At 31.3% G+C, this 110610-nt stretch overlaps 1 long non-coding RNA gene and 2 pseudogenes across 1 annotated transcript; all 3 read right to left on the minus strand.

Annotated features, from left to right (window-relative positions):
• Positions 1-38612: 38612 nt before the first annotated feature.
• On the minus strand, positions 38613-86650 carry LOC105787614 (cytochrome P450 83B1-like; annotated as a pseudogene).
• LOC128035135 (uncharacterized) lies at positions 60085-61207 on the minus strand. Its single transcript, XR_008191541.1, has 3 exons — positions 60968-61207; positions 60712-60782; positions 60085-60632 (listed from the first exon to the last, which is right to left on the minus strand). It is a non-coding gene; the product is annotated as an uncharacterized LOC128035135 (long non-coding RNA).
• An 8076-nt stretch (positions 86651-94726) lies between the features above and the next one.
• LOC105787618 (cytochrome P450 83B1-like) lies at positions 94727-96360 on the minus strand (annotated as a pseudogene).
• Between the last annotated feature and the right edge of the window lie 14250 nt (positions 96361-110610).

Raw genomic sequence — 110610 nt, forward strand, 5'->3', positions numbered from 1 at the left:
AAGCGGTGATGATTTCTTGTTAGTGTCAACGAGTGATAACTCCAAGCTCACATCCGAGTGGATCCTAGATTCGAGATTTCCTTTCCACATGTGTCCCAATAGAGATGGTTCTCCATATATAGTTCGGTTGAAGGTGGAGTTATGTGCATAGGAAATGATTTATCTAGTAAGGTAATTGGTATTGGTACTGTTAAAATTAGGATACACGATAGGACGATTAGGACACTCTCAGATGTCAGGTATGTACCTGATTTACAAAAGAATCTCATCTCTTTGAGTATTTTAGACTTGAAAGGATGCAGAATCAACATCGAATCGAGTGACATTAAAGTATATCGTGGAACTCTTTTTTTGTTAAAAGGTAAAAGAACCGACAGTCTTTATATTCTGAAAGGTTCTACAGTGACCGGTGAAATCGGATGTCCCTCGTCCATTACGGAGTCGAATTCAACTCGTTTGGAGCGAAGACAACTTGGTCATAGGAGGGAAAAATGTACGACTGTTTCGTTGAGGAGAGATTCTTTTTTGGATGTAGGTTTTGAAAAGTTAGGGCACTATGTTCGTAAAAATCAGACTTGGGTTAAATTTAATTCGACAGTGTACAAGTCGAAGGCTAGAAGTTTTCCAATTTTTAAGCACAGATTCGACTAAATTAATTCTCTGCATAGTTCAAGATAGGCCTGTGGCGGGCTTTGACAAAGATGACATTGTGGAAATATGAGTCAAGGTGGAGATTTGTTGAGTATGACTCCTATTTCAGTCAAATTTGAGAAATAATCTTTCAGTTAAACTCTGTTTATTTGTTTCAATCAAACTCTGATTAGTCTAGATTATTTTATTATTATTTGACCTATGAATTTAGTCTATAAATAGGTTTTTTTACAACTTTAGAAAATACACCCATCAGAGATTAGAACTCATAACACATTTAGAGAATTTTTTGTTTACGTTTTGAAGGTTCTTTGTTTTTTGGTTTTCGGGGTTTAGTTTTTATCTCCATTTTTTGTACTCTTCGTTCTTTTGCCATTATAATAAAATTATCTTTACCCGTGATTTTTTATCCTCTTTGGAGGGGTTTTTCCACGTTAAATTTATTTGTTCAATTTTTCAATTTATTCCGCTATTTTTTACTTGTTGCTTAATCGGGTCGATCTCAACAGAGTTTGATTTGAATACGGTCTCGAATTGGTTGAAATATAGAAGTATTCGTCCATGGTCGCTAAGGAAGCTGTTTGCGGAAATTGAAGATGGATATAGACATATTGCTGAAATCTAGTTTGCAGTCACTAATCATAAAAAGAATGGAATGGCGGAAACTCTAGCAAAGGTAGGCATGTCAAGGAAAAACTTCTTTAAAGCTGCTTGGCGATTTGCTGCTGAAGCAGAGTGGATGATGCTGGGATGGTCTGCTGTTTTCTGCAGCAGAGTCCAATGGGGAAGTCTGTTGTTGAAGCTGTTTTTGTCTGCTAAGTAGTATTTGCTAGGCTATTTTATTTTATTCATATTTTTATAACTGTAATTGAAGTTGTTTGGGTTGTTCTCAACAATCCTTTTTGTATTTCACTGACTTTGCAATATATATATATATAAAAAAGAAATATCTATATTTTATTAAATACACAAACCTTCTAATATTTCATATCATCACCTACAATTTCCTTTTGCAACCCTCAAACTCCTAATCGTATGGAAATCCACCCATCTCATCTGGTTCGGTATCTTCGACGTTTATCATTTCCCTAACTATAATCTCATCATCTGCTCTACGCTCAATCAATTTACTCACTCCGATCCTTTTTCAGCCTCTTCACGAAGAATCTTTTTCTATTTTTATCATCTGAATCACTGAGAGATTGGTTCACGAAAATATCATTTGCAACACTAGAAGTTTATTCATTAGCATCACTCATTAAAAAAGTTGTTTCCACTCCTTCCATTTAAGCTGATGTGCTGACCATTTTTGTCATATGAACCTCCATTAAGCCCTCATCTTTCACGCTACCATGCCTATTACCTGGATCTATCTGTACTTTCTCGATTCATCCAAACCTCATTAAGGCTTGGTTCAAGCTTAGTCTCTTCCAAGCTTGATATATCTAATAGTTTATCAAGTTTATCTCATGTATATTTTACATTAAGTCCAGATGGATTGCCTCATACTGCATAATTACATTACATCTTTCGTCAACGCCTATTTCTTACAAACTTAGCACATGATCAGTCCCCAAATCATGTCAAATCCACTTAAGGATGCTTCAATAGGACAATACAACCCCCCATCATATCAAAATACAAATGTGGGAATCTCACCATGATTCAATTACTAGCTTTCCTTGACGATACACCTTTTATAAAAAATTGTATAAATAAAACATATTTTATATTTATTTATATATTTAATTTTTAAAGAAGCCCAAATAAAGTGAATTTTTTATTGGGATTTTACAATTTCATAATAGAATTCCTAAAATAATATATATTTTTAAGTTCGATAATGAGATCCAAGCAACAATTATATGATAGATACGATGGATCAATACTGATGGGTGTCGAATTCACTAAAAATAATATTCTTACGCCTAAACAGTAAATAAATAGTAGTATAGGGAGCAAAGTCGATCCCATAGAGATTGAAATATCTTTCATTATTTACTATAAATGTTTATGAAAATATATTAATATTGAAATAATAAAAAAATATAAAAAAAATTTACCTAAACATGTCTGTCCCAACCTTTTTTAAAGGTTGCTTTAGACAAGGTCTATCCCAACCTTTTTAAGGTTGCCTTATACAGGTCTATCCAAATCTTTTTTAAAGGTTGCTTTACACAAGGTCTATCCCAACCTTTTTAAGGTTGCCTTAGACAGGTCTATCCCAACAATTTTTAAAGGTTGCCTTTGATAAGGTTTATCCCGACTTTTTTAATGTTGCCTTAGACATGTCTATCCTAACCCTTTTAAGGTTGCCTTAGATGAGTCTATCCCAACCTTTTTTAAAGGTTGACTTAGATAAGGTCTATCCCAACCTTTTTAAGGTTGACTTAGATGAGTTTATCCCAACCTTTTGCAAATGTTGGCATTAATTAGGTTTTTGCCAACCCTTCAATAAAGGTCGGCTTATGTTTATACCGATGCTTTTTCAAAAGCGTTGCGGAACCTATGCCAACTGCACTATAGATGATGTTTTCAGAAGCATCGGGAGAAGCATTGGGATGACCTATGCCAACCTTTTTTACGTCATCTAAAGTAAAAAAAAAGTGTCGCGATAGGCTTGTTTTGTTGTAGTTAATAAAACACATTTTATATTTATTTATATATTTAATTTTTTAAAGAAGCCCAAATAAAGTGGATTTTTTTTACAATTTCATAATTGAAGTCATAAAATAATATATATTTTTTAAGTTCGGATAATGAGATCCAAGCAACAACTATATGATAGGTACAATGGATCAATACTGACGAGTGTCAAATTCACTAAAAATAATACTTATGACTAAACAATAAATAAATAGTAGTATAGGGAGCAAAGTTGATCCCATAGAGATTGGAATATCTAAAATTATCGTTTTGAATTAACCAGGTTGCGTGCCATGCTACTGTCGTGCCCATGATGTGCAACGGTCTATGCAAAATTAAAAACAGGAAAAATTTAAATATGATAAAAGTAAAAATAATATAGATAATTGAAATTGAAATAACAATAAAAATAAATAGAAACAAAATTATATTGAATAAACCGATATGATGAAATTCTAGTTTCAAGCTCAATTTTTTTCTCCGATTTCGAATTGATCCTTAATAGCAAATCTTCTCCTTCAATCGATAAGTTAGCTATAGTGTTCGAGGATGTCTCAAACCATCAATCCTTCCGTGTGTAAATTAATTTTAGGAACACGCAACAACTAATCCTTATCGAATAAACAACCATGAAACACACGTCCACAATTTAACTTTCCAGTAGCCTTGTGAAGTAGAAGGGTCCAACTCGAACCAACGACCTCAACTGCACAGGTCGTTTAATTCTGATTGCTATTTCCCTTGACAAATCCAACTAATTACTTAACTGAGCACACCAATGTGTTCTTCGGTAGACCGAATATAAAAGACAATCAATTAGGTACTTCCAACTGTACACCTATCAACATCGAATCAACGAGTTCTTTTTTTACTTGGTGCCAATACAACTTTGTACGACAACGGTGTCTATCTCCTAAACCAGAGAAACAACAAATATCGGAATGAAAGTTTTAAGTGCGGATTCAGATCTCATGACTCTTTCCCAAATTGTCTATCGACCTAAAGCTAAATGAAAATTTTAATTACTAACGAAAAATAATAAATAAAGAAAAGAATAAATTGTTATGAATATCTTATTAAGTGGATGTCCATCATTATCAAGATAAAGTTTTGATGTACTTTAAATTCTAATAGTTATTAGAATATGATCTCTACTTCTTTTATACTTCTTATGCCTATAAATAGAGACTCTGATGAAACATTGTAATCATCCTTTCGATTAATGAAGTACATTCTCTCTAATGGCCTGAATTTTCAGTGGTGTCGGAATGGTGATTCGAGATCACTAAATCTGACAAATGAGTAGAAAATATTATTAATTTAGTGAGAATAAGTAAATGAGAAGTTAGGAAAATTTTGAAATAGTGAATAGTGTACTAGGAATAAATATTAAAATAATTAAAATCAAAAACAAGGTATCGAGACCTCAAAGATTTTAAACCAAGCCATAAGTATTTTTATAAATATTTATAGAGTGTCATTGAGTTGGTATTAAAGTTTCGTTAGAAAATTTTAACGTTTGGATAGTTAATTAACTAAAAAGGACTAAATTGAAAATAGTGTAAAATGTGTTAAATTGTTATTAAATAGCTTAAGTGACTAACGAGGAGAGATTTAAAAGACAATTAGGCCCAAATCATATGGGCTGGACGATTGGGTAAGAAAAATCAGCAGAAGGTAAGGAGAAACAGGGGCAAAATTGGAAACTTAACAAATTAAATATATAAAACAAAGACAAAAGTGAAAAATCTAGAGATTTCTTCACAATTTATCAGCAAAAATGGCATAGGAGGTCTGAAACAAGCTGGTTTTTCCATATGTTTGAATCATGTAAGTTTAATTCTTGATTATTTCTTCTAATTTTTGTGGTTTTGATAATTTTAAAATTAGGTCCAACTAATTGTTTCATTAGTTATTGATTTTATGGCTAATTTTGAAAGTTACCATTGATGAGTACTGAATTTTTATGATGAATAAACATGGAATTAAAGCTTTAATTTTGTTATATGATGATTCTATTAAGTAATTTTGATAGAAATTAATTTTAGGGACCTAATTGTGAAAAAGTTGGGAATTAGGGTTTGGTGGTGCAGTTTTGAATATGAAAGGCTATGTAGTAGTATAAAATAGTTGGAAAATGTGTTAATTGAGAAAAATTAGATCAATTGAGGGGTTAATTGAGTAGGGACCAAATTGTAAAAACTGTAAAGTTTGGGGTAAAAGTGTAATTTCAAAAATTTAAGGGCATAAATTGTGAAATGAATTAGAATAGAATTATATGCTGATGAATGAATAAATTTGTATTTTAGATCGAGAACCCGAAGCAAGCCGAGGAAAAGAAAAAGTAGTTGATTAGTCCCTGAACTTTTACAAATTTTGCAAATCGACCCAGGTAAGTTCATATGGCTGAAATTTAATGATTAAATGTTAATTTTATGAATTATATAATGTATGATGAAATATATTTATTTTTGAAATGAGAATAAAATAAAAATGCGAAAATCGAATAAATGATCAAATTAAGCAGAACGCCGGATTTGAGTACTTCTGATCAAGAGATAAAGTGATAAGTGGTAGCTTTAGCTACACTTATCTGATTAAGTGACAAAGTGATAAGTGCTACACTTATCTGATCAAGAGACAAAGTGATAAGTGGTAGCTTTAGCTACACTTATCTGATCAAGTGAAAAAGTGATAAGTGCTACACTTATCTGATCAGGGACAAATGATAAGTGATCATACGTAAGACCATAGTTATACTATGGCAAAGTGAAAGTGAAGTACTCAATTTTTCGTAACTGTTCCTTAATTTTGATCAAGGATGGTAAGTGCCAAATGGGTCCGGAGGAATTATGGTAAAAGAATAAGTAGTAGTGAGTTATACCAAGGAACTCACCGAAGATTGTGGTTGACAGGTAACTTAGTAATGGTGTATTACGTATAAGTGTATAAATGTTTGGTAAGATTTATGTTTTGTGCCTATGAACTTACTAAGCTTTCTATAAGCTTACTTTTGTGTGTTTATTGTTTCTTGTAGATTGACGTATTTATACATTCGGAGGATCGGATCTACACCAAGAATCACACTATCCAGATTTACTCTGGTAGATTTTGTTAAACAACTTTTTGGATTTATATGGCATGTATAAGGAATTGAAGTAAAAAGTAATAGAATGAATGACCAAGTATGCAAAGTAAATTTGAATGTGATGGTTGTGTTGGACATTGAAAAATACATGTTTTTAGTTTGAAATGGTTGATTGGTTAAAATTCATTAGTATTCAAGTGAAGTAGTTGAAATACTGAAATTGGTTGTGATTTGAAATTTGCAGGGAAGGCTAGGTAATTATAAAGGGTTATATTGAATTGTTTTAAAATTTTCAATAGAATAGTTTTTGGACAGCAGCATTGATGTAATTTTGAAAATCACCAAAATAGTATAAATAGAATTAGAAGTTGAGTGAGATATGAAATTAAATATGAATGAGTCTACTTTCACATAAAAGCAATAGAGTAAGCAAAAGAGTTATATAATTTTAGATATTTGAAATTTAGTGAGACAGGGTAAGAATAATTTTGAAGTCCCTGTTCTGAATTTAGAAATTGATTAAAATTTTACAAAAGGAATTATGAGTTATAAATTATATCTTTAAATTCCTTATTGAGTATATTTTAAGTAGTAATAAGTGGAAGCACCATATGAAGTCTGTGCAATGAGATAATTGAATTTTAGTGACAAGAGGTCAGGATAGTCGATTAGTGAAACAGGGGAGACTTCAACTAATAAACTGTACTAATTGGCTAAACCAAAAGTTCTGAAAAATTTATGGTGAATAGATATATGAGTCTAGTTTCAGGAAAAATTTATGGATCTAAATTTTGAGTTTTGTAGCTTGAGTTATAATTATTTTAGTGACTGCTGTGCAGGTGGACAGCGTTATTGTGAATAGTGAAATTAATTTTGAAAGTAAATTTTTATGCCCCGAACTTTTAAGTTAAGTCAGGTAACGCCTCATGCTCGACTCCGGAAACAGTCTCGGGTAAGGGGTGTTACATTCTCTATTACTTTCATATTTTCTTTGTTCTTTATTCTCCACATTTCTTTATTTTATAACACATTATCAGCACGATGATTCTCTATTTTTTTTCTTTCAAAATTTTTCAAAGTCGTCCCACAAATCCAATTCCTCTTTCACCTTAAACTTTCACCCTTACAATTTCATCTTTAGGATGTTGAAAGATTCAATCTTAGAATGGATCATGGTTCTTATTCCCGATCTTTGATTTATAATTGTACAAGCATGGGTAAAGCATAGATTTTGTCAGAAACTTTTATATTTCAACCATATTTTCTTTTTCAATTAATGTATGACTACTATTAATTTTTAGTTGAAATAAATCTCACATTCGATGGTATTTTATTTTTGCCTTTCTAGGTCAATTTTTTTATGTAAAAGACATAATTGTTTATTAGATATGTTTGCTATTAATATGGTATGTTTTCTCTATTATTTTTTGGTAAATTATTCTTTTGAAGTTTTTAATTAAGTTATATTATGCATAATATTTAAAATTTAAAATTTGATTATTAAATATTCTTGAAATTTGATTAAAATTATAGTGGAAAGTGTTATTAACCTACTATTGTTGATTAAAGGGAAATTTGATAGGATCTATTGAGTCTTATTAACTTGCTAATGTTGAATGATTGTATGATATATTTTAAATTGAATTTATAAATATTTGATTAGAGCAACATAAGATTTTATAATATATATGTGGTATTGAAATTTGGTACAATGTGTATCGGATAATTTTCAAGCATCGTATTACGAAAATTTTGATTGTCTATTAAATGATTTTTACTATTGTATTATAAGTGTTATTATGAAAGCAAAGTTGTTTTACTACTTGTAATAGTGCTTGTGATAATAGTCAAGGTGATGACGGTGATGTTAAAGATCTTTAGGTATATTTTACTATGTTTCATTTATTATATCATGTTTATTATAATTGGAGAATAATCATGACAACATGAATGAATAGATTTTGATTTAAAATCCACGCATGTTTGCGATGGTGATTATAAAAAAAAAGAACTAATGGAGGCGTTTAGAAGTCTGTCCTACCAGATTTATTATATTCCATGAAGTGAATGCAAATATAAAGAAAATAAAATATACAATCATGGACCACTAAAAGTGGGAACACAGTAATAAATAAGAGAATAATGAGAGTTCTCAAGATAACTCTTCAAAGGGTAAAGATAACTTATGTTATCAATGTGATATGAAATATTATTGGCCACATATATGGCACATATATTTTGTTTCTGTTAATATTCTTTGATGAAGGACATCAAAATGTAGTAATAAATTCTATCATTACATATAGAAAATATTTATCTTATTTGGTATGAAACAAACAAATATTATTGAAATATTTGATAGTATAAAATTAGTTGAAAGCTCCGGAAGAGCTAATATATCAATATCTAAAAAGCACAAAATTTGTGATGGTTAATGCATTACTTTTAAAAGATATTTGTAATGGATTTCATATTGAGATTGTGAATGAACAAAATATTATATTTCATATGAATAAAAAAAGGGATTGAGTTATTGATTTATTTTATTACTCTTGTTATAAATTGAATTGATTATAATTATCTTTGTGATCTTCTTTTGTCATCATCTCCATTAAAAAGTTGAAAGTAAAATATTTGACTGTGAAAGATCTACTTATGAGCAATAGAATATGATAATTCTATCTAAAGCTCGTCATGGTTGGATGCACCAGAAGTTGCAAGTTTTTTTAAAAACTGTGAGTATAACTCTACAGTATTCAGAGTAAGTTCTTAACTAAAATTATGTGAAAAAATATTACTGATAAGAATTTGCAAGAGAGAAAAGTTATGTATAAAAAATCATTGGTTATGTACCTGTTGTACACCTGGAAAATAAGAACTACTCTCAAAGTTTGCTATTAATAGATTTTTGGACATTTGAAAATTTTGGCATATTCCTTGAAGCGAATACTGCATATAATTATTTGAAAATTATATTTATTCACCTAGTGACATTATAGACTTCACATTGATTTAGACATTTTCAATAGTGAATGTCACAATATTACTTATATGTGGATACAAATTGAAAAGAATGATAGTAAAATTATCAATTTATTGAGAACTCATTTATTTATGCTCAATTGAACAACATTCATAAAACAAAATTTGGATAGCTTGGATCACCACCAACCGAACCACCTTTTTCTGGCCAAGAAATTTAACGGCCTGCTTAAAAACTGCATGCATAAGCAGCTCCTTCGACAACATGCATTCCACTAAAATTTTCCTTGGATTTATAACATTCATACTAACATGAAAGTGTAACAAAACAATCAAGAAAGAAAAATGCATTGAGGACTCACAGAAATTCGAAGTCAACTATAACCTTGACTAAGATCTCGTCCCCTCTTGCTGCTGCCTTCATTTCCCCTTTTTGCAAATTTCTTGAGGAAAATCAGCTCCTAAACGAGCTCAAAATTTAGCATGCAACAATTCTCTTCTCCCTTTCTAATCGAATTGTAGCCAGAAAAACAAGTAGAATTTTTTTAAGTGTCCTCCTCTCTTTCGAAAATAATCCATGTTGAAGAAGACTCCCCCCTTTTTTTTGTTTGTTTTTTTTTCTTTTTAAACCCCATTTTTGTACTGATGAGATGTTTATTATTATTATTATTATTATTATTATTAACATTTTATTACAAAAATAAGTAAAACAATCCATTTGTTGCCCACTATTCTTTATGTAGTGGTATAGATACCACTTAAGTACTTATTCTATTATAAATTAATAATAATCTATAATAATTAAAATTTTACTAGTTTTACAATTTAGTCCCTATATCTTAGTTAAACACTAATTCGATAAAATTACCTGACCAAAAATCAATTCACCTGCAACATAACTCCGTAAATATTTTTATTAAATATTTGTATAGAAACGAAGTCTCGAAACTGGATTTTCCGGTACCACTGACTTTCGGGTCGTTATAGGTATGATTCATAAGCGCTATATATATAAGTAATGATTTGATTTAAATTACAAAATTTAGTTCTTGATGAACTTACTAAGCTCTCGCGAGCTTAACGCGTTTCTTTTCAAACGCGTAGGTGAAGGCTTGATTGAAGCTCTAGAGTGAAGGTTGATTTCCACTCATCTCATCACAAATTAAGGCTCGGAAAAGAGTATGAATCTAAATTTTTAGCAATGACTTTTGGCATGTACTTAAGAATATGTTAAGTATGATTATGGATGAATTCAATGGAAGCTTTGGTGGTTTTGATCCTCTTTGCAAATTTTGTAATTTGAATTTGTTTGATTTGGTATGTTATATTGGCTAAAAAGAATGGCATGTACCATATGGATGTTGTCTTCGGTGTTAGGAAGAAAAATGCTTAAGATTTAAGGTGGTAGGATTCATGTCGTGATGTTGAGCTTATGAGGTTGCGACGAGCTTACTCAGTATGTGACAACGCGACGAGGTGCCTTCAAGTCACAATGGCCCAAGTTAGTAGGTGACATCACGATGTGGAATCTTTAAAGTCGCGACGAGTTCTCGATAGCTTTGGAGCTTTACAAAGTAGTCCCTAAACAACCTTTGGTCACTTTGGGAGCTTTCATAAGCTCATGTAAAGCTCAGATAAGATTGTTAATCATATTTTAATCATATTATAAGCTTAATAGCTTGAGTAAGAATGTGTAATTAGTATGGAATTATTATAGTTGTTTCAACAACGAATGTAATATTTTGGTACCTTAACCTAACAATCAGGTCGGATAAGGGACGTTACATAAAAAGTATCAAGTCTTTTGAAATTTTTCAAGATGATTGTGCACTTCAGTATCGAGCTAACCCATGAAAGGAAAGTAGTAAAAAAAACTGAAGCTAGATAATATGACTTGACTTTCATTAAGCAGCTCATGGAATCTGCTTCTTTCGGCTTCTTCTTCGTCATACCTCTTGCCAAAGGCTATTTTACAAATTATTGTACTGGAAAGGCACGTTATTGCTTCACCCAAGTTGACAAGCTTAGAATCAACAGATAATTTGGAAATATTTTCAATCAAGCGTGCAACTTCATCTTCTCTGATGGAACGATACTATTGCACTCTTCTAAAGAGATGTACAACACAAATTTTCCTCATCTCTCTCCAGTAGTCAATATATGGTGAAAAAGCCAAATCCGAGGCATTATAAGATAATTTATGACTACAACATTAATAAGGTCTATTGCAAAAATCAAGGTCATTGGTTTTCATAACTTCTTTATCCATTTTTGCTGAAGAAACTACAAGGATTGGCCTAAATCCAAATCGAAAGTATACAAGCGAATCATACTTTTGAGAGAATTACCTATGAAAAATATGAGGGGCTGAGTTATCAAACAGCTGCATATGTAAGTGACCAATCAAAGGAAGAGCAGGAAGGGTAGGAGGAAGAAGATTAGAATAAACTAGAACCTCGTAACCTTGTGGTGCACATTGATCATGGTGATTAATTAACATCTCTTCATGAATAGGAGTAGCGATGGACCATAATTTTCAATTAGTTTTGCATCTTAAGTGTGAATCATTTGGGTTAGAATTTGTCTTCCACTCACCAGTTAATTAAATATTGATACTAGCCCTCAACAATTATTCTAATGAATGTAACACCCCAAACCCGGCCTAGATGTTATGGCCGAATCTGGGAGTGTTACAAAAAAGGGTTTTGAAATCAGTGTTACTTCGATAAAACTTTGTATAGTTGTTCGATAAATTATCCAAGTTTTATAACCCATATTTGTTTATATAACTATTACTAAAAGCGTTATTTAATTAATTCATTTGCCAAAACATAATTTACAGCAGAAGTCTTAGAAACCGTTATATTTATAAAATCTAATTCATATTTTCAGAAAAACCTTTGTTTGTGTAAAACCGTCATTTTCATAAAATGTTTTGACAAACCACGCAGGATAGAAAACAATCGAAACCAAAACCAACAGTTAAAACCATACAATCCAGAGAGTCCCAAAAATTACAAACTCTCAAATAAATCAAGAATTTCAATTTGATGGTCACTAAACTAACTATAATTATGACAAAGGCAAGCACACCTATCAAACAATTGTATAGTTATGGTGAGTAAGGAATATCGTATCCATGAGGACTAAGAGTACCAATAATTACTATTTTTCTATTATTTAGCCGATAAATTAGGATAATTGTTTTTAATCTAAATTTACTAATCTAAATTAACTAAGAACGCGACAGAAAATGAAATAGGAAATGATCGAAGAATACCAAAGAGAAGATAATACCTAGGAAAGAATCCACCTAGACTTCACTTATTATTATGAATCTAAATTAAATGATTTATTCACTTGTGTCTTGATCCGTAGAAATCCCTAAATTATGTTAATATCTCTTTCGAGAGTAAGAACAACTGACTCTAGGTTGATTAATTGAAATCTCTTTCTAATTAAAACCCCTATTGTCGCATTAACTCGATCTATGGATTCCCCTATTAGATTTGAATCTAATCCAGTAGATTTATGTCGTCCTATTTTCAGGATTTCATGCAACTCCACTCAATTATGCTAGATATACTCTTAAGCAGGGACTTTTGCTCCACTGAAATAAGCACATTAAACATGAATTAATATCCCAAAAATATTAAAACATGAAATAAGCATACATAATTAAGAACAAGAATAAAGTATTTGTCATGTAATTCAGAAATCAAATAATAAGATTCATCACAGGTTTCATCTTTCCTAGGTATTTAGGGAATTTAGTTCATAATCTGAAATGCAAACATCTTGAAGTCAGAAAAACTACAAGTCATAAAGAAATTCAAATAAACTTCGAACGAAGTTAAAGGAGATCTTTAATCTTGAAGGAGATCCGCTTCTGAGTTGGCTCCAATGGTGTTCTTCGAGTAATTTCTTCAATCTTCTGTGAGTGCTCTTTTAGATCTTCTTCTAATTGATATTTATATACTTTAGAATGCTCAGAAAGCCTAAAAATTAGGTTTTTCCATGTGTTTGGGAAACGGGGAGTGAAATCGACACAGGCTGGCACATAGGCGTGTGGCTAGCCCGTGTGGAAATGCCCAAGCCGTATGGATCTTGGAAATAACTTTATTCATCTGATTTTGGCTCGTTTTTCACTCCTTTTGCTCCCAAATGCTCCCCTAAGTATAGAAACATGAGTTTAAAGAATTAGGAGCATCAAATTCACTAATTTACATCTTTAATCATCCAAAAAATTCATTAAGAATGGGATTAAAATATGTTACTTTTACACCTTATCATAATTAAAAATCATAAATTACTAAGTAAAAATAGTTTTCGATCGAATGGTCACCGCTAAGCCTCCGTTGCTGCACCGACTCGCCTAATTCTATGGATTACCTGAACAAAACAGACAAACAGATTTGAGTTTTCGTAAACTCAATGTGTAACCCAATAGAAATAGTTAGCAATATGCATAGAATTTGATGACCACTCAGATACAGATTCAGACCTAAGTCCATAATAGATAAATATATCAAAATAAGATAAACGGAATAGATATATAGAATCCTACCCCCATCCTCTACACACCATCTCTGACCATCCCATCACACCATGTGGGGTTAAAACACCCACCCATCCCTACACACCATATAGTTTCGATACGATACATAACAGATAATATGCAGTCAAGCTACCGGAAAATAGGTGAGGCGTCGCCATACAGATCACTTTCTCCATATATGCAATTCTTACCCCTAAACACAAATACAGAATATAGATGCAAATATATTATATTAAACATGCTTAACATGCTCGTATACAGATAGTTACATACTTATATAATACAGTCAAACATACATTCAGTAGCCTACTCAGATCAGTCTATCAAAATATCATAGCACACAAAATAGGGTTTGGTTAGCCCTTATCGACCTTACGGTAGACCCACAGTCGATCGAAACGACCCGTGCGACCCTAAGGAAAAATTATAGAATTATGGGCCCACATGCCCAGATTGATCTTGCCTGTGTGGCCCACACAGCCTGGCCCAAAACCCATACGCCCGTGTGGAATGCCCGTGTGGCCCACACGATCACACTCACGCTATTACATGGTCGTGTCCTGTGCACGGCCACACTTTCAACAAACACACGACTGTGTCTCACACACAGCCAACAACAAGGCCGGGCACATGCCCTTGTGGAGTCAACAGTTCCTTTTTCGACTTTAGTCGAACCTTAATTTTTCATGTTTAAGGTACACATCTGGTTCATTTTTACCGCGAAACGACTCCTAAGACCACCAGCACCTAAAAACAGAATACCCAACACCGATTTAGAAGATTGGTTAACGCATTCGTCAACAAAAATCCAACGTGAAACTGACTTACCGTCGACGACAAACCACCGCTAACGTGTACTAAGCCATTGGAGTGCAATTTTCCACCCAACCTTCACCTAAACACAGAATTCATCGATTACTCACCAATTATTGGCTATCATTAACATTTCCAACATCTCAAAAACCAAACGTTAACAACAAACAAAGTTTCACTTACCAAGCCAATTAAAGAACCCAAAAGTCGCAGTAGCGATAATTTGAAAGAGAAAATTCAACAAAAATCAAAAGAAGGAAACATAAATTGAAAGTGGGAAAACAAAGGAGGAGAAAAGAAAACGTCAGAGAAAGAAAATTTTGGGAAAAAGACAACTAAAATTAAAATTCAAAAATTTGATAATCTCCTTAATTTTTCTCCCACTTCCCACTAACCCACTAACTCTCAACCACCTCAGAATTTCACTTCCACCCAACCTCTATCTCACAACTGAAACATAAAAATCTCATCTATACTTCCACAAGGAATTGAACCCAAGACCTTCCAAAAAACTAATCCTTACCACTCAAACTAACATACTCATTCTATTAAGAGTTTTTAAACATTATTATATAAGCCTACTCAACAAGGTTAAGGCTTGGATAAAAAATAACAAAATTTTCCAATAGTAGGACTTGAACCTAAGACTTCAAACACACAATCAAAACACTTAGGCACTGAAGCAAATACATATTTGTGTCAAATTTCACAAAAACATAAATAAGTTATTTAGGGTGTTACAATGAACATCTAGAGTTTTCTTATAAATATATAATGGGATTGAGAATAAATTTAATTATTTTTATTTTATTTCATTTCATTTAAGATTATATTATCCATTATCAAACGATCTAATTATAATTGTACTTATTCAATCTCGGTATTATAATATATATATTTATAATCATGATTGAATTTATATTTCTAGTTATATTGAGTCGTTAATCTAAAAAACAATTGAATTTATTCTCTATCCCACTCACTTAATTATATATCCCGTGAAGTGGGATAGAGAATAAATTCAATTATTTTATTTTATTTTATTCTATTTCATTTAAAATTATATTATCCAAGATAAATAAGGATGTGATTTTGAAAATAATTTAAAAATATTTATTTTTATAAATATTATAATTTATTTAAATATTATCTCGTCAACACGAGGTATACATGGTATGTCACCTTAGCACTTCATAGTGAAAATGAAGGAATTTTTAACAGAATGGCCAATTTGCTCTTTGATCAAACATAAAAGAACTAATTTTTCCATTTCTTGTAAAGGGGGCAAAAATGCAATCCATATCTTAGTATAGGGACCTTCATGATTTTTTTACCATGTTAGATTTTATGTTTTTTTTTTCCAAATAAAAAATTAATTCCATCTTGGATATTACCTTTCATGTCATCGCTTAATGGTGAATTTTTAACAAAATTATTAATTTGCACTTTTTTATTTACATGAGCTAATTGTCCACCTTTTTAAGTCAAGGTCGCAAAATATGATCCGAATCTTAATAAAATATAACTTCTTTGACGCATTAGTTACCTTCTTCATTACATAAATCAATTTTAAAATTACTTTGATCTTGAAAAAAGCTAAAAAGAATAAAATCACGCTAAGCGAAGAAGTCAAACCCATGAATAATTTAATAAATAATGATAATAACATTGAAAACAAAACGATAAATAATGATATTATTTTGAAAATACCTAAGTGGATATATTATATTTGAAATTGCATCATATTAATATTTGTGTGGAAATTGCGGATTTAAAATAAAGATATATGTTTAAAAATAATATACAATAAACAATGAAACGTATTATTGAAAATTAATTAATCATCATAACACATGAAATATGTACGATATTAAAATAAAAAAATAAATTAAAATATGAAAAAAAACAAGATTTATATAGATAAATCTATCAAATAAACAATATTACACTACAACAAAACATGTTTTTAGCAGCATTTTTTTGGCCTTATAGCGCCGCTAAAACAGTTTGTGGTGCTTTGATAAGCGCCGTAAAAATCGCCGCTTTAGATTGCGCCGCTAAAGTTTGCAGCGTTTATGTAGAAAAATGCCGCTAAAGAACATGATCTTTAGTGACGCTTTTCTTACAAACGCCACAAGAGAGTCGAGCATGTTGTGGTGTTTGTAGCTAGAAGCGCCGCAAAAGATCATGTTCTATAGCAACGTTTGTGGGAAAACACCACTAACATTAACAGATTTTACCAACCCATTTTATTTCATATAGAACCCGAATTTTCAACATATTTTCATGTAACATTAATAGTTGTTTAATATTTTAGCTACCTTTCTATTAAATCAGGGCTTCCAATTACAGGCGAGTAATATTTTAGCTACCTTTCTATATTTTAGCCACCCACCATTTTACTAAACAATCAAATTCTATTTTCAACTCTACCAAATTAGTGATAAAAAGAAGAAGCAATTTTTGATAATTCCAATTTCAAATTAAATATCATAAATATTAAAAAGTAAAAACCTATAAATAGAGAGAAGTTCAAAATCCCAGTTGGTATAATTTCATATATAGTTCATGAATGTAACGCCCTGAATAATTTAGGTTTGCTGTTGAGAAATTTGGCATAAATGTGTGTCTGCTTCAATGGTTAAGTGTTTTCGATGTGTGCGTGAGGTCTTGGGTTCAAGTCTCATTTTTGGCCAATTTGTTATTTTTTTATCCTAGCCTTATCCCTTCTAGGTAGGCTTTTGTAATATTCTTTGTAAACTCATATTAGAATGCGCCTGTTGGTTTGAGTGGTAAAAAGTTAGTCTATTGGAGGTTTTGTGTTCAAATCCTCGAGTAGATATTAACTTTTGTCTCGATTGTCTGATAGAGTTTCGGTAGAGCTAGAATTCTGAGGTGGTTGGATTTGGTTAGTGGGGAATTAGAGAGATTTTAGGGATATGTTACTAAAATAATATTAGTTAATTTTTATTTTTATTTTTTTCAAAATTTTTTTCCTTCCCCAAATTCACGTTCATTTTTCCCATCTTCCATATTGTGTTTTTCTTTTTCCTTCTCTCCCTTACGTTTGGTCAAACAGCGGCGTGGTAAGTTCTTCAATTTTGTTTAATCGTTCGGGTAATGTAATTTTCTGTTTTGCAGTCGGAGTATTTCGTAAGTAGTTTTTACCCTTTTCGTTGCGTGTTAGGGATTTTCTATTATGGGAATTAGTTTGCAATTTTCATGAATGTTGAGTTTGAATGCTGGGATTTGGTTGATTGTGTAAGAGAAGGGCTGGAAATGTTCAATTCTTCGGTGATTTAGATTTGAGAAGCATTGTTCGTCAAAGGTAAGCACTTCGGTGGATTGGGGATTTTTAGTTCTATACATGATTTCAGTTATTGACGAGTGTTCTTAATTGAATTTTAGGTTCTGGTTCTCTCATGGGACTGTTCGCGTCAAAACCATACTAGGTGTGTACCCTAAACACGAGAAAATAATGTTCGGTGAAAGCTAAAGAAAGGGTCTGTCGATGCCACACGGGCGTGTGCCCGGCCGTGTGACAGCAAGAGCGTGGCGCTAGGCTGAATTAGGTGTGTGGGCCACACGGGTGTGTGGGTTTTGGGCTAGGCCGTGTGGGCCACAAGGGCAAAGCCAATCTAGGTATTTAGGCCACACGGGTATATGGGCCTAAAATTCTAAAAATTTCCTTAGGGTTGCACGGGTCAATCCGATCGACTGTGGGCCTACCGTAAGGTCGGTAAGGGCTAACCAAACCCTATTTCATGTTATCTTATATTCTGATATTCTGATCTGAGTAGGAAACTAATGTTTGTCTAATTGTTCTGTTTGAGTATATATGTTATCTGTATACAAGCATGCTAAGCATGATAATTCTGTTAATTTTATAATCTGTACCTATGTTTGGGGTGGGATTTGCATATGTGGAGGAAGTGATTTGTACGGCGACCTTTCGCCTATTATTTGGTAGCTCGGCTGCATATTATTCTGTTATATGTCGCATCGACACTATATAATGTGTAGGGAAGGGTTGGTGTTTTTAACCCCACATAGTGTGATGAGATAGTTGGAGATGGTGTGTAGAGGACGGGGGTAGGATACCATATATCTGTTTTGTACATCTGATTCTGATATCTATATCTATTAAGGACTTAGGTCCGATTCTATTTCTGTTTGCATATGAGATTCTATGAATGTTGCATGTCTATCTCTGTTGGGTTACACATTGAGTTTACGAAAACTCACATCTATTTGTTTAATCTATATAGTTAACCCTCAGTCATAGACGGGTCGTTGTGATAGAGGCTCAGTGGTGACCACTCGTTGGGAAACTGTTTCCCCATTACCATTAGTTTCGGTATCTAAAATTCTGGATTTATTTGAGAGTTTGTAATTTTTGGGAATCTCTGAACTTTATGGTTTTAACTGTTGGTTTTGGTTTGGTTGCGTTTAAGTTTTTAAAATTATGATGATTGACAAATTGCGGTTTTATGTGAATAAATGTTTTGAAAACATGAGCAAATGGTTCTGTTTTAAATGATTTTCAAACTTCCTCTGCAAAATAATTATTAACTTTAAAGAATAATATGTAACGATTTCAGTAACATATATATATATATAAATGAATGAATTTGTTTTATAAAACTTGGATGTTTTATCAAATAACTAAACATTGATTTATCAAAGTATCATCAGTTTCAAAACCCTTCTTCGTAACCCTTCCAGATTTGACCATAACATCTAGGCTGGGTTTGGGGTGTTACAATGAAGATGCAGAGGCCGCATGATGTCAATAATTCTAGTTGAGACAACGTAACAAGTTATGTACATATGTGTTATAGGGAAAGCACAATACCAAATTATTTGCGTTATATATAATCTCAAGTTAGTAAGGTCATGAAAATAACAATAAAGTACACTTATGTCTTCAAACTGATCTTAAGTCACAACTTCAATTAAAAAAAAACATTTCACTATTATCCTATCAATGCAAAGATATCATAATGTCCATATAACAATTCCATAAGCTCCAACCCAGTACTGAAAAATATCTGTAATGCAGAATAGGAAGCATGATATTACACAATACTCACATAGTAAATACATACTATAGCAGAGGATATACCAAAATGTTGGTGAATTGTTAAGATCAGGGCACAGCTTAGACATGGATTGCTGAATTCAAAAAAGAAGTCCGATTTTAGAATTTGAGTACCACTACTTAGAAACCTTCAAAGTCGGTTCATACAAGAGACAAATCATATTCCAAGTAGTTCAGATTGTAGGAAAATATGGCAAACTTGCAAAAGAAGTACAATGGACACACCTGAAAACCAATTAAAGGACTGGGACCTTCACCAACTTTAATATGCTTGTACTACAAACCGTATTTCATAGTTACCATAGGTACCTTCATCAAACACAAAGTATAAAATCATTAGCTGCCAATCATCAGCTACGGAAATTAATCATTTGTTCACTGGTTAAATTACTCACTTATCATCATCATCGATTTTTGTTCACTGTCTATTGATCTCTTTGTTACTAGGAATCTCTTACTTTCCCTAAATTACCATTTCCCACACTTGTCTAACACATTCAAACATAAAGCAAAACTTTAGAACCAAGTATATATACAGGCTAAACACATATTGGTATTCAAAACTCACATCAAATCAGGGTAACATAGTGTTATACTTTAATGTGTAAGATGATCAAGCATGCCAACAAGAAGTTTCAAAGCATCAACCGCAATGCCTAGATAAGGTCAACTTCATTGGATATTAAGAAAAGGTTAGGTTTTTTGATTAGTACATTACTAATGTTTTACAGATGCAATGCCTACTCGGCAGATTACACGACACGAATACATGAATGTCTCAAAATTTATATAAAATAACTTGAACATGATATGATATGGTAAAGAACCCAAACACGATAGGATACACGAAATGTTGCTAAATAAGTAAACTAGCAGCCTATGGATGGAGGAAAAATCACAGATAAGGGGGCTATGCAATCTCACCATACATTTTCAAGCTCCTTTTTGCAGGCATCATCGCATAGTTTCGGTTTTTCTTCGGGTGGCAAGCCGATACCATCAGCATTTGGTGAGTTCAACGACATGATCAGAAATCTAAAAAGTAACGCCATCACATCCCTTCGTGTAACTAAATCCAGTCCATTGTTGTATTTCCTTATCATACAACTTGAAGACATAACAATTATAGCTTAAGCCCTAATATTTGAGAAGGCCATATGATTGGCATACAGTTTCTTCTCATATGCAGAACCTAACGCAGTTGCATCAAGTTCAAAATTCAAGCAACTAAACCCTCCAAAAAATATTTAAAAAATTATGAATGTATTCTAGCATATTATATATATATATATACACCGATAGACACGCGCACGATACTCCAAAAAATATATGAAAGAAAAATCATTTTAAAAACAAATGAGTATATTGTATCAAACATAGACTCGTATCCGACTGGAAGACATGTAAAGTTAGCAATTTGGGTTTTATATAATGAATTGATGTTAGACTGAAATATATTTTGAAAGAAGGATAAAATGAGAAGGGAGAAAAAGGGGATAAATAAACACAAAAGGGAACAAACCAATTAACAAGCTCTATATTAGCAGAACAAATAGTCAATTAATCATTTGCATTTAAAGCTAAAAACCAATGAAGTTAAGGGAGTACCTCTCTTTTATCATTCAAGATAATTACACCAACACCTACTCAATGTGTTGTATTTCTAGGGATAGTGCTAAGGGCCTTAGGAATCCAGAACACGAGCATGAGGTAATTTGGCTCAGCATAGTGGTATTTGAGCCCCTGATATAATCAATTTAATGTGTTTCAAAATAAATTAACTGTCAAAACACTATAATTATCAACAAGAAGATATACAAAGGGTTACATAATATTGTCAACAATATCAAACTTCACTATCAAAGTGAAGATAAAACATATATTCAAAGTTTTGCTTTATAATTTAGGACTAGGCAATGGAATATTATTAGCATAGACTACCTTCACTATAGTTTTGTTGAAGTTGGCTTCCATACAGAACATGAAGCAAACCAAGCTGCCCGAGCCATACAAGTTGCTGCGGAAGATCATGCTGCTGTTTTGTTACTTTCAAGTGGATGTTTTGCTACTTAATTAGATATGAACTAAGTTGTTATTATACTTGATATAATTAGGTGCTGATGGACTGATAAATCAGTTTTACCAAGTGTACAAGTTATGTTTATCAATTTTCTATGCTACTTAGTAGTGTTAGGTATATGTTTAGGTAACATTTCTTCTTTTGACCAGTTGAATTCTTAGTATATGTAATGGCATTATGCCTTTCTTCAATGTAATGAAAAATCTTTCAAGTTTCTTCTTCATTTTGGGTTCTGCAAAGTATTTTTTTGTTCACAAAACTCTAATCGAATTTCTTGTTTGATCAGCAACATATTGAAGCTTATTGCTTAAGTTTTTGTCAAATTTCTCATTCTGTTTTCTTAGTTCCAACAATTGGTATCAAGAGCTAATTTCTTAGTAGACCTTTCTCTTTTCAATCCTTAAAAATAATGTCTTCATCTGGTTTCTCTCCAGCTCTACCACCAGTGTTTAATGGTGAAGGCTACCACATTTGGGTAGTGAAAATGAAGACCTACCTGCAGGAATTTAACTTGTGAGATGTTGTTAATGCTGATGTAGAACCACCACCCTTGAGAGCCAACCCCACGGTGGCTCAAATCAAATTGCACTCTGATGGCAGAGCCAAAAGATACGAGGCAATGTCCTGCATCCAAAACAGTGTGTCAGACTTGACTTTCACAAGGATTATGGCCTGTGAGTCTCCAAAACAATCTTGGGACAGACTTAAGGAGGAGTTTCAAAGTACTAAAAGAACAAGGCAACAACAACTCTTGAATTTGATAAGGGACTTTAAAAATTTAAAAATGAAGGAAGCAAAAATAGTTAAGCAATACTCAGATAGGATTTATGTCTGTTGTGAATAGCATTAGATTGCTTGGGGACCAGTTTAGTGAAGCTAGAATAGTGGAAAAGGTTATTTCAACCTTACCTAAAAGATATGAAGCCAAAATCTCCTTCCTGGAAGACTTAAGAGATCTGTCAAGCATCTCTTTGACTGAGCTAACCAATGCTCTTTATGCTTAGGAACAAAGAAGAGCCAGTAGACAGGAAGAGCATCAAAAATATGCCTTTCAAGCCAAGAGCAGACCAATCTCGAGCTCCTCTGGCTATAAAGGGAAGAAGACTTGGTTAGACAAGCCTAAAAGAGATGGAGCAAGAAGAAGATATCCACCTTACTCACATTGTAGAAGGCTTAGTCATCTAGAGGCAAATTACTGGTCCAGACCTGATGTTCAGTGCAAAATCTGCAAACAGATATGTCATGTTGACAAAGTTTTTAAAAATAAAGCTAAACAGAAGCAAAATCAGCCTTAACAGCCTAGAGCTGAAGCTCAAGTGGTAGAAGAAGGTTGTGATCAAGAAAAACAAGTATTTGTTGTCTCTTGTTTAGCCACCAAAAGAAAAAACCACAGAAGGGTGGCTGATTGACATTGGCCGCACAAACCACATGACACCTGATGAGACCATTTTCAAAAGTATTGACAGATCCTTCAACACAAGAGTAAAAGTGGGCAATAGACATTACATTAAAGCAGAAGGTAAGTGAGATGTGCTGATTGACACTCCTACAGGTACCAAACTTGTTTCTAATATTTTGTTAGTACCTGAAGTTGATAGAAATCCACTTAGTATAGCTCAACTACTTGAAAAGGGTTACTTTGTAGTTTTTAAGGATAAAGAGTGCCTAATTAGTGATCCAAGTGGATCCAAGCTCATGTTAGTAAGCATGACTGACAGAAGCTTCGTTGTCGACTGGAGTAAAAACTCAGTTTGTGCCTACATAACTACTTTAGATTAATCTAAGAAATGCCATAAAAGGTTGGACTATGTCAACTACAAGTCTCTAGATCAGTTGACCAAAAGAGATTTGGTTGAAAACTTCACAAAATCAGTAAAAAAGGATGATGTTTGTGAAGTGTGTCAACTAGGAAAGCAAGCTAGACTGCCATTTCCTTTTAACAAGGCCTGTAGAGCCTCTAAGAAGTTACAATTAGTTCACACTAATGTGTGTGGCCCTATGAGAACTAAATCCTTAAATAGCAACAGGTACTTCATCCTATTTATTAATGATTACTCAAGATTCCGTTGGGGCTATTTTCTCAAACACAAATTAGAAGTAGCATCAGTGTTTTGGAAGTTCAAGGCTGCAGCATAAACAGAATCAAATTGCAAGCTCAAGACAGAGTATACTTCAGTAATGTTTCAAAGTTTTTGTGATGAAACAGGCATTAAACACCAGCTCACCAACATTTACACACCTCAGCAGAATGGTGTCAGTGAGAGAAAGAATAGAAGCTTGGTGGATATGGTCAGATACTTGATGTTTGAAAGGAATTTGCCTAAATTTTTTTGGGCTGAAGCAGTTACCACTACAGTGTATCTGCAAAATAGGCTACCAACTAAAGCACTGCTTGAGAAAACATCATTTGAAGCTTGGTTTGGGTTCGAGCCATCATTTTCTCACTTGAGGGTGTTTAGATGCATATGTTATGCACATATTCCTGTAGTTAAAAGAGACCAGTTAGCCAAGAAAGCTCAGCCAAGCATTTTGGTGGGCTACAGCAGTGTCAAGAAAGGCTATAGGATTCTGGATCCTACAATGAATAAAGTCTTTGTGAGCAGAGATGTTTGTATTTGATGAGAAGTCAAGCTGGAACTGGGATAAAAATGAACCAAAAGGTACTGTTGAAGATCTTGTGACAGATCATATTGAAGTAAACCAAAACGATCCTGAAATGGACATTGATCATGAGCCAGTTAAGGGAACCAGACCACTAACTGAAATATATGAGAGGGCTGATGTAGCTACTGTTGAACCAATCTATTTTAAAGAATCTCAAACTCAGTAAGGATGGAAGCAAGCCATGATGGATGAGATGGCAATGATTCACAAAAATCAAACTTGGGAGTTAGTTGCAAGACCAGCTCACAAGAAGGTTATAGGAGTAAAATGGGTGTTTTGAGCTTAAAAAATATTAATGGAAGCTTGAACAAACTAAAAGCAAGGCTGGTTGTGAAGGGATTTAGTTAGAAATATAAAATTGACTACCTTGAAACATTTACAACAGTGGCAAGGCTTGATACAATTAGACTGTTGGTTGCATTGGCTTCACAAAGGCAGTGGAAAATACATTAACTTGATGTAAAATCTACCTTCCTCAATGGCTTTCTTGATGAGGAGATCTATGTTGAATAGCCTGAAGGTTTCAAAGTTCCAGGTAAAGAAGATAGTGTGTACAAGCTAAAAAAAGCTTTGTATAGCTTAAAACAGGCACCAAGGGCCTGGTAAGACAGAATAGACACCTATCTAGCAAGCTTGGGGTTCGAGAGAAGTATCAGTGAAGCAAGTTTGTATGTGAAGAAGAAAGGTGATGAAACATAGCTCATAGTCTCCTTCTATGTGGATGACCTGCTGGTGACAGGAGGACAAGGCTATGCTGACTGACGTCAAAGGCAAAATTGAAAGTATGTTCAAAATGTCAAATCTAGGTGAAATGCATGCTTCATTGGCATGAAAGTGTATCAAACTCAGCATGGAATTTTCTTGAGTCAAAAGACATTTACCTTGAAGATTCCGAACAAGGTTTGTATACAAAATTGTAAGGCAACCAGCACTCCAGTTGCTGTTGGAGAAAAATTATCAAGCCAAGGTAATTTCGAGAAGGTGTGTGAGACAACCTATAGAAGCTTAGTGGGGTGCCTGCTTTATTTGACAGCCACAAGACCAAACATAATGTATGTTTTTAGTCTCCTATCCAGGTTTATGAATTACTGCAATGTGAACCATTTTCAAGCTGAAAAGAGAGTCTTTAGGTACATTAAGGGCACTCAAAGCTTTGGAATGATTTTTACCAAAGTTGACAGCATGAAGCAGCTTGGTTTCTCTGATAGTGACTGGGCTTGATTGATAGATGACATGAAAAACACCTCGGGGTATCTGTTTACCATGGGTTCAGCCATTTTTGGTAGAGCTTAAAGAAACAAACTGTTGTTGCTCAATCAATAGCTGAGGCAGAGTATGTAGAAGATAAAGGAGCTGTTAACCAAGCAGTTTGGTTAAAGAAGATCATGGCTGACTTGATCTTACACCAAAGGTAAATAGCAGATATCAGATGTAACAACCAATCTGCTGTTGCAATTGCAAAGAATCCAATGTTTCATGGGAAAATAAGACATTTTAAGATCAAGTTTCATTTTGTTAGGGAGATGGAACAATCTCAAGACGTTAAACTAATTCATTGCAGTTCTGAAGATCAACTACCTGATATCTTAACAAAGCTTCTTTGTGTGTTAAGGTTTAAAGATTTGAGAGCCAAATTGGGAGTTTACAGTATGCAAGCCAAGGAGGATTGTTGAAGTTGGCTTCTATGCAGAACATGAAGCAGACCAAGCTGCTTGAGCCATGCAAGTTGCTGCTGAAGATCATGCTGCTGTTTTGTTACTTTCAAATGGATGTTTTGCTACTTAGCTAGATATGAACTAATTTGTTAGTATACTTGATGTAATTAGGTGATGATAGATTGAAAAATCAGTTTTACCAAGTGTACAAGTTATGTTTATCAATTTTCTATGCTACTTAGTGGTGTTAGGTATATGTTTAGGTAACATTTTCTTCTTTTGACCAGCTGAATGCTTGGTATATGTAATGGCATTATGCCTTTATTCAATGTAATGAAAAATCTTTTAAGTTTCTTCTTCATTTTTGGTTCAGTAAAGCATTTTGTTGTTCACAAAACTCTAGCTGATTTTCTTATTCGATTAGCAAGATATTGATGCTTCTTGCTTAAGTTTCTGTCAAATTTCTCATTCTGTTTTCTTAGTTCCAAGAAGTTTCAACTAGTTGTATGAGTCAAATAGGAAATTTAATCCAAACTCCCTTTTTACCCTACACAGTAAACTCCAAATATATTGAATATAAACCAAAATGGTAAAACATGAAAGTTACAGCCCTTAAATCAATTTTCAAGAAGATGATGAATAACTTAATTATGCAACTAAGAATCTTAACAATTAAAGTAAAGATTTGGTCATTTTATTCACATCACAATCACCAAAAAACACTAATTGATCACTTAGATGAGTGATTTAACATAAATCAAATTTCCTTCTTGTTATTTTACAAAGATCCCTCATATACAGAATAAGACTTTGGCACTGGATGAACACTTATCATTAGAAGTCATCATACTCATCTTTGCCAACAGCATAGACACTAAAATCTCCAGGCATCGTGTAAACAATGTAAATAGACTTGATAAAGGAACATTTTTGTTCATTTATTTAAACTGATATCTCAAGATGGCTTTAATTAAGGTTTAGGAAACAAATTCATCCACAATAAAAAAAAAGACAAGAAACCTGTGGCCATGATGAATTAGCTGATGGAATTAACTTAATTTCAGGGTAGAAAAAATAAAACATGACAGAAGCAAAAAGGTTATACTACTACTGTATTTTAAATTTGAAGAACCACTGCCTAGTTTAAAATGTATCCGTAAGTACAGACTACGTTTCTTTTTACTCTCAAAATGGCTTTTCCACTGCCCAGTTTAAAACGTATACGTAAGTACAGACTATGTTTCTTTTTACTCTCAAAATGGCTTTTCCACTTATGAAAGTTACCAAGCCACACGAACAAAGATATTTATACTTGTGAGAAGCAACAAGCAGCTCTTCATTTTTAACACCTTTAAGATTATCTGCTCCCAGTTTAACTAGGAAAGATCTCTAATGCAGCCGTTTCTCAGCTAGAACTCCATTAAAGCTGCAATAAAACATAATTTATGAAGCAATACTCAATTATGTTATCAAAAAGAAATAAAATAACAATCTTTGAAAGTTAGACTGCATATTCCTCAAAAGAACAGATCAATATTGAAAGAAACAATTATAAATAATAATTTATATGAGTTCAAACTACTTCACTCTCACAAGATTGAAGCTATAATTAGTAGGATTCTTGAGACTGAAAAATACGAAACCATGGATAAAGTCCTAAGAGCAACCATTTAATGAGGAGATGTCATTAAATGCTTCTTTTTCTGTTAACCTTTCTTCAGACCATCTTTGAAGAAACATAACCAGGTCATGTTCCTTTGGCTACTCTTTCTAAGCACATATCTCTACTAATGACTGATAAGCTATAAACGTAACATAGTTTTAATCCCATTCTTGATGCGCTTTTGGATGATTTATTATGTAAATTAGTGAATTTGATGCTCCTAATCCTTTAAATTCACGTTTCTATACTTAGGTGAGCATAGGCATTTCCACATGGGTTGGCCACAAGCCTATGTGCCAACCTGTGTCAATTTCACCACCTGCTTCCCAGATACACGAAAAAACCCAATTTTTAGGTTTTCTGAGCATTCTAAAGTTATAAATACCAATTAGAAGAAGACCTAATGGGGACACTCAGAGAAAATCGAAGAAAACACTCGAAGAACGCCATCAGAGCCAATTTGGAAGCAGATCTCCCTCAAGATCGAAAATCTCCATTTAATTTCTTTTGAAGTTTTATTGAGTTTTATTATGTCTTATGGTTATTCTAACTTTGAGATGTTTCCATTTAGGATTATGAACTAAATTCCCTAGATACCTAGAGAGGATGAAACCTATGATAAATCTTATTATTTAATTTTTATTTTTACACGATAAATACTTGATTATTATTCTCAATTATGTATGCTTATTTAGTGCTTTAATTTTTTGGGATATTAATTCATGTTTAATGCGCTTATTTTAGTTGAGCAAAAGTCCCTGTTTAAGAGTAGATCTAGCATAATTGAGTGGAGTTGCATGCAATCCTAGAACGACATAAATCTACCAGATTAAAGTCAAATCTAATAAGGGAATTCATAGATCGAGTTAATGAGACAATAGGGGTTTTAATTAGAAAGAGATTTCGATTAATCAACCTAGAGTCAATTTTTCTTACTATCGAAAGATATATTAACATGATTTAGGGATTTCTACAAATCAAGACACAAGTAAATAAATCGTTTAATTCAGATTCATAATAATAGGTGAAGTCTAGGTGGATTCTTTCTTGGGTATTGTCCATCCCATAGGTTATCTTCGATTATTTTCCTATTTCATTCTCTATTGCGTTCTTAGTTAGATTAGATTAGTAAATTTAGATTAAAAGCAATTACTCCAATTTATCGGCTAAATAATAGAAAAATAGTAATTACTAATACTTTTAGTGCTCGTGGATACGATCTTCCCTACTCACCATAGCTATACTATTGTTCGATAGGTGCGCTTGCCTTTGTCGTAATTATAGTTAGTTTAGTGACCGTCACTAACATATGAATGACAAGAAAAGTTGTGATCAGTCTCCAAGACCTTTGAAACTATGGTCCTTTCTTTATGTTGGTTTGACTTTGGACCTCATTTGGACTTTGGAATAGATAATTGTAATAGCCCGATTTTCAAAAATGTCGAAAACAGTGGTACGAGATCACCAATTCAGAAAATAAGCTCGTAAATTTTATTATCAATAATTACGAGCCAAATATGATTTTTAAGAGATTTTTAAATTAGTAACTTGTATTTTATAAAAAATTATTAAGTCAAGAAATTGAGAAAAAGAGGTATCGAGACTTCGATGTTATAAACCAAGCCGTAAATATTTTTATAAATATTTACGGAGTGTCAATATGGTAGTGTTAAAGTTTCGTCAGAAAATTTTAATGTTTTGGCAGTTAATTAATTAAAAAAGACTAAATTGAAAAGATGCGAAACTTGCTAAAGTGATTAAATAGCTTAACAATTAAATAAGGAAGGACTAAAAGAGAAAATGGACCAATTTAGGGGCTGAGATGACATACCGTTAAAAAAAATCTAAGATTTTTATGTATTAAGGACAAAATTGGAATTACAATAAAGTTTATGTGGCCAAATTTTATTTTAAGCATTTCAAGACCATTTCTTCTGGAAATTTCGGTGGGAGACAGCCATGGAAGAGGGTTTGGAGCTGGTATTCCATATTTTGGCTTCAAGTAAGTTTAATTCTTGCTTTGTCCTTGAAATTTTTATATTTCTAGACTTTTACAATTAGGTCCAACTTAGTATTCTACTAGTTTCTCATTTTGTTGAAAGTTTTGGAAGATACTAATGATAAGTTCATATGATTTTTGTTATTTTGTGATGAAATTGAGATGTTAATGGATGTTTAAAGGTGTTTTATTAAAGAATTTTAGATGAAAACATGTTTTAGGGATTAAATTGAAAAGTATTGAAATCATGGAGAAATTCTAAAATTTCATGGAATATATGGGCTGTTATTGATATGTATGAGAAATAATAGGCTTGAATCAAGGATTATATTGCAAGAATTTCATTTTCCAAGCCTAGGGACGAAATTATCATGTATTAAAAGTTTAGAGTCAAATTGGTAATCAATATATTACACTAAACAGTTTTGGGCAGCAGCAGTGGTCTAACTTTGAAAAATCACCAAAAATTGTGGGAATTGAGTTAGAGGGTGAATAAAATATGAAATTAAATCTTATTGAGTCTAGTTTCTCATAGAAGAAACAGTGTAAGCAATGCAATTGTAAATCATGAGATATAATAGATTTTGTGAGACAAGGTCAGAATGAATTCGGGTTCCCCTATTCTGAATTTTGAAAATCATTAAAAATTGTAGAAAAATGATTATGAGTTATAATTTATATGGTTAGAATCCTTAATGAGTATATTTTCAGAAGAAACAAATAGAAATATCATCCAAATTCTGTACAATGAGATAATTAATTTTTAGTGAAGAGTGGTCAGAACTGTCAGACAGCAAAACAGGGGAAACTTTAAAGAATAAACTCTACTATTTGGCTAAACAAAAAATTCTGAAAATTTTATGGTAATAAGGTATATGAGTCTAGTTTCAGGGAAAATTAACGGATCTTAATTTGGAGCTCTGTATCTCTGGATAAAAATAATTTAGTGACTCTGACTCGGATAAATAGTTTTGAATATACATGTGAGTGAATAGTGAAATTATAGCTAATGTTGTTTAAGTGTGTTACACACGTTAAGGATGTGGAATGGAGAGGAGGAGGAGGAAAATTGGGAAGTATATGAATGATTTGTGTACAATTGGTCATATGCTTGATTATAATTGATAAACGATGAAATAGAAATAATGCTTATATTTGTGCATTATTGGTTATGGTTTAAGCTCATGTGTGAAAATAAAGTTTCATAGTATGTGTGTATCGTATATTCGGTATATGATTTGGCATGAAATAATTTCATGAATGGTTTATCATGTGGTTAGTTCCAAAAAGAGTTATGTTTAAATATACTAGCTTGTGACTATGGTTGAATGATATGTTTATATCTTGTGTGATGTGCATAGGAAACAAGGGTGGTAAGATAATGAAATAGTAAGTTCATATGGCCGAAATTTAATGATTAAATGTTAATTTCATGAGTTATGTAATGTATGATGAGATATATTTATTGATGAAATGAGAATAAAATAAAAATGCGAAAACTGAATAAATGATTAAATTGAGCGGAACGCCGGATTTGAGTACTTCTGATCAAGTGACAAAGTGATAAGTGATAGCTTCGGCTACACTTATCTGATCAAGTGACAAGTGGAAAGTGATAAGTGATAGCTTTGGCTACACTTATCTGATCAAGTGACAAGTGGAAAGTGATAAGTGATAGCTTCGGCTATACTTATCTGATCAAGAGACAAAGTGATAAGTGATAGTTTCGGCTACACTTATCTGATCAAGTGACAAGTGAAAAGTGATAAGTGATAGCTTTAGCTACACTTATCTGATCAAGAGACAAAGTGATAAGTGGCTACACTTATCTGATCAAGAAACAAAGTGATAAGTGGCTACACTTATCTGATCAGGGACAAGTGATAAGTGATCATACGTAAGACCATAGTTATACTATGGCAAAGTGAAAGTGAAGTACTCAATTTTCCGTAACCGTTCCCTAATTTGATTAAGGATGGTAAGTGACAAATGGGCCCAAAAGAATTAAAGTAAATGGATAAGTGGTAGTGTATTTATATCAGGACGATGTTGTTATTCAAGCTAAAATGATATTTTCGTTGCAAAATTGAGAATTTCATAAATGTGTTATTGAATGGTATAATCAATAAACATTGAGTTAAATGGTAAATACGTATTAGTGTTGAACTTGATGTCATTGAATTGTACGTGAATTAAATGGAAATTGCTAGTGATATGATCTAAATCGTGAGCATGAGAAATTGCGAATTGATGGAAATGGAAATGAAGCATTGAATTTCATGAGTATGCATCGGGTCTCGTAAGCCCTAATTATTATGATTATAACATTTTGAGGATATACTGTGAAAAGTTATAGAAGCATGATAATTATTTTGAAAGTTTTAATTTAAATGAAATTTTATAACTCGGTTAAATACGTTTACAAGTGCATGTGTTTTGGTAATGCCTCGTACCCTATTCCGGTATTGAATATGGGTAAGGGGTGTTACAATAATATTCTCTTACATTGTTTCCTGAGTTTAATATCATAGGTTTAATCTAGGCTCAAATTCTCAAATATGTTTCCTAGGAATTATTAAAAGAGGAGAGAAAAAAATAGGGTTTCATTAGCAAATGGTGGAATGATCAACTCAAAAGCAACATCATTTGTCTGAATCTATCTCATTTCATCATCATTCTTTTTCGTTTCTACTAATAACTATCAAGCCGACTTCATAGATCATGAACAGCCATAACAGACCATGTGTTTGCCTAACATCATCCATTTCCAATTTCTACCAAATCAAATCCCATCCAAACAGTAGAATAAAATTATTTGATTTCCATAAAAAAATACCCATTAGCGATCTAAATCTATATAAACAAGATTCAAATAATTCAACAAACTGGAAGCGATAAAGAGCATAGTTGGAAAAATCAACAAAAGAAATCAAAGCATAGGATGGGATGGGATGGGAGAAAATGGAGGGGCAAATGTACCGCTCAACTAAGATGTTGTCTTTAGAGTTGGCAAATAACACCGCGAGAATCATGGTGATGTATCTCCCTCTCTCAGATACTTCTTTTTTCTCTTGAGGTAGGGAGACGGAGATCAGCTAAGTTGCTCCTGCTTTGTTCTATGTCATCAATCGTCATTTTCTTTCCCACTTTCCTTTCTTTATTTTGTGTTTAGTTCAGGTTGGATGGAATTTCATATTGTTGTTATACCTTTAGCTGCGTTTAGGGACAAACGTCGCTATTTCTTTACCTTTCTTAGTGTTATTTCCATAAATGCCACTATAAAAAAGACTTATTGCGGCATTTTTTGTTTAGCTTCACTAATGGTATATAAAGTTCAACCTTTGCGGCGTTTTCGCTCCAAACGCCACTAAAAACGCCGCTAAAAGCTTAATTTGCTGTAGTAAATGCACTACAATTATTTATCATGATTTTTTCATCAATTGTGAGTTAGTTTAGAGTTGACTTGTGACACCAACTCGATTAACAACATTAAACAGATATACAACTATTGGAGATAGTTGTAAATCAAATTTTAGTTTGGCCTTAATATCTTTTTTAGATCACTTTGATCTCTAATCTTCAAAATTTAGTAAAAAAATTTTTAATGAAAAAGTTTATGTTAAGTATGACTCCTAGTTTTAGTCAAATTTGAGAAATAATCTTCTAGTTAAACTCTGTTTATTTGTTTCAATCAAATACTGATTAGTTTAGATTATTTTATTATTATTTGACATATGAATTTATCCTATAAATAGGCTCTTTTACAACCTTAGATCATACACCCTTTAGAGATTAGAACTCATAACACATTTAGAGAATTTTGTGTTTACGTTTTGAGGGTTCTTTATTTTCGGGATTTGGGGTTTAGTTTTATCTCCATCTTTTGTACTCTTCGTTCTTTCGCCATTATAGTAAAATTATCTTTGCCCGTGGTTTTTTATCCTCTTTGGAGGGGTTTTTCCACGTTAAATTTGTGTGTTCAATTTCTCAATTTATTCCGCTATTTTTGTTACTTATTGCTTAATCGGGTCGATCCCTAACAAGTGGTATCAGAGCTAGTTCAATTTTCATAGATCAGCCCATTCAGATATGTCAGCAACAAGGTTTAAAATTGAGAAGTTTAATTTTCAATCCGTGGCAAGTTCGAATGATGGCAATTCTAGTTCATTCTGGTTTGAAAAAGGTTGTTACTGGGAAAAAGCCTGAGAATCTAAATAAAACAGAATAGGAAGAGCTTGATGAAAAGGCATTGTCTGCAATCCAGTTGTGCCTCGTGAATATGGTATTGTAGGAGGTATTGATGGAGAAGACCTCGTCCGCATTGTGGAAAATGTTAGAAACTCTTTATGCGACTAAGTCTCTGGCTAACCATTTACTGTTGAAACAACGTCTATTTACATTTCGCATGAACAAAGGTGAGATTCTTAGAGATCACATCAATCAATTCATTACTCTTTTAAATTATTTAAAGAACGTTGAGGTTCATATTGATGATGACGATCAAGCTATGCTATTATTGTGCTCTTTACCCCCTTCATACAAGTCTTTCAGGGAGACCCTGATTTATGGCAGAGACAAACTTTCGTTCGAAGATGTGAAGGGTCATTTGTTGAGTAGAGACAAACTCGACAATAAGTTTGGTTTGGATAGCCAGGCAGATAGGCAAGCTTCCGTTTTGATGGCATCAAAGAAACGAGACAAAAGTTGTCACTATTGTAAAAAGTTAGGTCATGTCAAAGCAGATTGTTATAAACTGCAAAATAAAAGAGCTGCTGATAGTAATGAGGAAGATGTAGCTGGTGCAATTTGATCAATGAAAGCAGTGATGATTTCTTGTTAGTGTCAACGAGCGATAACTCCAAGCTCACGTCCGAATGGATTCTAGATTCGGGATGTTTTTTCCACATATGTCCCAATAGAGAATGATTCTCCACATACAGTTCGGTTGAAGGTGGAGTTGTGCGCATGGAAAACGATTCATCTAGAAAGGTAATTAGTATTGGTACTGTTAAAATTAGGATACACGATGGGACGATTATGACACTCTCAGATGTCAGGTATGTACGTGATTTACGAAAGAATCTCATCTCCTTGAGTATTTTAGACTCGAAAGGATGCAGAATCAACATCGAGTCAAGCGGCATTAAAGTATCTCGTGGAGCTCTCGTTTTGTTAGAAGGTAAAAGAACTGACAGTCTTTATATTCTGGAAGATTCTACAGTGACCAGTGAAATCGGACGTCCCTCGTCCGTTATAGAGTCGAAGTCAACTCGTTTGGAATAGAGGCAACTTGGTCATCAAAGGGAAAATGTATGACCATTTCGTTGAAAAGAGGTTCTCTTTTGGATACAGGTTTCGAAAAGTTAGGGTACTGTGTTCGTGAAAATCAGACCCGGGCTAGTTTTGATTTGGCAATGTACAAGTCGAAGGCTAGAAATCTTCTAGTTTCTAAGCACAGATTCGACTCAGTTAATTCCCTACATAGTTTAAGATAGGCTCATGGCGGGCTTTGGCAAAGATGGTGTGTAGAAATATGAGTCAAGGTGGAAATTTGTTAAGTATGACTCCTATTTTCAGTCAAATTTGAGAAATAATCTTCTAGTTAAACTCTGTTTATTTGTTTCAATCAAATACTGATTAGTTTAGATTATTTTATTATTATATGACATATGAATTTATCCTATAAATAGACTCTTTTACAACCTTAGATCATACACCCTTTAGAGATTAGAACTCATAACACACTTAGAAAATTTTGTGTTTACGTTTTCAGGGTTCTTTGTTTTCGGGATTTGGGGTTTAGTTTTATCTCCATCTTTTGTACTCTTCGTTCTTTTGCCATTATAGTAAAATTATCTTTGCCCATGGTTTTTTATCCTCTTTGGAAGGGTTTTTCCACGTTAAATTTGTGTGTTCAATTTCTCAATTTATTCCGCTATTTTTGTTACTTGTTGCTTAATCGGGTCGATCCCTAACAGTTTACTAGACTAATAAAATTTTAATAGGATGGCGTGATAGCTCATGTGACAATTCATATATACTTCATTGTTGATGTGGATATTTTTTGTAAAAAAATTTTGAGGTACACATGAACTGTCACACTACTCCTACATCAACACTATTAAAATTTCAAGGATTCAATCAAATTTTGCATAAAAACTAACAATTCCACTAAATTTTAAAAGTTAAAAGTTAAAAGTTAAAATAATAATAAATATTAAATACTAAAGTTTTCATCATACCATTTAAAATTTAACTATAGTTTAGAATGTTTGATGGAATTATATCTATATATACATACATTTCTTAATTAGTGTAAACCCTTAGCCTCAAACTAATTTAATTGGAGGATATTTAATCGCGTTAACAATAATGACACCAACCTCACTAAGATTTGATATATATTTCTTTTCAACTCATGCTTTGGCCCCTCTCTTAATAAGCACTATATGACTACATTCTACCCAATTCGTTTTGAGGGGTGAAAAAAAAAATTCATTAGGGGTGAAATGAAATTTTAAATCTTTCTATATTTTTATAATTTTTAAAAAATTAAATTAAGTTTTTATACTTTTAAGGGGATTAAAGTGTAATTTTACCTTTACTAATTTAAAATTTTAAAATTCTCTAAAAAATTAAAACAAGAAATTTTCATTTTAGGGGGACTGGGGCCCCTACCAGCACCTGGAGTCGCCTCTATTCATTTGCTTTTTCAACAAAAACAAATAAGATTACTCGTTAGCTTTCTAAGTATATATTTTTATCAAAAAAATAATTTTAATATCTTAATAATTTAAGACCTACAATATTTTCTTTAATGAAAAATTAATAATATCTTTTGTATATTTAGTATTTATTTTTAAAATGACTCAAATTTTAACAATAATCTTTTAGAAAAGTTAATACACTTTTTTATACAGAAAAGTTAATTTTAAATATTTTTATAAATTTTAAATTATTTGTTATCATGACATATAAGATAAATAGTGTTAGCATAAAGTATACGTAAACATCCATACAAATTAACATACTAATATCGTTAGAAAATAATATTTTATTTAACATTAAAAAACTATTAGACTCATCAAATTTAAAAAATTAACAAAAATTATCACCATTAAAAATTAAATTTAACATTATACCTAATAATTATTACAACTTCTTATTAGAATAATTATTACATCTAAGACCATGTTATTCAGTAGAAATAACGTCATACAGCAGTTAGCACAGACGGTGCAATTTAACCACGAATTATTTCTTATCCACTGACTGTTTTCATTACTGATTTATTTGTGGAACTTCCACTGGTAAAAGGTGAGAATATTGTAAAACAATAATCTCAAAATTATATTCCAACTTTTAATTGAGTTGTGATGTGATAATTGAATTTTAATTAGATATAATTATATATTAAAATTGTAGTTTTTATGTTTTATGTTTTATTTTTATTCAATTCTAAAATTTATAAAAATAATAATCTATTATTTTCGTGAATAATTCTTTTACATGTAAAACTTAAAATTTAAAATAGTGACATATTATTGTAATGTTAAAATGGTGAAATTGTATTTTATTATTGTAAAAATTTTATTTCATCCTTACTAATGTGATACGTTAAATCATTAATTTAAGTAAAAATTTTAAGTTAAATTTCACATTTGTCTCTATATATTTTTTCTTTTTAAACAATTTAATTCTTTTTCCTTTATTTTTTAAAGTTCATTTTCGTTTTCCTTCTTTTTTTTTTTTGTTTATCGACCAAACAATGTTAAAAAATTCCTTTGAATGCGTAATTCATTTTAAGATTTTGATGTTTAATATGTGTAGAATTTTATTTACACTCTTTTATTTTTATAAATATAGATTTTGAAGAAGTATTGTAAATATGGCTATTGATAAATAGAAAATATATTTTTCTTTTATTCATTTATTTCTCTTGTTGTTATTCTCTTTATTATTTATTTAATAATATGTTACTAATACTATTAGGATCGACCGATTAAACAACAAGTAAAAAATAGCGGAATAATTGAGAAATTGAACACACAAATTTAACATGAAAAACCCTTCCAAAGAGGATAAAAAACCATGGGCAAATATAATTTTATTATAATAACAAAAGAACAAAGAGTACAAAAGATGGAGATAAAAACTAAACCGCGAAAATCTAAAAAAAATCCTCAAAACGTAAACACAAAATTCTCTAAATATGTTATAAGTTCTAATATTTAATTGGTGTATTTTCTAAAGTTATAAAAGAACCTATTTATAGGCTAAATTAGTAGGTCAAATAAACTATGCTAATAAATACTAAATATATTATACTAATAAATGCTAAATCTTCTAAAAAGAAAATATATTTTTTTAACTTAATTTGCAAATAATCTCTTAAAATTTGAGTCACACAACTCTAACAACAATACTCGATTTTTTGTCTAGATTTTGAAAAACAAATTCCTATAGCCACTTTGAGGATAGAACCCATGCGCTCTGTTAATAAATAAAATAATTATGATTTTCTTTAGTTAATCTTATTCGTTTATTTTTTTAATTTTATATTTATATGTATGTATTATGAGTTGGTATTATGACTCATGTATATGTATAAATTGAGAGTTTTATTCATAACTTATTTTTTTAACTGATTTTCATATTGCATATCAAATCCAAAGTGTTACTAAAGATCTTATTCATACGCAACCAGTAAACAAGTAACAATCCCAAAGGCAGGGATTGTTTAATAATAAATCTTCCTAGCCACAAGGATAAGAGGATATTTTTTGTGTGTAGCGAGACCAGGTAGTGCATCAAAGTCTATGTCTTCTTTTGACATCGCAATCGGCATTTCCCAATCGAACTTGTAAAGAAGATTAGCAAGGGCAAGTTCCACTACTGCAACTCCCATATGCATTCCAGGACAAACCCTTCTACCAGCTCCATGAGCTCAAAGTGTTGGCCTTTGTAGTCAATGGGACTACCAATGAACCTTTCAGGATAAAACTCTTCTGGATTTTCCCAAGTTTCAGGGTCTTTTCCTATTGCCCATGCGTTCACATAAACTAAGGTTTTGGCAGGTATATCGTACCCGCCTATGTTGCACTTTCGGAGTGTTTCTCGTGGCACTAACAATGGAGCTATCGATTGCAATCTGAAGGTTTCTTTTATCACAGCTTTTAAGTAAGTCAAATCTCGAGTATCATCTTCATTTACAAAACCTTTTTGTCCAACCAAATTCCTTATTTCTGCTTGAGTTTTCTTCAAACATTTTGGATTTTTCATTAGGAAGCTCATCACCCATATCACAGTGGCTGAAGATGTGTCTGTTCCACCGATAAACACATTCTGCATGGAAAACAAAGGGTTATATATACGTACAAAGTGTGAGGCTCAAAAGTTAATTAATGATAGAAAGTTTTGAGTAGAGATGAAATGACCATAAGAATAGCTTTTATCTGATCGATAGTCAGATCAAATGAAAAGTCGTGATCCTTCCATGTTTGTAGTAGCACGTCGAGTATGTCCTCTTGTTGCGGTTTTAGCCTATTAGGATCCAGATGTTCATCAATGAGTTGTTGATAAAAAGTATCAAGTTCTTTGAATGTTTTTTCAAGACGACTATGCAATCCAGTGAATCTATCGAGCCAACCCATGTAAGGAAAGTAGTCAGAACAACTGAAGCTTGAGAATATGGCTTGACTTTCATTAAGCAGCTCATGGAATCTGCTTCTTTCGGCTCCTTCTTCGTCATACCTCTTGCCGAAGGCTATTCTACAAATTATTGTACTGGAAAGGCACATCATTGATTCACTCAAGTTGACAGGTTTAGAATCAACAGATAATTTGGATATTTTTTCAATCAAGCGAGCAACTTCACCTTCTCGGATGGGACGATACTGTTGCATTCCGCTAAAGAGATGTACAACACATATTTTCCTCATCTCCCTCCAGTAGTCATTATACGGTGAAAAAGCCAAATCCGAGCCATTATAAGATAATTTATGACTACAAGTTGATGCGGTCTACTGCAAAAGTCAAGGTCATGGGTTTTCATAACCTCTTTAGCCATTTTTGCTGAAGAAACTACAAGGATTGGCTTAAACCCAAATCGCAAGTACACGAGAGAACCATACTTTTGAGAGAGTTTGCTAAGAAAAATATGAGGGGCTGAGTTATCAAACAGCTGTATATGTAAGTGACCAATCAAAGGAAGAGAAGGAGGGCTAGGGGGAAGACGATTAGAATTGCCATGTTTTAGGAGAATGAACAGGAACAAGGAGAGTGGTAGAAGAAAGACCAAAAACACTACTATTGCCATTGTAATCTACTCAATGAATCAGTTTGAAAGTTGAGAGGGATGCTCCTCCCCTTATATAAGAAACTGAGAGCCATAACCCTGTGGTGCTCATTGACCATTGTGGTTAATTAAGATATATCTTGTAACGCCCCAAAATTTTAATTTTTGGTATTGTGAATGTGTGACACAAATATTTGTTAGCTTTAGTAGTTATGTGTTCTGGGAGTGTTTGGGAGGTCCCAAGTTGAAGCCAAAATTTGGGCAAAATTTGATATTTTTATGAATAAGCCCTATCTTTAGTCAGTAGGGTTTTAAGTAAAAGTTGGCAAATAATTAACAAAACAGGCCTGTTGGTTTGGTGAATAAGTGGAGTGTTTGTGTGAGGGAGGTCATGAGTTTGAATTTTTGAGACGGAAATGGTTGTATTTTTGCTCCTAATTTCGGTAAGAGTTGTGCTGAACTGGGTTTCTGAGTGGTGGATGTGTGGTGGGAAGTGAGGAAGCAATATTAGGAGTGAATTAGGGGATTATGAGGGACAATATCCAAAATCTGATCACTTTTTCCTTTTTCAAAAAAAGAGAGTTATTTCTCTCTCCATCTTTCTGACGTTTTCTCTCCCCCATCTCTGCCAAAATTTTCTTCCTCTTTATTTCTTACTCGATTATCTTTTCTTTTCTTTCCTCTACTACTGCTGAAATTCCCTTGTTTCCCCTAAACCATTCTTTCCTCTTGATTTCGTAGCTTTAAGCAGCACTTGTGCAAATTCAGTAAGTTGTTGTGTATCATTTTAAGATATTATTTTGCGTTCAATAGTCTAATTCCGGGGTGTTGGCAGTAGCATTTCGCGAAGATTAAGGTTCTCATCGTGATTTTCGTAAATGTACCGATTTGAAGTTTTGCGGTAAGTGTTCATCGTTTTACGGGTAAGTATTTTCATTTCGGGATTTTGATTAATCACAAGGTAAGACTGATTATGGTGTTATTTGTTCAATTATAGGCTTTGGAGTGCTTGGGGACTGTTTTACCATCAAACAAAACCAGCTGTGTACCCGAAACAAAAAAATAAGGGATTCGGCAAAAAGCCAAAATTGCTTGTTGTTTGGACAGCAGCAGTAGGCTAATTTTGAAAAATCACCACAAATTGTGGAAATCGAATTAGAGGATGAAAAAATATGGGATTAAAAATATTTGAGTCTAGTTTCTCATGGTAGAAACAAAGTAAGCAAAAGAATTTCATATTATGAGATATTTGAATTTTAGTGAGACAAGGTCAGAATGATTTTGGAATCCTCTGTCCTGAATTTGGAAAATTATTAAAAATTGTATAAAAATAATTATGGGTTAGAATTTACATGTTTAAAATCCTTAATGAGTCTCTTTTCAAGAGAAACAAATGGGAACATTATCTGAATTCTGTATGAGAAGATAATTAATTTTTAGTTTAAAAGGTCAAAATTGTTAGACAGCAGAACAGGGGAAATATAAAGAATAAACTGTACTTATTGGTTAAACCAAAAATTCTAAAAATTTTATGGTAAAAAGATATGTGAGTTTATTTTTAGGAAAAATTTGTAGATCTTAATTTAGAATTTTGTAGCTTAAGATACAAATAATTTAGTAACAGTGACTCAAGTAGACAGCTTTGAAGGATCATATAAGTAAATAGTGGAAACACATATGAAAAATTAACTAGCACGGGTTATATTAAAATGGATCATGAGGCCAATGCCAAATTGGGTCGTGTGGGGCACACGGGCATGTGGGCACACACGGGCGAACATCATGGGCTTGTAGGCCCATTTTCACTGTTTGACTAATAAGGTTGCACTGGTCGCTCAAGTCGACTGTGAACCCACTGTAGGGTCGGTAAGTTTACCTAGACCCTTAATTGACTGAAATGACTGTATGACTGATATGATTAAACCTGATGATGTCCCACTGATTTGATACTGTATGCCCTGTTTACATACATGATATTATGTTATAGCATGTCATATCTATATATTGCATTGCATTGGGTTGGGGGATTATTATATTTGGAGGAAGTGTACTGAAAGGCTCTTAAGCCTAACATACTAGCAGCTCAGCTACAAATTACTATTTTGTGCCTCTTCCGGTAATTCCTTGGAGTGTAGGGATGGGTGGGTTGATTATATCCCCACATGGAGTGTAGGGTTGGACGGAGATGGTGTGTAGAGGCTGAATGGGTAGGATTTTTGTGACTGCATGTCTGTTACTGCTTCTGATATTGTGATGAGCTAAAGCCCTACTGCATGACTGTTTTTGTACTAAGATGGGCTAAGGCCTACACTGGACTGATACAAATACTGAAAAGGGCTTAAGCCCAGACTATGATTATTTGTTTACTGTTTGTTCATTTGTATGGGGATTACACACTGGGTTTACGTAAACTCACCCCTTCTGTTTAATCTGTACAGGTAATCCCCAGATATAGGCGGATAGGTGCAGCGGAGGACTCAGTGGTGGCCACACGACTTCTTTTACATTGTTTACTACCTATTTATGATTTTACTTTTATTTGGGAGTATTTTGCTGTAATTATGACCTTTATGAATTTTGATTTAAAATTTGGATTTTATACAGTTTTATGATTTAAACCTGCTAGTATTAGGTAAAACTCGGGTTTTCAAATGAAATTAATGTTTTATAAAAAATACCACGAATACGCAAACTGTTTAAAAGATTCCGCAATAAAAAAATGTTTTGAAATTGAATAACAATTTGTAAATGAATAATATTTTGGAAACGATCGACACGATTTGAAATTAACATAAGGTAATGAAAAAATGGTTAAATAGAAAAGGGAATTTAGCGACGATATTTTTTTTCGAAAAGCACTACCTTGTGACATCATCAGATTCGACCATAACGTCTAGGCCGTGTTTAGGGTGTTACATCTCTTCATGGCCAAGAGTAGCGAGGGAGAATAAGTTTCAACCAACTTTGCGTCTGTAGTATAAATCATGAAAGATGCAATGTATTGTAGAAATTAAGCTTCGTATTACGTATTTAGCTTAAAAATGGTAACAAATGATTAAAAAAAATATTTAGCTTAGCAAGGATTGTTCAACATTCATTCTATTACATGTTACACAAATTAAAATAAAATAAAATAAAAATACCAATAAGGGATTGAAAAAAGTGAAAATGAATTATTGTTCGGCCATTTGGATTAAGCTCAAATATTGAAATCGACATTGTAGGAAGAATTTTACCTGAATATAATCTTGACCCAAATATGACTAGATTCAAATCATAAAACGGAAAAGGATACTTGTAATTATACTAAAATAATAATACTTCTTTTTCTCCTTCGTTTTTTACTTTGAATTTTTAAAAGAATATATAATTGTTTTAAATTTAAATTATGTATTTAGAGGGTTGGATTTTATTTGGGTTGATTGAGGGAAAAATAAGCTGTTTTGTTTTTGTTTTCTCTCCTTGTGCTAGGTTTTTTGCTTTGAATTTTCTAAAAGAATATATAGCCATTTAGATTTAAATAATGTATTTATAGGGTTTGATTTTATTTTGGTTGATTTAGATTTTTTGTTATATTATACGTCAATAATGATAGTAGGAATGATTGCAAAATAATAAGAAAGAAAAATAAGAACACGTAGATTGTACGTGGAAAACTCTTTTCGAGAAAAATCATTGGCAAAGGAGGAGAAATTCATTAAGGTTGAAAAACAACAATACAAGAGGTTTTCAACTACACACATTTTAAGGGTTAAGTAACCCTATTATAATCAATGTCTAATAAAATAAGTATAGCTCCCCACAGATCCCCTATTTTGCCTCTCCATTTTATTTCTTTAACAAGTAAGTTGCACCTTGAACTTTTCAGGCCGGATCAAACAGGATCTGGGTCACACAACTCTAGCAGTACTTGTATAGTGAAAAACTTTTCAGGCCAATCATAAAGTATAAATGTTTTGCTGAAATTATCATGGATTAAAATATGACACCATATACTATGTTATAATTTTTTTCACTAATTAATTAAGAGATAAATAATAAAAAAATTATATTATCACTAATTAAATTAAATTCATTAAGTGATAATATTAAATAGTATTTAATCTTTAATTAATTAAAGGGTAAATTACAACAATAGTCACTCAACTTTGGGGTAACTAACAAAACAGTAACTCAGGTCTCAATTCAGTCACTCAAGTTTTGAAAAATAGCAAAACTATCACTAATGTTATCAAAAAGTGACAAATTTGTCACTCATTAAAGTTTTCTATTACAAACCTAATGGTACAGGTGACGTGACCAGTTAACTAGTTGGCGTGGCAAGTTAACTTGTCACGTTGGAAAAGGAAAAGTTAGTGACTATTTTTTCGTCCTTTTTTGTTTTTAATAAATGGCCCAACATTTTTACTTTTTACATAAATGGCCCAATATGTTTATACTTCTTCTTATTCTCCATATACTTCTTCTTCTTCTCCATCCCAAGAATCTTGTTGTCAATGCCTCTGCCACAACCATCTTTGGCATTACCATCGTTGACCTCCAAACCACCACCACCTTATCTCAATTATTCAATCACCCATTCAACAATCAACAACCTAGATTTAAAGATGTTTGGGAAGCACCTAAGAAGAGCTCACCTTGTTCAAGCCTTGAAGAAAAAATGGTTCCTGCCAAAGAAAAGAAGAATTAAGGAATGGGAAGTGACGAGAAATTCAACTGGGTTGGACTTGCTGAAAGGGAACTCAAGATTGAACGGGTTATTGGCATTAAGAGATTTGTGCGAAGCAATGAAGGTAGAGGTGTTGGCATCGCGGAATCAATCAAATGAGAAAGATTTAGAGGAAGAGTAAATGAAGGTTGGGAGAAGGGATTGTTTGGAAGAATCCGAAAGCAAAGCCATTGCTGCAAAATTTGAGAAAACAAAAAACATGTCAAAAATTTACCCATCTATTTGAGAACAAAAAACATGTCAAAATTTTGAGCAATTAAAATGCCCCCATCTACCATCTCCATTGTTAAATATAGATGAAATTTTGGCTACCACTTCTCCTCTATGGGGCTTTGGTAATGACCTAAAAAGTGCAGGCATTGGAAATTGAATTAACGGGCCTTCATTTTAGTGAAACGGGTTTCATAAATATTTTTAATAAATATTTACGAAGTTAATTGTGTGATCAATTAGGTTTTGGTTAGGTGAATTTGACTTAATTAGGAGTAATTATGAAAAAGAATTAAATTGCAATAGAGATAAAAGTTTAATTATAGATTAAAGAAAGTTAAAAGGACCAAATAGGTAATAATGCCATCAGCCTAAATTGAGGCGGCATAACAAAACAAATATCTAAGATATTTTTAATTTAACATATATATTATATATTATGTTTATTTAATTAATAAGTATGTTGTTATATTATATTATTATAATATTATATTATTATATATATAAAGCAAATGAAATAAAGGAAAGAAAGAAACAGAACTTTAAGCATGGACGAAACAGAGAAGAAACAGGTGAGAAAGAAAGAAAGAAAAAGAAAAGGGGAAATTTGGGGTTTCAAGGTTGAAAGTTAATTTGGTAAGTCAATTTAATCCCTTTTCTCTTAGTTTTGATGTTTTTGGAATCCTAGAACAAAGTATTATTGGATTTATGTTGAAATATTGTAAGATATTATATATTTTTAGACATGGTTCATGTTGGAAAAGATGATGAATTAGGGTTTAAATTGATTTAATTTCAAGTTAGAAGCTAGTAAAGGATTAAATTGTAAAATAAAGTGTAAATTTTGAATAGTAGGGACTAAATTGAAAGAATCTCAAAATTAGGGATTTATGGTAAAATTGAATAATTAAAATGAGTTTATAGTATGAATTAAAGAGAGAATAAGGAGTTAGATTGGGAAAATAAAATTAGTATTGATAAGGGATTAGATTAGAATTTAGGTAAAGTTTATGTATAAATGAAAATATTTTGATGAAATTGTGTATTAATGATTTTTAATTGTTTAATTACGTAGCTAATGTCGTGCAAGAGTCATTGTCCGAGCAAGGAAAGGAAAAGGTGGACAAGAAGTGACTCGAGAGAAATTTTGGTTTGTATTACCATAATTCGAATTTAATTATTAATTGTTAAAATTTAAATTAATATACATGATAAGCAAATTGAGGTAAGTATCATGATTGAATTGAATGATAAATACGTATTGGTATTGAATTTATTAATAGCGATTGTTGAATTTTGAATAATATGTTTAGTAAATAAAAATAAGGTGAATATCGATATTGAATTAAATGATATTGAATTGTATGTGAATTGAATGGAAATTACTAGTGATATGATATAAATTAAAAGAATTAATGTGGTATTGAAATGCATATTGGATTGAAAAATTGATTTGAATTGTGAACATGAGAAATTCTGAATTGAGTGAAATTGAAATGTGATTATTGAATAGAAATTGAAATGGTTTGAATTGAATTATTGAACTATTGTGGCATTGAACTGGAATATTGAAATTGGTGATGGATATGGATTTTATTGGAGTTTAATTGAGAAAGTGGAAATTGATATGTGAGACTGACACTGAACTGAATTATGGAATATTGAATATTGTATTTGAGTACTGAATTGAATTGTGAAATTACTGAATATTGTTATGTGTACTGCATTGAACTATGAAATTGTTGAAGTAATGAATTACTACAATACTGTGAAACTGATTGAAATAAGGAATTATAATTGCTACTGAACTAAGATGGAAATTGTACTGAAAAGTGAATTAAATACCCTATTAACTAGTCGGGCTAGTCGGATATAGTTGGCATGCCATAGGATATGGAAGAGTACGGGGTTTTTGCCGGCTTACTGATCAGGCATTTATATGCTGACTGCTATTACTATTACCGATTCAACACTTTGTGTGTCAAATACTATTATCATATCACATGATTCAGCACTTTGTGTGTAGAATATCGTTATTGTTATCTGCTACTTCTTCGATTCGATCGGTACTATATACCGCTTTAGGCACAATGTCTTTGATCTTGGTGTGTTTGGTTGGATCCGTGTATCCGTCAAAGTCCGAGTTAAGTTAATAGGGGTAAATGAATAATTTTGATAATATAAATTTTATTGAATGATCTTGAAAATGAATTGAAATGAGATATTAAATTGAGATGTAGAAATGAAATGTATGTACCATGGGTTCAAGAAATAGATAATGATATAGTTTATGAAATGTTTTGGTAGTATGAGATGATGTAAAATTCTAAGTGAAGAAAAGCAAATTGAAATAACTATTGTTGAAAAAATGAGAAGTGAAAATAAAATGATTTGAAATAGTGAAATAATATGTGAATTTAATTGAATACAAGTTATTGAAATTTATTTATGGATTTAATGTATAAATTGAGTGTTAAAGCTATTATAAGTGTAAATTGATTATAAATGAACCCATCGAATTGAAAGATAGTTATTATTATTGTTGTTGTTGAAACAAGTTGATTTAATGTATTAAATGTTTATTGAAAGATTATTAGCATAAATTGGATATGCATATTTATTTGTATAATGTTATAAATTTGAATTATGGTAATACCACTGAGTATACCCATACTCAGCGTACGGTTGTTTCCGTGCGCAAGTTAGTAGAAAGCCAGTGTTCGGTCCAGCATCCAGAGTAATCCCGACCTCAGAGAAATTTTAGTGATGTATATTTGTTTTGATAATGTGGCATGTACCTAGGTGATGTATAGGTTAAGTATAAGAGTTTTGTGATTATGGTTGTAGAATGATGTTTAAATTGGTTATAAATATATAAATGGAACTAAAAAGACATATTTGATACAAGTATGAAATGATAATAACCCAGTCCACTTTTGAAATGAAATTTGGGCCTTGAGAGTCCAATAAAGGGACTTAATGATTAAAGTATGCTATGTTTGTTATTTACTTATGAATTGCTCTTAAATTGACCGATATATTCTATAATGCCTCATAGCCTTGTTCCGGCGATGGTTTGGGGTTAGGGGGTGTTACAGCTTTCTTCTCCTCTATAGAAGAAATCAAAATTTGAGAAACCTGAATGAGATTTTGGATTGATGGATTCTGTGATTTGAAAGTGGGTTTAAGGAGCCTTGAAGGTAATGGTGATACACCATTGGTGATGAGTAGAGCTTTGGAAATTTTTTCTTCTTCTTTTTCTTCTTCGTCCTCCTCCTCATCCTCTTCTTTTTCCTCCTCCTCCTCCTCAGCCCAGCTAGGGTTTTAAATTGAGGCTATTTACACAATAGGATGCCATGTCACTTTTCCGTTACGTCTGTAACGGAAAATGGTTAAAATGACTATTTTGTTATTTTTCAAAAGTTGAGTGAATGAATTAAAACTTGAGTGACTGTTTTGTCAGCTACACCAAAGTTGAATGACTATTGGTGTAATTTACCCTTAATTAAATTAATATGAAGTAAATAATAAATAAAGTAGTTTAGATATTTGTGGATCACTCAAATGAAGAGTTTATATTCGAATGAACATTCTTTTATTTGAATGAATGATGCTATAAAAGGGTCACCTCTAAACCATTCAACAAAACTTCACAAGTTAAAAAATCTAGAAGTTCAAGTGCAAGATGCATTTAATTTTTGTTATTTAATAAATTTTTTATTTAATATAATTTATGTAAGTAATTATTATCAAAATATAATTCAAATATAAAAAATATTTAATAATAAAAGTATTAAAATAGTAATTAATGTAAGTATAAAATATTTAAAAATTATATTTAATACATTTAAAAGATGGACATGTTACATGTAACACCATGACATCCCTCGAGATGTGAATAATGTTGATTCGGGTTAACATGTGTTCAAAATTTCTGGAATAGATAAAATAGAATTATTAATATTAGCGGACAAGGTAATAGGAGTATTATAAGAAATTAAAAGACTTTTGAATTTAAGAAAATTGATTTAAGGAATGAAATAAATTGTAAAAGTGTGAAAAGTGTTGGGTCGTAGTGTAAAAATAAAAAATAAAAAATGACTAGATTAAATAAATGAAAAAAAAGCAAGGTCTTGGAGTGTAATTTCTTCATTTAAGTACAAAAAGGAGTGGATGATGTTGGAAGTAGATAAGCATTGTACATGTGACATGGAGATTATTGGAATTTTATTAATTAAAAAAGTGAATCGATGAATATTGGAAAGGTGTTGAAAAAAAGGGATAAATCACAAAATTATATGTTAAAAACTTAATGTCAATAATAGCAATGTAAAAATATCGCAAAGAAAAAAACTATAAAACAAATAAATTTTACGTGAAAACCTTTTCGGGGAAAAATCACAGGTAAAGGAGAAGAAAATTCACTAATGTCGAATTTGAATGATACAAAAGGAGTTTTGACCACATCTATTTATAGGTTAAAAAGAAACCTAAATCTAATATATGCTAAATATATTATACTAATAAATATTAAATCTTCTAGAAGGAAAATATATTTTGTTCAACTTGACTTGCAAGTAATCTCTTATTTTATTTAACAGAAAATTGGATCACACAACTCTAACAATCTTCACATTGACACGAATTCTCACAACGTCATCTTTGTCAAAGCCCGCCACGGGTCTATCTTGAAAAATGTAGATAATTAACTGAGTCGAATTTGTGCTTAGAAACTAGAAGACTTCTAGCATTCGACTTGCGCACTGCTAAATCAAAACTAACCCGGGTTTGATTTTCACGAACACAATGCCCTAACTTTTCAAAACCTAGAACCTTCCTTCAAAGAAACAATCATACCTTTTCCCTCTTATGACCAAATTGCCTCCATTCCAAACGAGTTGACTTTGACTCCGTAACAGATGAGGGAGGTTCAGTTTCACCGGTAACTGCAGAACCTTCCAGAATATAAAAACTATCGGTCTTTTTACCTTTTAACAAAATGAGAGCTCCATGAGACACCTTAATGTTGCTCGACTCGATGTTGATTCTGCAACCTTTCGAGTCTGAAATACTCAAGGAGATGAGATTCTTTCGTAAATCAGGTACATACCTGACATCTGAGAGTGTCCTAATCATCCCATCCCCTACATTATACATGAATTTTGATTTAATGTATAACTATATATATGAATTTTAATTTGGTGCAATTATACATACAAAATTTTAATCGTGGTTCAAATGTATACTTAAAACTTTAATTTTGATTTAACCATGCACATTTAAAGAAATAAATACATCAAATTATTTTATATCGGATAAATATAATTATTTATGTATGCAATAGATAAATATAAAATGATGTTATACCAATAATTATGTTAATAATTTACAAGAATTAGATTAAATCAAAATTTCATATATAAAATTGCACAAAATCAAAGTTCATGTATAATTTTATGATTTATCTCAAAAAAAAGCCAAAGTCAACACTTTGTCATCATCATCATCTTTTCTAAAATGGGATATTAGAAAAGTTACATTATACATAATTTGGGGACCATAACCCTAATATATAACTTTTGCACATTAACCCTAATGTCTAATCACCAAGCATCAATCGTAAATTAGTTACTAGAGTATTTACACATATTTGGCTCATACTTTATTAATAACTAAATTCCAATAAAACTTAACCAAATTAGATCACTTTTAATTTGGGCTAAACTTTTATGATAGTAAATAATAACATGTAATTACTCTCATTTTATATGTGATGCCCATATTTTCCAATAATCTCCTACTTGGACCACATATATATATACTAATTACTCTATAATTACATGTCATTATATAACCTTATAAGCTCAAAACCTTACTATCATATCCAAAAGGTATTTTGAACAATCTCGTCCATTAATTATGTTAACATAAAACCAATGCGACTTTCGTTACATATATCATAACTAAATTCATCCCTACTCACATATATTAACACAACCAAATAATATAGATCAAGTATGGATGTGTAGCATGGAAATTACATGCAATATGATCCAAATATGCCTATTTCCAATTGGTCCTCTTTAACCTTAGTGAGGTCAATCTCTACCAAAACCAAAGTGTGAATAAACCAAATAAACTTTATTTTTGCAGAAAATAAACTTAATATCCATAAACTAAAATAACTGGAAATGGGTCTATAACATAAAAGCATTTAAAAGTACAAACTCTCACTAAAACCAAATATCCTTAAATGAAATTACACCCATATAAGCAATATGCTCCTGAAAAACCTTGGGTGTAGTCCCTTAGTAAGCGGGTCTGCAATCATGGAGTTTTTCCCAATATGTTTTATAGACAACTAACCACTCTAAACTTTTACTTTAACAACCAGGAACTTAATGTCTATGTGCTTTGACTTTGATGTGCTCCTATTGTTATTGGAATAAAGTACTACCAATTATTGTCACAATTTGTACCCTAGTGACAATTTTGCTTCAATATTCCATCAAAATTAGAGTCAATATACCTAATGATCTTTAACTTATCAGACCTTTGATATGTGAGCATGTAATCTTTTGTTCTCTGAAGATACCTCATAACCCTTTTGGCTGCTATCCAATGGTCCATACTAAGGTTGCTTAAATATTTGCTTAACATCCCAACAATGTACGCAATGTCCGGACGTGTACATTCTTGGGCATACATTAGACTCCCCACTTTTAAGATGTAGGGAATCTTATCCATTTCCTTAATCTCAAAATCATTCTTGGGGTATTGGTCGAGACTTAACTTATTATTGACAAGCAGTATGCCATTAACATAAAAAACCAAATATAGAACCTTACTCCCACTGAACTTGTAGTATATACAATTATCGACCAAATTCATCTCTAAAACAAATGAGATAATGTAACACCCCTAACCCGAATCCGTCGCCAGAACAGGGTTACGGAGCATTACCAAAATTTATAGATTGATTTTCAGACGTTTCATTTCATCTAGCATTCATATTTGAAACCAATCAAAATTAAAACATTAATGAGCCAACATTGGCCAAAATTAACTTATACATGCCATTATAACCAGAATCAAATCATCCAAAATTACCGATAGAACCAATGGATAGTGTGATATATCTCTGACTAGCTTCCAACCCAACTCGAGCTTCTGATAATCTGTAGGGTAAATAAATAAATAAAAACAAATACGTAAGCAATGAATGCTTAGTAAGTTCGTGTAGTCTTTAATCATATTAGTTCTTTTAAAATATGAAATCTATACATATCAAGAATAATCCAATATTAATACCATAGTACTCATGAAGCTATATTCATCAACTCACAAAGTGAGTAAATTCACAGTATCAATTACATATTATCCCAAGCTTAGTAGAACTTTATATAACTTTAACTCTTCATAATTTCTTTATTTTCATTTGCATTTCTTTACTTTCCACACTTATTCCATATGCGTGACACACAAGTCATAAACATATCATTCAATCACAGTCATAAGCTAGTGCATTTAACTGCCTTTTTCCGAATTGATCACATGATAGGTCATTTCAAACTCATGTTATCTCACTTCAGAACTTTACCTGTTATATCATTTAAATATCAATGGTTACATTTATTTCAGATCAATACCAATAATAATCTATAAACCTTTCAATTCAACCATATAAGTCTTTTACCGTTTCTTTCTGTATCAAAGAATAACTTACGGATATGAGTACATTGTTCTTTGGTGCCATAGTCCAACTATGGTCTTGCACATATAAACACTGCCATGGTCCAACCATGGTCTTGCGTTCATAGTGCCATAACCCAGTTATAGTCTTATCTGTCAATTTATCCTCTGCCACAGAACGATTGTACTCAATCCCACGTTCAAACCAAATTGAGAATTAAATTCGATAATATATTTCCAATAATAATTCATTTCTCAATATTTATAATTCAATTTGGCTTTCATTTGTTAACATCATTTACTATTACATTGAGCCTTTATTTATCTCATGAACAATTAGTTCATGCTTTCTATTCACATTTTCATATTCAATTCACATTTTCAAATTATATTCTACAATCATGTTTCCTTTCAATAGCTCAATTGTTTCATTTCGTTTGATTTAACTTCTCATTTAATTACCCTTATTAATAGACTCAGGCTTTGGCGGATACGTGGATTCCAACCAAACACACCAGTACGACACATTATGCCTAAAACGGTACATAGTACCTGATCAGTATAGGACACATAAGTGTCTGATACGACACACGAGGTGCCTGAAATATGACACATAAAGTTTCTGATATACGACACATAAAGTGCTTGAAATACGACACATAAAGTGCCTGAAATACGACACATAAAGTTCCTAAAATACGACACATAAAGTGCCTAATCGGCATAGCCGATAAATTCCCATACTGTTCCAATCTTATGGTATGCCAACTATATCTGACTCAGCCCGACTAGTATTTAATTCACCTTTCAATACAATTTCCATTTTAGTTCAGTATCAATTATAATTCCTTATTTTGATCAGTTTCACAGTAATGCAACAATTCATTACTTCAGTAATTTCACAGTTCAATGCAAGACACAAAACAATATTTAGTATTCCATAATTTAGTTCAAGATCGTCTAATTTCAATACCCAATCATAAATTTTCATTTTACTAAACACATATTTCTTATTCAATTCGATTTACTAAATTCAGTTCAATACTAACACATATACATATATATTATTCATCACCAAATAACATTCACTTTAATCAAAATTGTATAGAATATAGTTCATACGAACTTACCAGGCGAATTTGCAGAAATACCAAGATATAAGGGCATTTCAGAAATTTTCTATTTCCCTCGATTTTCTACCCGATCTTGATCTAAATTAATATTTCATTCAATTTATTAATTAAAATAATAAAACAACTCATTTCATGCAATTTGATCAATTTTTGACATTTTACAAAATTGCCCTAAAGTTTTACTTTTTATCCAATTTAGTCCTTGAGCCCAAATCATGCAAATTAACCATTTTTAATGCAAATCCATACTAACAGAATATTTATATATTTATTGTCCTCCTCCTCCTCTCCATTCCACATCCTTAACTTATATAACATGCTTATAAGTAACATTATCTATGATTTCACTATTTACTTATAAATTTATTCAAAGCTGTCCATCCGTGTCATAGTCATTAAATCATTTTTATCTTGAGCTAAAAAACTAAAAATTACGATCTGATAATTTTCTTTGAAACTAGACTCACTTATCTTTTTACCATAAAATTTTCAGAATTTTTGGTTTAGCCAATAAGTACAGTTTATTCTTTAAATTCACCCCTGTTCTGCTGTGTGACAGTTTTGACCCTTCTTCACTAAAAATTAATTATCTCTTTGTACAGAATTTGGATGATGTTTCCATTTATTTCTATTGAAAATAGACTCATTCGGGATTTTAAACATATAAATTTAAGCCTCTAATTATTTTTATTAAATTTTTATTATTTTCTAAAGTCAGAACAGTGGAACCAGAATTCATTCTGACATTGTCTCACAAAATTTATTATATCTCATGATTTACAATTTCATTGATTGCATCATTTCTTCTATGAGAAACTAGACTCAGCAAAATTTAATTCAATATTTTTTTATCCTCTAATTCGATTTTCACAATTTATAGTGATTTTTGAAAGTTAGTCTACTGCTGTTGTCCAAAACTATTTTAGTGCAATATATTGATAATCAAATTTATAACACCCTCCTTTCCTTTCTCTACAATATTTCTCATCACTTCCTCTTATTTCCCTTCACTAACATATCAAGAACATAGAACCTTATATAATTAAACCCTACATTAACATCAATTTCATGCTTTTTCAATAATATCAAACTCAAAAATATATTGAAATCTTAATGTTCTTACATTGCCCTATTGATTTCAATCTTTAACTTGATTTTCTCTCTCCTCCAGCTTCTATTTCTTGAATCTAACTTGATATTCTAGCTCCCCATAGTCTCCTTGTTATCTTTCTCTCTTGATGGATATGGAAATTCTTTTGATTTCTAGGTGAAAATGGTGAATTTTTGGTGGAAGAACCAAATTGTAAAGAAAAGAAAGTTTCCTTCTTTCTTTTCTCCCCATACGTTGGAATGCATAGGAGGTTGATGATGATTCTTCATCTTCCTTTTCTTATATATATACTAAATAAAATAATAAAATATTATTTAAAAATCAAATTAAAATACTAATAAACTAATATTTATTTAATTAATCTAAAATATCTCCAACATCATCATTATCTTCTAGATTTATCTCTCTTCTAATTGACCATTTTACCCTTCATGATATTTTAAAATTCCATTCTTGAGTCATCACTTAATTTGGTAAAATTGTGATTTAGTCCCTCAAAATTCTTCACCTTTTTCAATTTGGTCCTAATCCATCCATTTTCCTTAGTTTCTAGATCATTCCACCCTTAAAATATTTAAACCATTGGTCCTTCAACTTTTTCATATTTGCATTTTAACCTCTCAAATTTTGAGTATTTACTCTTGGACAACAAAACTTTTCTCACTTTTGCAATTTAATCATTTCTTGAATTAATATGTCATAATATACTTCCCAATGTTGACATAACTCAAAATTACCCTTTTTATCACTTTATTTCCTTATTTTACAATATCAGAAATATTATCTTACTTTCTTACTGTAGAAATTTTCGGGATATTACAGATAATCATTTGGTAAAATTTGTAATACTATTGACGAAAAGTCTGCTTAAGCATATAGACGGAGTTCTTTAATTTACAAATCATTAACTTTGCATCATTAGACACAAAGCTTTCTAGTTGCACCATATAAATGTATGATTAATGTTACCACTGAAAAATCACTAACTTAACATTAATCTGATGCAATTTAAGGTTAAATATTCCACTGAAGCCATTATAACCCTTTCTGTATTTGACCTTCTTAATGACCTTCGTTCTTGAGGTTGTTGACTTTGTTCTTCTAGAATAATTACCTCATCTTGAATAAGGAGTTGTTCAACATTCGGTCAATTAATAAACGCATGAATCACAAAAACATATAATCAATACAAAAACAATAGAGAATCAATTCGTTCTCAATGATTCGACATGGCGAGACTCTGATACCACTTGTTAGAGTCGTAAAAACAAGATCTAATATAAACTTAAAATTGTAAATCATGATTTTTCATGTCAAACCATCAATAATAAATTAAGAACAAAACTAGATGTGGAAGCGTACCTAAATTCATGAATTTCTTGAAATATTTTGATCTTATGGTTTTGATTTTTCAAATTAGCACATGAGTAATTTTAAGAAGGTGGCTCTCTCTTTTCTAAAAATGAGATATTAGAAAAGTTACATTATATGTAACTTGGGGACCATAACCCTAATATATAATTTTGCACATTAACCTTAGTTTCTAATCAACCCATCATCAATTAGAAATTAGTTACTAGAGTATCTATACATATTTGACTCATACTTTATTAATAACTAAAGCCCAATAAAACTTAACCAAACTAGATCACTTTTAACTTAGGCTAATCTTTTATGATAGTAAATAATAACATATAATTACTCTTATTATATATGTGATGTGCATATTTTCCAACACACGTCTCTTTCTCCCTAACCTTATCAAATTTTGTATTTCTTTCATTTTAGTCCCTCCTCTATTTTCAACCCTTTCCCAAACTTAAACTCAAAAATTTATTCATAGATTGTTAGCAAAATTAAGAGGATAACTCCATATTGAGCTTATCATCTTGCAAAGCTAATGAATAGTCAATTTTGGAGGACAAAGAAAATGAAGAAAAGTTAGAGATTTTGGAAAAGTTAAGGTAAGAAAGATAAGTTTGCTCGAGAGGACATCATTTTATTTTATCTTAATGCATGGAAATAATATATATGATTTTTATTTTGATATTAAATATTGTATATGTAATGTTATTTTCGATTGAGTCATATAAAAATGAAGATGTAGCATTTTATTAAAATAAAAATAAATAAATAAAATTAGTGTTAGAGATTAATGGAAAGTATTTTTTTTATCCTTACAGCTTTCAGATTAATAAAACAAAGTTTCGAGAATATTAATTAAAGTAATTATTAAAAAACGAAATGAAATGAAATGGTCTAAAATATTAAATATAAAAATTAACTTTAAAATAGTTAAAATATAAATAAAATAAAAATTAGAACCGAATTGATGATTAAATTGGTCAAGTCTTTAGTTTATTAATTTAATGGTTTAATTAAATAAATTATTAAAAATCATAAAAAATATATATATCTTAAAAAGTTAAAAAATTGGTTCAACTAGAGTTTTGTTAGTCTGGTTCAATTGGTCCTTATTGGTTCATAGGTCAATTAATCTGATGCCCCTCTCTAAATCGATACTCATCCAACCAATCTGATCGACCAATTCAATCCAATTCAAACAATTATGATTAAAAAAAATTATGACAACAATATAATAACAATTAGAGGAATATCTAAAACACAATTAGTGCAAAATTGTAATTTACTTAAAAAAATAGAAAACTAGCCCCCATATACTAGGAAAATACAAATTGGTCCTTCTATTAAGTGTTCTATCCATTTGTGCTATTAAGTGATGATTTGACTTTTTTAAAAAAAACTTTTATGTATGTGACTAGAATTAAAAGATGAGTAGGATTAGATAAAAGTATCATGGAGACTCCTATATTAGGCGGCGACTACATTTTATCCCATTTACTCAGAAAATAGACAAATCAATCCTTATACATTAAATTAAAGAGAAAATTGGCTTTTCTATTAAAAAATTCCTTCTATTTTTGTCGTTTACTGATGACATGATTGACAGAGTAACCAAACAAGGAGACATGGTGTGCCATGTGGACATCATGTTGATGTGGCAAAATGCCTCACAAATATCTAAACAAAATTTAAAAAATTAATTTTTTCTATATTTTTATATTTATAATTATTTAAAAAAATCACACCTAGGATGAATCTTGGATGTGGTTATTTAAATAATCGTAAAAATATTTATTTATTTTTAAGGTATTTTAAATTTATTTAAATATTATCACATCAACATAAGATATACGTAATGTGACACATTAACACTTAATATATATATAAATATGTTATTAATATGTGTAAATAATAATTTTCTAAAAGGTTAGAAATGCACAAATATATTTTATTTATTCTTTTTCTTTTTTTATCTCTTTCATTTTTTCCAATTGGAAGGATTTTTATTTTAACCAAATAAAAAAATTCCATGTCGTAATAAACGTTTTTTTTTTTAAAGAAAGAGATACAATAGTTTATATTCAAATCTATTGAAATCTATTGTTATGATGGTTAGGAGTACGAAATGTAGAAGTTGTCGCTCACTCGCCTGTGCAATTCCTTTGTCTTCGTCGACCAAGTTGAAGCCAGCCATCTTATATGAAACTTAAAGCTATACTTAGCCATGGACAAGTTTTCTAACCATACAAAAGTTTGGTTTTAATCGTGAATCCTGCTTGGTTTAATGACAAATTATTAGCATGCGTGTGCATTGAATATGCTTAACATTTTCCAAGAATGGAAAAAGGAAATAACGTGTATCTAATAACAATAATTATTTATTATTATAAAATATTAAATTATATTAAATTACGTTTATTGGATTTCAGATATTAAATAAAGTGACATAGTAATTAAATTAATGATGGGATAATTAGAAATTAAGGTTAATGTGTCGAAGTTGTATATTAGGGTTAAAGTTTTTAAATTATACATATGTAACAATTTTTATATCTCATTTTTAGAAAAGAGAAAGTCACATTCTTGAAAATACTTGTGTTAATTTGAAGGATTTCAACATATCAACCGATTCGAGATACACTTCGCATTTGATTTTTTCTGGATAATCTTACATGATAGATCTTGATTTATTATGTTATATATTAAAATTTTTTATAGTTGTCTTCAATAGCATCTAATCCGATCATGGAAATTTTTATTTTGAATAATTGTGGATTCTAGCTTTTAAGGTTTTATTGATGATATAGGTTCTATGTTTAATTGAAATATTCTTGATTTATGGCATGAAATTCTTGATTAGGTAATCATATGACGTCATATATTCAATAAATTAGCACAAATTAACATTTTATAACATTTTAAATGCAACAAATTAGCACAAATTAACAATTCAAGTTCATATATTCACCAAAAATCAGACTAAATTTTCAATTTTTATAAAATAAGAGGATGGAAGTCTAACAAATTTTCAGTTAGCAAAAAAAAATATTTGCAAAGATAATCGAAAATGAAAATGAAAATGAAATGACATTATACATGATTGATGTGCTATACGAGTAATCATGTTGCAAGAAAAGTGGCCCCTATGTAAGGTCACAAAATGACATCTATAGAGTATAGCAACATTAGGTTCAGAAGATAGCATTAAGTCTTTATGAGATATCCTATCATCAGATTTCTATTTCTTTGATAAAATGAGCTAACATCTCAATTCCCTTTTTTTAATAAAAGAAAAATCGCACACGGCTTATCTTCTAATATATTATTTATTGTAGGGAACTGTTTCATAAGAGTGGACAATAATGCTTACATGCGATACTTTCGCATTCACTTTCTACAGTAAGATAAGATTTTTTTTTTAATAAAGAAAAAGATCGGCCTGGCAGTTTACAACTCTGTAGGTTCAAGTTGTAGACTACATTTCAAGGAAATTACCTGATCAAGCCAAAATAATTTTCAAGTTGTAGACTACATCGAGTGAATAGCATATACATTTATTTATTTATTTTTAAAAAAAGAAGAAAGAATAAAAGAGTGGAAGCTTTCACTTAGAAGAGTGGGGACAGTGGGGATCGAGCTGGCTATTTCTTAAAGCAGGACAGTGTTGATCCTGCCACAACCTCAGCTGTAACAAAATAAAGCACTGTACTAAATTTCAAAAGGACCAGTACCTAAGACAACCACAGATTCCAAAAGATGGCTCACTTCAGCAGCTAATAAAAGCAAAAATCAAGAGAGAAAAAAAAGAGAAAAATGCATTCTGTCTCCAAGATTAGAACAGTGAAAGTGAAGGTATAAACATCTGTACCCCGTCAAGAAGGCTATAAAATCTTTATTATACGTAGCATCTGTAAAATCATTAAACACCCAAACTTTTCTACGGGAGTAACAAAGATTGTCCCACAAACTGAAATACTAAGCAAGTTGTGAACCATGAACAAAATGTGGACATATATACTCTATTTTGCGGTTCAGTTTCTCTCACGCAAATTTACTTATCAGAAAATATTGCCACGAGAAAAGAAAGCTTTTGACATAACAAAGTAACTGACCTAAAATGAGGCCACGGATTAAAGTGGAATCATTTCAGCTGATATCAGTTCCAGGCCCCCCAAAATAAGAGTCTCTTGATGTCCTGCTTTAAGAAAACATGAGTTTTATGTAAGTTTTTGCATGTTTTAACTTTTAATATAATTAAAAGCGTCCAAGTTTACCTAGGCAAACTGGAAGGAAACGACTTTGTATAAATTCCGCCATAACTGAAAGAACTTGAATTTTAAGAAGACTGTAACAGATCCACCTCAGAAAATTAAAACCAATAAACAAAAACACAATAACCAACTAGCAGTCAACTTGTCAAGTCAAAGCACTCACGCATAAATCATTGCAAATAAAAACTATACCCAACCAAACAAACTTCATAAGGCAATCAAGATAAAGTATAACTTGAAATAGACCACAAGAGTCTACCTTTCTGATACTGCTGATCAGTTACAGGCTTCTTATTAGCAGCTAGTCCTATCAGTAACCACTTTGGCACTCTTAACAGATGGGTAAACAGCTTTAAAAGTCTCTTGTAACATGTAATCAGAAACATCTGCAGCTAAATCCCCAACAAAGATTGTGTAATCGGGACCCTCTTCTTGCCTCTTTTCTCCATATCCAAGAGCCGCCCAATTCAACCTAAAATTCTGCTCAGAATTTGGCATTGGCACCTATCGAAACCATTTTTAAATTTGAAAAAAATGGGGATCAACTTTGAAAATAAAAATGAGAGTCGCCACCGATCTTTTATTGAGGTGGGATCGGATCACCTTGAAAATAATTTTAGGTCTGCGAATATTGAGAAAACAGGTTCGGGAGTCGGTTACGCACGAGGAAGGGTTAGCACCCTCATGACGCCCAAAATTGGTATCAAATTGATTGTTTAATGTCTTAATATCGAAATTTTGAAAAGATTTTAAAATACGATCCTTTTATCTTAAATAAAATGAATTGGATGATAAGGCTCACTTATTTCAAAGAAATAAATTGTCACACTTAGTAAGTTAGAGTGCAACATTTCAAATCCTCAAAATTACGTATATCTTTTAAATTTTTTTAAAAATTCTTGTATTTTAATAAGGATATTTGGTTATTTGGGTCAATCAAGAAATCAGAATCCCATAAGTTAGGATTCAATTTCTCGACATTCCTAAACACCAAATATTGCCTTTATTTTAAAATCCTTAACTCGAGATAGCAAAATGTCATATCCAGTAAGTTAGGATTCAACATTTTGAAATCCCTAAAAGCTTTATTTAGAAATCAAATGGTCTTATTACAAAAAAGGTACTCGGCTATCTAAATTCATCGGAAAAAAATTGAAGCCCAGTGAGTTAAGGCACACTTCTCTCGAGAATCGTGAATACCGGTATTTTATCAAAAAGGTGATTCTAATGCTTTTATCGAAACAAAAAACACAGTAATTAAATAAATAATGAATCATGCAAAATTTGAATAGCAAATACGCTCCAATGGATAATGAATCAATAAGTAAACATGAATAAACATAATAACAATAATTTCAACTATACATTATGCAAATATTAACATTAACATTCAAAATTATTAATCTAAAAGGAAAATGAAATGCAACTCCTAAAACAAAAATGAGAGCAAATAAATTTAGGATTTAAAATGTACACAAAAAAATATAAAAAGTAATTAATATAAAATTTGAAGCCATTTTATAATATAACTAAAAATAAAATGTTTAAATGAATTTTAAAGAAAGAATTGTAAGTAAAAATTAAAATAAATAAAAGTGAATAAATCTTAAAATTAATATATATATATATATTGACCTAGATAAAATAAAATTTAATGTAAACAATAGTATATATACAATAATAATGTATATATATATATATATATATATATATATATATAAATAGAATAGCAAGTTTAGAAAGAATAAAATATTTGTGCCTAAAAATAAAATTTACGATTTGAAGTTAATAACATTATATTACATACATATGTACAATAAAATACTTTTAATATAAATTATATATACATATATGAAAGGATCATGAAATGCTATTGTGTGATTTTTTAAAATTCAAACGAATATATATATATATATATATATAAAGATCTAAAATAAAATATTGTATATATGTAGAAATAAATAAACATGTAAACTAACATAGTAATACCAATAATAACAACAGTAACTAAGGCACTTAAATAATTTTATAGCGACAATAACAAAACAAAAGACTTAATTGGCATTAAAACAGTAATTCAGGAGGAAATCTAAAATAAATAAAAGGTTGGGACCAAATTACAAAGCGCGAATAACGTGGGGGATCAAAATAAGGAATATCCTGTCTCCCAAAACGCTTCATTGCGTAATGGACCCAAATGAAATCAATGACAAATCGCATTGCTCAAAATTAAAGAAATTCACAAGACCGAATTGAAATACAACACAAAATGAGAAGGACTTGGAGCGAAATTACCCCTCCCCACACCAAACACGTGGATCTAGCCGCAGTTGGATCGGGTCATCGGGTATAGCTCTATAAGGCACCGTTTTGGTGCCACTGAAGCAAGGCCCAAATGGTGTTGTTTCAATAATATGTATTAAACAAAGAAAACTAAGCCTAAACAACCCTAAAGCCTTCCATTCTGCGCCGCATCGAAAATCAAAAGCCCCTCCCCCCATCCATTCAACTCCAATCCGAATCTGAGTCTGAGTCTGAAACGTGCAAGTTATCCATGCTAACTGAATATTCATATATATATTTTCCTCCTCCTCCTCTCCATTCCACATCCTTAATTTATAATACATGCTTATAAGTAACATTATCTATGATTTCACAATTTACTTGTAAATTTATTCAAAGCTGTCCATTTGAGTCATAGCCACTAAATTATTTTTATCTTGAGCTACAGAACTCCAAATTAGGATATTCTCATTTTACCTAAAACTAGACTCACATACATTCTTACCATAAAATTTTCAGAATTTTTGGTTCAGCCAATAAGTACAGTTTATTCTTTAAATTTACCTTTTTCTGCTGTCTGACAATTCCGACCCTTCTCCACTAAAAATTAATTATCTCTTTGTTCAGAATTTGGATGATGTCCCCATTTGTTTCTATTGAAAATATACTCATTAAGGATTTTAAAGATATAAATTTTAACAAATAACTATTTTTGTACAATTTTAATGATTTTTCCAAGTCAGAACAGGGGAACCTGAATTCATTCTGACCTTATCTCACAAAATTTATTATATCTCATAATTTACAATTCCATTACTTACACCGTTTCTTTTATGAGAAACTAGACTCAATAAGCTTTAATTCCATATTTTATTCATACTCTAATTCTATTTTCATAATTTATGGTGATTTTTCAAAGTGATCCTCTATTACTGTCCAAAACCATTTTAGTGCAAGATGTTTATTACCATGTTTATAACACCCTTATTTTCTTTCTCTACACTATTTCTCATCACTTTCTCTTATTTTCTCTTCACTAACATATCAAGAACATTGGACCATATATACAAAAACTTTACATTAACATCATTTCCATGCTTTTTCAATAATATCAAACTTAAAAATATATTAAAATCTTGATGTACTTACCTTGTCATATTGATTTCAATCTTTAACTTGATTTTCTCTCTCCTCCAGCTTCTATTTCTTGAATCTAACTTGATATTCTAGCTCCCCGTAGTCTCCTTGTTATCTTTCTCTCTTGATGGATATGAAAATTCTTTTGATTTCTAGATAAAAATGATGAATTTTTGGTGGAAGGACTAAATTGTAAAGAAAGTAAAACTTTCTTTCTTCTCTTCTCTTCTAACGTGAATTGCATGGAAAAGATGGTGGGTTTTATCCTTCTCCTCTTTCTTTCCACATATATATATAGTAAATATTAAAATAATAAAATAATAACATATCATTTAAAAATCAAATCAAAATATTAATAAACTAATATTTATTTATTTAATCTAAAATATCTCCAACATCATCATTATCTTCTAGATTTCTCTCTCTTCTAATTGACCATTTTGCCCTTCATGATCTTTTAAAATTCCATCTTAAGTCATCACTTAATTTGGTAAAATTGTGATTTAGTCCCTCAAACTTATTCACCTTTTTCAATTTGGTCCTAATCCCACCCTTAAAATATTTACACCATTGGTCCTTCAACTTTTCATATTTACACTTTAACCCCTTAATTTTTGAGTATTTACTCTTGGGCAACAAAACTTTTCTCACTTTTACGATTTAATCCTTTCTTGAACTAATATGTCATAATATACGACCCAATGTTGACATAACTCCAAAATTTCCCCTTTTTGACGCTTTATTTTCTTATTTTATTATATCAAAGATAATATCTTACTGTAAAGATTTTCGGGGTATTACATTTCTCTCCCCTTAAAATAAATTTCGTCCTCGAAATTTCCTTGTTTTCTTTTGATCATGAACTTCATTTTCCTTTCCATAAGAATAGAAGACCTTTAGTAGATTACTTTTGAGTCATTCATATAATCCTATGTTTCCTTTTGCTCAATTTACAAGGAAATTCATAATTAATATACATTCTCAGTTTTCTTGAAATATCAAACATATAATGATTTATTGGTATATAGATATTAATTTATAGTTCATCTCCAAATTTTCAACAATAACAATTAATAAAATTAATATCGTATATCCTCAAACTGAATTTAATCATCTTGTGAACCTTTGGTTCATGTCCTTTATTTTCAGTCTCCATTTAATTCACAATTTCAACTTTCTCATTTCTTCAATAAATCAATCGATCAATTTCATTCGTTTTTGTAATATCACTTGTTTACCCCTATTAACAAGTATGTAAGCAATAAATGCTTAGTAAGCTCGTATAAACTTTAATCATGTTCATTCATTTCAAATATGAAATTTATAATTATCAAGAATAATTTAATATTGATACCACAATGCTCATGTGGCTATATTCATCAACTCACAAGGTAAATAAATCCACATCATTACTTGTTCATTTTATCCCTAGCAATATAGGATTTTAAACAACTTTAACTCTTCATAATTTCTTTCTTTTCATTTTCATTTCTTTACTTTCCACTCTTCTTCCATATGCGTGACACACATGTCATAAACATTTCATTCAACCACAATCACAAGCTAATACATTTCCGAAGTCTTTTTCGAATTGATCACATGATAAGTTATTTCATAAGAAATTGTATAATCTAAACCTTACCACTTTTTAGTGAGTGCTAGCCTATTTTCACTTAAATACTTTCCAATTCAATGCATTATATAATTAATCATAATACCATTCAACCAATAGCTTGGCACTTGCCTAAGCATCAAGCAAGAATACATCAAGCAAGAATACTAGATAGTGTACTTGCACACATTACATATAAACTCATTATGCATAATTTTCTTGTATCAACATATTAAAGATAATCATACATTTACATGTCATGATACATATCATTCTCTTGTCATTTCTTCATAAACATATATCATTCATTTTATTATTTTGATATTTCATGTACCATCATTTTCATGAATTTCGTACATACCAGTAATAGTTCATTTTAAATTCATGTTATCTCACTTCAGAACTTTACCCGTTATATCATTTAAATATCAATGGTTATATTTATTTCAGATCAATACCAATAATAATTCAATTCCATGTTTTCTATTACCCTTATTATTTTTCCATATTTATCCCGTTGAATATCGTGGAAATTCGATGGATTTTCAGAGGTACACTTTTAGTGTACAAGTCCGGATACGTCAATTCATATCCATGTGCACACATTTTCCAATTCAAAGAGCACACTCCCGCGAACCTCATTTCTTACAGCGGGATTACCAGTCCAGGCTAAATCCCCTGCAAGAGAGCACACTCCTGCGAACCTCATCCATACAATGGATTGCTAGTCCAAATTAAATCCTCAGAATAAACTCATAGAGTATTGTCGGATTACCACCCAAGCTAAATCCTCAGCAACGACAATTACTCTAATGAGCTTGGATCCAATTACCACCCAGCTAAATTCAGACCCTAATTCGGATTACCCGTCCGGGCTAAATCCATTTTCCACATATTCTTCGGGAGGGCTATATCAAGATCACCCGTCCGGGCTAGATCTTTTTCACACATATTCTTCGGGAGGGCTATATCAGGATAGGATCACCCGTCCGGGCTAGATCCTTTTTACCGTCAATTCCTTTTCAGAGATCCATCGAATTTTCCTTCCATCCAACCGGGATTTCTTCCCCTTTTATCAAATATATCAATGTTTCATCAATTTTCATACAATGAACATTCAAATCATATTCACATCAACAACAAACATTTCAAGCATTTAAGAATATAATTCAAGTTACACGAACTTACCTCGTTACTTGTTCGTGTTTACAATTTCACTAATCTGACATCTTTTCTTTTCCACGTTCAAGTCTCGTATTTGAGTCATTCGGATCTTTCTAAACAAATTTGATCATCACTTTTATTCATTTCATATTTTGATATATTCAATTAATGCTCTAGGCAAGATTACCATTTTACCACTAAGCTTTTAATTAATGACGATTTCAATCCTTGGGCTCAGAAAAATAAATTCTTGTAATTTAAATAAATAAACAATCCATTTCATGTACTTCATATATCACTTTTACATGTTTTGCAATTTAGTCATCAACACAATATTTCTTGTAGCAATATGTTTTTCTTCTAATAACACATATAACATAACATTCATCATCGACATGTCTTATAAAACATTTATTCATACCTATATGAGTTCCGATTCATCATAATCAACTTTTTACTCATATACTATCACTTTCGACATTATCAAAATTAGCTCGGTTAGGAAAACATCTCTGTTCATAAGTAAAACAAATCTCATCAGAGTCGAGAGATATCACACTATCACAGGTTATATAATGGCATGTATTTCCAGACATCACATATACTACGTTTGGCCCGAGAACCGACTAAACCGTAGCTCTGATACCATTAAATGTAACACCCCTTACCCGTATTCGACACCAAAATAGGGTACGAGGCATTACCGGAGTTTACTAATTAATTTTCAGACATTTCATTTTTATCTAGCATTCATATTTATAACCAATCAAAATCAATACATTAATGAGCTAACGTTAACCAATTTAACTTATACATGCCATTATAACCAGAATCAAATCATCCAAAATTACCGATAGAACCAATGGATACTGTGATATATCTCCAACAAGCTTCCAACTCAATTTAGCTTCCGATAATCAGCTAAATGTATCAAATAATTATACATATTACCAATAATAATTTAATTCCAATAATAATACACACATATATATAATTTTCATTACCAAATAGCATTCACTTCAATTAAAATTATTACAGAATATAGCTCATTCGAGCTACTGACTAAATTGCGGAAATACCAAAATTCAGGGATATTTTGGAAGTTTTCTATTTTTCACAAATTTTCACCCAATCTTAATCTAAATTAATATTTCATTCCATTTACTAATTTAAATAATAAAACAATTCATTTCATGCAATTTAGTCACTTTTTGACATTTTTACAAATTTACCCTTAAAGTTTTACTTTTATTCAATTTAGTCCCTGAGTCTGAAACGTGCAAGTTATCCATGCTAACTGAATATTCATATATATATTTTCCTCCTCCTCCTCTCCATTCCACATCCTTAATTTATAATACATGCTTATAAGTAACATTATCTATGATTTCACAATTTACTTGTAAATTTATTCAAAGCTGTCCATTTGAGTCATAGCCACTAAATTATTTTTATCTTGAGCTACAGAACTCCAAATTAGGATCTTCTCATTTTACCTAAAACTAGACTCACATACATTCTTACCATAAAATTTTCAGAATTTTTGGTTTAGCCAATAAGTACAGTTTATTCTTTAAATTTACCTTTTTTCTGCTGTCTGACAATTCCGACCCTTCTCCACTAAAAATTAATTATCTCTTTGTTCAGAATTTGGATGATGTCCCCATTTGTTTCTATTGAAAATATACTCATTAAGGATTTTAAAGATATAAATTTTAACAAATAACTATTTTTGTACAATTTTTAATGATTTTTCCAAGTCAGAACAGGGGAACCCGAATTCATTCTGACCTTATCTCACAAAATTTATTATATCTCATAATTTACAATTCCATTACTTACACCGTTTCTTTTATGAGAAACTAGACTCAATAAGCTTTAATTCCATATTTTATTCATACTCTAATTCTATTTTCATAATTTATGGTGATTTTTCAAAGTGATCCTCTATTACTGTCCAAAACCATTTTAGTGCAAGATGTTTATTACCATGTTTATAACACCCTTATTTTCTTTCTCTACACTATTTCTCATCACTTTCTCTTATTTTCTCTTCACTAACATATCAAGAAAATTGGACCATATATACAAAAACTTTACATTAACATCATTTCCATGCTTTTTCAATAATATCAAACTTAAAAATATATTAAAATCTTGATGTACTTACCTTGTCATATTGATTTCAATCTTTAACTTGATTTTCTCTCTCTCCAGCTTCTATTTCTTGAATCTAACTTGATATTCTAGCTCCCCATAGTCTCCTTGTTATCTTTCTCTCTTGATGGATATGAAAATTCTTTTGATTTCTAGATAAAATGATGAATTTTTGGTGGAAGGACTAAATTGTAAAGAAAGTAAAACTTTCTTTCTTCTCTCTTCTAACGTGAATTGCATGGAAAAGATGGTGGGTTTTATCCTTCTCCTCTTTCTTTCCACATATATATATATAGTAAATATTAAAATAATAAAATAATAACATATCATTTAAAAATCAAATCAAAATATTAATAAACTAATATTTATTTATTTAATCTAAAATATCTCCAACATCATCATTATCTTCTAGATTTCTCTCTCTTCTAATTGACCATTTTGCCCTTCATGATCTTTTAAAATTCCATCTTAAGTCATCACTTAATTTGGTAAAATTGTGATTTAGTCCCTCAAACTTATTCACCTTTTTCAATTTGGTCCTAATCCCACCCTTAAAATATTTACACCATTGGTCCTTCAACTTTTCATATTTACACTTTAACCCCTTAATTTTTGAGTATTTACTCTTGGGCAACAAAACTTTTCTCACTTTTACGATTTAATCCTTTCTTGAACTAATATGTCATAATATACGACCCAATGTTGACATAACTCCAAAATTTCCCCTTTTTGACGCTTTATTTTCTTATTTTATTATATCAAAGATAATATCTTACTGTAAAGATTTTCGGTATTACATTTCTCTCCCCTTAAAATAAATTTCGTCCTCGAAATTTCCTTGTTTTCTTTTGATCATGAACTTCATTTTCCTTTCCATAAGAATAGAAGACCTTTAGTAGATTACTTTTGGAGTCATTCATATAATCCTATGTTTCCTTTTTGCTCAATTTACAAGGAAATTCATAATTAATATACATTCTCGCTTTTCTTGAAATATCAAACATATAATGATTTATTGGTATATAGATATTAATTTATAGTTCATCTCCAAATTTTCAACAATAACAATTAATAAAATTAATATCGATATCCTCAAACTGAATTTAATCATCTTGTGAACCTTTAGTTCATGTCCTTTATTTTCAGTCTCCATTTAATTCACAATTTCAACTTTCTCATTTCTTCAATAAATCAATCGATCAATTTCATTCGCTTTTGTAATATCACTTGTTTACCCCTATTAACAAGTATGTAAGCAATAAATGCTTAGTAAGCTCAGATAAACTTTAATCATGTTCATTCATTTCAAATATGAAATTTATAATTATCAAGAATAATTTAATATTGATACCACAATGCTCATGTGGCTATATTCATCAACTCACAAGGTAAATAAATCCACATCATTACTTGTTCATTTTATCCCTAGCAATATAGGATTTTAAACAACTTTAACTCTTCATAATTTCTTTCTTTTCATTTTCATTTCTTTACTTTCCACTCTTCTTCCATATGCGTGACACACATGTCATAAACATTTCATTCAACCACAATCACAAGCTAATACATTTCCGAAGTCTTTTTCGAATTGATCACATGATAAGTTATTTCATAAGAAATTGTATAATCTAAACCTTACCACTTTTTAGTGAGTGCTAGCCTATTTTCACTTAAATACTTTCCAATTCAATGCATTATATAATTAATCATAATACCATTCAACCAATAGCTTGGCACTTGCCTAAGCATCAAGCAAGAATACATCAAGCAAGAATACTAGATAGTGTACTTGCACACATTACATATAAACTCATTATGCATAATTTTCTTGTATCAACATATTAAAGATAATCATACATTTACATGTCATGATACATATCATTCTCTTGTCATTTCTTCATAAACATATATCATTCATTTTATTATTTTGATATTTCATGTACCATCATTTTCATGAATTTCGTACATACCAAGAATAGTTCATTTTAAATTCATGTTATCTCACTTGTAACTTTACCGTTATATCATTTAAATATCAATGGTTATATTTATTTCAGATCAATACCAATAATAATTCAATTCCATGTTTTCTATTACCCTTATTATTTTTCCATATTTATCCGTTGAATATCGTGGAAATTGATGGATTTTCAGAGGTACACTTTTAGTGTACAAGTCCGATACGCCAATTCATATCCATGTGCACACATTTTCCAATTCAAAGAGCACACTCATGAACCTCATTTCTTACAAATGGATTACCACCAAAGCTAAATCCTCGCAAGAGAGCACACTCTGAACCTCATCCATACAATGGGATTGCTAGTCCAAATTTAAATCCTCAGAATGTAAACTCATAGAGTATTGTCGGGATTACCACCCAAAGCTAAATCCTCGCAACGACAATTACTCTAATGAGCTTGGATCCAATTACCACCAAAGCTAAATTCAGACCTAATTCGGATTACCCGTCCAAGCTAAATCCATTTTCCACATATTCTTCGGAGGGCTATATCAAGATCACCCGTCCGGCTAGATCTTTTCACACATATTCTTCGGAGGGCTATATCAGATAGGATCACCCGTCCTGCTAGATCCTTTTACCGTCAATTCCTTTTCAGAGATCTATCGAATGTTCCTTCCATCCAACCGGGATTTCTTCCCCTTTTTATCAAATATATCAATGTTTCATCAATTTTCATACAATGAACATTCAAATCATATTCACATCAATAACAAACATTTCAAGCATTTAAGAATATAATTCAAGTTACACAAACTTACCTCGTTACTTGTTCGTGTTTACAATTTCACTAATCCGATATCTTTTCTTTTCCATGTTCAAGTCTCGTATTTGAGTCATTCGGATCTTTCTAAACAAATTTGATCATCACTTTTATTCATTTCATATTCTGATATATTCAATTAATGCTCTACCCCTAAGCTTTTAATTAATGACGATTTCAATCCTTAGGCTCAGTAAAATAAATTCTTGTAATTTAAATAAATAAACAATCCATTTCATGTACTTCATATATCACTTTTACATGTTTTGCAATTTAGTCATCAACACAATATTTCTTGTAGCAATATGTTTTTCTTCTAATAACACATATAACATAACATTCATCATCGACATGTCTTATAAAACATTTATTCATACCTATATGAGTTCCGATTCATCATAATCAACTTTTTACTCATATACTATCACTTTCGACATTATCAAAATTAGCTCGGTTAGGAAAACATCTCTGTTCATAAGTAAAACAAATCTCATCAGAGTCGAGAGATATCACACTATCACAGGTTATATAATGGCATGTATTTCCAGACATCACATATACTACGTTTGGCCCGAGAACCGACTAAACCGTAGCTCTGATACCATTAAATGTAACACCCCTTACCCGTATTCGACACCAAAATAGGGTACGAGGCATTACCGAGTTTACTAATTAATTTTCGACATTTCATTTTATCTAGCATTCATATTTATAACCAATCAAAATCAATACATTAATGAGCTAACGTTAACCAATTTAACTTATACATGCCATTATAACCAGAATCAAATCATCCAAAATTACCGATAGAACCAATGGATACTGTGATATATCTCCAACAAGCTTCCAACTCAATTTAGCTTCCGATAATCAGCTAAATGTATCAAATAATTATACATATTACCAATAATAATTTAATTCCAATAATAATACACATATATATAATTTTCATTACCAAATAGCATTCACTTCAATTAAAATTATTACGTAATATAGCTCATTCGAGCTACTGACTAAATTGCGTAAATACCAAAATTCGTGGATATTTTGGAAGTTTTCTATTTTCACAAATTTTCACCCAATCTTAATCTAAATTAATATTTCATTCCATTTACTAATTTAAATAATAAAACAATTCATTTCATGCAATTTAGTCACTTTTTGACATTTTTACAAATTTACCCTTAAAGTTTTACTTTTATTCAATTTAGTCCCTAGTCCAAACGTGCAAGTTATCCATGCTAACTGAATATTCATATATATATTTTCCTCCTCCTCCTCTCCATTCCACATCCTTAATTTATAATACATGCTTATAAGTAACATTATCTATGATTTCACAATTTACTTGTAAATTTATTCAAAGCTGTCCATTTGAGTCATAGCCACTAAATTATTTTTATCTTGAGCTACAGAACTCCAAATTAGGATCTTCTCATTTTACCTAAAACTAGACTCACATACATTCTTACCATAAAATTTTCAGAATTTTTGGTTCAGCCAATAAGTACAGTTTATTCTTTAAATTTACCTTTTTTCTGCTGTCTGACAATTCCGACCCTTCTCCACTAAAAATTAATTATCTCTTTGTTCAGAATTTGGATTATGTCCCCATTTGTTTCTATTGAAAATATACTCATTAAGGATTTTAAAGATATAAATTTTAACAAATAACTATTTTTGTACAATTTTAATGATTTTTCCAAGTCAGAACAGGGGAACCCGAATTCATTCTGACCTTATCTCACAAAATTTATTATATCTCATAATTTACAATTCCATTACTTACACCGTTTCTTTTATGAGAAACTAGACTCAATAAGCTTTAATTCCATATTTTATTCATACTCTAATTCTATTTTCATAATTTATGGTGATTTTTCAAAGTGATCCTCTATTACTGTCCAAAACCATTTTAGTGCAAGATGTTTATTACCATGTTTATAACACCCTTATTTTCTTTCTCTACACTATTTCTCATCACTTTCTCTTATTTTCTCTTCACTAACATATCAAGAACATTGGACCATATATACAAAAACTTTACATTAACATCATTTCCATGCTTTTTCAATAATATCAAACTTAAAAATATATTAAAATCTTGATGTACTTACCTTGTCATATTGATTTCAATCTTTAACTTGATTTTCTCTCCTCCAGCTTCTATTTCTTGAATCTAACTTGATATTCTAGCTCCCGTAGTCTCCTTGTTATCTTTCTCTCTTGATGGATATGAAAATTCTTTTGATTTCTAGATAAAATGATGAATTTTTGGTGGAAGGATTAAATTGTAAAGAAAGTAAAACTTTCTTTCTTCTCTTCTCTTCTAACGTGAATTGCATGGAAAAGATGGTGGGTTTTATCCTTCTCCTCTTTCTTTCCACATATATATATATAGTAAATATTAAAATAATAAAATAATAACATATCATTTAAAAATCAAATCAAAATATTAATAAACTAATATTTATTTATTTAATCTAAAATATCTCCAACATCATCATTATCTTCTAGATTTCTCTCTCTTCTAATTGACCATTTTGCCCTTCATGATCTTTTAAAATTCCATCTTAAGTCATCACTTAATTTGGTAAAATTGTGATTTAGTCCCTCAAACTTATTCACCTTTTTCAATTTGGTCCTAATCCCACCCTTAAAATATTTACACCATTGGTCCTTCAACTTTTCATATTTACACTTTAACCCCTTAATTTTTGAGTATTTACTCTTGGGCAACAAAACTTTTCTCACTTTTACGATTTAATCCTTTCTTGAACTAATATGTCATAATATACGACCCAATGTTGACATAACTCCAAAATTTCCCCTTTTTGACGCTTTATTTTCTTATTTTATTATATCAAAGATAATATCTTGCTGTGAACATTTTCGGGGTATTACAATTGGCGCTTCGATCCACTCCACTGTAATATCAGGGAGATAGGATTTGTAACTCGTAACTTTTGGAAAGTAAGATTCGTTGTTGTGGCTTAAATCTTTTTAACTGCAATGTCGGGGAAGCAAGATTCGCCGTTGTGGCTTTAATCTGTTCCGCTACACCGCCTGGGAGGTACGATTCGTTGCTGTAGCTTTAATCTTTTTAACCGCAATGTCAGGGAGGCAAGGTTCACCGTTGTGGCTTTAATCTGTTCCACTGCACCGCCTGGGAAGTAAGATTCACTGCTGTAGCTTTAATCTTTTTAACCCCAATGTCAAGGAGGCAAGATTCACCGTTGTGGCTTTAATCTGTTCCACTACACCGCCTGGGAAGTAAGATTCACTACTGTAGCTTTAATCTTTTAAACCCCAATGTCAAGGAGGCAAGATTCACCGTTGTGGCTTTAATCTGTTCCACTGCACCGCCTGGGAGGTAAGATTCACTGCTGTAGCTTTAATCTTTTTAACTGCAATGTCAGGGAGGCAAGATTCTCCGTTGTGGCTTTAATCTGTTCCACTGCACCGCCTGGGAGGTAAGATTCATTGTTGTAGCTTTAATCTTTTTAACCGCAATGTCAGGGAGGCAAGATTCACCGTTGTGGCTTTAATCTGTTCCACTGCACCGCCTAAGAAGTAAGATTCGTTGCTGTAGCTTTAATCTTTTTAACCGTAGTGTCGGGGAAGCAAGATTCACCGTTGTGGCTTTAATCTGCTCCACTGCACTGCTTGGGAGAGTAAGATTTCAAATTTTCAACCTACTCCACTGCTGCTTAGGGAGATAAGGCTCTTGATTTCACCGATCTGTTCTGGGGAACACGACCTGTATAATACACCTAATTATGCCTAATGATTAGGATGGCATGATCAAAATGAATCAAATGCTCCTAACTAGACATGTGTGAATGGTGTTTGTATGAATGTAGATTTTTTTTGGAGAATGATCCCGCTTAGGTTGTCATCGCTCGAAGTTTGTTAAGGTCTTGTCACTGTTGTGCTTCAACGCTCTCCTGCCCGGCTGGCGTTTTTAAAGAAACACTTAGTCAAATTGCCCCCACTGTAAACCTCAAAGTTCAATCCACTGAGATGCAAAATTGTACCATCATTCTCCCACTGCAACCCGAGGGTAGAAATATATGACTTTTTCTTAATCCTCTCCTATCACAATTTAGGGATACAGGATCTAAATCTCTCTGGTCCCTTACACCATTCTCAGGGTGTCATACCAAAGGCTCATGTACAAATAAAGGCTTTCTTCTCCGAGAAAGCCTCTTCCAATTGCCTAATGATCATTGCTTGCTTGTTTATTTAAGCTTTGTCACCAACATGACATCTTTTCATTTTGTTCAATCAATGTATTTGACAACAAAATCCAAAAAGAAAGTCCAAATTTAGACTCTTCCTTCTCAAATTTCCAACCTCTAAATTTGGTGCTTTCTAAACAATAGTCCTGTTTCAGGTTCCTCTAATTATCCAATTTACGATTATTGAGTTAGCTTTGAAAATTGTCCATAAAGCATGAAGTTTAGATTATGATCTGTTTATATTGTGCTCTGGGTTATTCCCCTCATCATTATACTTAATATCTGGTGTTAATAGTTTAGCAGCATTTCTGATTGTTGCATTTTGAAGCAATAAGTATGTGATTGCTTCTATAATGTTAAAAGCGTTGATCTTTCTATTAATTAACTTAAGTTTATCCGGATAAATGCATTACTGAATTCCAAAGAAAACGGGGCAAATTAATGGCGTATAATTTGATAACCTTATAGATAGATGATGCAGATGGGATAGGCGTTGAGTGACACTGCATTTGCCTTAGAATTGAAGCTTGATAGGTTTTTCTTTTCCTGCTATTTTCATTGTTGATTACTTGCTACTTCTGATCACAACTTGATATGGAAATGGGCCTTTCTATATGAAACTGGTACCTCTTTTCCAAAAAAGCTGGCCATTGTTTTAATCTTAATAATAGCACATAATCAACTGAGTTTAAACCTGTTATTTGTTTCAAAATTTGTTGCTGATAATAGCCGATGGGCAGGCAACTTACCTGCTTTGTGTTGTACAATAATTTGTTTAATTTCAAATGCTTGGTAAATCCTCCTTAAACACACTCAAATACTTGGTTTGGGAATAATTATAAATTATACATTATAATCTAGTCCTAGTATAGAATGACCACAGCACTAGGCAAATTTGTTTTTTATCCTTTTAACCCCGTTAGTTACTGCAAGACTCCTCCGGTAATGATCTTCCGTTGCTGAAATTTGAGCTTTCTATCTAAAGCATGTTTTTAAGTGAAATATTTGTCAATAGTTTCTATCTGGTAATGGATGCAGGTGAATAGAAGTGTTGATACAGAGCATGGCCAACTAAGCCCACAAGAAACAAAAACAGTCGAAGCAATAGTAAAAGCAAGGTGCTATATCGTCGCTTGTGTTCCCAAATGATGTTTTCTTCTATGTTCAACTTCCTAATATACCGATTACTTTGCAGTGAGTATCCCTTGTCTATTATTTTAGTCGGAGCTGGAGTTGAACTTGGAATTCAAGTTGTCTTACAGAAAAACATGGAGATGTAAGTTTTTCTTTTTCAAATTGAACCACTCTTGGACCAAAGAGTGGTTGAAATGAATAGATCCTTACTAATTATTTGGGGCAACTCTGGAAAGTCAATTGAAAAGCAGGAATTTTTCTCTCAATGAATGGTTCCCTTTTAGAGTTGAGATTTTGAAGAACATAGTTACATTCTTGCTTTGAGATCCACTTTTCGAAACTGAAGTGAATGATCAGTTGGTACCAAAGGGTTGTGCTATTGTTCAATACATTCATCATCACCATTCACAAGAGTAGGGCCTATCTATCAATGGTGATTAAAATTATATTGGAATATAATTATAAATGGAATGCAAAGTAACAAAATTAGTGGCAAATGAGATCTAAGAGCTAGGACTCAAACCAGATATCAATTTTCTTTTTTGGGTAAATTGTAACTTTTCCTTATCAACAACTATTTCATAAAGACCAAAACATGCAGAATGTTTAGGTTTGTACTCTGTAGTTTGGGCTTCTTTCTAGGATTGCATCCTTATTTGATATAAACCACTTGAAACTATTTATGCCTTTGATACATAAACAACTTATTGGCTTCATATCCAGGGTGGAGTTTGTGATTCCGACTTTGGGTCTGCATATGGCTGTCAATGACTGTGCAGCAGTAGCAATTGCAACTTCTATGGGTGTTCCTGTTAGTCTGAGGTCCGAGTTTGTTGTAGCTGAAAGTGGCATCAAGATAGTGAATGACGCTTTCAATGCCAATCCCATTAGCACCAAAGCCGGCATCGACACGTTGAAAAACATCGATTGTGATGGAAAAAGAGTTGCTATTCTTGGGGACATGTTTGAACTAGGTGCTCATGAGACAAGAGTACCATGAAGAGGTATTAAACTATTGTCTTGATGCATGTATTGATGTAGTTGCCATTGCTGTGCAGAGGTTTCATTCCTAAAATCTTATTCCTAAAATCTTGAACTGTTTGAATATGAATGATGTAGTCCTCGTGAAGGGTGTGTGTCAGATGCAAATGGTGAAAGTTGTGGATGCAATTAAGGCAATGCCGAGATTCACTCATCCTTCATGTTCGGGTTCGGAGAATTGAAGGCAAGAACAAGGATGACAAATCTGATAAAAACAACTGATTAGGAGTCGAACTCTTAAAATAGAGTCATTACCATGTCTGAAAACAACTTTTTGTGTTTGTAATATTTGGATGGTATAATGACATGATAGAATGTCGTTACAATGTTGTAACTTTTTGATGTTGTAAAATTTTATATCTTATGGATTATGACATATAAACTAATGAAATCATGTAACTTTTGTTAATATATGAATATTATATTTTGATGTGAAATATAATTCTCAAGTTATTTATTACTTCTAATATTTTGTTTTTATTGTAGAATAATTAGATTATTTGTTTCACTAATGATATTTTAGCATATTAAATATGTATTATGCGGTTTAAAAATAATAAAGTAGATTATATATTATTTTTATAGTATTATATATTATGATTTTAGTAAATTCATATAAGAATATTTAATATATATTAAGAATTTTATTAAATTATATATTTTTATTAAATTATATTTAATAATAATTATGTTAAAATATGATTAAATTATTTATTATTTATTATATATATTAATAATAATTATTTTAGATTATATTTTATAGTATTATATATTATGATTTTAGTAAATTCATATAAGAATATTTAATATTAAGAATTTTATTAAATTATATATTTTTATTAAATTATATTTAATAATTATTATGTTAAAATATGATTAAATTATTTATTATTTATATTAATAATCTTATTAAAATTTAATAATAATAACAATAATCATCTACCTAAAAAAAATTCTGCTAAGGGTATTCTAGTCATTTTAGTTTTTTTCCTTATGCTATTACAACATTATTCCATTCAACCAAATACAAGAATACTATTACAGTTCTATTCCATTCCATTCCATTCAACCAAACAATTGAATTACTATCACGCCTCTATTCCATTACAGCTCTATTCCATTACACCTCTATTCCATTATAGCGAATCAAACGTGCCCTTAGGGTTTAAGCTTTAGATAAATATAGGATTTCGAAAACGATGACGGCTATCCGGGTAGGATTATCCTTTCATGGGCCTAGCTTTTTCTTGCAAACGGACTATAACTGTGTGGCCCAAATAACTTTAGATTATTTCGCTTATGTTTTAAAGTTTTTAATTATAGTTTATTTAAGGGTAACCTATCCTATTAGTCACTATTCTTTTGTATATTTCTAATTTAATCAGCAAACTATAAAAACATTCAATTTAATCACCAAGCTATCCCAATTTGTTTTTTAGTCTGTGTCGTTAAAGCATAAGCAGCTCTATAACATAAATTTTTTATAAAAAAATTATTTAAAGTCGTGGGCCGATCACATTATTATCTTACATTGAGTTTAAGGATAATTAGGCTCGAACTGATACCTTCGCCACGGCAAGGTGACACTTTACCGCTAAGTTATATCTCTTCCCTGCCCCCATCAAGAAATGGAACTGACTAATCCTAAGCCAAAGGATCGGGAAACTCAACAATGCAAATTCTTATTAAAAAAAGGGATATCCCTGGAGTTGAATAAGAATGAAAATTAACCTTGTACTTATTAAGACGTTGTGAAACTAATTTAATGTTAAATTCTTTGAAAATATTTAAAAACTCAGTATTACTGTTTTATTATTCCCTCAACAAATATAATGCAGTTTTAACAGTTTTAAATACACCGAAACGATTTTGAAGAACCAAATCTTCACACGATTTTGAAGAACCAAATTAATATTATCTATTTTACAATTATATAAGAAATTAATTAATATATAAATTAGAAAATACTAGTTAATCTAAACCCTAAACCATAAACCTAAACCCTAAAACCTTAAACCCTAAACCCTTAACACATAACATCTAAACCTTAAACCCCATCCTTTAAACCATAAACCATAAATCATAACCCCTAAACCCTTAATCCATAAACCTTAAAATAATAACTCCTAAACCTTAAACTCTAAACCATATACCCCAAACCAAAAACCTTAAACTATAGTGATAATTAATTCAATATTTTAAAATTAATACTATCTCTTTTACGATTATATAAGAAATTATTTAATATGTAAAATAAAAACACTCAAGAATGTACCCAAAAACTTAAAAATTATTTTGAATAATAGTATTTTAATTTTTCCATTTTTAACAAATTTTTTCAATTTTTTCATTTCAAATTATTTCTACGTGTCATTATTTTTTTCTCAAGATTTTGAATATTCAATTAAAAATAATTTGAATTTTAATTAATATAAATAAACCAATTAAATAATAAATAGACAGATAAAATATATTTTGCGGCGCTTTTTCAAAAACGCCATTAAAAATAGAGCACTAGCGGCTCTTTTCCAAAAACGCCGCTAAAGCCCCGAGCATTAGCGACGCTTCTTGAAAAACGCCACTAAAGCCCCGAAAACTCAAAAAAACAACATAGTTGGGCTTAGGTTTTTTGCGGCGCTTTTTGGAAAACGTCGCTAATGCTCATTTTTAGCGGCGTTTTCCAAAAAGCGCCGCTAATACTCGATCTTTAGCGGAGTTTTTTAAAAAGCGCCGGTAAAGCTTATTTTTAGCGGTGTTTTTTTTATCCAAACGCCACTAAAAGCATGTTTTGGTGTAGTGGACATACTAGATTTATAATTGCCATTGAATACTTTCTAATGCTTGTAAGTTACTAAAAAGTCAGGGATAGTATGTGGTGATTGTTTTTCATTTTATTCAGAAATTTATATAGTTTTATAATCGATATAAACGCTTTTGGTTTTGTGATATAATTTTATTCGATCATGGCTATGGGTTGTGGTCTATATCTAATTTTTTGAATTTAACTTTCGAATGTTATATTTACTTTTAATATTTAATATATATTATTAAGATTTTCAATTTTTATTACATCTTTTAAACAATTTTATTTTAAGGTATTTCAAAATTATAGCATGATCAGAAATTTTGATTTTCAAAAATTTTAAATTTTAAATTTGAATATAATATTGATATATATATATAAAAAATAATTTAATTAAAGTAATAAATCATTAAAGTGATCTCTATAGTGAAAAATGTTTTGTTTAAAAATATAAAACATTGTGTGGATGTGATTTAAGTTGTGTTAATATCGATTGGTGCAAAGGAAGGTTAATATTTAACAAAATTACATGTGCAATTATAGTAATAAACATGTGACAATTATTTGATTTTACATCTAAGCAATAAATCAGTTCAAAGGAAGATTTATTGCCCATGTTTAATTACTATACCAAGATATCACTTACAAATTAATATTTTGTCCAAAGATGAAATTTAATAAAGTGTTCAATATCTTGAGATGGGTTTACCTTTATTCGAATTTATTATTGTTTTGCTTTATATTCAAAGCCTTATATGAGATTGCTTTGTTTGATTAAACTACTATTACACCTGTCCACATCACTGTCAACATTAACTTGATTCCTATATTGAATGGTATCAACTTAATTTAAATCATGGCAAAAGAATTTTATGGTTGTTCTTAGAGTCATGGATCTTGACATTGCATTAAGAATTGATCCTCCTTCAACATTTACCAATGAGAGTGCCTCTAATGAAAGAAAGAAGAGATCAAATAGCATGTGTATGATGGTCATGAATAAGGCTATTATAGAAATATTCAGAGGCACTATGTCTAATAAGATTACCATAGCTAAAGAATTCATGGTTAACATTGACAAAAATAGTTTGTCATGAATGAAAAATTTGAAACCTATATGCTTTTAACAAATCTAGTTTCAATGACGTATAAGGGTGAGTGTTCGATTGAATCAAATAAAAAAAATTTTAGTTAATCGAGTTGATGAATCCTATTTTATCATCCTAACTCGATTTAAAATTTTCTTGAATCGAGTCGAGTTAGAAGGAATTTGAATCGAAAATATTTGTTCGAGTTAAATTTAAAAAAATTACTTTAGTCCTTATAGCCATTGTCACCTACCATAATCAAAATTGTTATTAACTTTCATCCCCTCATGATTTATTTATTAATATTTTATATATGGGTAGGGGTAGTGTTCAATCGAATTGAGTTGAATCAAATCAAGTGAAAAATTTCGAGTTAACTAGTCCTATTTTATCATCCTAACTCGATTTAAAAAATATTCGACTCGAGTCAAGTGAAATGAAATTCAACTCGAATCGAATCGAGAGAAATTGTTCAAGTTAAATTAAAAAATTAAAATGTCAAATTAAAATCTTATTACAGTATAACTAATTTCATCTTAAAGCACATAAATTTGAAACCATATAAAATACTTTAGCATGATAAACTTGAATCATTAATTAACTTATTTAGATCCCCAAAATTATTATTCTAGAAATTTTTAATTTTTAACTTTCTTCATATTTTTCTATAATTTGTTTAGAAATTTTATAATTTTAAAAACATATAAATTTTGAAATGTTTATAAATATTTTGAATTTTAAAATTATTTTGAATTATTTTGTATTTTTTGTTGAGAGAACGAGACAAATTTACTTATTTTCATACTTGATAGGGACCAAAAGAGTATTTATACCAATTTGTTATTCAAGTTATTCAAATTGTAAAATTCAACTCGACTCCAACTCTAAACTTGAATTACTTATTTGAGTTAACTCGAATAACTCGATTCAATTAACTTGAAATTTAAATTTTTATTTTTTTAATCGAATCGAGTTCTGCTCACCCCTATATACGGAGTTAGCTTTTTCGCTTGCTTAGTTGCTTCAATTATCTTCTTATTCTTATCATCATGTATTTTGAAATTTAAAAAATATTTTTAAAATTTTAAAGATAAATGTAAATTTGATACCAACAAAAATTTTTAACACAAAAATCTTATGGCATCATCAATAATTCAATTTTAATAGAAATTGATATAGATTTAGCATGATTAAAAAATTCAATAATATAAATAATAAAAATATGAAATATAATTCAATAATATAAATAGTAGATATAAATTTAAAAGAACAGAATTGTAGTTTGGGGCTAAGTAAAAATTACGGGGGAAAATTTTTTTGAGGGATTTAGGGGAAGTAAAAGTTTTAGAGAGAAAATAAATGGAAAAAAGTTTTGAGTGCTTGGGGAAGTAAAATTTTTGAGCAGGAAGTAAAAGTTGGAAGGAAAGTAAAATGAAAAATGTTTGCAGTGTTTGAGAGAAAGTAAAATTTTTTGGGGAAATTGGGAGGAAGAGAAGTAAAATGTTTGATATTCAGTTTATTTAAATTATTCGAGCTCAAAATTTAATTCAATTCAAATTTAAAATTCAAAAAAAGAATTAAATTAATTAAATTAATTTGATTATTTCAATTTGAGTAAATTAAAATTTGAAATGTTTTGGAGTGAAATTGAATTTTGCTAACCTCTAATAACGTGTGCGAAAGGAACGACAATATGAAAACGTCTCATCTTGCTTCAAAATTTGGTTGGAGATCCTTAAGTAACAAAGAATTTGAGTTTTTTTTTAATTTGTGAATATCAAAATCACAAATTGTTTTCCATCAAGCAATTTGATATGATATCACAAATTTTAAATTGAGATTTCTTTCGAATTTAAGTTGATCAATGTTGAGTTTAGCTTAATAAATGAGAATTTGGAGCTTAAATTTTACAACTACTTCAAAAGTACCCTCGGCTCATGGTAGCAGTTGGCAGGATTAGGCCCCAATCCCATGCTGTAGCAGTCCCATGAGGAGCTCATGCTCCTCCTTTTGAGTCATCACCTGAAAACAGAGAAAGGGGGTTGGCCATTTTTTTACAGCAATTAAAAATAGAGAATAATCTTGGTTCCCAGCAGCTAGCCTCCACCACCATCATCATCTTCATAGCAACATCATCTTCCATCAAACCACCATTCCAATCAAACCTTTTCTACTCCACCGCACCACCTCCTTTGCACCCATTTCTTTCGAAGCTTTGGAAGTAGGTGAAGTGATTTTTGGTTTGATTTTGGAAGAGTGGAGCCGGTAGAAGCAAGAAGGGGGGAAGGAAATTAGTCTTTGGTTACCTCTGGTCACCATAAACGGCAGCATCAACGGCGGAGCAGAGGCTGTGGCTAGGTTGTTTTTTTTTTTTTTTAAAGTAGAAGAGGAAGAGAAAGGGAACGACAATTTGTATAATATACGATTTCCATTAGTTTTGGCGAGAAAGACTATCATTTTAATAAATGGTGAAAAAGACTATTTTCTAAAAACCTGAGTTTATATATTTCTTTTTAATACAATGAAATTATTATTTTTTATTTTTAAGTGTTTTAGTATTTATTTTTTTGAGTTAGTTTCACTCCACCCCTAACACCAAAGTCGATCAAAGAAATTATATTAGAATAGAAACCTAAACAACCCTTTGTGTTGATTGAGGCCACACCTCTAACTGATTAATGGCACATGTTGTCCCTTATTGCTGCAAAAGAGAATATATATATATATATATATATATATATATATATATGTAAATTGAGAATTTTATTCATAACTTGTTATTTTAACTGAATATCAAAGCCACATGGATCGTGTTACTAAAAACCTTTCCATAAACAAGCAGTAAACAAGTTATAACTATCACAAGGCAGAGATTGTTTAATCATAAATCTTCCTAGCCACAAGGATAAGAGGATATTTTTTGCGTGCAGTGATACCAGGTTTAACATCGAAGTCTATGTCTTCTTTTGTCATCGCAATCGGCATTTCCCAATCGAACTTGTATAGAGGATTAGCAAGGGCAAGTTCCACTACTGCAACTCCCATATGCATTCCAGGACAAACCCTTCTACCAGCACCAAATGATATGAGCTCAAAGTGTTGTCCTTTGTAGTCAGTGGGACTACCGATGAACCTTTCAGGATAAAACTCTTCCGGCTTTTCCCAAGTTTCAGCGTCTTTTCCTATTGCCCATGCGTTCACATAAACTAAGGTTTTGGCAGGTATATCGTACCCACCTATGTTGCACTTTCGGAGTGTTTCTCGTGGCACTAACAATGGAGCTATTGGTTGCAATCTGAAGGTTTCTTTTACCACAGCTTCTAAGTAAGTCAAATCTCGAGTATCATCTTCATTTACAAAACCTCTTTTCCCGATCAAACTCCTCACTTCCGCTTGAGTTTGCTTCAAACACTTCGGATTTTTCATTAGAAAGTCCATGACCCATATTATAGTGGCTGCGGCTGTGTCTGTTCCAGCTATAAACAAGTTCTGCAAGAAAATCATGGGTTATATATATGTACTAAGTGTGAATCTTAAAAGTTAATTAATGACAAAAAGTGTCGAGTAGAGATGAAATGACCATAAGAATAGCTTTTATCTGATCGATAGTCAGATCAAATGAAAAGTCGTGATCCTTCCATGTTTGTAGTAACACGTCGACTATGTCCTCTTGTTGCGGTTTTAGCCTATTTGGATCAAGATGTTCATCAATGAGTTGTTGATAAAAAGTATCAAGTTCTTTGAAAGTTTTTTCAAGACGACTATGCAATCCAGTGAATCTATCGAGCCAACCCATGTAAGGAAAGAAGTCAGAAAAACTGAAGCTTGATAATATGGCTTGACTTTCATCAAGCAGCTCATGGAATCTGCTTCTTTCTGCTCCTTCTTCGTCATACCTCTTGCCGAAGGCTATTCTACAAATTATTGTACTGGAAAGGCACGTTATTGCTTCACTCAAGTGGACAGGTTTAGAATCAACAGATAATTTGGATATTTTTTCAATCAAGCGAGCAACTTCATCTTCTCGGATGGGACGATACCGTTGCACTCTACTAAAGAGATGTATAGCACATATTTTCCTCATCTCCCTCCAGTAGTCATTATACTGTGAAAAAGCCAAATCCGAGGAATTGTAAGATAATTTATGACTACAACGTCGATGAGGTCTACTGCAAAAGTCAAGGTCATGGGTTTTCATAACAACTTTAGCCATCTTCGCTGAAGAAACTACAAGGATTGGCTTAAACCCAAATCGCAAGTACACGAGAGAACCATACTTATGAGAGAGTTTGCTAAGAAAAATATGAGGGGCTGAGTTATCAAACAACTGCATATGTAAGTGACCAGTCAAAGGAAGAGAAGGAGGGCTAGGGGGAAGACGACTAGAATTGCCATGTTTTAGGAGAATGAACAGGAACAAGGAGAGTGGTAGAAGAAAGACCAGAAACACTACTATTGCCATTGTAATCTACTCAATGAATCTGTCAGAAAGTTGGGAGGGATGCTCCCTGTTGAAGTCAAACAGACTTTCAAAGTCGGCATAAAATTGAAGCTAAGAGTTTCTATTCAATTTGGCCTGCAACTTTACAAAACGTGGCTTCGAAATTGATTGCAAAGTGGCCTGCAACTTTACAAATTGGCCTGCAACTTAAAGGGTAAACATTATACATGCTTACTGGAAGTTTCATGATATATTTAAAGGATAAGTAATCATTAATGTGGTAAACTGTGTTTATATGTATATTCCGTATATTAATGTGTGTGCTCAAACTGAAAAAAAATTGTGTGAGAGATAGAAAACTAGCTGCGGTTAATTAAGAGAGAAGAAAAGTTTGTATTTCTAATGTGTAATATTAGTGTGTAATAAAATTATTATTTCAACTATTAATTCTCAATTACGTTTTCAACACGTGGTGTTAGAGTTAAGTTCTTGTTGGCGCCAAAATGGTAAACATGATTCAATTATAGATTTCAAAATTAACGAAGACAAATTATGACAATTGAAGCATCTAAATGAAGATTTTGATCGGTTCTCAAGATTGTTGGGACGTTGTCAAAGAAGGATATGTACAGTTGTCAAAGTGGCTTTGACAAATGAAGAAAAAAGAGAATTGAAATAAGCTCGTAAAAAGGATAAGAAAGCGTTGTTCTTTATTTTTCAAGGTGTTGATGAATCAACCTTTGAAAATCAGATGTGAAAATTATGTGTCGCAAATTAATTAACTAAAAATTTGACTATTACAAGTGCATATATCAATTAACCGTATAGCTACAGTGAGCAAAGATATCGCTCCCACGAAAATTAAAAGTACTAGTAGTTACCGTCTTTCTATTATTTAATCGAATAATTCTAGTGATTGATTTAAAAACTAAAATTAACTAAATTATTTAACTAACGAACACGTCAAACAACAAATCAGAAAAACAAATGATTAACAACCAAGAAGCAAACAATATTCAGGAAAGAATTCACCTAGATTTCATCTGTCAATATCAACTTAAATTACGCAATTTCTTTACTTAATAACTTGAACCATAGAAATTCCTAAATTATGGTAATATCTCTTTCGAGAATAAGAGCAACTAACTCTTGGTTGATTAATTGAAATTTCTTTCTAATTAAAACTTCTATTATCGCATTAACTCACGTTATGGATTCCCTTATTATATTTGACTCTAATCCGGTAGATTTATATCATTCTATTTCTAGGATTGCATGTAACTCCACTCAATTACGCAAGATCTACTCTTAAACAGGGTCTATTCCTCCTCCGATTAGAGCACGTCAAACATAGATCAATAATCTAGAAATATTAAACCAAGAATTAAGCATACATAATTGAGAACAAGAAACTAAGAATTTATTGCATAAAATAAAAATTAAACGACAGAATTCATCATAGGGTTCATCTCCCTAGGTATTTAGAAAATTAGTTTATGCTTGAAAATGAAAACATTCAAGAGACAATATAATCGAAAGAAATAAAGAAACTCATCATAATCTCCTAAGAAATCAAATGGGAATCTTCAATATTGACGGAAATCTGCTTCAGAATCGGCTTCCATGGTATATTTCGAGTTTTTTCTTGAATATTCTATGGTGACCCCTCTTATCTTCTTATTTTTGTCATATATGCATCTCAGAATGCCCAAAAAAACCTAAAAATCACGGTTTTCTTAAGTTCAGAGTGCAAATCCGTGAAATTCATGTTTTTATCTCATTCTTAGGTTTACTCTGAACAGCGAAAATTTTTTATTTTTAGGAGATAGAATGTGTGCATCTCGAGTCTCCATCTTTCCACCAACACGCTTACAAGTATGGGGTCCAATTTACGCCCCCTACCCATACAGGTCACGTGCAAAAATTCTGCATCTCTCAAGTATGGTTTGATTAAGGAAGATGGAGGAGCCGGTAGATTACGATTATACGTCTCCAAAATCCGATCTTCCGACTATATATAAAAAAACATACAAAATATTAAATTTCAATATCAAAAGAATATATTTAAATTAAAATATATTAAATATAATAAAAAAATTCTTACATTTGCAATTGATTGACCAAAATGTACTTGTCATCCAAACGTATCAAAGATTTTGTCATTACTAATTTTGAAAAATATGAAATAAATTGTAATATAAAAAATAATTTTAAAAACCTTAATACAATTTTAACAAAAAAAAATAGTTGGGAGAGGAATAAATATTTAGTGAGAAATTAAGAGGGAATTGAAAGAGATTTGAGAATGTGAGAGAGAGGAGTTGAGATTGAACTAAATAAAAAATAAAAGAATTAAAGGGTTATATAGAAAAAAATATTTGTTAGTTGGGAGAGGGGTTCAGTGGCTATTTAAATAGCCGTTGGGAGGGGTAATCGTTGTGGAAAAAGCTTCTAGCTGGAAGCGGTTTTCTGCCAGTCCACTGAAAACGCTTCTAGATGGAAATGTGTCACATCCCGAAAATTGGGTTAGTAGAACCTGGTCATTAAACCGGGGGTTTAGTCAGATATTGGAAACTAGGGTGATAACTAGTAAATTAAGTATGTGAGTAACATAATCAAGTTTTTATTTTATTAATTAGCTCAAAACTAAATTCAATTTTGAGGTCTAATTGGGAAAAATTAATTTTAATTGATTTAGGATCCAATTGGAAAAGAGAATAATTAGGAGTGACCAAAAGGGCAAATTGCCCAATTTTTGTAAACCGGTTTCCTACTTGCAACCACTCATGTATTCCCCCTTCTTTTTAAAACCCCAAATCATTTAAAATTTCCCAAAACCTCAAATCAGAGAGTTCAATTCTTTCAAAATCAATTCATTTCTTTAGATTTATTAACTTTTCAAACACCAAAATGACTCCTAATTTCAAACGAAAATTGCATTTTCTCTCCCAAACTCATCATTATTCTTCTTGAGTTCAAATCCTGAATTAAAGCTCTAGATTTTCGTTTTCATCGAATTAAGGTAATATTTTGACTTTCTAGGATTAAACAAAGAGTGTTATTAATTCAGATTGAGTTTTAAATGATTATATTTAGATTTGATGTTTTTAAAGGAAGCTTGGATTCAAAAATGGTAAATCTCAAAATCTTGGGTAAACTTGTGCTTTCAAAGTGATTTTTGATTCATTCTAACCTAATCATGAGGTGTTTCACTTCAATTTGATAGTTCATTACCGAATTTCTAAGAATCAAGCATTTTCTTTTTTACATGTTCTTAAAAGCTTCCATTTTTCAAAAATTTTAGGATCACAGATTTAGGTGAAATTAATGGCTTAGATGTGAAATTAAATATTATTTAGGGTGTTTAAAATTGAAATGGAAGATTAGAAACGGGATTAGGATGTCGAAACTTCAATTTCAACAAAACTAGTTAGTTTTTAGTTGTGAGAAAGGAGAGGCTTGAATTGTATTTTCTTGTTGTTTTGGTTGTGCTCAAGGTTATTTTTAATGAATTTGCAATGTGTTTATTGCGTGTGCATAGCTTCAGATCAAGTGAGGGCATATTCGAGCAAGTTAGAAGGCAAGCTTTTGACTAATAAGCTGAAGCGTGATTGGTAAGTGTCCGAAGTCGCTGCTGGAATGTGTGATTCGTACCATTAATTGGGAGCTCAGGATTAGCCTAAACCCCTACCTTAAGTTCTGAGTGTAAGCCTTCTCTATATTTTTTTACCTTGTTGTGAAATTATGCCTGATGTATGTCGAGTTGTGGAGTGTGAGGCTATTATGACAGATAATGTGTGTGAATACTTGTATGTGATATGTGATATACTAGTTGTAATGCACACATGTGAGATGTAATATATGTTGGCTCAACGAGCATTATTGTGGCACGTAAAGTGCAATTAAATGTGAATCTAATAAGCATGCGTTGTGTACAAGTTTGTAATGTAAATTAAGGAGTATGAACAGAGATTATGTTCATTAAGACAATAATTAAATATGTATAATTGTGGATAATTTGGCCTTATGATCTCTTGAAACCGTTGGATATAGTTGGTATACCATAGGATTGTGAGTACTCACATTTGTTTTTGTTTTTTTTATTTGGGCGTTGAGGCCCCAAGACAAATTGGAGAGATAAGAGAATGTTGAGCTAAGCTCTATTTATCGGGGCATCTTGGTGTGTTGGAGAGTGTTTAGCTTTATGTTATACTTATGGGACATGTTGGACTCTTTGAGTCTTTGGTGTGATGGAGATCCGTTTATCCAATGTGTGGTGATAGAGCCCACTTTTATGTTTCATATTCTCAAGTTGCCAAACTACCATTAAATGAATTATATATATGAATTATGTTGTGCATAATTGCATGTGAGAGTATATGTTAGTTTTATGAATTAATGAAGCATGAAAATGTTATTTTGACTTGGCGAAAATATGGTTGTAAATGTGCCCTAGTATGCTCTTGCTTAACTTATGATGTTGTGTATGTTTTGTGGTAATTCTTAACATTCACTGATCTTATTTTAAGCTTACGCACTCTACGTTAAAATTTTATAGATAAATAGCTCTTTCGGTGTGAGTAGAGCGGCAAAAGATGTGATCTAAGCAAAGTAATAACTTTTGGGTATGTGGTTCTATAATTTTTGGACATTTTGAATAAAGGCAATGTGGGTCAGAGTTTTAGTTTTAGTTATTATCATTATTTTATTATTACTATTTTGGGATTAGATTGATGGAATGTTGAAGATGCTTTTCGATTTCGCTTATGGACATTTTGATGTTTGAGATTGAGGTTGATAATACATGTTAGGTATTCTCGATGAAAATGTATTGATATGGCATGACAAATGATTAAAAGATGTTATTAGGTTCAATTGAATTAGACATTAGTTGTATGTTGAGTAAGAATATTGTTTTGAGCATGAAGAACATTTTAACTTATGAAATTTTTGGCATTCTAAGTAAAAGTATCGATACTTATGACCAAAATATCGATACCTTAAGAATGGAACATTTTCAAGAATCGACAATAACCCAATTTGGTATCCATACCCAATCACGAGTATCGGTACTTGTGATAAAAATATTGATACCCCTACCAAGGTATCAATAAAATGTTTTAACCAAAATAGGTAGAGAGCTAAAACAATATTGATACTTACGTTGTATTTCAAAAAAATTTAGATTGGTCCCTTTTTCTTGAATAATTCTATTTCCGATGTTCATCATATGTTGATTATTCATGATTTCATCTTTAGATGTTGTTAGTGGTAGTTGTTGCTCATAATTAAAACTGTAAATGCATGTGTATAAGTTCCTATAGTTGTTGTAGCATCCTATAACATAAGTATGACGTTTGAACCACGTGAGGGGTATTACATTTTTAAATATCATAGCTAACACTTAGCCCAGTAAAATATTGTCCGCTTTAGGCGCACATGGCCCTCACGGCTTTGTTCTTGGGAGCGCTCATACAACCCCAAAATGTCTTTTACCTCTTAAGTGTTGCTACCCCTTTATATAGTCCAGGTCTCTCTTGTGCTTTGCTGATGTGGGATTTGCCTAGGGTGTTACAAAGTGTTTTCCTGTAAACCTGCTAAAAACGCTTCCAGCTAAAAGTGCTTTCCTTATTTCGACCTAATGTCATAATTTTTCCAAAATCGGCCTAATCCGATAATTTTTTTAAAAAAAATTCAACATTTTTACGTATTTCACCCGATTAATAATATATATAATATTTATGTCTAATATATGTGATGTGATGCTAATATATATAAAGAAAATTAATACATTAAAACAATAATGATATAAAAATAATAAAAATATGACATAAATATTTCCTTTTCTTCTTTTCGCTCTAATTTCCTCTCTTTCATATACGTCAATTAAAAGGATTTTCATTTTATCCAAAATAAAAATTTCCACCCGGTTATAAATTTTTTCTTAAGAAAGAGATGCAATTATTTATAATACAAATTTATGAATTTATATATTGTTTATTTGAAAAATATATGTAATTGTTATGACTACGACATTCTTCTAACTCATTTGTGTTTGTGTTAAAGTTTTTATAATTGAATTTGTCTAATCAATCAAACTGATTAGATTAGAAATTGATTAAAGTATTAAATTTAAAAGATTCAAAAAATAATAGTTGATTTATAAAATGGTTCAAATTAATTGAATTTAAATATCATTTTAGTCTAAATAAGATTAATCTCATATAGTGAAATGAATGAAGAACTCTGCGATTATATTAAAAATAATAATAATTAAAACTTTTAGTTAATTATGTGCTATATTTCCAATATCCAAATTAAATTTTAGATATGAATTTTTTGAATATTCTCCAAGACCCAAGGTGGGAAAGAGAAAAGGACGCGTGCATGGCTTTAACAAATGAATTTGGTAATCTTCCACTTACGTCGTTTACTAGCTAATACTATAATGTTATCATCTATGCAACTATCTGTAAAATGAACGTCCAATCTTTCAAATTTTGGGTAAGCTCTAATGTGGCAAAATAATCTCAACATCACATATACCAAATGTGAAAAATTATAACATTACAACCTGCCTGCTTATATATTTCAATCTCCAACCAATTGAAGATGACAATCGGACACAATAATTTGCAAACAATAAGCATCGTAGCAGATTTTGACTTAGGATTTAGAATTTCATATGTTAAGATTGGGAATCTTAATTGGATACAGCATATCCCATAAAAGGTTTATACCATTATTTTTATCGTGTGACCATATAAGTTATCTGCAAGTTTTATTGGTTTTCTCAAACATAGATTTTAACACATGTTTTATTATTTTTATGATATATTTTACGATTATATCGCATAAAAACTTAACAACAATTTTTACATTAAGTTTGTTTTATTCAATTAGCTTCTAAATTTGATAATTATTTTCATAATGTAACTTGAATTATGACATTGTTTCCACATTAGGGCTTAAATATTTTTTTTCAAGTTTGTCTCTAACGTATCAATTGTTCTCATATTAGAGCTTAAACTTTACGGTTTCAAGAAAATATCAATGATTAACTTGAAAAAATTCAGACCTCAATGTGAGAACAATTACCAAATTTAGAGATTAACTTAACATTCAGATCCCAATATAAAAAAATTTATAAATTCAAGACTTAACTTAAACAAAAAAAACCTCAAATTTTAATACGAGAATAGTTACTAAGTTGAGACCCAAAATTTATTTAACCTTACATTTTAATTATACGTTCTTCAAGACAAGGATTTAGCTTAGGTTATAATACCGTTAGGTCCCTTCTAAATTCTAAATTCTAATATTCTATTTGTCTCGAAGAATTTTATGAAATTATTAAAATTTTGATGATACTCTCTATTTTCACCGAAAAAGTGATTTAAAAGAAAAGGTAATATTGCAAATTCAGCTCTTATATACTAAATGTTAACTTAGCTTTAATGAAATGAACTGATAAATGAGTGGTTGATTTTTTGTATATTAGGTGTATATAGTAAATTCATGTGGGTAGTCTTGAGTGTTCTCTGTTGCCCTTTATGCCTTGCATGATTTTTAAGTAAATTTTATTGGAGGCACTAAATATGATTTTAAATAATAATAATTGTATTAATAATTTATAGAAACTGAATCAAATCAAAATTTTATGGATATAATTATATAAAATTAAATTGTATATATTACATTAATATTAGATCAAAGTTTGTGTAATTTTGATAAAAAATCCGTAAATTGAGAAATTTTTAAACATGACTTTATGAAATTCTTTTTAATACAATGAAATTATTATTTTAATTTTATTATTTTTAAGTGTTTTAGTGGGTTTTTTTTAGATAGTTTCACTCCATCCCTAACACCAAAGTCAATCAAAGAAATTATATTGGAATAGAAACCTAAACAACCCTTTGTGTTGATTGAGGCCACACCTCTAATTGATTATTGGCACCTGTTGTCCCTCATTGCTGCAAAAGAGAATATATACATATATATATATATATATATATATAATTGAGAGTTTTATTCATAACTTATTCTTTCAAGTGATTTTCATATTGCATATCAAAGCCACAGTGTTACTGAAGACCTTATTCATAAGCAAGCAGTAAACAAGTCACAAAGGCAGGGATTGTTTAATCATAAATCTTCCTAGCCACAAGGATAAGAGCATTTTTTTTGTGTGTAGCGAGACCAGGTAGTGCATCAAAGTCTATGTCTTCTTTTGTCATCGCAATCGGCATTTCCCAATCGAACTTGTAAAGAAGATTAGCAAGGGCAAGTTCCACTACTGCAACTCCCATATGCATTCCAGGACAAACCCTTCTACCAGCACCAAATGGTATGAGCTCAAAGTGCTGCCCTTTGTAGTCAATGGGACTACCAATGAACCTTTCAGGATAAAACTCTTCTGGATTTTCCCAAGTTTCAGGGTCTTTTCCTATTGCCCACGCGTTCACATGAACCAAAGTTTTGGCAGGTATATCGTACCCACCTATGTTGCACTTTCGGAGTGTTTCTCGTGGCACTAACAATGGAGCTATTGGTTGCAATCTAAATGTTTCTTTTATCACAGCTTTTAAGTAAGTCAAATCTCGAGTATCATCTTCATTTACAAAACCTTTTTTTCCAATCAAATTCCTTACTTCTGCTTGAGTTTTCTTCAAACATTTTGGATTTTTCATTAAGAAGCTCATCACCCATATTATAGTGGCTGCGGATGTGTCTGTTCCAGCTATAAACAAGTTCTGCAAGAAAATCAATGGGTTATATATATGTACTAACTGTGAAGCTCAAAAGTTAATTAAAGATAAAAGTGTTGAGTAAAGATGAAATGACCATAAGAATAGCTTTTATCTGATCGATAGTCAGATCAAATGAAAAGTCGTGATCCTTCCATGTTTGTAGTAACACGTCGAGTATGTCCTCTTGTTGGGGTTTTAGCCTATTAGGATCCAGATGTTCATCAATGAGTTGTTGATAAAAAGTATCAAGTTCTTTGAAAGTTTTTTCAAGACGACCAAGCAATCCAGTGAATCTATCGAGTCAACCCATGTAAAGAAAGTAGTCAGAAAAACTGAAGCTTGATACCATGGCTTGACTTTCATTAAGCAGCTCATGGAATCTGCTTCTTTCGGCTCCTTCTTCGTCATACCTCTTGCCGAAGGCTATTCTACAAATTATTGTACTGGAAAGGCACATTATTGCTTCACTCAAGTTGACAGGTTTAGCATCAACAGGTAATTTGGATATTTTTCCAATCAAGCGATCAACTTCATCTTCACGGATGGGAAGATACTGTTGCACTCCGCTAAAGAGATGTACAACACAAATTTTCCTCATCTCCCTCCAGTAGTCATTATATGGTGAAAAAGCCACATCCGAGGCATTATAAGATAATTTATGACTACAACGTCGATAAGGTCTACTGCAAAAGTCAAGGTCATGGGTTTTCATAACCTCTTTAGCCATTTTCGCTGAAGAAACTACAAGGATTGGTTTCAACCCAAATCGCAAGTACACGAGAGAACCATACTTTTGAGAGAGTTTCCAAAGAAAAATATGAGGGGCTGAGTTATCAAACAGCTGCATATGTAAGTGACCAATCAAAGGAAGAGAAGGAGGGCTAGGGGGAAGACGATTAGAATTGCCATGTTTTAGGAGAATGAACAGGAACAAGGAGAGTGGTAGAAGAAAGACCAGAAACACTACTATTGCCATTGTAATCTACTCAATGAATCTGTTTGAAAGTTGAGATGGATGCTTCCCCCCTTATATAAGAAACTGAGAGCCGTAACCCTGTGGTGTTCATTGACCATTGTGGTTAATTAAGATATGTGTTCATGGACAGGAGCAGGAGTAGCGAGGGAGAATAAGTTTCAATCATTTTGCGTCTATAGTATGAATCATGAAAGATGCAATGTATTGTAGAAATTTAAGCTTCGTATTACGTATTTAGCTTAAAAATGATAACAGATGATTAAAAAAAAATAAGTTTAGCAAGGATTGTTCAGCCTCCATGCTATTACATGTTCCACAAATTAAAAGAAAAATAATACAAACAAATTATCGAAAGAAGTGAAAATAAATTTCTTCTTCGGGTATTTGGACTAAACTCGAATTTTAGAATCGATATTGTAGGGAGAATTTTACTTGAATATCATCCCGACCTAAATAAGAGTAAATTCAAACCACAAAATGAAAGAAAACTCTTATTATTATATCAAAATAGTAATAATAATAAAATTTGTATTTTGTTTTTCTCCTTTTGCTTTAATTCTTTTAAAACTATATAATTATTTTAAATTTAAATTATGTATTTAAAAGGTAGGATTTTATTTGGGTTGATTTATAAAAATAAAGTTGTTTTTTCTCCTATGGCTTGGTTTTTGCTTTGAATTTTTATAATATATATACGTATTTTAAATTTAAATAATTTATTTAGAGGGTTGGATTTTATTTGGGTTGATTTAGACGGAAAAGAATCTTTTTCCTGGATTTTTGCTTTGAATTTTCTAAAAAGAACATGTAGCCATTTTAAATTTAAATAATATATTTTTAGGGTTTGATTTTATTTGGATTGATTTAGAATTTAATATATTATAATTATTTTTCGCTAATTAATTAAGAGAAAATAATAAAAATTATATTATTATTAATTAAATTAATATGAAGTAAATAATAAATAAAGTAGTTTAAATATTTGTGGATCATTCAAATTAAGAATTTATATTTCAGGTGCACTCTTTCATTTGAATGAATGACATTATAAAAGGGTCACCTCCAAACCATTCCACAAAACTTCACAAGTTCAAGAATCCAGAAATTTGCGTGCAACATGTGTTTAAATTTTTGTTATTTAATAAAATATGTTTATTTAATATAATTTATGTAAGTAATTATTATCAAAAGATAATTAAAAAATACAAAATAATTTAATAATAAAATAATTAAAATAGTAATTAATGTAATTATAAAATATTTAAAAAATTATATTTGATACATTGTTTAAAAGATGGACATATTACATCACTACACCAAAACAGTCTTTTAGCGGCATTTTTTGTGGCGTTTGATTAACAAACGCTGCTAAAAATCGATCATTAGCGGCGCTAAACCTAAAACGCCGCTAAAACCTGAAGAACTAGTGGCGTTTCTAAAAAAACGCCGTAAAAGAACATAATTAGTGGCGTTTATTGTAAGCGCCACAAAATACCTTAACCAAAACGCAGCGTTGGTTCAATTGTATATTAGAATTGTATGTTTTTATAAAAACGCCATGAAGAATAGTATTAGCGGCGTTTAACAAAAGCGCCGCAAATATCTTAAGGAAAACGCACTGCTTTATCTTGAGGTAGATTAATATTAGTGGCGTTTTAAAAAACACCGTAAAGAACATAATTAGTGGCGTTTATTTGGATGCGCCAAAAATACCTTAACCAAAACGCAGCGTTTGGTTCAATTGTATATTAGACATTGTGGCGTTTTCTATAAACGCCGCAAAAAATAGTATTAGCGGCGTTTTCGGTAAAGCGCCGCAAATATCTTAATGAAAACGCACCGTTTCGTCTTGAGGTAGATTAGTATTAGTGGCGTTTTTAGAAAAACGCCGTAAAAGAACATGATTAGTGGCATTTATTTTTATGCGCCGCAAAATACCTTAACCAAAACGCAGCGTTTGGTTTTGAGGTATATTAGAATTAGTGGCGTTTACGATAAAACGCTGCAAATATCTTAACGAAAACGCACCGTTTGGTCTTGAGGTAGATTAATATTAGTGGCGTTTTTAAAAAAACGCCGTAAAAGAACATAATTAGTGGCGTTTATTTGGAAGCGCCGCAAAATGCCTTAACCAAAACGCAGTGTTTGGTTTTGATGTATATTAGAATTAGTGGCGTTTATGGTAAAACGCTGCTAAAGAATAGTATTAGCGGCGTTTTCGGTAAAGCGCCGCAAAACTACTTCAGCCCAACGACGCCGTTTTTGGCTTTTGGGGATTTAGTGGCGTTTTTATGAAGCGCCACTAATTCTCAGGGATTTAAAATAATTTAAAATATTTGTTAAAAATGGATAAATTAAAATACTATTGATTTTTAATTTATGTGGTAAATTATTTCAAATACAATTGTAAGAGATAAGATAGTATTGATTTTAAAATATTTAATTTAATTATCATTATAGTTTAGGGTTTAATAAATATGGTTAGGGTATATATATGGTTAATTAATTTAGGATTTAAGACCGGTTTAGGAGGTACAATTTTAAGTTTTATAGATTATGGATTAGGGATTCTGGTTTAAGGGTTAATGTGATTTAAGGTTTATGCATTAGGGGTTATGGGTTAGGGGTTAGGTTAGGGGTTAGATGTTAAGAGTTAGGGTTTAGGATTTATAAAATCAGTGTTAGGTTAGAGTTTTGGGTTTAGATTAATTAGTGTGTTTTAAGTATATATTAAATAAGTTTTAGGGGTTAGGGGTTAGAGGTCATGGGTTAAGGGTTTAGGGTTAAGGGTTAAGGGTTAAGGGTTAAGGGTTAGGGGTTAAGGGTTAGGGGTTTGGGGTTAGGGGTTAGGGATTGGGTTATGGTTTAAGGTTTAGATTAATTAGTGTTTTTTATTTTATATATTAAATAAAGTTTAGGGGTTAGTGGTTAGGGTTATGGGTTTGGAGTCGGGTTAGGAATTAAGATTTGGATTAAGTAGTACTTATTTAATTAACATATTAAATAAGTTCTTTATATAAATGTAAAGGAGATAATAATAAATTGTAAAGATTATTAATTTAAAATTGATATGCAATATATAATAATTTGAATATAATAATTTGGAATTGTAAAATTGTAAAAAATTGTCAAAATTACAAAAATAAAATGAAAATAAAAAACTAAAATTTTATTTTTACCTAATTTTATAAATATTACTTAAAAAACTGAGATTGATAATTTTATCTAATTTTTTAAATATTACCGAAATTAACAAAACTATTCATTAAAATTTGGCAAAAGCAGTACTTTCAATAGAAAATTTAATGTAGTAGTGGCATTTTATTAAAACGCCGCTATAAAATAGATATTAGCGGCGTTTTATAACAAACGCCATGAAATATTCTTAATATTGGAGATAAACAGTGCGCTTTTTGGTGAGATTCATACCATTTGATAAAAATCGCTACCGTTTTATTATTTGCTTTTAGTGGCACTTTAAAAAATGCATAAATTAATTTAACTATGTTTTAAGATTTACATAAACGCTGCCATTTTATCTATATTATTAGTGACGATTGGGCTAAAACGCCAGAGTTCGAGTTAATGGACCGCATTTGGCCTAATATTTAGTGGCGTTTATGTATAAACGCCGCAATTTTAAGAAATTGTTTACGAAAACGGCTCCGTTTTCTTATTTATCTTTAGTGGCGCTTTTAGTACACGCCGCAAAATTATTTTAATTTTTATGGAGACGATGCCGTTTTGTCTAAAACGCCATGAGTTTTAGTTTACTAATCGGGGAACGACAGTGTTTGATCATATTACTAGTGGCGCTAGTATATAAACGCCGCAAAGTATAGAAATTGTTTAGGAAAACGGCTTCGTTTTCTTATTTACTTTTAGTGGCGCTTTTAGTAAACGCCGCAAAAATGTTTTAATTTTTATGGAGACGATGCCGTTTTCTCTAAAACGCAATGACTTAGAGTTAACTGATCGGGAAACGACAGCGTTTGATCATATTACTAGTGGCGCTGGTATATAAACGCCGCAAATGGGTTAATTATTTTGATGAAAACGACGTCGTTTTTTCCCATCGTTTGATTGAAGCTAAAACCCGATTCTCCCATCCCCAACCTCATTCTCCCAAACCCTAAAATTTCCCTAATCTCTTCTTGCATCACAACCTCTCATTCTCCCAACCCGCTCGCTTTCATCATCAACGCGTCCGTCTGTTCGGTGCCGCAACTGCTCGGTAAGTTCAACTACTTCCTTCATCTTCTTCATGCGCGAATGTTTCGGATAATCTTTGCTATTTGAACAAATATGGGTCTTTCGAATATTGACATGGAATTTGGGGCTTTCAACAAATATTTACTAGCTAATTGCGCATGATAAAATGGGTCTTTGGAATATTCTTGGAATTTGGGGATTTTGAGCATTTCGATTTTCTCATTTCAAATTGAATCATTTATCTTTGCTCATCGACAATTAGTTTCCATTGCTACCATGTTGAATCATTTATCATTGCTCATCGAAAATTGCAAAATTGTTCAAAATTGTTCAAAACCATGTCGAAAATTCCATTGCTACCATGTTGAATCATTTGCTATGGCGGGCTACTATACTAATATTAGGAAAAATCCAATAGTGGCAAGGAACCGAACAATTTTCGACATTGTTCAAAACTTGTAAGTTCAAATTTCTAAAGAGCAAAGTAATATTTTATGTGTGAAATCGAGATTCAATCTTATTTTTTATTTTTTCTTTGATAATATATTTAAAATTTATATACATTTTAATATATAATATATATAGTTTTAATTGCTACCATGTTGAATCATTTATCGCATGTTGTTCTCGTCGAAAATTGCAAACTAGTGTTCAAAACCTATTGAATGATATCTATTAATATTTGCTATGGCGGGCTACTATACTACTATTAGAAAAATCATCAATTACAAGTGGCAAGGAACCGAACATCATACAAAGACTGTTCAAAACTTGTAAGTTCAAACTTCTAAAGAGCAAAGTAATATTTTGGTTATCGAAATGGGAGATTCAAATCTTTTTTTTTTTGATTTTTTCTTTTATAATATACTAATATACATTTTTGATTCATTCTCTTTATTATATATAGTTTTCTTTTCTTTATTTAGGAACAAAACTATAAACTGATGAGGATTATAATTTAGACTTTGCTTAAATCATCAAATGTATTTATTTGTTTGGATTTCTTTCATGAAAATCAATTCTTTTACTTGGTAACAAATCTTGCGACTTTGAAAGGAATATGGTCACGAAATTTCGCTTCTCTAGCATGTTATGTTTCGTACCATTTTATGTTTCTTTATTTTCTGCTTTTTGTTTTCTTTTTTTGTTTTCGCATTACATTTTCTTTTCTATTTTTGTTTTCTGTTTTGCTATTTTCAGTTGAATGAAGTGTTTATCAAGTGAAAACAAAAACCGAGTGGTTCCCCCACTGCTCCATCTTGAGGAGGTTGTCCGGTTTAGATTAATTTGTATCAGCAGTTTGCTAAACATTGAGAAAAATATTATTTGTCAAAATCATCAATTACAAGTTTTTCTTTTGATGTGGTTATGAGTTTTGTGATGACAAAAGGATGTTAGAGAGGATTGGTTCAATTTGATGATTCTATCGATCAAGTAACAACATTATCCACTTCTCTACTTGTATAGTTCTGTGTGCTGTAACGGAAATAGCAAAGATAATACATAGGCAACAATGATTTTGACACATTTTAGTTTTTATTTAACTTATTAATATTAAAAAGTATATATTCATATATTTTATCATAACTTATTAATATTAAAAAATATATATATGTTAATATTTTTACAATTTAATTTAACTTATTACTAATACATATTTTGTTCGAATATAATTTTTAAAATTTATATATTACATTATGGGAATATATATGTGTTAATATTTTACAATTTAATTTTACTTATTACTAATACATATATTGTTCGAATATAATTTTTAAAATTTATATATTACATGACTTAAATATATATATATGTTAATATTTTTACAATTTAATTTAACTTATTACTAATACATATATTGTTCGAATATAATTTTTCAAAATTTATATGTTACATTACTTAAATATATATATGTTAATATTTTTACAATTTAATTTAACTTATTACGAATACATATATTGTTCGAATATAATTTTTCAAAATTTATATATTACATGACTTAAATATATATATGTTAATATTTTTACAATTTAATTTAACTTATTACTAATACATATATTGTTCGAATATATTTTTCAAAATTTATATGTTACATTACTTAAATATATATATGTTAATATTTTTACAATTTAATTTAACTTATTACTAATACATATATTGTTCGAATATAATTTTTAAAATTTATATATTACATTACTTAAATATATATGTTAATATTTTTACAATTTAATTTAACTTATTACTAATACATATATTGTTCGAATATAATTTTTAAAATTTATATATTACATTACTTAAATATATATTTTAAGTATATTTTAGATGTCTTACAATATTAATAAATAAAACATATTTTTTACTAAATTTTACTCTTAATATATTACTTGAATATATTACTTAAATAAATTACTTAAATACATTACTTACTAAAATTTAGTTAAATTTTTACTTAAATATGTTACTCGTTACATTAATTACTAAAATTTGGTTAAATTTTTACTTAAATATGTTACTTGAATACATTACCGCTATAAATTTAAGTATATATTACATTACTTACGAACTTGTTAAAATATATTATAGTTTTAAATCGGTTATAAATCGATATGTAATCTTGATATACTTACATCATACATATCTTACATAACCAAAATTTGTATGTACAAGAACTTACATAATTTACACAACTTACTTAACCTACATAACTTACATAATACAAAGCTTACATAACTAAAATAGCTTACACAACTTACATAACTTACATAACTTACGAAGTTATATAATACATAATAACTTACAACTTACATAACATACATTACTTTGATAACTTACATAAGTTACACAATACACAACTACATAGTTTACTTAATACAAAACTTACATAACTTATACACGTACATAACCTACATAATTTACTTAATACATAAATATATATTATATGATATACTTACATAACTCATTTATACTTACCACTGAACAACTTACCCTTGTAATTTCTGGTGACAATCAGACTTCAAGAAACCGTTCTTGGATGAATTTGTCAAGGGTAAGCGACGGTTATCGAAATGGAGTACAGACTTTTCTAAATTTTGCATTTCAATATGCAAGCCAGGAGAACATGATTCTTTGCCCGTGTAAGAAATGTGTCAACATAAACTGGCATTATCGTGAAGTTGTATATGAGCATCTAATTGTTGATGGGTTTGTTCGGGGTTATAAACAATGGTTTTTTCATGGAGAATGCCCGCCTAGTACTTCCTCTTCAAGAATGGATGTGTCTTATGACAGTACTACTTACCACCAGTCTAATAGAGGGGATGACATGGAAGGTATGTTGCGGGATGCATTTAATATGCACAATCATGGTGTCCAGTCATTCCCAACGGACTTTGTGGTTTCTGATGATTGTAATATTGGGAGAAATGCTTTTACCGAACCGGGAAGTAGTGTACGTCATGAAGAGCCGAACGAAGAAGCGGCGAAGTTTTACGCGCTACTTAATGACATGAACGATGACCTGTATGAGGGATCAAAATTTTCAAAAATGTCTTTCTGTGTTCGTCTTTTTCAATTAAAATGTTTGGGAGGGTGGACCGGAAACTCTTTGACAATGCTGTTAGAGTTCTTGAGAGAAATGTTTCCTTTTGCAAAAATCCTCACCATGCAAAGATATGAAGAAATTGATAAAAGATTTAGGCCTTGGGTACAACAAAATCCATAGTTGCCTAAATGATCGCATGTTGTATTAGGGCGACGGAGAAATCAACAAAGGTTGTCATGTATGCGCCACTCCGTTGGATAAGTAAAAACTTAGAAGGTGGGAACGACGATGAAAATGATGCACAGTCAAGAAAGAAGCCAGTCAAGGTTTTACGGTATTTTTCGCTAATACCGAGGCTTCAAAGGCTTTTCATGTCGTCGAAGACTGCGGAGTCTATGACGTGGCACCATGATGGACGAACCGATGATAGATTATTAAGGCATCCGGCAGATTCTTTAGCTTGGAAATCATTTGACAATAAATTTCCAGGCTTTGCAAGCGATCCTAGGAGTGTGAGGCTTGGGCTAGCATCTGACGGATTTAATCTTTTCAAGATCATGAGCACTACGTACAGTACTTGGCCAGTAGTGCTTGTTCCTTACAATCTGCCTCCGTGGATTTGCATGAAGCAATCTTCCCTTATCTTATCTATGATTATTCCTGGAGAGAAAGGGCCCGGGAATGATATCGACATTTATTTGCAGCCACTTATTGAAGAGTTAAAACAATTATGGGCTGGTGTCGAGACATACGATGTGCTGAGAAAGGAGAACTTTAATTTACGTGCAGCTTTGATGTGGACCATTAATGACTTCCCCGCTTATGCCAATTTATCCGGTTGGAGTACCAAGGGTCGTTATGCGTGCCCTTGTTGTGCTGCACAAACATGTTCGCAATGGTTATACAATGGGAAGAAGTTCTCTTACATGGGGCATCGTCGGTGGTTACCAGAAAATCATAGATTTAGATCTCAAAGTTCGACATTTGACGGTACTGAAGAGTTCAGAGAAGCTCCTTCGCAGACAAGTGGATCTGAAATCTTGTTAATGTTGGAAGATATGAATTTCAGTTATGGGAAGATGAATCAACCAGCAAACACGCAAAGAAATAAAAGATCAAATGATAAAGCTGATGATAACTCCGATGAAGAGGATGATCCTAATGAGGCGGACTTGTGGAAAAAAAGAAGTATTTTTTTTTGAGTTGCCTTATTGGGAGCACCACCTTTTACGACACAATCTTGATGTTATGCACATTGAGAAAAATGTTTGCGAGAACATTGTCTGTACAATTTTGAATGTAGACGGAAAATCAAAAGACAATCTTCAAAGTCGACTTGATTTAGTTCATATGGGAATTCGACCTGATCTTCATCCGAATCCACTTCCGAATGGTAAATATCGGTTGCCGCCTTCTATTTTCTCAATGTCGAAGACAGAGAAAGAAGTGTTCTGCATGGTGTTGAAGGATATAAAGGTTCCAGATGCGTATGCATCTAATATATCTCGATGTGTTAGTGTTAAAGATCGAAGACTATATTCGCTAAAATCACATGACTATCACATCTTAATGCAAGATTTACTGCCAGTTGCTCTACGATGTTGTATTTCGAAGAAGGTGACGTCTTGTATAATTGAACTATCCAATATAATGAAAGTCATTTGTGGCAAAGTTTTGGATGTTCAAGAACTTCAAAAGGTACAGGATCGAGCCGCTTTAACTTTATGCAACATGGAGAAAATCTTCCCACCTTCCTTCTTCACTATTATGGTTCACTTGATAATCCATCTCCCGCATGAAGCAATTCTTGGCGGACCTGTTTTCTATCGATGGATGTATCCCATAGAAAGGTGTTAATTACAATTTTTAAAATTTTCCTTCATTCACCTATATGCCTTTAGTTACAACTTTTGATAATGTTGTATGTCGTGTTTAGGTTCCTATCCAAATTAAAGTCTTATTGCCGCGACAAGCGTTATCCAGAAGGATCGATTGCTGAAGGCTACCTGGCAGAGGAATGTATGACCTTCTGTTCAAGATATTTGGAAGATGTTGAAACAAGGTTGAACAAGATATTTGGATCATAACTTTGCCGAGACTTATTTGTTCCAAAGTTTTGGAGAACCAATCGGTAAAGTTGAAATTGCAGAATTAGATGATTTATCGTGGGTTCAAGCACATCGATATGTTCTGTTTCACCACGAATCAATCAAACCTTTACGCAAGTAAGTTCTGGAAATTTGATAAATATTCATCATTTAAAAATTGTTTATAGTCTAACAAAGTGAACATATTTTTAACATAGTGAGTACAAACAAATATTGAGATCTCATTCGCACTCCCGAAGAACACAACATCGAGATATCAATAAGTTGTTTACAGAATCTTTTCATGAATGGTTAAGCCAAACGGTATGTAATTGGAGCTTTCACCGACAAATAATAACATTTACTCAAAACATTTTTAATTACTCAGTTTACTTTCCATTCAATAGGTTTGGAGTGGGAAGAACGTCACCGACGAAGTTAAATGGCTTTCCCAAGGTCCAAATTGGGTGGTTAAAAGATATAGTGCGTTCCTCATAAACGGATTCAGATTTCACACAAAATATCGCGAGAGATTGAGGAGAACGCAAAATTGTGGAATAGTGGTTAATTCCTCAATTACAAGTTATGCTAGTGCTAGGGACAATAATCCTGTGGAGGGAAATGTGGAATATTTTGGACTTCTTACTGACATAATTGAGTTGGATTACTACGGCAAATGGAAAGTTGTCTTATTTCGAGGTGATTGGGCCGATGTTAATACTGCACGTGGAATCAAGCAAGATCAATTTGGTTTCACAATGGTAAACTTTGCTCGATTGATTCACACAGGACAACAATTGATTGATGAGCCGTATGTATTTTCTTCTCAAGTCAAACAAGTTTTTTACTCAAAAGACCCAACTGATGAGGGTTGGTACGTTGTACTCCGTAACATCCCTAGAGACTTGTTTGACATGGGCAGTGGAAGTAGAGATGACATTGACGACATAACACAAACTTTGCCATTTCCAGAACAGAACTTAAACGAAAACATCCCTAGTACTAATACACAATTTCAATGGGTCCGCCAGGATACGGATGAAGAGATTTACGAATTATAATGTAGTAAGCTTTTACGATTATCTAATTACATCTACGAATGATGACATTTCAACTATTTTATATGTGATATTATTGTTGTAATTGTATACTAAGTTTTCTACTAATTTATTTGTATTGCAGATAAAATGCCTAGAAGAAAAGTGCGATCGCACCGTATTGTTCAAGGTACTCCAAACTCGTGAAACAAACAAAGACCGAACAATGATCGCTATTGGATCTTGAATGTTCCGTTTACACGAGGAACCTATAGAAGTTCAAAGTAATTTAACATTTAATTTACATGTGTGTTGACTTCTTGTTTGTTTTTTTAAATTTCAGATATTACAATACTTTTATTTTTCGGATGAATCTGGTGGACGTGGAGAGGTCGCGACGTGCAGTCTTGAAAGCGATTTATCGACCTAGATCCAGTCGAGCGTGTCCAAGTATCCAGTAATAGCTTCGGTCAGCGTGTTGGATCAGAAGCTCGCCTTTTAGCAGGATACATGGGCATTCTAGCACGGAATGCAAATATGTTACCCATTAACTTCGAGTCATGGCATAAAGTGCCCGAGAGTAACAAGAACCAAGCTCTGGATAACATTAAGGTAACAAAACGTGTATGTCATTTATAATACTTGGGTTTAAGTTTCGTTTACATTTACTTTCTTAAGTTGTGTTTTTTGTAGGCGAGATTTGCTCTAGAGGTCTCCGATGCTTATGTAAAGAAGGCATTGGGAAAAAGATGGAGAGACCATAAGAGCACTTTAAAGAAAGACTATTTTAAGACAAAAACAACACTCAAGGAGAGATTACAAAATGTCCCGCCGGGAATGCTGAGGTACCAGTGGGAAGAGGTCGTTAGATTTTGGACTTCGAAGAAAGGAGAGGTATGTGTAACTTATAAAATTTTGTAATTACTTTGGTGTATAGTATTTCCTAATTAACGTACTAATAATTTCATAATGTAGGATCGTGAAGAAGTTGGAAAAAAAAGTAGGCAGCAACAAAAATTCACTCACACAGCTGGGTCGAAAAGTTTTACATGTGTAGCTCATGCAGAGGTATTTTCAATTTTTTAATATTGGCAGATATTTATTACTTACTTACATTAATATTTTTACTATTGTATTGTAGGAACTGTCGTCCGGTCAAAAAGTTGGACGCCTTCAACTTTTTGACATTACACATAGGAAGAAAGATGGAAACCCTATGACTCCTGAAGCTACAGAAATTATGGTACGTTTGCTTAATTAATACAATTTAAATTGTTTTAATAATTTATAGTGTTTATTTTCTAATGATTTATTTCATTTATTGTAATGCAAATATTGTTAAGTTATGTTGCATTGGGTTTTTTTAATATATATTGCGTTCCTAACTATAGGATTTATTTTTTAGGAAAAATTAAAGGATAAAAAGGCGGAGTACAAAGCGATTGCTTCCAGTGATAGTTCTGTTCATATTGACGACATTGATAACCGGATTATCACTGAAGTTTTAGGTCCTGAAAGGTATGGTCGGGTTCGATTTCAAGGATCTTTTGTTAACCCATCCCAATATTTTGGATCTAGCTCGCAATAATATATGCCTTCGGGGAGTCGAGCCGAAGCTAAAGTTCAGAGGTTAAGAGACCAGATGGCTCAGATGCAAGCGACAACAATTGAGCAAATTACACAACTTAAAGCGGAGGCAACATCGAGAGAAGCTGAGGTTCAAAAGATATGAAGAACTCCACTACAATCGAAAGCAGATGCAAAGAGAGAAGTCGAGGTTCAACGAAAGTATGAAGAACTCCAACAAAGCACTTAAAGCAGATGCGGCAGTAAGAGAAGCAGAGGCGGCAGCTAGAGAAGTACAGGCTGCAGCGAGGGAAGCAGAGGCTAAAGCGAGGGAAGCAAAGGCTGCAGTGAGGGAAGCAGAGCAGCGTCAAAAGTTCGATGACTCAAAGACTTGAGCATGATGAAGATGTTTCAAAGAATCATAGCAATGGCTGCCTTAGACTATTGTGTAAATATACTTGATTTTGACTTTTAATTACCATTTTAACTTTTAACATTTTTCTAAGAATAATACGAAATTTATTTTATTTATTGATATTTATTATTTGTTTAATATATAGATTTATTACTTTTGGCTGGTTTAGATATGATTTCTTCTGATTTGTTTTTACAGGAGGGTTGAAAATATAAAAAAATTTATTTTACAAATCTGCCAAATTTAGTGGCGTTTTAAAAAAAAACGCCACTAAAGGTGTTGGCCTTTAGTGGCTTTTTTGGTCAAAGCGCCGCTAAAGATAAGAGTCTTTAGCGGCGTTTGTGGAAAAAGCGCCACTAAAGATCATGGTCTTTAGCGGCGTTTTTGGGGAAAGCGCCGCTAAAGATTAGGTTCTTTAGTGGCGTTTTGTGGTCGAAGCGCCGCTATAGATCAGGGTCTATTGCGGCGTTTTAGGGGAAAGCGCCGCTAAAGATTAGGTTCTTTAGTGGCGTTTGTAGTCAAAGCGCCACTATAGATCAGGGTCTATTCCGCGTTTGAGAAAAAAGCGCTAAAGACCTCGATCTATAGCGGCGCTTCTAGCACAAACGCCGCTAAAGATCAGGGTCTTTAGCGACGCTTCCACTAAAGCGCCGCTAAAGGTCTTAGTCTTCAGCGGCGTTTGTGCTTGAAGCGCCGCTATAGACCAACACCTTTAGCGGCGTTTATTTCTAAAAACGCCGCTAAAGCTAGCGGCGCATTCATTAGCGGCGTCTGTTGCGGCGCTTTTCAAAGCGCCGCTAAAAGTATCTGCGGCGCTAAAAAGCGCCGCTAAAGGCCTAAAAAAGCGCCGCTAAAAGCCTGTTATGGTGTAGTGCATTTAACATCCTTGGCATCTCTCGAGATGTGATCAGTGTCAATTCAAGTTGATACTCTGGAATAGATAAAATAGAATTATTAATATTAATGGGGAATATAATTAGAATATTATAAGAAATTAAAAAATTTTGAATTTAGGGAAATTAATTTAAGGAATGAACTAAATTATAAAAGTGTGGGAAGTGTTGAGTTGTAGTGTAAAAATTAGAATAAGAAAAAAAAAACCAAGAACTTGGAGTGTAATTTATCCATTAAAATACAAAAAGGAGCGGCTTTTTTACCCAACTAATATAAAAAAAAATATTTACGAAAATGACCTAACTTGAAAGACTATGACGTAAATGACCTAAAATCTGCAATGTTGGGCGGTGTCGATATCCCGATGGTCGGCACTCAAGTCAATCACAGTGTAATGATTGCCTGATAATTGGGTCAAGGTTTAAAAAAATGTTTTTAGTGTCGACAATGCAATAGTTGACATCATGGTATGTATTTTTTGTGTACTTTTTTGAAAAATATAGCCATTTCCCGGTTCAAAAAAATATTTTTTAT

Source organism: Gossypium raimondii, chromosome 2 (genome assembly GCF_025698545.1).
Source record: "Gossypium raimondii isolate GPD5lz chromosome 2, ASM2569854v1, whole genome shotgun sequence".
Lineage (NCBI taxonomy): Eukaryota > Viridiplantae > Streptophyta > Magnoliopsida > Malvales > Malvaceae > Gossypium > Gossypium raimondii.